General features: G+C 29.3%; 18 protein-coding genes across 33 annotated transcripts in view; 9 read left to right on the top strand and 9 right to left on the bottom strand.

Annotated features, from left to right (window-relative positions):
• Positions 1-10,518: 10,518 nt before the first annotated feature.
• Positions 10,519-22,110, top strand: LOC113846060 (GBF-interacting protein 1). Of its 5 annotated transcripts, none has more exons than XM_027473892.1 (11): positions 10,519-11,001; positions 13,382-13,425; positions 13,994-14,102; positions 14,504-14,630; positions 14,751-15,145; positions 15,243-15,425; positions 17,479-17,866; positions 18,324-18,621; positions 18,713-18,874; positions 20,381-20,869; positions 21,111-22,023. In XM_027473892.1, exons 1-11 carry the CDS (start codon positions 10,839-10,841, stop codon positions 21,405-21,407), a joined length of 2,655 nt encoding a protein of 884 aa, XP_027329693.1. In that variant the 5' UTR covers positions 10,519-10,838; the 3' UTR covers positions 21,408-22,023. The 5 variants fall into 5 exon arrangements, with proteins under 5 accessions (XP_027329693.1, XP_027329697.1, XP_027329696.1 ...); XM_027473896.1 differs by having other exon boundaries at positions 10,549-11,001; positions 21,069-22,110; XM_027473895.1 differs by having other exon boundaries at positions 10,549-11,001; positions 20,381-20,865; positions 21,069-22,001.
• A 2,188-nt stretch (positions 22,111-24,298) lies between these two features.
• On the top strand, positions 24,299-29,544 carry LOC113846584 (U-box domain-containing protein 12). Its single transcript, XM_027475029.1, has 2 exons — positions 24,299-24,662; positions 28,445-29,544. The coding sequence occupies exons 1-2, from the start codon at positions 24,343-24,345 to the stop codon at positions 29,268-29,270; spliced, it is 1,146 nt and encodes a 381-aa protein (XP_027330830.1). The 5' UTR covers positions 24,299-24,342; the 3' UTR covers positions 29,271-29,544.
• A 3,080-nt stretch (positions 29,545-32,624) lies between these two features.
• Positions 32,625-35,204, top strand: LOC113846442. Its single transcript, XM_027474727.1, has 2 exons — positions 32,625-32,935; positions 33,163-35,204. The coding sequence occupies exon 2, from the start codon at positions 33,199-33,201 to the stop codon at positions 34,906-34,908; it is 1,710 nt and encodes a 569-aa protein (XP_027330528.1). The 5' UTR covers positions 32,625-32,935; positions 33,163-33,198; the 3' UTR covers positions 34,909-35,204.
• Positions 35,205-37,016: 1,812 nt separating this feature from the next.
• LOC113874952 (ribonuclease E/G-like protein, chloroplastic) lies at positions 37,017-46,992 on the bottom strand. Of its 5 annotated transcripts, none has more exons than XM_027513278.1 (14): positions 46,669-46,992; positions 46,133-46,236; positions 45,242-45,423; positions 44,453-44,705; positions 43,308-44,365; positions 42,880-43,197; positions 42,705-42,746; positions 42,125-42,249; positions 41,083-41,230; positions 40,496-40,568; positions 40,171-40,283; positions 39,568-39,687; positions 38,762-38,917; positions 37,017-37,902 (listed from the first exon to the last, which is right to left on the bottom strand). In XM_027513278.1, the coding sequence occupies exons 1-14, from the start codon at positions 46,743-46,745 to the stop codon at positions 37,723-37,725; spliced, it is 2,949 nt and encodes a 982-aa protein (XP_027369079.1). In that variant the 5' UTR covers positions 46,746-46,992; the 3' UTR covers positions 37,017-37,722. The 5 variants fall into 5 exon arrangements, with proteins under 5 accessions (XP_027369079.1, XP_027369082.1, XP_027369083.1 ...); XM_027513281.1 differs by having other exon boundaries at positions 45,242-45,436; XM_027513282.1 differs by having other exon boundaries at positions 43,308-44,376; positions 46,669-46,977.
• A 4,352-nt stretch (positions 46,993-51,344) lies between these two features.
• On the bottom strand, positions 51,345-53,093 carry LOC113847715 (probable E3 ubiquitin-protein ligase XERICO). Its single transcript, XM_027476965.1, has one exon. It carries the CDS (start codon positions 52,156-52,158, stop codon positions 51,706-51,708), a length of 453 nt encoding a protein of 150 aa, XP_027332766.1. The 5' UTR covers positions 52,159-53,093; the 3' UTR covers positions 51,345-51,705.
• Positions 53,094-55,087: 1,994 nt separating this feature from the next.
• LOC113846141 (zinc finger protein CONSTANS-LIKE 9-like) lies at positions 55,088-61,424 on the bottom strand. 5 transcript variants are annotated; one of them, XM_027474085.1, is made up of 7 exons: positions 61,262-61,424; positions 60,167-60,207; positions 59,473-60,064; positions 58,118-58,351; positions 57,291-57,592; positions 55,932-56,063; positions 55,088-55,789 (listed from the first exon to the last, which is right to left on the bottom strand). In XM_027474085.1, exons 3-6 carry the CDS (start codon positions 60,031-60,033, stop codon positions 55,934-55,936), a joined length of 1,227 nt encoding a protein of 408 aa, XP_027329886.1. In that variant the 5' UTR covers positions 60,034-60,064; positions 60,167-60,207; positions 61,262-61,424; the 3' UTR covers positions 55,088-55,789; positions 55,932-55,933. The 5 variants fall into 5 exon arrangements, with proteins under 5 accessions (XP_027329886.1, XP_027329887.1, XP_027329888.1 ...); XM_027474086.1 differs by having other exon boundaries at positions 60,167-60,219; positions 61,262-61,406; XM_027474083.1 differs by having other exon boundaries at positions 55,140-55,789; positions 61,101-61,384.
• Positions 61,425-72,954: 11,530 nt separating this feature from the next.
• On the top strand, positions 72,955-73,884 carry LOC113874407. The gene has a single exon (XM_027512628.1). It carries the CDS (start codon positions 72,955-72,957, stop codon positions 73,882-73,884), a length of 930 nt encoding a protein of 309 aa, XP_027368429.1.
• Positions 73,885-75,141: 1,257 nt separating this feature from the next.
• On the bottom strand, positions 75,142-78,780 carry LOC113847539 (calmodulin-binding receptor-like cytoplasmic kinase 1). 2 transcript variants are annotated; one of them, XM_027476711.1, is made up of 7 exons: positions 78,365-78,780; positions 77,883-78,127; positions 77,532-77,697; positions 77,051-77,140; positions 76,600-76,895; positions 75,901-75,965; positions 75,421-75,480 (listed from the first exon to the last, which is right to left on the bottom strand). In XM_027476711.1, the coding sequence occupies exons 1-7, from the start codon at positions 78,618-78,620 to the stop codon at positions 75,474-75,476; spliced, it is 1,125 nt and encodes a 374-aa protein (XP_027332512.1). In that variant the 5' UTR covers positions 78,621-78,780; the 3' UTR covers positions 75,421-75,473. The 2 variants fall into 2 exon arrangements, with proteins under 2 accessions (XP_027332511.1, XP_027332512.1); XM_027476710.1 differs by lacking the exon at positions 75,901-75,965 and having other exon boundaries at positions 75,142-75,480.
• Positions 78,781-80,974: 2,194 nt separating this feature from the next.
• Positions 80,975-81,560, bottom strand: LOC113847951 (histone H4). The gene has a single exon (XM_027477286.1). The coding sequence runs from the start codon at positions 81,495-81,497 to the stop codon at positions 81,186-81,188; it is 312 nt and encodes a 103-aa protein (XP_027333087.1). The 5' UTR covers positions 81,498-81,560; the 3' UTR covers positions 80,975-81,185.
• A 1,970-nt stretch (positions 81,561-83,530) lies between these two features.
• Positions 83,531-88,239, bottom strand: LOC113846708 (probable anion transporter 4, chloroplastic). Its single transcript, XM_027475270.1, has 9 exons — positions 87,699-88,239; positions 87,346-87,572; positions 86,559-86,928; positions 86,261-86,305; positions 86,016-86,162; positions 85,498-85,635; positions 85,371-85,404; positions 84,737-84,916; positions 83,531-84,297 (listed from the first exon to the last, which is right to left on the bottom strand). Exons 1-9 carry the CDS (start codon positions 88,128-88,130, stop codon positions 84,290-84,292), a joined length of 1,581 nt encoding a protein of 526 aa, XP_027331071.1. The 5' UTR covers positions 88,131-88,239; the 3' UTR covers positions 83,531-84,289.
• A 6,327-nt stretch (positions 88,240-94,566) lies between these two features.
• On the bottom strand, positions 94,567-95,743 carry LOC113848243 (acyl-coenzyme A thioesterase 13). Its single transcript, XM_027477672.1, has 3 exons — positions 95,536-95,743; positions 95,313-95,453; positions 94,567-94,982 (listed from the first exon to the last, which is right to left on the bottom strand). Exons 1-3 carry the CDS (start codon positions 95,734-95,736, stop codon positions 94,839-94,841), a joined length of 486 nt encoding a protein of 161 aa, XP_027333473.1. The 5' UTR covers positions 95,737-95,743; the 3' UTR covers positions 94,567-94,838.
• Positions 95,744-99,245: 3,502 nt separating this feature from the next.
• Positions 99,246-101,174, top strand: LOC113847490 (protein OCTOPUS-like). The gene has a single exon (XM_027476636.1). It carries the CDS (start codon positions 99,547-99,549, stop codon positions 101,032-101,034), a length of 1,488 nt encoding a protein of 495 aa, XP_027332437.1. The 5' UTR covers positions 99,246-99,546; the 3' UTR covers positions 101,035-101,174.
• A 2,812-nt stretch (positions 101,175-103,986) lies between these two features.
• On the bottom strand, positions 103,987-105,361 carry LOC113847746. The gene is made up of 2 exons (XM_027477009.1): positions 105,193-105,361; positions 103,987-104,999 (listed from the first exon to the last, which is right to left on the bottom strand). The coding sequence occupies exons 1-2, from the start codon at positions 105,230-105,232 to the stop codon at positions 104,557-104,559; spliced, it is 483 nt and encodes a 160-aa protein (XP_027332810.1). The 5' UTR covers positions 105,233-105,361; the 3' UTR covers positions 103,987-104,556.
• A 693-nt stretch (positions 105,362-106,054) lies between these two features.
• LOC113847476 (protein NRT1/ PTR FAMILY 8.1-like) lies at positions 106,055-108,842 on the bottom strand. The gene is made up of 4 exons (XM_027476617.1): positions 108,737-108,842; positions 108,129-108,346; positions 107,375-107,928; positions 106,055-106,889 (listed from the first exon to the last, which is right to left on the bottom strand). Exons 1-4 carry the CDS (start codon positions 108,840-108,842, stop codon positions 106,055-106,057), a joined length of 1,713 nt encoding a protein of 570 aa, XP_027332418.1.
• Positions 108,843-110,930: 2,088 nt separating this feature from the next.
• On the top strand, positions 110,931-112,445 carry LOC113874408 (polygalacturonase-like). The gene is made up of 4 exons (XM_027512629.1): positions 110,931-111,056; positions 111,187-111,504; positions 111,606-112,124; positions 112,227-112,445. Exons 1-4 carry the CDS (start codon positions 110,931-110,933, stop codon positions 112,443-112,445), a joined length of 1,182 nt encoding a protein of 393 aa, XP_027368430.1.
• Positions 112,446-116,875: 4,430 nt separating this feature from the next.
• LOC113874409 (polygalacturonase-like) lies at positions 116,876-118,412 on the top strand. The gene is made up of 4 exons (XM_027512631.1): positions 116,876-117,001; positions 117,133-117,450; positions 117,551-118,069; positions 118,194-118,412. Exons 1-4 carry the CDS (start codon positions 116,876-116,878, stop codon positions 118,410-118,412), a joined length of 1,182 nt encoding a protein of 393 aa, XP_027368432.1.
• Positions 118,413-122,356: 3,944 nt separating this feature from the next.
• Positions 122,357-126,184, top strand: LOC113847377 (laccase-4-like). Of its 3 annotated transcripts, XM_027476457.1 has the most exons (6): positions 122,357-122,380; positions 123,949-124,100; positions 124,212-124,456; positions 124,640-124,768; positions 125,000-125,920; positions 126,054-126,184. In XM_027476457.1, the coding sequence occupies exons 1-6, from the start codon at positions 122,357-122,359 to the stop codon at positions 126,182-126,184; spliced, it is 1,602 nt and encodes a 533-aa protein (XP_027332258.1). The 3 variants fall into 3 exon arrangements, with proteins under 3 accessions (XP_027332258.1, XP_027332256.1, XP_027332257.1); XM_027476455.1 differs by lacking the exon at positions 122,357-122,380 and having other exon boundaries at positions 123,940-124,100; positions 124,997-125,920; XM_027476456.1 differs by lacking the exon at positions 122,357-122,380 and having other exon boundaries at positions 123,955-124,100; positions 124,233-124,456; positions 124,997-125,920.
• A 15,179-nt stretch (positions 126,185-141,363) lies between these two features.
• Positions 141,364-143,068, top strand: part of LOC113846641 (transcription factor DIVARICATA-like) — a 2,482-nt gene continuing 777 nt past the window's right edge. Inside the window, exons 1-2 of the mRNA XM_027475131.1 lie at positions 141,364-142,636; positions 143,000-143,068. The exon at positions 143,000-143,068 is cut by the window's right edge and continues 777 nt beyond it. Coding sequence (XP_027330932.1) covers positions 142,203-142,636; positions 143,000-143,068 — 503 coding nt within the window. The 5' untranslated portion in view covers positions 141,364-142,202. The remainder of the gene's footprint in view (positions 142,637-142,999) is intronic.

Raw genomic sequence — 143,068 nt, forward strand, 5'->3', positions numbered from 1 at the left:
AACTTTTTAAATAATTTATACTCACACAAAATAATTTTAATTTTTGTCATTTAATATATTTTGAATAATTTATACTTTAGTTCAATTAATTATAAGTTATACTAAAGTTGAATAGATTTGACAAATAATGAGACAAGTGTTCTCAATAAAATTATATAATCCTATGTTTTAAAACTTGCTCTGAAGGGAATTTGAGAATCAAAACTAAACTTGGAGTAAAAGAATGATTTAAAATCTGTCTTTCTCGTTACATTTTATCCATATGTAAATAATATATCGTGGTCCGTCTTATCCTAATTACATGTTTCTATCGATTCGATTTAGATCAATATGATTCGAATTTTGAGATCCATCGAGTTAGATTGAAATATAAATTATTTTATCTAATCTGTAAAACCAAAGTTTAAGTTTAATCTTAAATAGTATTTTACATTTAAATAAATTTAATATATACACTTTGAAATATGAATATTTGAAAATTATTGTATTTTATTATCATTATTATACATGTGATTCAAAAAATATTAATTTAATTAATGATGTTAATTAAGAATTTTCTTTTAAAAATCTTAAATATGTTATTAAAACTTTTAGAATATGTCAAGGTTTTATATGTTTGTTGAATATTTTTAAAAAATTAATGAAAGCTAATTTCACACTAACTAAATTATCTTACATTAAAAATATTTTAAAATAAAAATTATCTTATCAAAAACTTATCATGACATAAGTTTAAATAATCCAGTTCTTATTTTTTGATTTTTTTTTTACGAGATATATTGATTATTTTACTTTATCAAACATCATTTATCATAATATACTGTTATTCTCCCAATTCTCTAAACTAACTTACAATCTTTTTCTTTCTCCTTCCTTTCTATTTCTTTTTCAATCATAATCAAAGTTATCACTTACCAATTAATCCAGCAATTCAGAGAGGATCTTGACCTAGGCAGAGAATTTTTTCCCAGTCAGCACTTTTCAATTCAGGACAAAAGTAAGCTAATTTAGAACTATTTAAATTTAATGTTACTAGTTTATCAACATGTGCATAGGTGTTTTTTTTATAATATAATATATTAATTTTATGATAGAAACTTATATTAAAAAAATATGTATATGAACATTTTTGCATATAACATATTAGATTAGCATTCTCTCTCTTGCTTGTATGGTTTGATATAACAATTGACAAAATCCAAGTAAAAGTTTCATAGCATAAAGATGGGGATCAAAATGCACCTTTTCTATGTTTAAGTGTGTGATTGCTGACTAGGGATGCAATCAAGACAACCCACTAAGCAAGCAAATGGCTCAGACACATTATAAATTAATTAAGCATTATCACATGCCTACCATATAACTTCACATACAAATAAAATAGGAAATGAGATGCACATAATTTAATAACTGTTGCTTAAATTTTTAGCTTATTTAAAATAATTTTTTTTTTAAAGAAAATAATGTGTCAAATGCTTTCTTTCTGCTTCAAGGAGAAAGGAAACAGCAAAAGCCCAATTTAGGCCCAAGTCCAGCCAAAGGAACAGAGTGTGCTCGTTTCTCACAGTCACTCACCAAAGTCTAGCTTCCTTTTATACCATTCTTCCAAAAAATTATATATATATATATATTTAAAGAAAAAATAGATAATATAGTTAAGAAAATTGGAAAGCAAAAAGAAATTACCTCCCCAAAGGATGCACCACCTTAGCTCTCCCACAAAGATTTTCCTTTACATAGAATCAGAACTCACACAGGGGAAGGGAATGAGTTTGGAGATGGAAAAATAAAATCATAGAAAAGGGTATTCAACATCAATTTATCTGAGTTTAAGGAAAAATAAAATTACAAATTTTAAAATTTAATTAATATAAACCAAATTAATTCAATAAAAATTGTATGAATTTGATTCATGTCATCAAATTAAACCAAAAATAAATTATTATATTTTAAAAAAAATTATTCATACACATTCTTTATTATATAAAATTTAAATTTAGTATTAGTATGAATTATAAACAAATTAGTCTTCAATGTTTTTAAACAATAACTAAATCCATTCTAATGTTATTTTCAAATAATGTATAACTTTTTTTATAATTATATACTTATACGTCTCATTAATATTTTTACTTATAATTTTATAAATAAGTTGGATGGAGATCATACGAAAAATTAAAATAAAAAAACAAAAAAAATGAAATGTTTAAATACTAAAATGTATATAATTGAAAAATTTTTAAAAAAATTCGGGTGATTAAAGTCATTCAAATTGAAAAAAAAAATCAAGCTATTTAATTGAGTTATTTTGAATTTAAATTAAAATAAACTAATATAATTAATTATATTTTTTTTGTCAATTGAGTTTAATCTTTTTTTTTCAATAATTTAGTTTAGTTTATCAAATTAATCAAATCCCTCCCGGGTCGCCTTGTGGAACTGGAACTCAAGCCCATACCTATCACATTGGGTTGCAAAAAGGCTGGATTGGACTGAAAAGCCTCTGGTATCATTTTCTGTCTTACATAATAATTCCTTTTAAAGAATTATTTAAAGTATAAAATAAAAAAAATAAGAATATAATCAGAGAAAAGATAAAAAAATAAAAAAATAAATATTCATTGCAAACTAGCATAAATTGAACACGTGGGCATATTATTATTTTTTTTTTATAATACGTATAAGATAATATATGTCAAGAAATCAATAAAAATTATTTTTTAAAATTTATAACATTTAATGTTATTAATATATTAAATTATGTAATATTTTCTTATTTTTTATTAAAAAATATAGGAAAAATCTATTAAATTTCATCTTACCCTTGCTTGGTCATATACATCCATAATTAAGTACAATAATATTTCTGTGATTTTCGTAAATATTTTTTATACTAAATAGCAATTCTTATATTATTAATACATTTTTTATTTTAATAAATTATATAAAAAATTCATTTTTAATTATTTAATTTTTTAATATACACTTAAAGACATAATATATATATATATATATATAATATTTTTATTAAATATTATAAGATGTTACACAATTTAATGTATTGATAGTATCATTATAATTTTTAATAAAAAATATTATTAATTAAAGTATTATTATTATTATTACATATTGTTAAATATACGTTAAAATTTTATTAATTATTTAACTAATATTCGAAAGACACTGGGAAATGATAAAAAAAATAGAGAGAGAAAATACGATGGATTAAAGTTAAAAATTTATTAATTATTAATTATTTTGGGGCCTGCCATGGTGCTACCATTGCATCTTTAAATTCCAAAGCATCAAATGAAATTATCTTATTAAACAAAATTAATACCGCTTAAGGTCTTAAATTATGAGAGTTAAACAAGTTATCATAACTTCTTATCATAACTTCAATTAAGTATATGAGAGACATTTTGATGTTTAACTTTAACTGCTGCATTCATGGCTCCTAGTTACAATTCACTTTCATCATTATATATTCATGTCATGTGTCTTAAAAGATGAAAGGGTCAACAATCTTTCTATTTTTGTTGTGTTTACATATATATCTTTGCCAATTGTCTTCAGATGTAGTTCTGTGTGATGCCAATTCCTCTTATATTTTTCCATTTGTTTAATTATTATTATTTTTACAAAATTTATTAATAATTAGTATTTTATTTATAATTTTACTCTTAATAATTAGTGTTTGTTTGGTAAGAAAAGTTAAATAGTTAATGTAATAACTGAAGACCATATTAGAAAGTTAAGTAATTATAACTTTTTTTATTAAATTTAGTATACCAAATTTTTTTTATTCTAAAGCAAAATCTCAAATGTCATCTACTATGATAATTAATATTGCACTTATTGATTATCTTCTCACTAAATAAATATCAATTACTAAATATAAAATTATAACAAAATAATTATTTATTGATTCTATAAAATGATGATAAAAAATATAAAATATAAAATTTTAAAAGTGTTAAAAGAAAAGAAAAAAAGCTAAAAGGGTAATAAACAACTTTGCTATATCTTCATATGCATTCTTTTAGAATAATTTCAAAATTTTTTATGCTTTATGTATGTGTATATATATTTTTTACTTTTTGTTAATAAATAAAGTATTTTTTTTCTAATAGGTATGTCTATAAAATTCGTTTAATTATTAAATAAAGTAACTATTAAATATTCTGTTAAAAATTTAACAATTTATTTACTATTATATCATCATTTGTTATTATTTTAAATAATAATTAAAAAAATTCCTTCAACTTTTAAATTTGAGATTAAGTAATTAAGGTGACCAAATTTTTATTAAAAAATATATTTATTTCATTAAGAATATAAAAATATCATTTATATTTTTTTAATAAATATTTGCTAGTTTTATACGCTTAAAATCAATCTTAAAAATGTAAATAGACAAAAAAAAATATTCACAATCAACGCGTAAAACTTTCGGTATTGACTAATAATAATAATAATAATAATAATAATAATATAAAATGGGTAGTTCTACCTTGCTTTGTAAATTAAACACTTTTTATGCGTGCGAGGATTATCCTTCACTCTTCACATTAATAACAATGGAAAATAAGTAACAGTTTTAAATATAAAGATAATCAATCATAAGCATCGATATACTTAATAGTATAATAACTATAACTAATAATAAATATTTTGCACAACTCGCTTATATTATAAAATGTAAATGCTGAGTCACGATATCAGTGAAGGAATTGAAATTTTAAAAAATTATCGAAAACATTATAATGAATACTTTTATAATTTTTAATGTATTTAAATATGAATTTTAATATTTTTTATTACTTTCTTGACTATTATCCTTAGTGTTGAGAAAAAAAAATGAGACATTTCACGAACAAATCCCTATAAGAAAAAAAAAACTATGCATAATTAATATAGTTTGATATCTCATGTTCATGTATACAAATTTTTAATATAATTTGAAGCAAATAAAATTATAAATAATCTTTCTTATAATTTTTATAAAAATAAAATTAGAAATCCTCTTTTCGTAACACATATAAATCACTACATGTTAACAAGGTGAAAAAAAAAAGCTTACAGTAAATGCTCATATTTGTAGGACTTTATTTACTTTTTCCCTCTTCAAGTTATTCAACACAGTTAATGTAATTAAATATATATTGTCCACGTCTATAAATATTCAACATAATTCTATTATCTTATAATTTGTATATGACTAACATTACAAATTTACACACACAAAAATTGTTAATTCTTTTCTAACTCATTGTCACTTAAATAAAAAATTATAATAAATATTCATGTTTATATATATATATATATATATATAATCCTTTTTTTAATTATTCAATATATGACAAACGAATTTTATTCACTTTACCTAATACCTAAGATAATGGATAATAAGACCTTAAAAACAAATATTTTATAATATACAAAACTTTTATATATGAATATTTCACATTTATTCGTGTAACATGGAGAGAATATAAATAAGTAAAAATAAGAGGAGTTGAATTATAATATAATGTAGTATTCGTTGTAATGCGTTTCTATAATATTAATTCGCTATACCGTACGTGTGGTCATGTGGTATTACTGTTTCCATATGATATATAAAGACCAATTATAAATATACGAAGGGGTGTACTTAATAAGAATATTTTTTATTTTAAAATTAAGAGAATTAAAAATATAAATTAATATAATTACCCATGAATAATTAAAATTAAAAATAGTTAATAATTATATGATCACTTAAAAATTATATATTTTTATTTTTAATTATTTAAAAAATTAATAATTTATATTTACTATTTTTATATTCATAATGGTCAAATAATCTTACTTAATACATTTCCAACATATAAAAACCAAAATATTGATGTATCAATAGTAAAGTCTTTTCAACATTTTTTTTTATATTTTTATTGAATTACTAAAATATATTATTCATATAATATTATTTTGTTATAATATCTTTACACTAGTATAATATTGTCCACTTTAGTACTAAATCTTTATGCTTTTATTTTTTAAAATCATTCAAAAGGCTTTATACTAATAGAGATATCTACTGTACTTATATGTCCTTAATCCAATGATCTTTTCAAATTTTAGTAAATGTGAGAATTTGTTCACACATTCCAATAATCTTTTTCTCAAACAAAATCTTTTAACACCATAGTTTTTCCTGGAGGGCCCTCACCCTTTTCTAGAGGTCTACCCACACAGGGCCCTCCTCTGGCCCTAGTTGGAAGATTCATCATCTGGAGTTCACCTTATGTATCCACATCCACGTGACACTATCTGGGAATCTAGATTATGATACCACTTATTATAATAAGTATGGACTTTTTACTAAATCTCTACACTAGTATGATATTATTTACTTTGAGCTTAAGCTCTCGTGATTTTATTTTTGGACCACTTGTTATAACAAGTATAGACTTTTTACTATATCATTACACTAGTATGATATTATTCACTTTAAGCTTAAGCCCTTATGATTTTATTTTTGTTCGCACATCACAAATATCTTTCCCTCAAATGAAGTCCTTTAGCACTAGAGTCCACTTGGAGGCACCCTTACCACACTAGGCCCTCCTCTAGCCATATTCAGGTGATTCATTACTATATTTTTTTTTTCCCCTCAATTCTAGTAAACGTGAGACTTTGTTTGCACATCTCAACACATTGTAACACGCATTAGTCTTGAGATTAAACATAAATCACATGTTTAATGTGAATGAAGAAGATGGTAAGGTAATAAAGTTGAGAACAAATTAATGGTGGCAGTATTCATTTTTTAACGATAAAGATGATGATCAACATTAAAATCATATGTTTAATTATTAATTATTTTATTTTATTTATTTATTTTAGTATTTATATAAGAAACTGTGAAAATAAAATAAATTTATTTTCAGCATTTTTTACAAATATTTTAAAATAGAAAACAGAATAAAAATGAAAACAGAAAATATATTTGGAAACTAAAAATTCCTTAACATTTTTTATTCAATTTGAGAAGATACAAAATGAATGAAAAAGATGAAAAAAAAGAAAGAGGAAAAGGCAATGTAAGGGGAAGAAGAGAAACGTTTCTTTATTTCTAAAGGAAATTTTCAGAAAGTTTATCGATTTACAGAGAAAGTTGAAGGGTTTAGAGAAAAGAATTATTATTTTTATTGGTTAATAAGGTTGAACGTTTGAAAAAATAAATATACTATTTAGTTTGAAAAATGTTGCACGAAGCCTGTGACTTACCCCTGAATTCTACCCATAATTTCTATTAAATAAAATGTTTTTTTCTCTTAACTAATACATAACTAATAAAATCTATTCGTGTTTATTTATATAAATTTTTAAATGTTTTTTAATTAATCTTTATATTATAAATAGAAGTAAATAATTTAAAAATATGACTGTAAATTTTAAACTCAAAAGTACCGATTGATTCACGTGGATGATATGTACTGATTTTTTTTAAAATAAATAAACACATGATTTAATAATAAAAGGATTTATATTTTGTAAATAATTATACATATAATAATTTTATTATTTAAAATAATATTTTTTAAAACTATTTTTTAATTTTATATTTATGAATAATATATATTTAAAGATATTATAAAAATAAATAATTTTAAAATATAATCATTTTGAAATAATACTTTTATCATGTCAAAATTTTTGAATTAAATTTTAATAATTAATTTATATTAATAACTATAAATTTAAGAAATAAAATTATTAAGAGTAAACATTAAATTTGAAAATATAAACAAATTAAAATATTTTTTATAAATATAAAATAGATATATATAAAATATTATAAATATATATAAGGTAATAATAAAAAATATAGATAAAAATAGAATCATTGTAATAGAAGAAAATGTAATTCACAATTTCACATATCATTCTCATCGTAAAACGTTACTATAATAAATTGTTAAAAAGAGTAGCTCCACTAATAATTTATTTCTTAAATAATAGATTGTTATTTACATAAAAGATATATATATATATATATATATATATATATATATATTATTTTTTATTTAAAATTTAAAATTTTTATTATATTTTTATGTATAAAAAAATTAATTAAAAAATAACGATGAATGGCTTAAAATTTAACTTAATTTATAATAGAAGTTATTTTTAAATGGGGTAGACTTTAAGGTTATATAGAAAAAGGATTAGTTAAATTTCAAGATTAATTTAAATAAAGCTAAAGTATTTAATTGTGAAAGAAATTAAGTTTAAGAATTGATATACTAATAAGATAAGATATGATAATTCAATAACAATAAAATATGACAATAATTAAATAAATTTTTATTATATTTTATATGTGATGCAAACTAATACAATAAATTAAACAACATTACATTATTACATTTTATCTATTTTTAATATAAATTTATTTATAAAATAAGAGTTAACTAGAGAAATAAATAATATAAGTCTATGGTTGATAAGTATATATTTTGACACATTTTTATAGTTTATATATTTATGTTTGACCTTTATTTTAATTGAGTTTTATACTAATATATATATATATATATATATATATATTATGCAATTTAACATAAAAAAGTTATAGTAAAATTTTTAAGTATATTGGTTAAAAAATAGAGCAACACACAGACTTTAGCATAGGGTGCTTCGAACCTATGCACGTCCCAACTCTTAGGGCTTTCAAACCTTATTAAAGGAGTCTTAAGAACGATAATTAAGACATCTTTGATTAAAACTTTAAACACACTCTTTTCATCTCATGTTTCACATATCTTTTTTTTATTGGATCTCTGGCTCATTCTTAGTAGAATTTGGAGCTTGGAGCTTAAAATAATCATAAACTCATCTCATCCTCAATATTTAGGGATAATCTAGTTTACTTTTTTCTGTACATTTATTTATGATTGTTTTAATTATTTCCTTTAATATAAATAACTAAATCTATAACTAAGATTATGAGAATTTTTGTTCATAAATTTACGAAGTTTTAATCTAAATTTGATTTACATCCGTGATCAGTATTTATTCTATTGCGCTTAATTGTATGTTGTGAATTAATTACTCATAACATAACACTAATTAATTATATTGTTAGATAATCATATTTCGATTAATTAATGAATCTATAGGATAAAACGAGATAAGTGATTAAGTGGACTACGCTAATTTTTCTCTTCTTATAGTTATTAAATTAACATGTTCATAAATATTTTTCTATTTTCTTGAATTAATATATTACAAACCCTTATACCGTAGATTCCTTTCATATAAGTTCAATTAATTATTTTTATTAATAATTGATTTTATAGTTAAATTATTACTTTTATTTAATTTCGTATTCTTTAAATTCAAACAATTAAATTAAAAAATTCTCAATAATTAATATTTTTTTTCGTTAAACAATAATTTTGAGAACTTAATTTAAAAACTATTTATTACTTTTCAATAGATAAACTTAGTTACAAACAATAGAATATACTTTTTATATCTTATTTATTAAATAAAAAATTTAAATATATTAATTTTTTATTATAATATTTTATTCTATTAACCAAATGATCTTTAAATATTGTTTGGTATAAAATAAAAAATTATAATATCTCTTCATCTAATAGAGTTGGACACCATATATGTAAATTAATAAGTAAAAAACTATTTCAACCACTTACAATGATTGCCTTAGTTTACATAAAAAAATATTACATTTACATAATTTACATTAAATTTATTTTTATTAACTTTTCATTTATTTCATCTACACGTTTCGTAATTTTGGTAATTACATGAAGTTACTAGATATTTTTAATAATTAAATTAACATCAAGTAAATTTTTATATACTAAATAAATATATACTAAACATAAATACAAATATTTAATGTTATTTATAATATAATAAAAATAATTAATAGTATATAATAATTTATAAATCCATTATTAAATATATTTTATTTATATGATATTTTATATTTTTTATATTATTTTAATTTTATTATTTATATATTTCATCCATATATTCCTCAAATTTTTATTTTAAACATTTTAAGTTTGTCTTAAATATTTATTTTTAATAATTAAATTGATATAAATCCAAATTGTTTGTTCAATAATTCATTTAATATTTTTATTAAATATATTTTAACATAAATAAAAAATACTTAATATATAATATATTATAAATTCATACGTCTTACATCAAATAAATGTAAAATATAGTTATTTAAATAGCTTAAGGAGCTTTTTGGTAATTACATGAAGTTATTTAAAAATATAGTTTGTCTTTTTTGGGCACTGCCCCTATGATTATAAAAGAAAAAAAAAGATAAAGGAGTACAATCTTATTTCTAGAAAATATAAAATTAAATGAACGAGGAAGAAAATAGGAAAGCTCAAAGAAAAATAGAAGGAAAAGAAAAGGCAAGTAGAAGGAAAAGGAGAGGCAGAGGCACAAAAAGCCCTTCACACTGTAAAAAAAATTATAAACAAGAAAGAAAGACACATTACATACATACACACTTGGTTTTGCTGCCTCTCTCCTCTCCTCTCTCTCCCATATTCCTAGTTTGAGAATTCAGATTGATCAATTCAAACAAACCCCATTGAAAAATAGATCATACTCTGCCAATTCTAATTGAACTCTCTCTCTCTCTCTCTCTCTCTCTCTCTTTCTCTCTCCATGTTTATTTAGTGCCCCTTTTGTTTTGCATCATCCAATCAATCACTGACCCCTCTTTGCTCCCTTCTCTTCATTGCCCACATATTTTGTTTTCGCAAAGTTTGTGACTTTGGGTTGCAAAGATGAGCAGTGCTGGGTTTAGGGCTTCAATTCCGAGCAGTGTGAGGAAGACGATCCAGAACATCAAGGAGATCACAGGTAATCACAGTGAAGAAGATGTCTATGCAATGCTCAAGGAATGTTCTATGGATCCCAACGAGACCGCTCAGAAGCTTCTCCTTCAGGGTATCATTGTTTTTCTCTCCTTTCCCTTTTGCCCTTTCTCACTTAACTTCCTATGGATTCGATCTTGATCTTAATCCCTTTTTTCTTGTGATCCATGTGTTGGACTATGTGTTTTCTCATCTAGGTTTCCTTTGTTTTGTTTTGATTCTTTCTTTTTCTCCCTTTTCTGTAGTGGGGTGGAAATAGGGGAATGATTTTGTTTGCTATGATGGCTTTTCACTGTTGACACACTTTCGTTAGGCTGAGATGGGGATTTTTTTGACACCCCTTTTGGTTTGAGGGCCTTTGTGTAGCTGGGCTTATTGAAAGTTCAGATTTTGGAGAAAACTTTCAGACCTTGATATGTTTGGTTCATTTGTTTAGGTTATGGACTTGGCTCTTTGTGTTAGAATGGTTTATCGTTTCATTTGGGGTTCATCTTCCATTGTCTATTTGCTCGTTAATAACTTGAGAGCTGCTTTTGTGTTTAAGCTTGTACTATGACTCAATCTCAGTTTATTGATGTTTTGTTTTGTGTGATTCTTGGTTGCATGAAGTTTAGAAAGTCAGTTATCTTGGTTGCATGCAGTTAACCTGACATTGCTATTTCCTTGCTTTGTGCTGTTTGTAAGGATATTTTGGGGATAGGACCTCATCTGTTTTTGCATTGTTGCTATGTCTTTACGAAGAGTTTTTTCTTGCAGTTCTTGTAAAATTTGGTGTTTCTGATGATATGTGTAGGCTTTGGAAATAATTAGGCTAAAACTGAAGTTATAGCAGCATAGCAGATCTCAATGTGATGCTATAACAAAGAAAGTGGACTGAGTGGAAACACTTACAAATTTTGTAATGAACACATAATTGATAACTGCATTTGTTTTAAAACTTTAGTAAAAGAACTGGAACTGGAATAGAGAAAATATAGGACAGGATCACAGGAATTATTTGAGAAAAAGATCAAGCTAACTAATTTATCATGATTCATGAGCATAGCAGTTAAAACTAAAATCATATTTAGCATAGTTAGTACAACTGTAAATGACTGAGAATAACCTACAAATAGGAAGAGAGATGTAAGAGAACAAGAAAAAAGGGAAGAAACACTGGAGAGGGCTGCGTGCAAAACAGGGGTACAGAGCTGGGTGTGACACTGAATGAAGGGTGGAAGGCAAAAGCAAGGTAAAAAAAAGGTAAAATCATGAAAAATAGTTAATGAGTACTTTTAAATTTGGACTCAACTGAGGAAGATGCTATGTGCAACGCTCTGGAAAGATAATTTCTGATCCCTATATTAGTTTGTTGTTGGTGTTGGTGGACCTCAACTCCCTAGTTGGTATAACCCATTGGTCAAGGTGGGTTATACTGAAGTTAAGACAGCAAATTTAGCTCCTTGTAGAATAGCAGTCACTATGGTCCATATGGAACCACACTGCAGCTCACTATTATGGCACCCCATGCCACAACAGTGAAGTTCTCTGCTACAAAAATTCAGAAGCGGCCAAGAGCCATGCTATTGTATGTAGTAATGTCCATGTGATAGTGCGATGTTGTTACAGCATTTGGTTTCAGTGGAGTATCCATTGGTGTGTGAAATTTGAAGTTCTTATTTTGCACTGGTTTTCTTGACATTCTGATTGAATTTTTGCCAGTTTTATTTGCCTACTTACAAAGAAAATTGATTTAGGTGGTTTGAATATGTACAAAGAAGGCGGCATTAGTGAGGAGTGAATGACATGACTTTTAGTCCGGAGAAAAGGAGCAAAGGAAGACCCAAAAGAGCTTTGGATAAAATTATTAAAAGAAATCTCATGATAAATAATATCTAAAAGAAATTGGTTTTTGACCAAATTCAAGAGTGTCATGTGATCTATGTAGTTAATCTCATTTAGGTAGATAAGATTTGGTTGTTGTTTTATTTGTCTACTTACTAGGTAAATTTTAAGCAATGAATTTTTCTTGCAGGCTATTAATTCTCAGTTTTAATTGTTATGCACGTTTGATTTTTCTTGTTTTTGATTGGCTGTAGATCTGTGGTTAGTTGATCTTTGATAGTATTGTCCTCCAAAATTATTTTCATGCTCTTTTAATTGTTTCTTCCTTTTAGTGATTGGTTGGAGTGTGAAGTTTCTAGTTGTCATCATTTTGCTTATATGATTCCAATTCCGTTAATGTTAAATTTTTTACAATGAAATGTTGAAATAGCTTGGGCAGTGTTTTGCTTTCTTTGGGGTTATTGATTCAATCTTTCAACCTTCTCTCTTTGAATGCCCATGCATGATTTCTATGGGCTCATTGGTTGTGAAATTCTGATGTAAATTCTAAATGAGTTCATACATTGTTGTGTTACATATTTATTGTTCATACTGTGTCACTGTCTTAACATAGATCATTTGTTTTACAGACACATTTCATGAGGTCAAAAGAAAGAGAGACAAAAGAAAGGAGGTAAGATATTTATTTTAAGTCAGTGGTGGACTTCAATGATGTATTATTAATTGGCTCTTTTGGTTGATTATCTATTGTTTCAGTTTTTACTATTGTTGACTAGATTACAGTACTTGAAAATAAAAAGCGTATGGGCAATTTGTGTCTAATCATACCACACAGGGATATTATAATTGTACAACTTCAATTATAATAATTAGTATCGTAATTACTAGAGGAATCAACTCCTTAATTAGAGCACTAATTGACTATACTCATTACAAATATCTTAAGATATTTTTAAAACACCTGATTCAAGCCAGAGTTTATATAGCATATGCATCAATCTTGGAGTAGGGTTCTTCTTCTCTAGTAGTACTTCATTTTTGTTGGGGAGACAGACTAATGCGTCTCATTGGTAGGAGAAAGGATACATTTAGGAGTTTTAGAAGTTGTGTCGCTTGCCAACATGATGTGGCTCTTTTTATTTTACTTGTGTTCTAATTATTTTAAAAAAATTTATTAATCATTCAATGTAGTTGGCTAATTCTGTTTTTGTTTCTCCTTTCATTTGTTTATGATTTTGCAGAATCTTAACAACAGAGAATCTGTGGAGCCACGTTGGAGGCCTGGCACCCAAGGGCGGGGGGGAGGTAGGGGTGGTCGAGGAAATTTTTCACCTCATAATGCATCACATGGTGAATAACCATTCTCAACTACAACATATTTGAAGATTTATTTATTTCCTGTTAGTTAAATCCCTGCTTTTGTTGACTAATATAGTTTTTTGCTTTGACTACTTTAGGTTCTGTAGGTCTAGAAATGTTAGAAATAGTTTAATGTGTTTGAGCACGGCATAACATCATTTGGCTGTTTTCTACCACCTTAAATTTTTACACCAGTGGTCATGCTGTATATCTTGGAAGTTGTTACCTGGCTGTTTACATGAATTCCTTGTAGCTTATATGAAAAATAGTAAAATACCAATTATACTTATATCTGCATTCTAGTTTCAATTAATACTCAAATTAAGATATTATGTTAGCCTGTCATACCTAAATACCTAAATCAAGATTATATGTTTTGGACCTTCTCACAGATGCTGCTGGTAGCAAGAATTCCGGTACAGGAAAAGATAATGGAATCCCTCAAGTTACTGAGAAAGTTGCACTGCCTAAGACAGCTTCTCAAGAGACAATATCTAAAGAAAAAAGTTCTGGAACAAGGTGAGACCATATTAAGTAACTATTTCTATTTTTGTTTTGGTTGGCCATCCTCTGCCAATTACTTTACTGCAATGTGAATTTTGTCTTAGCACCTTTGGTTTGAACTACATGATTTTGCAGCTCTATACCTGCTAATGCCAATGGTCCAATAAGTGTAACTTCTGGAACTACTAGTGGTGTGAGTCCTCTCCCTTCATCTGCTGGAACTGGAGACAGAATGGGTCCATCTTCTGGTGATATGAATAAATTGAATAGTGCTTTACCCTCTGATAGTTCAAATAAGGTTGCAACGGTTGCTTCTGGAAGTGGACCAATTCTTTTCACCAGTAACCACCCAGGATCTGGACCAGCATCTTCATCAGCTGCCTATTTCTCTTCTTCAGACCCAGTACTGGTTCCATCTGATGATTCATGGTTTCCTGGTGCTGTTGGTGCAATCAAACGTGAAGTGGGAAACATACACCCTCTTGGGGAATTAAATGATGTTAACTCTGCTGAGAACAAATTAACTGCTGGTTAGAATATTTGATATTTTCTTACTTCCAAAATTTGTTAGTTTAAAGTTTTCCAATGTAATTAAAGAATAATTTATCCTCCTTTAACTTATGCCAGCTTCTGAGACTGCCAGTTCTTCTGTGCAAGGAAAGACTCTTGGCAAATCCCAGGGAGCACCTAAGAATCACATTACTGAGATGTCACCTGCGTCATCAACAGTAACTCATGCTAGCCCTTCCACTAGTCGGCCTTCCTCTAATTATAGTACCCGGTCACAACAATTAATTGGCCCTCAGAAAGGTAAATTACGTTTCTGCAGTTCAACAAGTACAGTTTTGGCTCCTGTGTAGTCCCTTGATGTAGATTTATCATGCCTGAATGTTTAATGCTCAAGCATTGTGTTTATTCTTCTATTGCTGTTATGCCCACCCTCCCCCAAAGCTTTGCATGCACAAGCATGTGCTTTTCATCATTAAGTAATGAATGAATAATGAAGAAGATATATCAGACTTATACAGGCAGAGGGATTAGTCATTGAACAGCTTTGCTCCATTGATATTTTTCTCTTTCCATATATGTTTTTTCTGCCTTTTTTCCATTTCAGAAGATCCCTTATCCTCCAATTTCATGTAATAGTCTTATTTTCATCTTAGTGATTCTTCTTTTGCATAAAAGATATACTTCTCTCTGCTTAAATAATGCAATTGACCAAATAATTGTGGAATAAATGTGCTTGTGGGTGGTGGACATAAAATTTTAAAATTTATATTAGAATTATCAATTACTGTTAATTAGGCTAGAGATTATTTTTTTCAGTAGATATTACTCTCTGATTGTAAATCAGCAATAAATACCTGAACATGTGTGTAGCCTAATTGCCTAACAATAATCTCAAGAAATCTCTTTCAAAATGATATCATGAGCAGTGGCATCTCCGTGACCTAATCTGCTGCCAGGTTTCCATATGGAACTTTCTTCAGTGCCTGATTTTACCGTCCTTCAATTTCTGGCAACTATCATTTTTCTAGCGACTTTCCCAATCACTTACCTGTGTCAAACTGCTTTCCTGTCCTAATTCTCTTGCAATAAGTGCAATGAGCAAGGTTGTTATGATTATGACTTTCCTTGAAGGATTGTTTGATCTTATGCTTTTGTGTGGTATCTTCTATTCCAATAATACTTGCCAACTCAGTTTGGTGAGATTGCTGTAGGATTGTTGGGCAAGCTTTGAAACTGTTGACATCAGATGGTTTCTGTGATCTGGATGAGGCTCCAATTAAATGATGGAATGGCTAATTTTCAAAGAAAAGAACCCATGGCCACCCCTGAAATTCAAAGAACCCAAATCTAAAACCTCTTTTTGGTTGTCTATTGATCTCTGTCCACTTTAATTTGAAATTTTTAGTTCTTATATTTTCCCCTATATATGAGTTACTGTCCGGTACCATTGGTGGCACTTCAACTCTGAGTGGTCTACAACTCTGCCTTTGGTCCTCCTCTTCATTTGATAGAGTTGATCAATATTGGTGGTGCTGCCCTGTATATGAGTCAGGGACCTGTTGGTGGATGGTTATTCCATCACGTGACTCTGTTGAAGCACTGGTTATTTTTTACTCATATCATACCTGGTCAAGGCCCCAAAAGACCAAACAATTAGTCTTTCACCAATGGAAGAGCACTTGCAAAGTCTTGGCTGTGTTTTGTGGGTGTTTTTGCCATGTCCTTTTAGTTCTGTTTTGTAGAAAGCTGTTCATTTCTTATATACTATATATTTATAACTTTGATTTGAGTTGTGGCTTTAATGTGTATTTTCATTTGGAGTTTAATTAAATGTGATTTTATGGTCGTCTTCATTGTTATTATATGAAATGTTAGTCTGGCATGAGGGTGAGGCACATCAATTCTAGGTTATAGGTGAAAATTGGATCCATTTTACAAATGACATAGAAAAGGAGGGGAATGTAAACATAGAAATCAAGCAAGGTGGATATAAACTACTGTTTATATCTTATTATGTAAGTTATTATGTGATTATACAGATTTTGTCATTATTATTCACCCAGCTAATAATCATACTCTGGTGTCTATAACTGTCTAGGTGTATGGTTTTAAGATATTGTAGGTGTATATTTGTATTAGATTTGCATGGCTATGCTGGTAAGAGTGAGTGCACTTATAATTTTTCCCAAGTACTAACTGTAGCCATTTATGATGATTGATTGGCTTGTTCTCCCAATGGTGTCAGTTACTCAATGTAGTTGAGTTGATCCCATTCAATGAAATATGACTTTTTTTGTTAGAGTTTGTTAGGTTAACTTGCACTAAATTTATAATTAGTTTCTGTTTCCAACAGCTGGCTCTAATAAGGAGTGGAAGCCAAAACCAACATATACAACTAATCAGGGTTCTACTCCAGTTAGTGCATCTGAGGCTCGGTCTATTTCAGCTGACACAACTGGGCAGTTACAGTCTGCATCTAGTGCCCTAGACTCTGAAGAGGCTACTACAAAATTGCAGAGGAAGCTGGAGGATTTTCATCTTCCGCAGCGTCAACATGTTATACTTCCAAACCATATCATTGTGCCTGATTCTGAAAAGAACAAGTTTAGCTTTGGAAGTTTGGGAGTCACTTTTGGAGTTAATACAAGCTATGTTAGTGGCCCAGAGAGTGAAAAGAGTTCCACATCTCTTTCTGAAACATCTCAGGCTATTGAAGAAACTGTGGAGGAGCGGGACTCAAGGTTGTAATGTTCAATCTCATTTATCCAGGACTTATAGTTTGATTTTCTTGAATTCTATTAAACCTAAGAAAGAATATAAATATAGGAGTATAATTATAAAAACACTTCCATCATGTTAATGGGAATAATAAGCTTCTATAATACCTTGTCAGCTGATTATGCATTTGACATATGACCAGGTTATGTAACTAGCCTATCATTGTCGATAGTTTTCTAACCTTTGAGAAATGAATCTTTGCCCTGGATAATGATAGTGCCTTCTAGTGACCTGTGTAAATAAAATTTATTTCCCTTTCAATTTTTCTTGGTGGCATAATGCTATTTTATAATTGCCTAGATATTGCTTTAACACTTGTATCTTGTATTTCTATACCCTTGTTTTTGTGGGAAAAAAATTAACTTAATTTCTACTAGTTTTTTATTTTGTTTTCTGATAAATCGTCTTTTAAACCTACAGTCAAAATGCTGCGCTGACTTCTGAGGTGGGAGATTATCCGGACCATCCTCAATCACCCACTAATGGACCTGAGAATTTGTCATCCAGTGAGGTTGATGGATCATCCAGTGCCATTCAGGAGTATAGTGAGTCCAAGCAAGAAACTGCTTTGCCATCTGGAGGTCATCAGTACTCAGGGGTTCAGACTTCTCCAAACTATAGTTTTGGTTTCGTGCCCCCAATGTTGGGTACTCAGCTAACACCTTTTGACAATTCTGAGTCTCAAACGCGTGATATTTCTCGACTTCCAAGTTTTATTGTGAGCCCAGCTACCTATTTGTGTTCTTTTGTTCATTGTTTTTATCATGCCTTTTCTCCTGATTAAAAATTTAATTTTTATCTTACTATAGGTCCATCAACAATTGGATCCAGCTAGTTATTATGCCCAGTTTTACCGCACGGGTGCTGATAGTGATGGCCGCCTTTCTCCTTTTTCTTCCGCTGGGGCTAACACCAAGTACAATGGCAATGTTACAGTGCTTCCTGCTCCAAATTCTCAGTCTCCTCAAGAGGTTTGCAGTGATATTATTGCTATTTAAATTTATTTTTGAACCAACCATATAAAATGTAATGTTTCAAAAATTGAAAATTCTGCATGTTGCATCCCCTCTCCTTGTACTGTTTTTTTTTGTTTTTTGGGTTTCATTTCTAATTGTGTATTTCCTACCATCAATTAAAATTCATTGTAAGGTGGAATTGGTTGGAGGCATAGGAGTGAAGTGGGGATATTTGTGAATAGAAGAGTTAAAATTGGCACTTCAGAGCCTGTTTATTTCTAGAGTTTCTGTCAAACTGTTAATTAAAATTCTCTGTTGGAGGTTATCATAGTTGTAGGAATGAAATTGGGAAATGTTAAGGATATAAAGTCATTCACAAGCCTCGACTTGATAGCTTGAGATTTTGGAAAATTGGTGTTCAATGTAGTATTAGAGTGGTGTTACCATCTTGTATGACCTCATCCCAGTACTATTCCACTACCAAGTCCCCTAAAATCTTGAACTCTCTCACATGGTACCACAGCCTAAATGGTCAAGTGGTGATCAGGAGTTTGATTACTGCTGCTACCCTCATTCTCCTAAGTAAAGCTAAACCTTAGCACTAAATTGAATCTAAGCATTATCCATGCTTTAAGCGAAGAGGACTCTTATGTGATGGGGAGGATTAGAGATTCAAAGCACTTGATGAAGCCTACCTAACAACTTAAAACGTTTGGGAGAGTTTGTACTTGACAAGATGCAGTGCTAAATAAAACACACAGTCAATTAGAGTGATAATTTGTCTTTAGCTGCTATGGTGCACTCAAAGTGATGATGCTTCTATTATTTGTTAGATTATTTTATTAGAAATGGACCAAGCTTAATTTAATCCTAAAAGCTAGCTCAAGGGGGGAAGCCTAAAAATCAATATAAGGAGTATTTTGACTATATTTCTTTTAACCAATGTGGGACATTCTCCCTCACCCAAGACTGGACATGGGGGTGGGCTAACACTAAGAATAAGACTGAATAGGCTCTACTACCATACTATATTAGAAATGGATTGGACATTTGGACTTAACTCCAAAGTCTAGCTCAAGGGGAGAGGATTGACCAATCCTTATAATGAGTATTTTGGCCATATTCTTAGCCAATGTTGGATGTCTTAACTGATTTAATAAGTATGTAAAATTATTGTGCTCTCATTCAACTTTGGTTTTTTTTTTTATAACTGGTCTATCTATGAACATGCACTCTCTTTTCTGTGTTGGCTTTGTGGCTTTTCTTCACACTTAACATGGGTTTGAGTTTTTTCCTATTGTACTGATGCTGGCAAAAACTGAATTCAAAATCATAATACTATTAAAATAATTTTTTAATAATATTTTTCTTGAAATAAAATAATGTCATTTTGAGAAATGAAAGGGAGAGATTGAATCTTTAAATACTTGAGCATTTATGTAATTTTGTTTTTTGACCATTTGATTGGTGTGCAAGAGATGAGCTTTTGAAGAGTTTATGCCATCTTATGTTTATTTGCAGGGAGGTGTCTTGTCCACGGCAGGTCCAACACCACTGGTGACTCAAGCTGCTGGCCTGATGCAAAGCTCAATACCCGTTACTCAACAGCCTGTCCCTGTCTTCCGACCTAGTGGAGTTCATATATCTCATTACCCTCCTAACTACATTCATTATGGTCCATATTTTTCACCATTCTATGTCTCACCTCCAGCAATCCACCAATTTTTGGGCAATGGCGCATTTCCTCAACAACCTCAGGCCAGCACTGTATATCCACCGCCCCAAGCTGTGGCTGCCACAGGAATGAAATATCCTCTTCCACAATTCAAACCTGGAGCAAATGCAGCAAACCCAACTCACCTTGTAATGCCAAGTGCCTACGGAGTATATGGATCCTCTCCAGCTGGCTACAATCATAATTCTGCAGCCACTGCCGGGAATTCAACCTCTAATGAGGATCTTGGTTCCTCTCAGTTCAAGGAAAGTAATGTATACATCGGCGGACAGCAGGTTAGTTCTTTTTGAATTCTCTGTCAAGAATTTTAATGAACTTTTATTTAAATGGCTGAAAAAAGACAACATCCACTTATAGAAGTTCAATTAAGTTTAGCTTAGCAGGTTCAATCACACTCCTGCAAGACAGTTATGAAAAATACATGCCATAGAATTTACTGCTTTGCTTGTTTTTTTATTTTTCGGGTACTGGAAGACCTTCATTTGATGATGATTATGTTCTGTAATTCCGCTGCAGAGCGAAGGCTCAGCAGTGTGGATGGCTGCACCTGGCCGAGACATTACCAGTTTGCCCACTAGTACATTCTACAACCTTCCACCGCAGGGTCAGCATGTGACTTTTGCCCCAACTCAGGCTGGCCATGGAACCTTTGCGGGCATCTATCACCCTGCACAAGCAGTGACAGCGGCAACAGTTCATCCACTTCTACAACAATCCCAGACAATGGCTGGAGCGGTTGATATGGTAGGACCTGGAGGCAATGTTTATCAGCAACCTCAGCACGCACAGATCAATTGGCCGAGCAACTACTGAGGTCACGTGTCTTCCTGACAGCTAAATTAGATAATTGATTCCTATCTGGGGAAAATTTTTGAGAAACACCAAAATAGGGTTGGATTTCTGCAAAGACGACATGGCAATTTGGCTACATTTGAGTGTAAGAAGCTGGAAAGTTTGCCAATATGATATTCTGATTGCCCAATTGGGGACATATGAAGGGTAGGACCCCTGTAACCGATATTGACCATTAAAAGTTAGATGAGGTAGAAACATATGCAGGCCTTGTCTTTTTTACTCCTGCTATTTTGTGTTACCATTAATACCTTTGTCATAGCTCCAAGCTTTTCCCTCCCTTTCTTTTGTTGAGGTCCTTGAACTCTCCTATTAAGAGTATTGTTGAGTGATGAGAAATGTCCATTCTTTCTTTCTAGTTTGAGTTAATAGGGTTTGGAAGGTTTAGGTTGGTGGGGAAAGCTTTTCTGGTGCCCCCTTTGTCTTACCTGTAAAGTGAATTTTGATAGCAAGAAAATTATTTACTTAAGCTGTTGTATTGCTATGGGCAAAGTGAACTACTCTCATTTGTTTTCACCTAATTGATGCCTCAATAGTGCTCGTCATGGTTTCCACTAAAGTTGGGTTAAGACTTGGTTTACTTTACTTGTGCTATTGATTCTAATATCTATAATATAGAAATATTTACATAAAAGTATTTAATTTTTGGATAGAGTAAAATATGCTAAAAGAAAAGAAAATAGGAAAATTGATATTTTGGAGAAGAGAAATTTCTGTGAAATATCTATAAATTATTACGCACATCACATGCTTTATGCAAGTGTATTTATTTTACAAATTTATCCATTTATAAAATTTGAAATACTAAGAAATTTTACATGACCATCTATTAGCATGTTCTTATATATCACATGCTTTTGTTCATTGAATTTTCAGCATCTCAAATGTTTTCAAACTTGTTAATACTGTATGGTGTGAGGGAATGTTTAAAAGGGAACGAAGGAAAGAGGATAGCATTTTCTTCTCTCTTTATTTGGTGAATTTGAAAGAGAGAAAAAAATTCCATAATTTTTTTAAATATGTGTTGATTAAATTATCTTGATAATTCTTTTTCTCCTCTATTGTGCATCTATGAAAATTCTTCCTTGTCCATTTTTTCTAGTATCATCTCATCCTGTATTGATATAACACTAGAAATTTAAAAGTTACAAAATAATGATTAAAATTTTAAATGATACAATAAAAAATAATATTATTTTCACGCGTGTCACTTCATAATTATACAAATTTTATCACTGATTTACATTTTTTTAATCTATTTTATGCACGTCTAAACTTTAATTTTATTATCTTTATTGAACTTGAGGTGATATGCACTCAAAATCAAAATATATACCAAATAATATTTTATGACAACATATAAATAAATAATAGGGTAAAATAATACACTTCATTTCTAGTGTTTTATCAATTTACGACCTTACCTGATTTTTTTTGTTATGACTAAACCTTCTAATTTGATTGAATAGAAATATGACTTTACGCATTTATTAACTCCAAAAGAATAAGATTAATATTCAAAATGTGAAGGTTGTGAAAATGCTGCTTGGAAAATTCTCAATGGAGTTCCTTATCACACTTTCTAGCGCTAGCTATGTAACAATTGAAGTGACAAAAAATAAAATAAAGTTACAATTCCTAAAATTAAAAAATAAACAAATGATGTAATAAGTACAACAGTTACGTTAATACCTAATCGAATTCTTAATTTCTACCGACATTACAACTCACCGCATTTCTCCTAAAGCTCATTCGGCACAAAGCCGATCTTATAAAATCAACCAACATTTATCACTTCAAGCAAAAGCTAACAAATTATGAAAATTAATAATGAAGTATATTTAAATAACACTCATCTACCTAAATAGGAATGCTCAACGTATGTTTATAAAAATAGAGAAATGCTAAAAAAATAATAAATATTATTAATAAACATGTTAAAATTCATAAAATAACATGAATTTCCTTTTTAAGTTAATAATTAATAAATATTATTTAAAATTTTATATTTTATAATAAATTTTAACAAATAATAAATATTAGGTTAAAAAGTTATAAATGGAAGAGTAATTTATTATGTCTTTTCTTTTCAAATACAATTTCATATTGTCACTTTAATCTTCTTTTTCTGTGGATTCTTATCCCCCTTTAGAAGAATAAAAAAAATGCAAAAGTTAAGTTTACGAGTACTCTAGATTGGTGTTAGATGAACATGTGCAAAAGTTATACTCTTATTTTTTATATACAACAATTTTAAGCCTCGATAACGAAACTTCATAGAGTTAATTATTACATTTTTTAATATAATTTTCTTTCTTTATTTATCATTCACCATAGCTCCGTAAATTAAATATTATTTTGTTTATTTTTTATATATTTTAAATTGTTAATTTTAATTCCTTTCACTTAGGTAATTTGATAAAAAAAAAGCATGTAAAAATTTATGTTTTCTAATGTTATTAGTTATAATTTATTTTAAATTTATGTTAATAAATTTTTTAACACATTTAGAAATACATATTCGATATATGAACAAAAATTAATACATCTCAACTTAAGTTAGCCATATTATTACTTATCTCTTATTAAAAAGTAAAAATACCAAATCAAAAAAATTGAATGTTTAGATTTTTCAGAGATTAAGAATAAAAAATAAATTTAAATAATTAATAATGATTTGTTAAAAAATATTATTATATTTTTATAATTACGTTTTTAATAAAATTTATTACTTTTAAATATGTTAACAAAACTCAAATTAAAATATTAAAAATATATTTAATAATTTATTTATTTATTACTCAGGAAAAAATAAAGAAATATATCCGGATTTTGGGGGAGGGGTTAGGAGCAAAGAAGGGTTGGGCGAGAGACAGTGGGAGTGAGTGGGAGAGACATGGGAGAGGGAGAGAACTTGGAAGTAGAAACAGAGACAGAAACAGAAGCAGAAGGAACATCAACATGGAACCTCGGAAAACATAGGCAGATACTGGAGTTATCGGAGAAGCTCATGAATGGAAACCTCAACACAAAGATTGAAGCTGCCAGAGAAATCAGGAAGCTCGTTCGCAAATCATCGTCATCATCCAAAACACGTTTGAAACTTGCCGCCGCGGGTGTGATTCAACCACTCGTCTTCATGCTCTCTTCTTCCGACCTCGACGCTCGTCAATCCTCTCTCCTCGCTCTTCTCAACCTCGCTGTTCGCAATGAACGGTACGCAACCCTACCCTCCCAAGATGCATCCTTTTTCTCATTTCTCAATTGTCTCTGCCATTTCAATTCAAAGGGTGTGAATGATCTTGCTTTAGACAAATCAATGTTTCAATTTCCATTTTTTTCTTTAATATTATCAATTTGAGAGTCTTAATGTTATTAGATATGCTTTCTGTTTTATTCTGTGCAGTTCTCACAACATAACGTGACATTTTTTACTGAGTTTCCGTGATTTAATTATTATTGTTTGTAGTAGGGGTGATTAGACGGAAAATAAAAAGAAAAATGCTATTGCTACAACAAATTTGTTGTAATTTTTCTACAAATTAGAGAGATAAGGGAGTGATTACATGGGTAATGTAATTGAGAGTGACGGAGAAATTTTTGTTGTTGTAGAAATTTGTTGTTAGGGTTGCTGGAATCATGCCGGGATGCCTCAGGGTACCTGCAGTGACATTCTAATGCTCAAGTTTGTTTTTGGATGAAGTGAGTTTATACTGAGTGTGTCTAGGCTAGAAATAAACACATGTGAGATCTTTTTTGATAAGTTCCCTATTTAATGTGCCTCTAAGTGGCATCTTTACCTGGACCTGCTAATGATTGTAGTGATGGACAGGAAAATTCTGTTACTTGTATGCCAACTCCTTTCGGACACGTGTTCTGTTTTTGTCGGAGGATGATTAGAATCGGGTATGGGATGCTCATTAAATTGTATCTAGGTTCTACCCAATCAGTCAAATAAGGGTAATGAATTGGGTCTTTTTGGTTGATGGAAATGTCGTTTCTATCCAATTAAGCAGGCAAGAATTGGCATAGGTTTTGGCCCATTGCCTTGATATGGTCAACTACCCGAACAATGGATAAAGAACATGGCATGAAGTTACTTGTGAAGATTGCTAACCTTCATAATTAAAGTGGATACTAGATTAATAAATTACTAAGCCGTAGTTATCTAACTGAGATTTGAATTGTGAATCAGAATACTTAGTTGTGAATCATGAATCGGATCGTATCATGAATAATAGCAAGATTCATGATCAATAATGACAACTAACATAAAATAGTTATCAATAGCGCATGTTCACAACACTTTCGCAGCAGAGCAGTGGACAGCCACCACACTTCAATAGCAGTACATTTTCTGTTTGCAGGTGTTGCAGCCCTAAAAGCCGCATTCTGTGGTGCTGTCCCTCTGCAATGGAGAAGCTGAATGCAGAATTCCATTTTGGCCCTCAAAACTGTGTTGTTTTGAGGGTTATTGAAGGGCAAAGTATCTTTTCAGTTTTTCATAAAAGTTAAAAATCCCTAACCCTGCTTTTTTTTTCCCCACGCTTTCTCTTCTCTATTCAAGACCTCTCTTCTCTCTGTTCTGCCTCTGTCGACCAAACATCTGCAGCAGTTTCCCGGCAACACTTCAACCTTGGCTCTTCTCTCTATTTTTCCATTCTGCTTCCTCTGTTCTGTTCTTTGCTGTTTCCTTTCTATTGTTTCCTATCTGCAACCTTTAAGATATTTTGATTTTCTCATTCTTTTTCGTTTTTAACTTGTATGCTTTGCTTAGGACTTGTTAATTTTTATTGATTATTATGAATATGTCATGATTCTCAATACTTTTTGAGCACTACATGTATAATTATGCACACAATATAGATTATATGTCTACATAAAAATTTTAAAATGCTGGTCAAACTTGCTATACCCTATCCGGCAATATCGTTTTGGGGGCGACTATGCACCTCTATCCAGGATTGATAATTATTCATAAAATATACTTTTAACATATAGAAACATTTGAAACATACTGATATATTAGCATTCTAAAGTCTAAATTCATTGCATAACCAATAAAATGAAATATAAACTTCAAAATGAACCAAGATTCAAGTCATAAATCAAATTACAACCAAAAAAAGTGACCACACAAGTTTAAGTGGTTCAACCATCAAAAGGAAAAAATATCAATTGAGATTTGACATCAAATTCTTGTTCCAGGTAAGTTCATCTAGTGTTATCTCATCCATCATTCCCAATATTCAATATCACTTAATTCATCCTCGTCCTTTGATATCAAAAACCTTGACATAAATGCATTTTTTTTCAAATGCCTTGAAACACTAACTCTTTATCTTTCAACATTCATCATTATCCTTTGTTTCATAGATGTAGATGTACCTTCCCTTTCCTAGGAGATGACTCCATTGTTCTCTTTTATTCATTATCATCTTGGGGTACCGACATCAAAACATTGTCGACTATTTGCATCTTCAGATTTTTTATTATTTTCTAACAACTTCAGAAACGGCTATCTAATTTTGTCCGGAACTGATGTACTAGCATTCATTTGTTCCCACAACAACATGGGGTAACACTTTCAGAGTGGTTCCACATGACCTGAATGTTTTTTTCTTCCTCTTTGTTTGACCCATTTTACCCCCACTAAAACAACATTGCAGCAATGACAGAGTAGGGACCTAGGGGACCAACAAACTGTGCAGCACTGTGGGAGGAAAAACAAAGACTTAAACACTATGGGTGTAGAGGGAACATGTCCAAACTCCAAAATGAAGAGGAAAAGCATCTTTAAGCCTTAATATCTAATATTCTGACTTTGAATCATGCAAGAGAAAGATATGTCGCTATCATTCCAATCTTATAAAATAATTCCTTTAGAACCAGAGCCTGACCTGTTTTTTCACATGTGACCTGGACATGCTCAAATTGCAACATTCAACTCAGATATGTCGTGATTCTTATGATCCAGAAGCCATTCAAACAATTCCAGGTTTGATTCTGAGTTTATTTCAATTCCCCTTGCAATTTATGTCCATTGCCAAAGAGAAACACGGAGCAAGGAGTCTGACATGTGTGCGATTTGCCAAGGGAATTGTATTGAATCACAATTTGAATAATCAATTTGTGTTTCTCTTAACCATGTAGTCGACAGTTTTTGAAGTTGCTCCACATCTTCCTGCACAAGTTACGTTCTTGTGAACCAGCAGCTGTGAATGTTACAAACCACAGGGAGAGAAATTTGCCATGTAAATAGATTGCCTACCTACAAGTATTAAACATGGACCAAACGTGAATTTTTTTTGTCCCTCTGTTTTCTGATGAGGCATCTTAAACCATACTTCTCAATTCCATACTAGTGAATTTTAGAATACGTGGCATTACCTCTATTACTTCCTATTAGGTGGTTCCCTCATTTAAAACAATTTGGTAGGATGCAACAGAAATTTGGCAGATCTTTTCAATGTTGAGCAACTTGATCAAGTTCAAGGATAATAATCCTAAGTATGCAATATTTGTATGATTGTATCTAATGTCTTGGCTAGGCTAGTGATGTTGATTTTTGTGAGCATTTATACTCTTTCTTCATATGAAATAAATATTTATTTTATGGTAATACACTGACAATTGAGAGAACTGGTTGTTAGCTATATAAATCCAATCTGATCATTAATATGAGTGCTTTTGCTTATCTTTGATTGCCAACTTGGCTGATTAGGTGAAAATTCTGGCAGACACTTTTGGGGTATTGCATATCTCAATTATTAATTTTCTGTTTGAACTCTATAAAATTCATGTTTACTGGATATGTTGTGCCTAACAAGGGCAAAGCATTCTGCATCATCTTCAACATTTTGTTTTACAGCTCTATTTGCATTACTTTGTGATTTTATGCTTTTGATCCTTCTCTTCATTCTTTTCTTTTGAGTTATGTTTCTCTTAGGTAGGAAATTTAGTTCTCTGTATAACATGTTGGAGTTCATGTGTATTAGAAACAAAGTCAAAATAGTGACAGCTGGTGCCATGCCTCCTCTGGTGGAGCTCCTTAAGATGCAAAATAGTAGTATAAGAGAATTAGCTACAGCTGCAATCTTGACACTCTCAGCTGCTGCACCCAACAAGCCAATTATTGCTACTTCTGGAGCTGCACCTCTCCTTGTTCAGACTCTCAAATCTGGAAGTGTTCAAGGCAAAGTTGACGCCGTTACAGCCCTCCATAATCTTTCCACTAGCATTGGGAATTCCACTGAACTTCTTGATGCAAGTGCTGTTTTCCCTCTGATCAACCTCCTTAAAGAGTGCAAGAAGTATTCTAAGTTTGCAGAAAAAGCCACAGCACTACTTGAAATCCTTTCCAACTCTGAAGAGGGACGAAATGCAATCACAATTGCTGATGGTGGAATCTTAACCCTAGTAGAGACAGTTGAAGATGGATCCCTAGTCAGCACAGAGCATGCTGTTGGAACTTTGCTATCATTATGTCTAAGCTGCCGAGATAAGTACCGGGAACTGATTCTTAAAGAAGGAGCAATTCCAGGTCTGTTACGACTAACAGTGGAGGGCACAGCTGAAGCTCAAGATAGAGCACGCACGCTTCTGGATTTGCTCAGAGATTCTCCCCCTGAAAAAAGACTAACCTCCTCAGTGCTGGAGAAAATTGTTTATGACATTGCTGAAAGGGTAGATGGAGTAGATAAAGCTGCTGAAACTGCCAAACGTTTGTTGCAAGATATGGTTCAAAGGAGTATGGAACACAGCATGAACTGCATCCAGCATAGGGCTGCATCTTGTACTCCTTCTGTGATTCCATCCACTTGATGTGTACCTTTTTTTCCTCATCAAGCAACTATGGACAGTTGAATTTTAACTTGTATATACGTGTTTTCTTTTCTTCTTCCCTTTTGTTTAATGGGGGCAATTAGTATGTTAGGTGATCATCTAAGCTGATCCACATGACTAGTATTGATGTTTACAAGACTAACTTGTGATTGATCTGTGACCTCGTCACTTGCAGTTACACTTGTGTATTTCACCTAGTTATGAACTTATGAAAGATTTCTAATTTACCCGTGCTATGCAATCTTCAATCGCTTAAGGGTGTGTTCAGAAAAAATTATGAAGAACTTGTGAAAATAATCTATGATTCTCATAAATTCTTTTATATTGATTTCAATAAGCTTCTTTACATAATTTATCTGGATAATTTTTTAAAAAAAATTTATGGCAATAAGTTTCATGATCTAGTTTGTGGTATAAACACATCATGAAATTAAAGCATATTGAAAAGATACTTAATTAAATTGTTATTTAGATGTTTCCTAAATACTTGTATAAATTTTTATATTACATGATTATTTTATATTTAAACGGATGATGTGTTAAATAATAATTGGTTTGGTTTACATAATTTGTATGAATACATTTGAACTAGAACTCCTCTGTCAAAAGCTTTAGAAACAATATATACAGAAACTAGTCACTTTGTTTGCTTGCATCTGAAGCACCTTTATTGATTCTATCCCTCTTTAGTTTTCATTGCAATAATAATGAGGGAAATGATTCTCTTTTTTATTTTAGTTAATGTATTCGAAAGTATCAAATTAATCTAATCAATAAACTTTTTGAGCAAAATAAACAATCTACATGTATTATAATACTTGATTGACTGTAGGTAAATTATTAACCAAATTCATTTGACATTCAATCAATCAATATAAAAATTAAAACAAATAAATGAGTCAATTATTTTCAAAATAATATAATATCCAAACATTTCTGTTGATTACTCTTAAATTATAATTTTTGAAAAAGTAAAAATAGTAACAAATAATGTTCAATTGAAGTGTAAAATATTCAATTATATATTAAATATCTAGGGGGAATTCAGAAGGAGGGAAGTATAATTGGATAAGCGAAGGACTATAATAACAATGAGTTTGAAATCATATCTTGACCCAAAATTTTAGAAATTTTCTTTTTCTTGCATTATTTATTTTTGGTCATTTGCATTTTTATATAACTTTTGAAATCTAATTTTTAAATGTGTATTTAATACAATTTTAAAATATAAATTTTAAATATAGTGTCCAAAATATAATATATTTTAAAATACTTTTAAAATTTAATTTTCAAAATATTTTTAAAAAATAACAAAAAGAAGGCAATACAACTACCAAAAATAAGTGGTCCAAAAAGTAATTTTAAGACCTTTAGACAGTCACTACATGAGCCTTTTTACTTTATACTGTCTTCTTCGCCTATCTCACTTTTAAAGACTTCATCATTCAGATTTGAATTTTCAACATTCTTCCACTCAACTGAAACTCTTTCTAGTATTTATGGGCTTATCAACCATGAGTCAAGTCTTTTCAATGTCCCACAACAAGAGAATTTATCTCTGCAATTTTTATTAGGGAATAAGAGAATTATAAAGAATATGAGAGCAACTCTTTTTTGTCTGACAACTAAGATTTACACACATTAAATTGTTTAACGTGAAATGGTTTTCTACTTTATACTATCATTAACATTTAGCATGAAAATGTTATAGATTTTTTTTAATATTGGTCAAAATTTTCAGCTTACTCCAACTATAACTAAGATAAACATCAACAATATCGATATTTAATTCTTTCATAATGGAATTAAGCTGCACACACAAACAGACTAATGATCACATGACTTACAGACTTTCATTAGAAATTAATTTATTAAAAAAGTGTGAAGAAAGTGTCATATATTGAATAAAAAAAACATGTTTTGAACTAAATATTGTCATCTTAGCCACACAAGAAGTTGTGTTAGTATTAACTACGACATTGTTAAATAAACCTAATGAAAAAATTAATTTGTTGAATAAAAAATTTATCAAACTGCATTAAAAAAATTAAACATAATTAAGGGATTAGGTAAATACTTGTCAAATTATAAGCATCAATGTTTTATCCATCTTATATATATAAAATAGAATCTTTACTTTTGAGAGGAGGATATTTTTTATTGTGTTTATTTTAAGATATGTGGCTTCATCATTATTTTTTTTTATAAATCTCAAATTATAAATTATTTTATATTTTCATTATTTTTTTATAAAATTAACTTTATCAAAATTATTACTTTTATTTTTATGTTAAAAATCATTTTCTCATATCGAATTTCAGTTATTTGTATTTAAAATTAATTTTTGAATACCTCTTATTCCTTAAAATTTAAATTATTTATACCATTTATTTATTTACATTATATATATTATTTATTATTTTAAATATTTTAAAATTTAAAATACTTATATGGTAATGCAAATACATGCTAGTCAAAAATAAGAAAAAAAATAAATCACTAAGAACATATTTATTTTCCTTTTTAAAAATAGTTTTTTATTTTTAAAAATAGAAAACTATTTTTAGAAAATAAAACAAACATAATCTAACTAATTTAATTATTTGAACATTTAATAAGTGACACTCTTCATAATTTTTGTTACATATTTTTTTATTTTAGGACAAATATTAGTAAAACACTTATATGCTTCTACAGTAATGTTATGTGCAATTTTACTACTAATTTAATAAAAAAATTATTTACTTATAGTCGATATTTTAAAATAATCTTATTGTTTTATACAGATACTTAAAAAAAAAACCACCTTAATATAAAAACACAACAAATATATATTTCACTTTAGTTATTAAAAAACATTTGCCTTCACTATAAAACCTGGTGTGAATGAAACCCTAATTTAACTGTCCAAAAAAGAGTAGTACACGTGGCAGCTTCAGCAGAGCAGAGTTGAGCGGCTGCGTGATAATGCTTCACTTTACAATTACCTTTTTGCCACTGTCGGTGACCAAGTACTTGTACTGTATATATATGGCTATATTGCCATTATGTTATTATTACTATGTCACCAATAACCCAATATCATAAATCATGTCCATCCCATTAATAATTAACTATTAAATATACATACCAAAAATATCTTAACTTTCTTGCTTTGCTTTAAAATTTTTTTTTATAGATATTAATTTATCAGCAAATTCTTTCTAGTAAAGTTGCTAAAAATTAGCAATTTCATCCTTTTATAAGCCAATTTATATTAACAGAACTTTTGAGGAATAAAAACACAAATAATCAAATTAATAAGTAATATCATAATAATAATACACAGAATGCATTGCCATGGGTGCGCATTACGCCAAGATCTCCAATCTCAACACGTCATTTCAGATTTTCTTCCATGTCGTGGGGCGCATTCCGCCCATAGTTTACTGTATCACAATCTCACATTTTCTTCCCTTCCTTTTTTTCTTCTTCTTTTTTTAGTTTTTAACTGTAAAAAATTTGGTTTTTGTGTTGACAACTTGCATTACCTTGGCACAGCACAAAAACCTTTTTGTGAGTGAGAGAGAGAGAGAGAGAGAGAAAGGGTGTCAGTGATGCCCTTTTGCTTGATTCCTCATTTGTGAAGATAACAAGATTATCAGGTTAGTAATCAATTTTGCATTCAGATCTTGCAATTTGGATAAATGGGTATTTGGTTACTCTCCACAATTTAGCTTCTTCTTCTGCTTCCTTTCATTTTCAGATCTTCAAATTTCAATATCTGTTTTCTGCTTCTTTTTTAATAAAAAAAATGGAACTTTTAAGCTCTTTTCGTTGTTTTATCTCATTTTAGCTTACTGGGTATCATTGTTTTTTCATGTTAATGAAGGATACATATCTGGGGGTAATCTAATTCACAATAGCAATGTTGAGTCGGTCTGCATTTTCTAGAACTGGAAGTTTCAGGCCTGAGAATTTGGGTCAGAATGCCATGGCTATGATTGGTAATGTTTGTTTCTCTGTGTTTGTTATTGGTGTATTGGTCTTTACCATTATAGCTGCCACTTATGAGCCAGAGGATCCCTTGTTTCACCCTTCAACCAAGATAACCACATTTCTAACTTCCAAATCCAATGCCACTTTCAAGTCTGATAACACTGTTGTTAGAACTGGGGAGGATTTCATGGCTGCCAATGAAACTGTGTTTGGCTCCATTATTAACTCAACTGATGTTGAAAACTTGGTTAATGCCGAATCCGGTGGTGGTGGTGATGCTGCTGCAGCCTCTCAATGTGATGTGAGTGGCCCTATTGATTGTAGAGACCCTGAGGTTTTTCATTTGATGATGAGGGCAACCATTGAGAAGTTTCAGGATATCCATTTTTACCGATTTGGGAAACCGGTTCACGGTTCCAATGATAGTACTTGCGATATGGCATGGCGGTTTAGGCCTAAGGAAGGAAAGGCTGCTGCATTTTACAAGGATTATAGGAGGTTTGTGATTGATAGGTATGAGAATTGTACACTTAGTGTTGTTAGCATTGGGGAATACCATACTGGTGTGAATGCAAGGAAGAGGAAGAAGAATCAGAAAGCTGGGCTAGAGAAGACACCACCGAAGCTGGACATGTTAAATGCCTTACCTGTTGTTGGAGAGGTTGTTAATGACAGCCTCCCTGTAGTCGAGTCTGAAAATTCGTTTAGTCATGGTAAATACTTGATTTATGTGGGTGGTGGAGACAGGTGTAAGAGCATGAATCATTACTTGTGGAGTTTCTTGTGTGCCCTTGGGGAAGCTCAGTACCTAAACCGAACATTGGTTATGGATTTGAGCATATGTCTGTCTTCAATTTACACTTCATCAAAGCAGGACGAAGAAGGAAAAGATTTCAGATTCTACTTTGATTTTGAGCATTTAAGGGAGGCGGCATCTGTATTGGACAAGGATCAGTTTTGGGTGGATTGGAATAAGTGGCAACAAAAAGATGGGATGACACTTCATCTTGTGGAGGATTTCAGGGTCACCCCCATGAAGCTTATGGAAGTGAAGGATGCTTTAATCATGAGAAAGTTTGGATCTGTTGAGCCGGATAACTACTGGTATAGAGTCTGTGAAGGAGAAACAGAATCCATTGTTCAAAGGCCGTGGCATTTGATATGGAAATCAAGGCGGTTGATGGATATAGTGTCTGCAATAGCTTCAAGGTTAAACTGGGACTACGATTCTGTTCATGTTGTGAGAGGGGAAAAGGCAAAGAACAAGGAACTTTGGCCTAATCTTGATGCACATACATCTCCTGATGCGCTTCTTTCAACTTTGCGGGACAAGATTGATGAAGGAAGGAACCTCTACATAGCAACAAATGAACGTGATACATCTTTCTTCGACCCTCTGAAAGATAAGTATACCACTCATTTTCTTGACGAGTATAAGGATCTTTGGGAAGAAAATAGTGAGTGGTACACTGAGACAACAAAACTCAATAATGGTATTCCAGTAGAATTTGATGGTTACATGAGAGTATCCGTTGATACAGAAGTGTTCTTGAGAGGTAAAAAGCAGCTAGAAACTTTCAATGATTTGACCAGTGATTGCAAGGACGGTATTAATACCTGTAATGTTGCAGCAAACTAATGTGTGAAATATACTCACGTGTACTTTTAGCTGTTATATGTGTTGCATTTGAGAATTTGTAACCTTTAGTTTTAACAGTGAGGAGTAAAATCGTTTTGTATTGTAAGAGTAGTGGCTACTTTGAAGTTTTGTTATTCTTAATTGAAATTTGTTTCGTGCTTAAATACCCAAGTATTATCCGTGTAGATGCTGAAACAAAATTGCTTATTTTGATCCTATTTTTTATGTTGTGCTTACCCTTTTCTACGCTAAATTTTCTAGAAATTCCAAGGTATAATAATAGCTATTTTAATTGTCGATTTGTTTGGAAGGTGGCATAAGTTATTTTTGGTACTTGATTTTGTTCCCTATATTGAGGCATGGCATGGCTGTAAAGACATGAAAGATATTTTCCAAAGATTGAAATGCTTTTCTTCATTACCATAAAGACAATATGAAAGGGTTGTTAAGGAAGCTTTCAATGTGCGTATGAAGATGTTAGTGGCAGGTTAAACATTAAGTAGAAAAAGTGTTTGTTAAGCTTTCACTATTCTAAAAAAACAAATCTAAAGAGACACAAAACAAATCACTCACGAGTAGGTGAATTGAATGTACGTTAAAAAAAGTTCCAACATAGTCCTTCCCTGGTTTTCAATGTGTTGTCATTTGCTTTTTTCAGTGTTATGTCCTGCGATGACACTTAAATTCATTATGGTGTTACACATTCTTTTAATATTAGTTTTCAAATTGGACAAATTTTTGGTGGCTTAGGAAACCCGGTAAATTAAAGAGAGAAAAAAGGGTCCAGATTCACTAAAAAATAAGCTAAATATGATCAAAAGTTGTTAAAAATCAATTCTAGAAAATTATTTTGAATATTTTTTTTAAAAAAGCTGAATTTTCATTTTATAAAAAAAATTTTAAAATATTTTTAAAAATAAGTAAAGATTTACGTGAGATTTACACATTAATTGTTATTATTTAACTATTCAATATAATTTGTTTCTTCTGTAAGATATATAATATGATATTTTTGCGTTAATTTAAATTCTCACTTTACTCAATAAATTTATAATTTTATGATTTATTACTTAATATATTGTACAATATTAAATATATAGTACCCGTGTTATGTCCAACAAAAATTGTTTCAAATTATCTGATCATTATAAATTCAAGACAATATTATTACCTCCATTCCCATTTGTTTGTCCGGAGAGAGAAGAATAAAATTATCTCTATTTATTTGTTCACGTAAAATTTCAAGACTATCACTATTTTTTAACTAATATATTTTTGCTAGTATAAAAACTTTATGAAAAATAAATAAAGCATTTACACTAATTGAGTAGTCCAAAGGTAAAAAAAAAGTAAAAAATTAACAAATGAGCAAATTATGAAGTTTATCAATTAATCCTAACAAATAAATAGTTTCTTTGATTTAGACAAACCCTTCCCTCTTTAGCCAAATAAATAATAATAGATGTAGTAATTGCTTTTCTTTCATTAATACCTTTTTACTCATATAGATATTTGAAGTACAATAAATAAAGTATTTACACTACTTGAATAGCCTAAAGGTCAAAAAAGAGAGATCCACTGATAAAAGACAAATTAAGAAGTTTATTACATAATTCCAAAAAAAGAATTAGATTTTTTAGTTTGTTGTAATTTTTTCTCTATAAATAAAAACACAGATAATATTTGATTATCAGTTTGACTTCAATTTAACTTAACTAAATCAATGAACAGTGCACTAATGATTTCATTGATTCAATAATTGGTATGATTTTGAACTGCATTTGACAAAATAATGCCATTTCCATTTACTTTGTCGGAGAAAGGGTCAATTTAACCCGTGTTTAGTAATCGATTATTTCTGAGAAATAATAGTTTTCTTTTGCGAAAGGTTTCTTACGAAATTGACAAAAATGTTTTACTAAACCAAACGTGTACTAATTTCGAGATGAAAACTACACAACTAGTGTATACATCAATTCTTTGAGCCATCAGCAACACAGTTCTAACTTGAGGCACAATAGTGCGTATAATTTGTTAAACTATTTTGAGTAATGAAAATAGCACACTAATTATAAGGAGGGGCAGAGTATAAAGGACCATAAAATGTTGAGAGAAATCATACAATAATATTAAAAAATGATGTACAAAAATAACAAATTCAGAGAGTAGCTCTATTGTATCAAATTCATGTTGTACAAAAACACAAACCATAAATTTGGCAGGCTCTGAATGACTCTGCTCATGCTGTTGTGCATTATGATGACACTAACATTTATCTTAAACTATTGTTTTTCCCCCCATCTCAGACAGGAAGTCAATTTTTCCATCATTGTAGATTACTTTTGCGGATCATACTACCGAGTCTGTTTGGTTAAACATGAAAACCAAGTTTTTTCCCTGGACAGAAAATCATGTTTCAAAGGGAAAAATTTTCAATTCCTTCCTGCACTACAAAAAACAGGCCTTCAATGACTGCTGGAGTACCCTGGTTTCCCTTTCTTATCCTTTCATGGCAGTTGTTTGCTTTGATAATTTTGACAGGGAATCTAAATGAAGTTGTAAAAAATGGTCATTGTCACCACTTGGTAAAAAGTGTCGTTCTTTACAACAAAACTGCTCATTGTGATGAGTTTTCGGATGGTATATATCCGCCTAAAAGCTGCATCTATAACAGCTTGTTTCTAACTTACTCTCAAAAGCAAACTCAGATTTTTTCGCTCTTCAACCCTGCAACCTTATTTTTCTCTCTTAAGAATGGCATAAACAAAATTCATGTGTGCAAGACCAAAACCTTATTTCAAGGTAGAACTGTGTTTATTTTCCCCTAGCCTTTGATTTTTTTACTTGAACTAGAGTCAGATTTTGGCCAGGCTTGTTGGTTCTGGCCTCTGAGGATCTTAACATTGAAATGGCAACTTGATGCTGGTTTTTTTCCACCTTGTCATCTGCAAATGATTTGACCTCGAATGCTCCTCTAGTGAACCCTCTGGCAACCTGAAGGATTACAGACAGCAAATCAGTGCTAAGCAACGCAGGACTTCAAAATTATGAGCATCTGAAATAACTGACACATCAATCATTTTCATAGAAATGCTTTATCAATCCAAAATCACATTGGAGTGCTAGTGGAATACTCTTTTTAACACCCTCTTAGTTATTGGGTAAAACTGATTGAAAACTAAAAGAAGTACGTGAGAATAATTAAATTAGGAATAAAAATCATTAAATTATAAGTGGATCCCCATGTTTTTTGTGATTGTTAATAAAATTCAACCAATAAATAGGAGTGTGTCAGAAAGAACATGTTAGAGAGTGTGTTACTAGCATTTATCAAATCACATTTAATATAGGCTTTTCCACCAAAAATCTATGAAAAAAATTACCCCATTAAAGAAAATTCCAACCTAGCTTTTCTGAAGAGCTCAACTGCGCTTGGGTATCATTCACTAGACAGAAATGTGATATGTAGTGAAAGATGAAGTCTAGGAAGCATTCATGAAATAGAGGATCCAAATAATGATGATGATAATGACACAAGTGAGGGATTTGCCCACACCTTGTAATGTAAATCCAACCCTTCCAATACTCCCCTTAAGCTATGGCTGGTTACAAATATAAAGTATGGTGACAAATTAACAATGGCTTTTGTAGCTAACCTGTGGGCATTAAGAAACTAATAAATAGTAAGAGTTTTTATTGGAAATCACAGAGGGGAACATACTATCACATTTTTCAATGAAAAAAAATCTACCTTTGATTCAACTAGTGCCCTAAGTGGGTTAGCATTTTCCATTAACAGCTGTATAAGCATAGCAACAATCATTGAAGCAAAATATCCATTGATCAGTTATACCTTCAAGAGAATCCAGACTTTGAGAGAACTGCTCAATACTGCAAGTCTTGTCTTTTTCCCTGAAGTCAGGTACTCACACATATGATGGTCAACCCTCAGAATAAATTTCGGCCACGACTTGGGCTTTTCAGGATCTGCCTTATGGTCCATTGTTGCCTGGAATATGAATGAAGACATACAAGAAATCACAAGCACTACAATGAGTAACAATGCTATGGAAGTGAACAGAAAACTATTATAATATACAGAAATGAGCAACCAATAATTAAAGAAAAAAGAAGAAAAATACTAGCTCCAATTTTATTTATAAGAAACAAATACTTAATTCATCAAGATAGATAAAAAGTAGTTATATATTTAAATTTATACTTTGTTCCAGAAATACCTATAGTATTAATTAGTGTCTTCCATATTAAATGAATATATGTATCCACTTATATGAATTAAGGGTGACTACTTTGGTAACATAAATCTCATAATAAATAAAGGTATAAAAAGAATTTAGCAATTAATGCATTTGAAAATAGGTTTTTAATTATTATATTTTGGATAAAAAAAATTTGATAGTTATTTCTCATAAATAAGACCAGAAATAATATATTTCAGCAGGAAATATGCATTAGGGCAGGCCAATAGGGAGACCCTAAAGTCCTCTTACACAATAGATAAAGCTTTCACAATTCTAGGTGCCCAAGGCAATGTCAAATAGAACTTCTCAATTGTCTTTGACTCTTAGATTCTAGGTTTCTTTTTCTCATTGCTCTTATCGCTAAAACAAAATTCTGAGATTGATAATGTCCACTTACAAGAAGCCGACAGATTTGCTGTTCAATTTTGGAGAAGGACGTCTCTAAAGCTTCAACCCTGCCTGCGGCATGGCAACAAGCACATGGTTCACTTATCATGAATGTCACACTTGGTCGAACCTGTTAACCATTGACAAAGCATTTGTAATTCATTACAATGAATCTTAATAAACTAAATTGAGTGCTCCAACAGTTATCAGAGGAGAATGCAGCTTAGAAAAGAAAATGATAGTTCAAGCATTATTCTTTTCAATCTACAGCCATTTTAGAGTGTCAGTGAGTTGAAGCAAGAATGAAGGATGGTGATTGACAAAAAAACAGGAAACGAAGTAAATTTGGGATACTATTTGAGAAGTTATACTTGAATATAACCATTGGAAGTAAATATAACAAAAGAAAAGGAGGGGAAAGTCATTTAATGTTTCATTTGGAACACATCTATCTATTTCCACACTTGTCCTCAATTTTTCCATTTGAACAAATCCAAATGTAGGCATATGTTTTGCATCAATGTACAACCATTGTAATGTTGCAGTATAGACTGTGCATAGTGACAATGGGGTGATATATAGCTAATACATTCACCATAGACTAGCAACATACCCTCTTTCGTGTTATTTCCATAAGTCCATGTCTAGACAATTCAGAGACCTTCACCATTGATTTGTCTCTCTCAATGGCTTTCTTGACTTCTTCATAGACCAATCTTTTATTTGCTGATCAATAAGAATCCAAATTTAATAAATAAATACATTGATAAGGACTTTAAGAATAATAACACCACGGGAGATGCTTCATCTTTAGTTGCTGATTTTAAAACTTCAATCAGTGACATTAAAAATACTCTAAACATCTATCTGAGAGGCCTTTTTCCCATGACTTAATATATACTTCATTTGCACAAAAATTGTGAGGGAGTTCTACTCACCTTCGTCTGTCATATCAATGAAATCTACCACAATGATGCCACCAATATCCCGTAGTCGTAACTCCCTTGCAATCTGTAATGCATTGTTTCTATTAAAAAAGTGCACTGCTTAGGATGAAATAACGTTGAAAGACAAAACACAGCTATAAATGTTTTGTAGTTTAAAAAAATAAGAAAAACCAAAAATGAAATCAAATCCATACTCAATAATGAAAACTTCATGATTATCTTACAAGATTGTCAATAGAATTCCATAAATTGTATATGTCATTCCACAAGTATTAGTATTCTGTCTGTCTTATTTATTTCTTCACATTCTCTAGCTGTTTTACTTTTATGTCGGAGGTTGGTTTGAGGAATTAAAATAGAAAAGGGCAATATGTGCCAGGCCAGTATGACCACTGTTCAAACTTAGGAGCGCTCCCCATGCCAGTATAGTGCACTATTGGTAGAAAGAAAGAAAAAGTAACGAAGAATAAACAGTTCTGCAAGAAAAAAATAATAATAGTACCTTCCTACAAAACAAAAATGCAAAGTTTATCTTACTGAAGCCTAAACAATAATAAAGGGTGCAGCATCTAACATACTTGTTTTGCAGCTGCGAGATTGACATCTAGAATAGCTTGCTGCTGTGAATTTCCATAACCAAGCATCCCATGTCCTCCATTTACATCAATAGAAACTAATGCCTCAGTTTGTTCAATGATTAGGGAACCTCCATTAACAAGTGGAACCCTATAAAGTGCACATAAAGAAAGGTAGCAAGTTAAGAATATTAAGAGTTCACAGTGACCAGATCAATTGACTTTTTATATAAGAAAATCAGCAAAAGACTGCTATTTGTTGTTTGGCCATTTTCTTTTAATTTTTTAAACAATATTACACTGAATGACTGGGCTCTTGCGAAAATTCAATGACTCGATATCAGGCAAAATAAGATTAAGAGTTTGTTTGCTTAGCAATTTATGAATGCCTTTTATAATTGATAAAACTCAATTATGATTTATCCCAAATAACACCAAGAACTGCATGATTAAAAATCAAATATTTCCTGTCATCAGCTTAAAAATTTGACAAAAAACTATCATGAACATTCCTACTACATTTTAGATCACTAGGTTGGTTTCTATATAAACAATCTATTGGAATTATAGAGTTTAGGTGAGTGATAAAAGAGAGAAATAAGCCAATGAATAATCTTACGTCAATATCAATTTGATGTATTGTGTGATGATACAAAATACTAATCCAACAGTCTCTGTATACTAATATTAGATGAAGAACTAGAGTAGTATACTAGTACTAATATTACTATTACAAGCTCGAGCCTATTAATGCAATAAAACAACTAACCCTGATTAAGCAATGAAACATAATAAAATTAGGAAGTGAAGACTAAGATTGCCTCATCAATTAGATAACTAATTAATTCCAGAATACATGCAAAAGATATGTTAAGATATTCTAAAATATTGTAAGATGCACTGAAGATATTTTAAGGATATTCTAACACAATCTAACAAAATAACTGAAAAAGGAAAAAAGATGATAAGGACAAGCCAACAAGGATAAAACACATTAGAAGTTATATGTGGATGATCAATAACAAAAGAAACAACAGAAATTCACCTTTTGCTGAGGATATTGTCAATCTCTCCTTCAATGTTGAATTCATCAAACAGGGGAACTTTTTTATCATATAGTTCAACTCGATCACAAAGATCAGGGGCAATATCCTGAAGGTATTTGGTCACCTGACCATTAAATGAAAAGGTTGAAATCAACAAAAAGGAAGCGTCAGTTTATACATTGAACCTTAAATTAGTCACTGATAAAAGTTTTGCAATTACCAAAGATAATAATACCATTTATACAGCACTATTTGACTAAAAACACTGGATCAGCATGCTAACCTAGGAGTGTAGGACCAGATATTTAAATAAAATTTTATACACATGTAAGATATAAGATTTAGTTCTTCACTTTTTTCCAGGCTTAGACTGGCTTTTGCTAATAGAAAATGGTGATCCAGCATTTGTCAGCCTATCCTACAGTTCGGTTCACAATCCAATACTTGCAATGAACTACCCTACTCTTTTTTCATTAACTCTATTTATGGGGGGAAGAAAAGCTACTATTTTGTATAAAAACAGATATGTTCCAGTCCTAATAGTCCAGTGTAGCCTTCTGCAATTAGTTAATATCATACCTCATGAAATGTTCTTGGGGAGTCAACCACCATTTTCTTAACCTGAATATGTCATGAAAATGTAATTAGGAAAGGTACAATGTAATCTCAAATTTCTTTTCAATATAAATAGACAATGTTAAGTTAAACATTCTTCTAATCAATATAGTGACTTTAAATTAGTAACAGAACTAACATTTTCACCAAAATAATCCTGGACCACTGAGAGAGTTTGACCCATTGCCCTGTGCAAAATTACAGGAACAGCTCCTTCCACCCCTTCATCAGCAGCAAGAGCAGCAGATTTTGCATGTTCCATTATATTTTTCCAAGTTGAAAGCAAACCTTCCAAGTCTTTCTGCAGTTCCTCAAACGAATGACCAGCAGCAACAGTTCTTACAGTAAGGCCAAAACCCACAGGCTGCAATGTCTTTGCTATAACTTTCAACCTAGTGCGCTCAACACCAGAGATCTTTTTGGAGACTCCAATTTTATCACAACGTGCAATCAAAACCTGCAGAGACTCTGGTTCAGATGAAACACAGCATGGATAATTTACGAGAAAAACCAAAAAGGATGTACAATCAAACTTTATGCAATACATAACCATAAAAGAGCACATACCCAGAATCTACTTCTTAGCTTAGGATAAGCAGTCAAAGTTGGACCCTTTGTACCAAGGTCCTCCTTGACAACTTGAACAACTATTTTGGTTCCCTTGCGAACTTGGATCCATTTGTTTTCTCCGGAAGCCAAGTGGGTTGCTCTCTTTGTATCTTTTGCTTGCCAAATATGGGAGTTGACAGATCCATTCATGCCAAGAGGAAGAGAACTGTTATTTGTTTCTCCTTCTATATGGACATCACTTCCCTCTATATCATCCTCAAAGTCTGCTTCTGCTTCATCATCAACCATGCTACCATTCACATTTTCCTTAAGAACTTCTGAAATATAAAATTCGTCCTCTCCTTCATGCTCATCATAGTCATTGTGAACAGATTTTAAATAACCATCCTCAGAATGTATGTCTGATATTCCATCAGAAACATTAGTAAAATGAGATGTGTGATCATTTTCTCCCTTGAGATCAATATCTTGTTTCTTTGTCCTTTGACGGAATGGAGGGAATATAAATGGCCCCTTGTTTTGCTTAATGTCCATAAAAGCAGGTCTAGAACTCCCAATAGTTACAAAAGCCCCACCCATATGGGGAACAAGCTTTGTGACCACCCCAACATATACACTGTCACATTGCACATTACTCTTGACTGGTTCCAATAATAATTCAACTAATTTGTCATCCTCCAGTACTGCAATTCTTTGCATGGTACATATTGATGAGTTAATAAGTATAATGGTGGAAATAGAGTCCTTTGACATTATATTAGTACTTTCTTCAGGTAACAATTTTTCTCTATCTACCAGCTTCACCTGCTCAACAGTGCCGCCAGTTTCAGATTCATTCGATTCAATTTTATCCTTAGAGACAATGGAAGGGGATGAATGCAGCAACCATGGTTCCTCAGCAGGCTGGTAATTCTCAGAAAGAATATTAGTAGAAGGGGAATCCTTATCATTTGCAATCACCATGTCCTCATTGTTGTAAAGCAATTGATCTTTCAAACCAAGTGTCTCAACCTTTAGAGCATCATTTTCAACGAGATCCCCAATCTTTCCTTCATCTGTCAAACCACTGAAAGCATTTGAGTGTTCAGAAACATATTAGGAAAAACAATATTTAAATAGTAGTGTAAAACACAAAGCAATACCTTTGCTCAGGTAAGATATAGCGGGTTGCTCTAGAAGATATGTTTCCTCAGTAAAGGAGCTCCATGCATGAGCTGAAGACATTTGGGAATCAGACCTAGTCCATAAATCCCTCACCACAATTTTGTTGTCTCCAAGGACCATAAGAGGTACTGACAGAGAAAAAGCTGGTCCAGGCCTCCAAAGAATGTCACTTGAGGACCTTGATTTTGCCTTAATGAAATAGTTATATTTGAAGTTTGAGCCAAAATCAATCTGCAATCATAAATTACAACTGAGTCATTTAATTCATAAGAAAAAAGTGTATTTTGATGTTCATACAATATTAGAAGATATTGAAGCTTAAAATAATAATCTAAATTTAACGGAAGGAAGATTCTGATATAGAATATGCAAAATTTTGTTGCAACAAGTCTCCTATTATTTATTAAGAAATACAAACTACAGTTGTATAACTTGTAGAAACTGTAGAATATTCAAGAGACAGGACTTTTCAAGGGTAGTCGTGTTAAGGATTTCCAGAGATAAAGGAAAGCTTTAGAGATATAAGTCTTCCCTATTAGAGGTTTCTTACTATTATTCCTGACACATTGTGAGTTTGTTTTATATGTTTCTTTCTGTGTATAAGAAACCTATTGGGTTGAACTCAGCTCTAGCCTCCAGGGCAAGATGCCAAGATGAATACAAAAGTTAATCTAAATGTAGAAATATCTCATTTAACCATGTCCCTTCTTTCTTTACAACTAAAATAAATATATAAGATTATATAATTGATGGCACCATCAAATTACCTGAAATTCTGCTTTCCATGTGTTAGCATGCTCCGTAGGAGACATTAGTACAGCCATGTTTGGTTTCCAGCAGCCTAATACAGCAGGATCACCAGTTATGTACAGGAGGTGACTATCTTCTAAATCAGCTTCGACAGTCCAGATGATTTTGCATGACTCATCAACACTAGTGGTCGGCTTCCCTGAGACATCAAACTGCCCAGATCCATCATTCATTCTAAACTGGCAAAAATTATATTAAGAAAGCATATTTTGAACATTAATACCAAAGAGCGGATTCTGTACCCGAGCAGAATCATTTTACTGAGTGATGCAGTATGTCACCTAAATTTTTCAGCGATTATTAAATGATTGGAACAAACTTTGTGAATAGAGAGCAATTTTTTTTTATTAAATGAAGCAAAATATAGACTTGTCTTAAATTAAACCTATTGCATAAGTAAATACTGAAACTACAATCATAACAACCATTGTTCTTGGAGTTAACTACATAACAACCAAAAAACTGCATATGAACATCTTGACAGAAACTTACTAAATAATATCTATCAACGTGTTAATCCATCAGGCTAATTCATTTTTCTAAATCAGTATATGGAAGGATAAAACAAAGGTAACACTATCACCACAAGAATTAAATCCTGAATCCTAACCTTGTGGTCTGACAAAAAGCCAAGGTTGAATCATATTCTATTAATATGTAATGATCAGTTGTATATTAAAATAAGATATGATATGGAAGTTAATACTCGAATAATGCTGTGACAAGGATCCAACAACTACAACGCAAATCAAAGCAAGTAGCCAAAAGAAAGGAGATAACCATATATTTGAAAAATGAAGGGATAAACAAATAAATTAATAGGAGCTCATAAAAGATGTTCAAATTACCTTTCTCAGTTGATAATGCAACTAGACTTCTGATTGATTTATGGTTCTTCATACAGTACATGAATCGAAAAACGCCGTGCAGAGGTACATGATGGCATATGTGCCTGTGCCAATATTAGATACATAAGTGCAACCAAGACTCAACACAAAGGGGGAATGTTGAAAGAAAAGAACAAGTCATTTACACGCCAGCCTACAATTTTAGCTAACACTGTAGCATGAAACTGAGTTCAAACTTCAGAGTGATTTTCCACTCTCTACCAAGTAGCAACAATGAGTGAAAATGTAAACATTTTTTCATCTAAACTGTTTTCCACCTACTGAAAATGAAAGCACAACATATACTAACAAACAAACAAGTGGAAAAGGAAGAAAATTATCTCCCAAAAAAAGAACTTGTAAACACGAAATGGCCATACATTGTTCATTCAACCCATTAATGCTTCTGGGTAGGAAGAATTATCCAATAGAAAATTAAGGATAGAACCATACAACGGAGAATTAAAGGGAAATTAGTGAATGTGAGAGCATAATACCTCTTGGCTGGGATAGTGAAGGGAGTGTTGGAGCGAAAAAGGTGGTGGTGGTGATGCATAAAACCAAGTTCAGCCATTGAAAATAAGAAGAAAAAAGAAAGAAAAAGAAAAAGGGGGAAAGTGTTACGGTGGGTATCTGACAGTATCAAGGTACAACAAGTTCATAACTTTTTGAGGTTGGTGTTGCAAAGGTTGTTGTAGAACAGAGGGTAACTGTTATGCTATGGTAATGGAATGGTTGTGGATAAAATGATAGCGGGTGGTGGTGACTCGGGACGAGGTACTGCACGCAGACACAGACCCACAAGATAATAGGTTCGCTACGCTTGGCGCCTTCTGTAATTGCATATATTACACATTTTATTTTGTACATATCAATCAATTTTTTGTAAATTAAAGTCAAGTGAAACTATAATTTTCGTTTATTTTAAAATTAAATACAATTTTTTTAATATAATTAATCTTAATTTATCAGAAATAATTGAAATGTTTAATTTTAGTCTTAAATTTTTATATTAAAATGTATGCACAGGAAGAGAAGAATATTAAATAAATTTTTAATCCATTAATTCATTACATTCTCTCATTTCACTTGGTAAAAAATTAGGTGAAATAATAATACAAGTAATGTTTTTTTATTTTAGATTCTTTGTATCCAAAAATCACTATAAACTAAACAAACTTATATTATTTTAAAACTTAACCTTTTTTTTTATAACGAATGTTAATGATTATACAACTTTTTATTTGTATTCGTTTTTATTAATCATTTTTAAAATATTAATTTATTTTTATTTTCGAGTGTTTTATATTTTTTATAAATATTTAAAAGTTAAAAATACAAATATTTAATTAAACTTTTAACTCTTATATTTGAATCTCTATGTAATTTTTTCCCTTTAATGTTAACTGTTCGTATTTAAAATTCATATTTTCTCAATTGTTTAAATCAATATTTTTAATATAAAACATCATCTAACCCCAGATAAAAATAAAATAAAGACATAATATATTATTAATTTGTATTAAATTAAAATAATAATGTCCCATATTTTAATTAACGTTTTCTTTATTTTATTTCGTTGTATTCATGTGGAATTACTAAATTCATAATCGAAAATTCGGACAATGAACACATCAATTCTTAAATCTACTATAGTTCCTATGAACCTCAAATAAAAGTTATATTATGCCTTTGTAAGGACTAATGTCTTCAATGCCAAAGATTAACATGATCGATATTTTATAAATTTTATGGCATTATGTGAAATGTTTGCATTACTGAGTACTAATGTATCATTCAGCTAAAATTCATAAGGAGGGGTTAATCTTTTTCTCTTACATACCATTTTGCCTCTCCTTGTATATCCTAACAATAGGGTAAACAAAAATTCAAGAATAGAAAGTTATTATGTATTTTGTATAATTTATATTAAGAAATAATCATTCTTGCTAACTTTTAAAAATATTTTTTTAAAAATAAATATTGATTATTCCTCTACTAAATGACCGGTCATAAAAATTATGAAATAAAAACATTATTTATACATTTAAGTTTGATTTTTAATCTCTGTTGTCACCACAATTTAAAGTTAATTTGTAACTTTTCACTATAATATTTTTATTAAGTAATTAAATTTATTCTATACATGATATATTTATAATCTATATCTGAAAAATTCAAAAGCTAAATTTCACCACCTATTACCTTAAAATTTGTATGCACGTTTTAAACAATAAACACTTTTCACTTATTACTTTGACTGATAATAAAATTAATAATAAACGAATTTAAATAACATGATTAAAATGTTGTTATTGTACAAACTCCACTTCCCTTAAAAAAATTACAGAATACCCAATAAAAGGCAAAAATAAATTGTAAAAAAATGAATAATTAAGTAAGAAAAAAAAATTGAGGAAATAAAAAGCTAGCATGAACAGTTTTTAAAAAGCCCAACACGAGTGTAAGGTAAACTGGAGCCAATCTGCAAGCCGTTCAACTCATGACACATGATAATGGCCCAAAATGAGTCACGTGTTTGGACCAATAAATAAAAACGCCTATTTCCTCACATGAAAACTCAACAGTTTAATCGTATTATATTCATTTGTTCAAAAATAGTTATTTAACTATAATTTTAATTTTTGTTAGTTTAGTTTAATGTTAATTCGAAAGAAGAAAAAAGAAGCATTTTCTTGTAAGTCTTCATCCATAAACTTTAGGAAAAAAAATAAGTGTAATAATAAGACTTTAGTGGAAGCTGATTCTTAAAGTTAAAGTCTGACTTTGATATATTCATATGTTATAAGACATTTTTTTAAAGTTTTATATGGTTTTATTAAAAGCATAAACTGACATGCATTTTTGTTCAACCTTTAAATAAATATATAATATCAAATTATTATTATTATTTAAATGGACTAACCTAGAAGATTTTAAAGAAGCTTTTTGGATAGCCTAAAACTTAACCTTTTTAATTAAATTGACTTTAAAATAAAATAAAAAAGAACTTGACCCCTGAAGTATGATGTAAGTTGGGTCATAAGTTATTAACTAGTCAAGAGTTTGATGACAAATAAGAGTGCTGACGATTCCATTTAGATCAAATTTTAGATTGAAAAAATCATTTGAAACTATTCTAAACAAAACTTGTGGTTCAATTTAAATATTAAATCAGTACATTAATTATTTTATAGAATCTCAAGTCAGTAAATTAATTATTGCAGTAGTTTTCTTTTATCATTTAAGAAATAAAAAAGTCAAATATATAATAAGTATGAAAAATTTAATTAAAAATATTAAATCTCATAATAAATTATAACTTACTCTAAATTATAAATTAAAACCGTTTTAATTTTTAAAATAAAAATAAATTTAATAAATATATTTTAGATTAATGTTTATATAAGGTCATAATAAAAAATTGTTATAAAATTAGGATACTCGGGGTTCAATTTTAAAATTAAAAAAAAAAGAACAAAAAGGGTAAATTTTAAATTTTCAATATTTTTTTATTCAACATTTAATTATTTTTAATCCATTTTTAATACTCCTAACAACAGCAATGCACGTAAGATACAATTGACTCATTCCATTAATATTGAGGCTCGAACTAAAAGTTTTATCTCTGACTCTTACATGAAAAATGGAGCTGTTTGAGTCTGCAAATTTAAAAAATAAAAACCATACCAAACATATATTAAAAATTATGGTATGGTATATTAATAATATATTTTCTTAATCAGTATTATTGATTCGCGTTTGTCTTAAATACTTCATATTTTATAAATTATGTATTGTTTTTTTCATTTCTCTGTAAAACTTATTTGGATCCGAGTATAACTCAGATTTCAAACATTTTGCTTCGTCTGCATTGATTAGAACACTAACAGATTTTGATTAAGTCAAGTGATTTATTTTTTGTTATTTCAGTTTAATAAAAATTACTCACAAAAAGTGATATTTCTCTTTAAAAAAATACATAGAACTTTAGAATAAAAAAGATTTAAAGATTAAAATACTAAGAAATTGAAGATTACTGTATTTTATTATAAGTGAAGAAATAATAATAATAATAAAATGGGGAATGAGAAGATAGCAAGTGGAGTTGAGGTTTATAATGAGTGTCGGCATCAGTTAGGTGGTTGAGTTGTTAATTATTGTGTGCCGACTACCACAAATGTCGCATCTTTCCACTAATAACAATCAATTATGCCCCAACTCAATGCAACTTTCTTTTCTCTTTCCAACTTTGCCCCTCTTTCTCTTGTGTTACAATTTGACACGTACTCACTTTTACATTCATCATTATTCTTCTCTCAATTTAAATAACCAAAAATCAATTATTAAAATATTCTATCTATGTTTTTTTATTATTAAAATATTCTCATTACTTACCATTAACATTCACACATTTCCCTTTCATTTAAACGTGGACGTAATCTCTTCGCACGTCAATTTTTCCCTTTTTAGTTAATTAAACCTTTATCTATCAATTCTTGTTAAATAAAACCCTAATCGTAAGCTCAAAATAGATTTTACTCAAATAAGTTAAAATAAAGCTTATATGAAAATAAAGGTTATAAGCCAGCTTTATTAGTCATAATAAGCTCTTCAATATCGATGTCATAAAAGTTTAAATTTAACCCAGCTCATTTAATTAATTTCATCTGCACTTTTTTTATATACACCAAGTCAAGGAAAGTAATTTGCAAAACTATATAATATTATTTAGAGGCTCTGCTATGAAAACTCCCTTTAGATAATCTTTTGAACAAGTATCTGCAAGAAAATAGAGATAAAATAAATTACTTTCTTCTAAATTAAAAGTGTTTATACATTAATTTTAACTAACAAGAAATTATTTATTTTACATTTTTATTTTATTCTCTAACAAGCATTTACATTGAAAAATGATCCAATCTCAATGGGAGTGAATACAACACTGGAAAAATATAGCACTGCATATACAAATAATGTGTTTTATCATAAATCAATTTCTTTTAAAAACCCATTTTGACAGAGAAAGAAAATTTCAAATAGAGCACCCCATTATAATATTGTAAAAAAAAAAGAAAAACTAAACAAGATATAAGCATTGTATATAGCAAAAATCAAAATGATTTTGTATTGTTTAGTTTAACTGAATCTTATTGCCAATCACATCTATTTACAGACTACATATGTACACGGTGATGAGAGCTTAAAGGGCAAAACAAATGGATTCCACAATCCATGCTTCCAAATTGGGATCAAATACTGCCCAATATATAATTAAGGCTCTAAAGTCTGAACAAGGTGGGCATTATGAACAAACATAATATGCAAGCAAAAAGTATACCCCTCATTTGTGCTAAAGCGCACAACATAAAAAGGAAAACAAAACCCTCCACAAACTATGGATCACAAAAGGCAAAGGGTTAAAACTTGAAAAGGTTGAAGAACTACGATGCATAAACATCAAAACTCTCAAGAATATGTACACTACACTGTACATTAAACTCTCTTATTAGCATGCTCACTCATTTGGCTTACTAAAAGCAAGGTGTATCATCTTCAGGCATTAAGGGAGTCCTGCAAAGAGGGCATGTAATGTTCCAATAGTCCAGCCACTTCTCCAAGCATACTGTATGGAAGAGATGGCCACAAGACAATCGGTTTATCTCCGATTCTGGTTCAAACTGAGTAAGACATACAGAGCAGTCATGTTCAGGTCGTTTACAGCTATACACTGTGTCAAACCTTAGTGTTGGTGTCCTGCTTCTGAACTCTTCAATGTAACTCTCAGAGGGACTAAGATGGAATTCGAATGACTCGGGCGGGGTTTGAGAGGCATCTGGTGAAGTGGAGGATGATGAAAGATGGATACCAACAATGTGTAAGATTGTCCTAACAATGCCTTTAAATATGGAAATTGACAATACAGTGTTCACAAGAAGTACACATAATACTCCTTCAGATGGTGCTGGGAGACTTGAGAGGCCCATTTTGATCAATGCTGAGAGTACTTTAGGGATATAACGTAACAGATATAAACTGTGTTGCAACTGTTGAAGCTCAAAACTAAGCTAAGTAGATTGCAATTTCCTTTGAACTAAGCAGAATCTACAAACAAGGTAATTGGGAACCAAAAGGTAGGGGTGGTATGTTAACTTGATTAGTCAGAGGGGCAGAAACATGTATGAAAAATATGTTGGTGTCTTTTCGATTTCTGGCCTGCAAACACATAAAAGAACGATTAGAGCATTAATTACTTCAACCAAATCTGGCGAACAATAAATCATAAATTGAAAGAACAAACATAGTAAGCTTCAATACGTCAACCATAAAGCTATTATAATATTTGGTTTCAAAAGATATTCATAGCAAAAGTTAAAAAAAAAAAAAAAACATATGAAAGTGAATGACACAACAGTTTTCAACAAACACAGAATTTTGAGATATATATATATATATATATAACACATACATAGATAGATACTCAGAAAAAATGGGTCAAAGCCAGCAGCCCCATGATTCTGAATCAGAAGAAAAATTAAACTAATATACCATAAAACAAGTGAAAATTGCAAGTAGCAAGTAGCATGTAATTTGATGCAAAAATTTCCAGATTGCAAATAGAGAAATTAAACAACAAGCATTTGGGTGGCTACTTCATCATGAACGAGATCCAACACAAAACAAAGCTTCATGGGAAAAAATTGATCAAAGCAGTACATCAAAATAAGTTTTTAATAAAAATAAGGAAGAGGAAAAAGAAAAAACAGAACTTTAACAACACTACCCAAATTCACGATCTAGCAAATTTGAACAGAAACAGGGAATTCCAAGATGACCCAGAGAAGAAAAGTGAAAAGGCAGAAGAAAAAGAATGCATTTTGATGAGACTTACGAAGTGGGGTTTGAAGATTACGGTTCTGGAATGATGCAAAATCAGTAGTTTCTTCTCTCTTTGCTTTATAGATAGAGGAAGGAACCCCACCATCTCAGGGATTCATTATTGACAACAGTTCCTAGCTCCTTAACCATGGTTACACGTTGCTTCCTTCCTGGGAATGCATTTTTTTAACCATGGTTAATATATGTTAGTATTTTATATATTAAAAATCATAATAGGCATGAGAAAATAGTGAGATAATAAGAAAAAAAAATGCATTATAAAATTGAATGCATATATATTCATAATTTTTGTCTCAATATTTAACTTAATGGGAGAGGTAGTGTATTTAATTTGTTTCATTTTAAAAACATTTGTTTTCATTAATATCTTAAAAAATAATATCACACCACTAAGCCCAACGAGGTAGTGTGTATATTTTGATTTAATTAATTTTAAATTTTTTATTAAATTTTAAAAATAAATAATTATTTATTTAAATTGAATGTAAACCCTAAACTTAGGGGCTGCTAGTTAACAGAATTATAAATGGAAAGAAATGGTAGTTTATGGAGCATGACGTGTTTCCAATTTTGTATTTTTATACTTTATCCTTATTTACCGCCTGAATTCATGCGTATAGCACCAAATTTTTTTATTCGGTGACATACCGTACAATGAATTGTGAAAATAGGACACACAAAAAATGAATTGTAAGCATAAAAAATATATAATATATTTTTCAACTAAAATAAATATGAAAATAATGTTTTTATTATAATATTCTTAATCATAAAATGTAGTGAAATCAATTTTAAAACATTTTCGCTACATTAAAGTTTCCCTTATTATTTTCTATTTAAAATATAAGTTTAGCTTTTTCTCTGGATATGTGACTATAGTCCTCTTTAAATATTTCTAAGTGGCACTTTAATATTAAAAGTAATTTAATATTTCTCGTTAAATAAAATTATATAATGCCGCATACAGAATTAACCTTTGAGAGAATTTGATGTCCCGTTTCACAATGTTAGTCATCATTGGATAGTTTTTAAATAAAAAATCTCTGCTTGACAAAAATTTCTAGCGGGAATAGCCTATTTTTCATATAACAAAATATTTTGTTATTATTACAAGTTAAAATATATTTTATTAACTTTATAATATATATATATATATATATATATATATATATATATATGCATCCTTTCACATTTTTAAAGAGTTATAATTTATTGTTTTTCAATTATATATATTTTTTAAATTATAACCACTTGTATTGTCAAATACTTTATTTTCACATATTAAGATTTGTTTTCCTTTTCAAATTTTTATTTAAATTCTTTTAAATAAATTACATATTATTTTGTGATTTTAAATAGATTGTAGAGCCATAAAATAACACATAATTTGGTTAACTTTCAACCAAGCACAATGAAAGACAGATAAACTAGGGTCTACTTAGTTCCATTTTTTTTCTATTTTTTATTTTTATAAATAATTACAAAAATATTAATTTATTTCTATTTTATTTTACAATTAATTATAAACATATCACCTTGTTTATATTTTATTTATTGTTTTAAAAAATGGTATGATAATAAAAAATATTGTTTCCAAACAAAGGTAAAAATAAAGCAACATTTCAAATTATTTGTAAAAATAAATAAAAAAATATCAAGCAAACCAGACGTTATAAATTGTTTAAATGTAATTTTAATAGTTGTTTTTATGTATGACTATTAGGATATTTAAAAGAATTTTTTTAACTTGTACACCATTACACGGGATAACAAGTTATAAGGTAATTTTTCATTAAAAATTGTAACATTTAATATTATCATACATTAAATTCTGTAATTTTTCATAAAAATTTACTGTATATGATTTTTTACCCTTTGCAATATTGCACAGATTAAAAAAATCTTATTTAAAACACTGATATAAAGCATTTATCTCAAAATATGGTAGAGAAAAAACATAGATTATAAAAATTACAACAAATATTGAATAAAGATAAACAAATTCAAGAATCTATGCTAAAACATCTTTCACACACTGATTTATTATACATAATCGCATAATGTTCTAGGGTAACATTTTTTTTAGAGTATCCATGGCACTGAAATAAAATACAAACAAAACTTGTATGGATACAAGATACATGTCCAAATGTAGACTGTTTCATGTCATCAGCACAAATAGCATCCTATTCTATACATAATAACCTTCAAATTTACAATTGGTCTCATGCCTAAAGGAAAAGGAACTGTTGAGCCATTACACCTCTAACAGCATATATGTATATACTGTACTATACATGGCAAAGCAAGAGAGGCAAAATATCACAGCCTACAACAGTGTAGATTATCTAGAACTTATCAAATTGAGCCACTTATCATGCCATCATAGGCACACTTGTACATGTGACTTATATCAGTGAGGAGTTGACAGAAAATTATGACAAACTATGAGCATGATCAAGGCCAAAGGACATAAAAAGAATTTTGCATTAGATTAGAATTAAGAAGTAGGATTTGCCAAGTTAAAGAGAAAGGCAATCAAAATTCCAGGACACATTGCCTGAAAGGGCCACTTGGTGACATTGTCATGTCAGCTGAAACCACAACTGGGATATCCATTGCAGTGAAGGACACACAATCTGCTCCTGAGCTCACACTGTCAATTCATTGGAATATGGCCTGGTTACAACCTTCTTCCCCTTGAAGAAAATCTAAGCCCTGTGATAAAACCAGACAGCTTGTCATTGCATGGAGAAAGAATGCATCAAATTTCATCCATTTTTCAGGTAAGTGTTACTGTTTTCTTTTGTAACTATATGAGTGTTTCTTTCCTTTTATAGAACATGGTTAAAAGTTGTACACTCAGTAGCTTCTGGTTTGGTGCAGAGGGTCATAGTCATAAACATCACCAGCTTTCACAAACCGGCCCTTCACACGCCTTCTGACATCAGCCCTAGCCTTGCGAGAGGCATACCTTACTCTCTTCTCAAACCTAATAAGATAGCCAAAACTGATGTTAAATCATCTATAGAGCAAATACGGTTTGGAACTTAGAAATAAAGCAAATCCAATAATTAACCAATAGTTATATTGCTCAGCAACAAAGACAGAAACCCAAACTAGAGAAACGCATGATAGGATATCCACTATTGGCTGATCACATTATGTAGAACACAAATGATAGCAGATTGTGTATTCATTCCAATCATTGATCTAATACCATGGCATCTACGGCACACATATACAGTTATACACAAATGCACTAAAGTTTGAGCATGGAAACAACAACCATTTGCATAACTAGTGGATTCTGTGTATTTAATTGAAATCTCTGATGCCTATTTTGTTCATCAGTGCTACTTATTATCATTTCAGTGAACTAAAAACTGTTAAGTGCATAGAAAAGAAAGGTATAACTTGGCATATCAAGTTGTACAATGAGCTAATAAAATCAACGTTCTATGGAAATGAATGTTAGGCATGAAGTGCCAACAAAAGCAAGAGAAAATGTGTGCCAAAAAAGATTATTCAGGTGGATGAGTGAAAATACAACAGAAGCTTCAGGAACGAATGTGACTCAGAAAGTTGGAGTATCACCAATTGAAGACAAGATGACAAAACTAGGCTAGGGTGGCTCGGTCATCTGAGAGATAAATAGAGACAAGGACAGGTCCAGATAACATCTACGAGGGCAAATGTTAAAAACTTTGGCATGCATAAATTGTATTAGAGGGACAAGACTAAAGATTTTTTTAATGAAATATATAAAGAACTATAGTCTACGGATACAATTTTCAGAGAAATATTAAGGATGCCTCCTCAATCTCTCCCTGAATAAAAACTCTAGAGAGAGGATAATAGGATTACAAGAGGTAGAAGAAAACCTAAAAATACATCAAGAGAGGAAACAATTAAAATATTGACCTTGCTCTGAAAGCTTTTACTGAAAAAGGTTTTTGGTCTAGAGTAGTGGCATGGATTTATCCATGTAGCCAACTGTACCTACTAAGATAATGCTTGGTTGCTATTATTATTATAAAACATTGAGAAGGTAAAATGAATGAATGATAAGAAACAACTAGTAAAATTAATAGCCCCATGTTGAGACCAGAACGAAGACACTATTGGATGATGCCCACCATTACTTTTATGTAGAATAAGAACCAACAGTAATATGGGACCAATTGGCTATATGAATAGAATCATTCAATTAACTTACTTTCTGGTCTTCTTCTTTTCCTTATAACGCATGACAGCATTGCTACGGTTAGCAGATTGCAGAGAGCTCTCAGGGCATGGAGGACACCAGGGAGGCTCTCCCATGAGAAGCATTGAAGAAGCACCACAGTCTTGATAGTCACCAGCACTATCTTTGGTAACACCAGAAAAAGAAATGTTTGATTGTGATTGCCTTGCCGTAAAACAAAGAATTGGTTCAGTTTTTGTACTCAACATTGAATCTGCAGATGCTGCATTGCTGCATGCTGGTTGCATGGCATTTACCAACCCAGCAGATGATCCCTGGAAACAAAAGTTTAGATATGATATCAAATACGTAAGCTAAGAGATGTAAAACCATTCAATTCAGACCCCACAAAAGAAACTAAGGGATTGTTTGAAAGAGCATATGAAAATAGTTAATAACTTTTGTAACTTTTTCAACTTATTTTAATAAACTTCAGCTATTCAGAATAAGTTATTTTCAGTTTATTCTAAGTTTTATGGTTAAAATCTTTCTGTCATACAAATTTAGGTAGTGGGGAAACCCTGCTGGGATGAGCGTATGCCCTATATCTAAAATCTTTCTATCATACAAGTCAAGATATTCATTATCACCAGGTGATCAAGGAGATAACAAGAAATAATGCACACAAGTGAACAGGTTAAATGATCTTTGTAAAGCATAAAATTTAATCGCATTAAGATTCACAGATGCACAGCTTAACAACAAGAAACATGCCTCGGTTATGTGGAATATAACAGATGATGCTCCAATAAAAGAAAACCCAGGTTTATCACAGGCATAGGATGATGAGATTTGAGTACCTCAGCAGCAACAGCACCCTGACAATGGGAATCACCAGCACTAGCAGACATGTCCTTCGTCCCAAATAAGCTATCAATTCCACCATTTTCAAAAAGCTCTTCAGAATGACTCATAGCCATACCAAAAAGTTCCTCATAGTTTTCAAGTTCTAGATCCACTTCATCCATGATGAAATCATCATACAGCTTATCATCATCACAGAGTCCAGAAACTTTCTTACCAGGACAGTACAACTGCAGATTCATCGAGAGAGATTAACTAAGTAATTAGATGAAACAATGAGACTTATAGAAAGATAAAAACTGTACAACTTATTTCAGTAAAAAGTTAAACAGATAGCAAAGTCATATATAATCTGATTAACACTAGCAAAGAGAGAAAATATACAGATATCCAGCCCATGTAGATAATGGTGCAATTATCCATGTAAACCACTAATTTTTTTTCACCCATGGAACAATATTCGAGATAGCAGTCAAAATCCATAAAAGAGAGAACATCTAAATGAATAAACCCTTTTCAAATTAAAGTGCCTACTTTCACGTGTACTGGAGGTATCTAAACAATAGATAGCATCATGCAGGGTTAGTTGTTCCTACTTTGAGTTCCAGTTACCAATAAATCAGGAACTGAAAATTCTGTGAAACCAACATACAAATTTTGACCAAGAAACAACATGCAGGCAGAACCAAAGCAACCAGTTTTGAATTCTGCAGTATCATTTAGAAAACAAATTATAGTTCAACCACAAAACTTCCAATGATTTAGCCAAAAGAAGCATTAGATGATAAGCTACTTAGGAAATTAGTTATCAATAACCAGGATACTTTTGCTATTACTCTCATGCCTTATACAAATTATAAAAAAATATATATATGTCAAAACCATATAATAATGGACAAAAGAAGAACTCATTCTCTGCAAGCTTGCAATTTCATTAAATGTTCTGTTGTTAGAATGTCCATCACACCTAGTATAGTTATGATTTCCCAATAGTTTTTTCTATCACGCCGTGGCTTTTGTAAATGGAAAAAACAAATGTTACAAATCATCAAACAAATTCACAAAAATAATTCATTCATAGCAACCTTGCAATTTCATTCACTTGGTGCACATGTTAGAATGTCCATCAAACCTAGCACATTTATAACAAAAACAAAAACAAAAAACAGAAGCCTTATCCTTCCACTGGGTGAGGTTGTTACATGGATCACATCACATCATCAAACGACACCACTCGACAGAGTCAAAAGCCAAATTCTCAGAAATATTAATCACCGCGAGACCCCTTTTAATAATTTCCTCAGGAATTTTTGTTGGTACTTGGGACAAAAAGGAAAACAGGAGGCTATACCTTGGGCATAGATTCATTGGCAGGTCCAGATGGCTGGTTCAGAACAAGGGGTCCTGATTCGGGTATTGAAGATGTGCCAACCCAAGATTTATCCTTGCTAGGTAGATCAGTCACTTGAGCTGAACCAGACACATTCTGGCCTTCTGGAGGAACCCAATTCTTGTTGCTGTTTTCATTAATGCTCATTAAACCTAGTTCCTGCTCACACGCTTCACCCATAGAGGGAATATCTAGGAAAAAGGACCATATTGAAGAAAATTCTGCAGCTGAAGGGCAGCCGGAATAGCAATTGATTGTTTGCCTCTTGTGTGCTGAAGAAGTTGGTGAGGTACCATGACCCAACCAATCACAGTTCTGACAAAGTGAAATTTTCTCTTCAACACACCTCACAAATGCAGGTTGTGAATTACACCTCTCACATACAAGTGTTCTTGAATGACGCCTAGAAAGGGCATTAGCAGAATGAACGTTTCGATCACATGACAAACATAAGCATGCGGCATCAGAGCGGCAGTACACCAAGGACCTCTGGTCTCCACAGAAATCACACAAGTAACCCATCTTTAAACTGCCTCCTCACTTGCTCCTTAATCTAAATGAACAATTCGTAATTAGTAATCATATCTACTCAAACTTCAATAAACCTTCCTTCTTATCTTAAGATGTTGAAGCCAAGATCGGTCATAAAACTTACAAGCTGTTGAACAATGTGATGAAGGAAACTGCAATTTAGATCTGCAAATTCAGCTAAAAAGATAACAAGTAAGCATTTTGATAAGAATATATAACTACATATAAAATGAAGAGAAAAGAAAAAGAATTGGGAATTCCAATGCAAACTCTGAACAATGTCTATGCCATGACTAGTAATTTATGGAACTGGGATTAAACAATGTGAAACATGCAGCCAAGATCAAGCAGTATAGGTTAAAGAGAAAGCTTAAAAGAAAAGTAATAAAATGGCTTGACAAGCAAACTCAAAAAAACTATTTCATAGCAGCAAGAGACTATACAGCAGCACAGATTCTATTCAAAGAAGAATGATAAATAATATATTATAATTAAGACAATATTAGCTAATAATATTTCGAGAAGAATTTCCTGAGAAAAATAAGAATTTAGATTCGGAAATAATAATTAATAAATAATTTTATACGACTGAAACATCATTTTCAGGCAAAGGAACCAAACTTTTTTTCTCTTAAAAAATGCATTTCTATCAGAAAAGAATTGTAGTAAAAAATTCACCAAATAAAATATTATCAGGAATTTTATAGCAACCAAAAACCTTCCCCCATGGAGCGAATTACGAGTAGCAGATCAATTCTTATCGAACAAAAAGTCAGAAACATCTCTAACACATAATCGCATACACCTACAAAAGAAAACACAGAAGGAAACAGAAACAACAAGAATAACATACAACAAATCTAATCAAATCCAATTACCCGTTTACAAAATTCTCAACTTTTCCTTATCTGAACCTCTCAGAGATGGCTTCAAGCCCAGAAAAACAATAACTTTGAAAAAAAAAATACTTTTTTACATTAAAAAAAGAAAAAGAACACATGTATTTGTACGAAGGATGGAACAGAGAGGAGTGAGAGATCAGAAGGAAAGAAAATTACCACACGGCAAGAAAGAGAGAAAGAGAGGACAAGATCGGTAAGGAAAAGGGGTTTGTTGCTTTTTTCAGAAAATCATATAAAAATAATATTTTTATGCAAAAATTGAAAGCAAAGGAACCCTAGAGGTAGAAGCTGGACTTTTCAAGAGAACAAACACAGACCCTTTTGTGTGCGAGAGTTTCTCTCTCCTCTGCTCTGTTCAGATAGATATGAATAGGTAGATTGTTGTGTTGTAGATTAGATATGGAAAGGGTTGGTATAGGAGTGAGAAGAGAAGAGAATAATGCAATGGGTCTTGTTTGATGTGTGTAATGTGTGTGACATGAGCAATTTAAAAGTGATAGATAGATAGATAGAAAGATAAAAAGTGTAATAGAAGAGAGTAAAAAAACTTGGAATGCAAGTGGGGCCATGTCTTTTTCCTAGTGAAAGCAAAAGCTTATTAGGCCATTCCCTTTTTTTTGGTCCATCCCATGACCAAAAACAACGCTGTTAACTGCTTTTATCACAGCACTGCTATTTTGCATTACATGGACTTTCTCTCTCATCATGTGCTGGCATTGTTTATTGTATTAAATACTAAAAAAACATTATTAGTTGTCGTAGTAAGGTTGAACTTTTTGCCAAAAAGTGCATCACATGTTGGGTGAGGTGGACAAATTGGATGTTATTTTGTGCCCTTTTTCACAATCTGTGCCCTTTTTCAGTCGCCTTTTCACACTTCGCTTTGTGTGTTTCCATGTTTCTGTGAACTCATTTCTCACTCTGTGGGGTGCCCCATTTCGTAACCTCACGGCAATCACTTCCACCATTTATTCATTTTACCGTTTATTGTATTTTAATCATTTTCTTATTTTATATGAGTCTTTCTTTTTTTTCATTCTTTTAGATTGTTTTTTTAATTTCATGTTACTTTTTAAAGCTTTCATTTGTCACCAATAATATGTTATTGTGTGTATTCTTTAAGGTTATGTTTATATTCACGGTGAAAGATGAACTAGAGAATATAATAATGTTTAAAATAATTTCATTATTTGAATTGATCAAATATTAATATATTATAATGATATTTAATGGGATTTTTTATCCAAAATTCTTACTTTATCATCCTTTTTCTAATTTAGGAAGTATGTAATAGAAGTTTAATTTTTTTATAATTATTTAATTATCAGTAAGTGCAGATTCATAAAAGTCTTCATCTCACTTTTTTTACTTGTTCTATTATATAATAATAAAAAAAATTATAATTCATTCCACTTTATTTATTATTTAAATAAAAAATTATTTTATTCCATCGTAACATATCTAATTATTGAAACATAATATTTATTCTATTATAATTTATCAATAGTAAACATCTTTGTTTTAATATCTCATTTTTAATTACTTTTTATGTTTATCTATCTTTCTTCTTAAAAAAAAAAAACATCCTTTTATAATGGTGTCAAAATATTATCACCCATATTTCACTTTATTTATTTTAATTTCAATATATTTCATTCCACTGTATCAAATTTTGTCAATTCAAATAAAATATAAAAGACAATTGTTTAAAAAATGTTTGATAAATTATAGGGACCAAAAATGACACTTTAAGAGTAAAAATAAAAATAAATATTAGGATCATTTTTAAAAGTTTAAAAAATATTAAATTTTAAACCATAGTGAAAGTGTTCTAACTAAAATAGTATCTAATAATTTATATTTTAATTATTTATTTTTTAAAAATAAATATTAAATTGTTTTATACAATACCTTTATTTAGTACTTTATATTTTATGCAATAATTAGTATACTCAAAATAATTGGAATAACCAAAGAGTTTTTTACCGTATAATGATTAAATTGAATTAATTTTGCCCCATTGTATATAATGAATGATTTTTTTTTATAAGTTATAAATAATTTATCTTTTTAAATTTTATAAAAAATAAATAAATAAATTATTTACCTTATATATTTTTTTTTCATGCAAAAGCTTATCTAAAAGTTCATCTAAATTGAGTTTAATTCAATTTTAAGAATATAACACAAGAAAGTCACAAGAATAAAAATTAATTAATTAATTTTTGTATTATAAATAAGAATTTTTTATTTAGAAAGTAAAGTATTATTCAAATTATTTTACTTTGCAGTTTGTCATATGTATGTTTTAAAATTAAAATCAACTAAAATAATGTGTGAATTACACTCCATTTTTTTATAATAATTTTTTTAACTTTATTTTAAAATTTGAAGATTAAATTTATATGTTATCTTTATTTTATTATCTTTTATAAATTTTTATATTTTTATAAACATTATTTTTATATTTATAAGAATTATCTTAATTTTTTTAGTATATTTTAAATTTTAGAGTTTATTTGTAAGAGTTATGAGTCTTAAATTTATGGTTATCACTATATACTAATTAATAATATTTAATTAAAATTTTATAATATCTATAAAATTTTTGCTTTAAAATAAATTATATTTTAACATTTTTAATTTTAAAGAATCACTATTTAAGATAATTTTATTATATATTTAATTATTTACAAAATATAAGTTTTATTATTTTATAATTAAAGTATATATTTATTTTAAAATAAAATACCTTTTGCATTATACAAACTACTAAACGAATTTTAATATGTATTCAAATGTTTTTACTGCAAAAAGTTTATTAGAATAAAGTTATTAAAAAAGAATAGTGCTGTATTTATATTTTATTTCAAGCTATATAGTATAAATTAATACAGACTAAGGAAAATAACCCATTTCATTTTGTTGACATATTCTAATATGTATTACTATGAAACTATCTACTCTACCTACCTCGATGTAGACATTATAAGGTTTAATTCTTAAATATTTTTTTAAAATAAAATCATTTATAAGAGTTTTTTTTATTTATTATGTCATGCGACTTTTTTTTATATTCGTTGTTTTTTTAATTTATTTTATTTTTTATAAGTTGCTATATTTTTCAAAATTCAATATCTTTAATTTAATTATATTTAAAATAATAAAATATGTATTGTTAGTAGTTAAAATTTTTAGTTTTCAATTAAAATTTATTATTAATTACATATAAATTTAAAATTAATCATATTATATGCTTTTAATTTTTTTTTATATAATATTTATACAGACAAACTCACTAGTCAAACAAATATGGTTGCAATTAGGAAGCTCTCTCAATAATTTCCCAACTTAATATTTACACAAAAAATGTCAAACTAGCATCAATATATTTAAATTGGCTATTACTATTAGTTTAGTTTAATAATAACTACACTAAGTTTTAATTTTATTAAATTAATTTTGTCTTATCTACTTAAACTTCATCGAAATCACAATACTTGAGTTGAGATTAGCCAAAAATTATATCTAAACATGTTCAACTAGATGAGAAAGGAAATTAGGTCACCGAATTTTTAATCAAACCGAATAGTTAGTTAAATATCAATCACGAAATTAAGTTGGATTAGCTGGGCTATTAGCGAGAAAACTCTATCCTTAGTTTAACACTACGAAAATAACCTATACTTAACGCCGTGTTTATTTTCTTCACCGTAATTAACGTCGTGCCATTAGACATCCAAATATAAATTAGTTTCGAGTTTAAGAGACGAAAAAAAAAACAATTTTTATTTTTTTATTTATAAAGTGTTTTTTTTATATACATGTATAAATCCTAATTTTCAACCTTGCTATCAAGTCAACGTCGTTTTTTAACAGGTCTTGTTTAATTCTTACACTGTGTTTAGATTATTGATGAAAAAAAGACCAAGAACGATGGAGTTTATTAAAATATATTTTATTTTTTAGATATTTTATGATACAACGGAACAAAAAAATTCATCTATTATTTGAATAGACAATAGAGCAAAATGAATTATAGTTTTTTTATTCATATATTGTCCTTGTTTTTAAAACTCATATATCGAATCTAGTCTTTATAACTTTAATAAACGATGGTTATTAAATAAAAAATTATAAGTATATATATTAAATTAAATTAAAACTTTTTATAAGAACAAAAATAAACAGTAATGTTTATAACATGCAAGAAACTAATAGTATTTTTTACATACCAATTAAGGAATATATATAAACAAAAGAATGATAGTAATATAATGTTATCTTTTATGTGTATCTAAGTTGATTAATTAATTGATTTAGAAAATTAACTTTAAAAATGTATATGATTTAAATTTTTGTATTTTATTTAAATTAAATCAATCAATTTTTAATTAAATTATATTTAAATTTTAATATGAAGCTCGATTTTAAATTAGTAAAAAATATTATGCAGAAATAAATACATAATTTATAATTTATTGAAAATATACTATTTACATATTACTCAACAGAAACTACAAAATCATTCTAACAAACACCATCTCCATATAATATCATAAATTATAACAATATCATAATGTTATATTTTTCTTTGAAAAATTTGAAGAAAATATGTTCCTTTGAAAAAAATTACATTATAAACAACCTCTTTTCAAAAAGTCAAGAGAACATAAATTATTATTATTTTCAACAAATCTATAGTAAACATCTTTTAAAATTTTAGTGTAATAAACAAAATTAATGTAACTTAATCATGCTTCAAATCAATATAATCAAAGGCTTATATTTTTTACAATTGTTGCATGGACACTTTTTTTTAATATACTATTCCTCATTCTAATATTTGATACTCAATATTCAACTAATAAATATGTACCTTAACAATAGAAAAGAATAATAATGATAATCAAACAATAAAGTCAACAACAATAAATAAGAACATAACAATAATGTTATAATTTAAGTATAATATAGATATATAATAATAAAATAACGATAAAAATAAAATAATAACTTTCAAATTTTATAAAACTATATTTTTAGGTATATTTCCATCTTCTCAAATTGAAGACGAAAAAAAACATAAGTACTAAAATAACACAAAACTTATTATATTTTTTATTTTATTAATTTAATAATGAAACAAATTATTATCTCATTATTCTTATAAGGTAAAAGGGTAGCAGCTGAGCGCAAATTAGGAGGAGGCCCGAGTCAAAAATCAACCTGTTAGGCTACAAATCTATAACACGTTTTCGGCCCAAGTCAACCATCAACAGTGTTTTTTAGGGTACTTATGAGTTATGACCAAGTAAAAAATTAAACGGTATTTATGTATTTCGTCTTATTAATTTATCAAATTTTTATGGATATCTAAAACTATAATAATAAATTAATATATAATATTTTTATTTTAAATTAAAATATCAAACAATATTAATATTTATTTTTATAAATTTTAATAAAAAATCATTAAAAAATATATATTATTGTGTGTCCTCGATAACAAGGTAAAAAAATTATAAACTCATTTCGATAAAAAAAATTAATTTTAAACTTTGTGTTTTTTATCATCAAACTTTGTATATTTTTTACAATATATTTGAGTTATATTTTGATTTATTTTAACTTGATTCAGTATATTGTATTTTTAAAATATATAATTTAATAATAATTTTTTATTAAATTTATAAAATTTAACATGGTAAAACATCATATTTATATTAATTTTTTATTCTAAAATATGTATTATAATATGTACCTTTTTAATTTTATAATTTAATTATATACAATTTTAAAAATATTTTATTTTACTCAACTCATATATTATCGAGTCTTAATTGAATTATATTTAAATGTATATAAATAACCCTATTAAATTTTGAAGTAAGATTTTTTAGCAAAAAAAAATAAAATTTGAAGTAAGATAAATGTTCTAACGGTCTAACCCGTCCTAATATGAAACTAAAAGTGAGGATACAGTGAAAATAATCATATTTCAGAGGAATAATTACGAATAAACTTCAAATATAAATTTTTATATTAATTATTACAAAATTAATATTATTGTTGGTATGATAATTCATAATTAAATAATAATATAAATTTTTTATTTATATCATTAAAATAAAAAATTTAAGTTTTCAAAATATTATTTCTAAATACAATTACAGGAAATACTTTTTGACCATAACAATGTAATTTTAGAAACTATTTATTAAAAAATATTTTAAAAATTATTAAAATGGTTAAATTTATTAATATTTAATAAGTATTAATTGAATAAAATACATTACACACCACAATAAATTATATATCGTACTTAAAATTTTTTTAATAGCTTTCGAACTCGAATTTAAGATTATATATTAAGTTTGAAACAGTTTTTTTTATCAATTATTTATGAATTTATTCAATTTTTAATTAATTTTAAATATTACCATTTAAAAAAAATTAAAATTACATTATTTTCATCAAAAGATAAAATAAAACTTTATTTTTTCACAAGAATTTTATTAAAATATAAATCAATCAGAGTCGAAGCATACAAGCATCCCTTTTATGCAGTAAATGTTTCCTACAAGTCAAAGAGAACTTAAAAAAAGGTAATTAAAAAATAATTTAAAATAAATTAAACAAAGATTAGATTAATCCCATTCAATAATAAATATTATTATAGTGTATATGTGAAGGTATGCAATAAACAAATGGTCTGTAAACCGCATTCCCATGCCCTTAGTAGCTTAGACACACTAATGGTTTAAAAGATAAAATTTAAGTATAATATTATCAATATTTGTATCATTTTAAAATTACAAAAATACTAGTAAAATCAATTAAAATTTTTTAAAATATATTTTATAATAATTTTTAAATTCAATTACTTTTTTAAATAAATAATATATTTTAATTATATATAATAATTATTTAAATATATTAAATTATATAATATTTTTTTAAAAATTAAAAATAAAATATAACACAATTAGAATTTAAATTTAAATATTTAATAAACAAAAATTTATTTAACATAATAAAGAAAAAAATAACACCAAAAAATAAACTCATTTAAAATGACAATAATAAAATAGTTTAATTTATCACAGAGATTAATCTGAGTTATAAGTAAAGTTATTTAAGTATAATTTTGAGTTTAAATTTTTATGTGTGTAAAAAAATTTTAATAATAAATTCATTTATCATATTCATGTGTGTATTATCTGAATAAATTTAAATAAAATTGAAGGAAAGAAAATAGTTTAATTTATAAATAAAATTGACAAAGCTGCAGAGCAAAAGTTATCCACCAAATTGAAAAATGTTGATAAGCTTGGAATGAAACCAGAATTGGGTGGGAAATAAGCCTACACACCCCCAATAATACAACTCTCACACTCTTATAAATAAGAATTGAAGCCTTGTGTTCCCCACTAGCAGGATTTGGAAGGGTATCTCCACCCATTTGTCAAATCAATCACTGTCCTTCACAATTTGAGCTTATCCCATTCACTCAGCATTATCACCACAAAATATAAACTCAAATGCTCAACAATTCAAAACTCACATGAATTACACCGGAACCACATAACACCCTCACAGAACACTCCAAGTTTTTTACTTTTTAATCTGATATTTATATGCTTATTGTTGCTCTTTATTTAATTTTTATTATTAATTAACAACTATTATTTTAAAAATTTACTTGTCCAACAAATTAATTTTTGAATGGTTCAAAATTATATAATTATTTTAAAAATCATTGGTAAGAAAAAATGGCAGAAAAAGTGCAGAGTCTTACTGTCATGTCAAGAGTCACTTTCACCGTGGAGGCAGTACTGCAGTCAATGAAATATAGTTGCAAACGAAGCTGCCAACTGCAAAAGGAGGGTACATTAGCGAGTGAAACTCCACTTCTGTCCTTTTCGATATCAGACAAAAATAATAAATAGCAATCAATTATCCAATTCTTCAAATTAAGCAACACCACTCTACGCAGCACAGATCCCATTCACTTTTTTTATACTTATTTTTTATATTATTTATAAAATAATGTGAACAAAAATACCAATTTAAGATTTTTTATTATCACATTACAGATTATTTTATATGTTTGTAACATCTAAATTTGCCAACCTTTTCATTCTTTTTTATTATTAGAGCTTTATGTGACACGTCACAAAGAAATATAATTTGTTATTACTTGTATGTATGACTATTATTATCTTGTTAACAACTGTTTCACAAGCATTAATTAAACATTATTTTTTAAAATTAAAGTAAATTTTTTTGAAAATTATAATGAGCATCCATTTAATATTATTTTTAATATATTTAAATTTTTATTCATAATCTTAAAGACATTAATTAATATTTATTATTTTTTTAATACATATGATAAAAATATGTATAATAATAATTTTTTTTATTAAAAAGCATAAATTTTAATATATTATTATTAAGTATAACATTTTAATAAAAATTATTATTATATTTATTATACTTTATTAAACACATGTTAAAAAAATTATTATTAGTATAGGATTTGTTTTGAAACATCTGCTTGCTAAACGTAGAGTTGATTATCACGGTTTAACTCAATTTCGTTACATGTCAAGTTGTCGTTATAGTATTATTATTCTAATTAGCACATAATTGTCATTAGTGATACAAATTATAAACTTTAATGACCATATAAGAGCAAGATCTATTAAGGCAAATATATGTTAAGTACTTGACATGTGACACTCTTCAATTAAAATTAGTTAACTCAAAATTTAACAAATAAATGTTGACAATAAATACTAATGTTTTAAAAATTAAATACTAACCAAAAAAGCTTCAAATCTTACGACCTTAATATGAGCAAAACTTGTTAAGGCATAATAAAAATAATACATCATATTGGTTACATGAAATAACAACCTAATCCAATCAACTCTAATAATCTTTGGCATGATTGTTTTTAATTTTTGTTTATACACATAATAAGATGCAATTTTAGCCAAAAGAGATTTGTTAACTATTGTTTATTATTTGCAACTTTGCAAGATATGGTTGTGAAAGGAAACATTCAACTCATGAAATAAAAAACCAAAGGATAATATATAACATAATAGGAAGCAGTGAAGTAGAAGTTTAGGTAACTACACATGCTGGGAAAGATCTCAAGAACCACTCTCCGTCGAATCCTGAAAAATAGAGGCATAGGATCACATCTTCTGTAGTTAAAATTTTGGATTCTATAGGATCTCTCCCTCGCCATATATGTAGTTGATGTGTAAGGTGATTTAATACCATTTTAAATTTGAGTTTCACCATAAATAAATAAATAAATAAATTATAAAGTAAAAATTATTTTAACTTTTATAAGCTCTTATTTTATTATATTTGTAGTTGACTTCCGTTAAATTAATTCCTTATAAAAAAACTCACAAGATAGAATAAAATAGGGCCATAAGCCTTAATATAGGCCATTGATTAACTTTGGGATGTATTTATTATTATATAGACTACAAATATAGCCAACCAAACTTAACAATGAAGTTTACTTATGCGAGAATTTTTAAAATCAAAGGCTAATTATGTATATATATATATATATATTATAAATAGTAAAATTTTGACATATAAGACAATTGCAACATGTAAAAATACATGGTCAAAGACCATACAAAAATTTATCTGCTTGAAAAGGGAAGACTAAAGTTGAAGCCCTCAAGAATTACAATAGTGTCTATTTGAAACAATATTTTGACATTGTAATATAGTCTTCATGATCAAGTTTCAAGAATTCGATCATTATAATCTATTATTCATAATTTATCATAAGGTAAATTTTGGCTCATGGTAAAAATGACTGTGTGCATTTGGACTGTATTTTTTTCAAGTTATTATTCAAGTTAAGAGGTCCTAGTCTCTTACAGCATGTTTAGATTTACGTTTAATAGAAAACTTAGGTTCCTTAGTTTTTTTTATTATAGGTAGCTGATATTCTTTGATGACAAACTAGTGATGACACTGAATTTCCAATAAACATTGTCCAATTTAATCTTTTATTTTTTTTTAAAGAACCAAAATAATTAAATGGTGGGATAATCTAGGTCAATTTTTTATTTCCAGCTTTCTTCAATTACAGAGTACAATATTTAAGTCCCTAATAAATTTCTCACGAACAAAGTAACAATCTATCGCAATGGTTAATTGACATCCAATATATTTCTTAAGGGATTGAGTCAGCATAATAAAGCATCTATAGAAAATGACACGTCCATTAAAATGAAATTAATTAGCAATACTTACAAGCATCCTTAACTATTATTATTTTTAACAGGTGGATTTCTTTTTAAAAATTATAAGTAATTAGCACTACTTTTAATCATCTATCTATTAAAAATGACTAATGAATGGTTTATATCAAATAGACCATGAATAAACTTTTTTTAATACATTTTATATGAGTCATAAACTATTTAATCATTTAATTTTAACACATTTATTATAGCATAATTTAAAATTTATTTAAATTGTCTATTTCACACCCTAACTAAAGCATTATTTCCCTAAAATATTATATAAGTTGTTGGACAATTGGAGTGTGTTTGACATATCAAATAGGTTAATTTCTAGGTTATTCGATTAGCTTATAAACTTGTTCAAAATATTTTAATTATGTTCCATCCAAATGTCTATTTATCTATTTATATATGGTATAAAAACTCTTACTAAAGTTGTTACATCATTTTTTATTATTTAATTTCTTATTGACTAAGACATTTTTATAACATGAAAGAAATTAAGATAGGAATTTAAATATTATATGTTAAAAATTAAAGATGATAACATTTATAAGTAAGTAAAAATAATAATTTATAAAAATTGAATGTATATTATTTTTTAGTTAAAATTACTATATGTATATAAATAATAAAATTGTATTTTTTTTATTTATCAAAAATTAGTATACTTCTTATGGATATTTATTTAAAATTTAAGAAAAAAAAGTAAAAATTTAAAAATTAAAACTTGAAAGGTTGGAAAAATTAAAAAAACTAAGAAACCCACTCAGTTTTTACATTGAAGATACAAATTATAATAAATTTTTTAATAAAATATCATATCATTAGTTTATTAAACTCAACTCTCGTGTTGAGATTCGCGTTTTCCTTAAAAAAAAAAAAACACAGAGAGAGTTCTATCTTTTCATTGCTGTAAGACTCACCCTTAAACGTAATACTTATAGGCTTGCTAAAAAATAATTTTACTCATTAATTCAATTACATGCCATAATATTAAAAGGATGTGATTATAAAATGACTTTATAATAATATGATAATGAACAACTAATCAATATTACATATTTTAAAAGTGAAGAAAATTTTCTTAACGGAAGTATTATGTAACATAATAGCTGTTGTCTGTTGACTAACGTAGGACCAAGTATTATAATTAACAAACCTTGTTTTTTTGTTTTTGTCTCCACCTGTAATGTAACAGTTAAAAGAGTCTTGGGGAAAAACATGGTTCGATACGACATTCCTTCTGTTCCTAGTCTTTCGGGCACATCTTGTTTCCAGCCTCTAGATGGAGACATTTCCTCCAAAAGGAAGAAAAAAGAAACAAACTTTCTAACCGATTCTCTCTTACCATTTCCCTTTCTCAGCCCAAAAACTCAGCCAAAATCAAATTTCCTCTGAAATATCAACATCGCACGTTGACATTGCTGCCAAACCTCGTCTCAGTCATAGGACATAGCATCATTTTCTTTGTGTAAAATTCCCCGTGTTTCATAGTGTTGAATCCTTCCACTAATTTTGATTTCTTGTTCAAAGGGTTACCAACAGTTCATTCATTTCCCACACAACCATTCAAGATGAGGCCCACATTTGCCCCATGTTTTTCATTCAGCGTCTAAAGGATGAAAATGAAATAAGAAACCAACATGAAAATTTTGTTTTTCTTCATTTGATGCAAAAGGGGTTTGAAATTTGAGTCCTTTTTATAGAACATAATGGCTTTCCATCGTTCCTTTAGAGCACAACCAGTGTCATCAAGTCAAGGATCATCTTCAGCAGAGAGAATCACAGAGGAGCCTTTGCCTTGCAAAGTTACACACAGTACGGTCACGTGTTTCTACCAAGCCAATGTTGCAGGCTTTTGGCGAAATGTGTCAATTTTGTGGTGCAAAAATCTTATGAACCATTCCTTACATATCACGGTTGATAGTGTAGGAGGTGAGTTACAATATAACTGCAAGGTTGATGTGAAGCCTTGGCACTTTTGGAGCAAAAAAGGGTACAAAACCTTTGAGGTTGATGGCAGCCAGGTCGAGCTCTATTGGGATCTCCGGTCGGCTAAATTCGCCGGCAGCCCTGAGCCGAGCAGCGATTACTATGTAGCCTTAGTGTCTGATGAAGAGGTTGTGATGTTGTTGGGAGATTACAAGAAGAAAGCATACAAGAGAACAAAATCTAGACCTGCCCTTGTTGAGGCCATGTTGTTGGTCAAGAAAGAAAACGTGTTTGCCAAGAAAAGTTTCTCTACCAAGGCCAGGTTTGATGAGAAGAGAAAGGATAGTGAGATTGTCGTGGATAGTTCAACTGCGGGGCCTAATGACCCTGAGATGTGGATTAGCATTGATGGAATTGTGTTGATTCATGTCAAGAACTTGCAATGGAAATTCAGAGGGAACCAAACTGTTATGGTTAACAAGCAACCTGTGCAAGTGTTTTGGGACGTGCATGATTGGTTGTTTAGTGGGTCTGGGTCAGGGCCTGGCCTGTTCATCTTCAAGCCTGGGCCTCCAGAAGCTGAGAGTGAAAAAGAAGGCAGTGCTGTTGAAGGCTGTGATAGTGATGATGGCAGTGTCGGCTATTATTCAACTATGAATATTGCTACCTTTGAGTTCTGCCTCATTCTCTATGCATACAAAATTGAGTGATAGAGATAATAGTTGGGGGCAAAGAGGTAGCAGGATTGTAAAGTTAGTTGTAATTTTTTCATTCTGGTGGATGTATTACTTCTATTGTGAAGACAATTGCTTTTCAAAGTAATTGGAAGTCCTGGTCATTTGAAATCAGGATACAAGGATTGATATCTTCAGGGAGATTTTTTTTGTAATCCATTTTTATGCTATTCTCTGTTAATTTTTCTGAGTCGTTGTCATGAGTAGCTAGTCATGATCATCACAATTTTCAGCTAACTGAAGTGTGTGTTAATGAACATGGATTTCTGCAATTGTTCACAATAATAAACATTTACTTGTCATTCAAGATTATTAATAACATAAAGCACCTGTTTGATAAATTATTAACACTTACAATTTCAAGCAGTGTTCCTATGAAGCTCAAGAATAGAAGAAATAGGCAAGACAGAAAAAGAGAAATAACTAGACAAAATAGGGTGTTGATTGTACAGGCATATCAAAAGAGGATAAGAGAGATTGCACTGTTTCTACCTATGACGACAGAGAGGGAGGCGGGGGGTTGAAGTATGTTTAGAGAAGAGAATGTTAGACAAGAGTCATGTGAGGAAAGGGATCAAAGAATTTAGGTTTGCCAACTTTCAATAGAAAGCAGCGACAATAGACAAAGGGTTGTGGTTTGGTAAAAGCAATTGATAGAAAGGTCTTCAAATATTTATATTATGTTGCAAGTTACCACACTTCGACATATCTTTCTCAAATAAGGTAGACTAGGAAGCAGGATCTTATGCCACAGCAAGAACTTCATGATGTAGATTGCGTATAGGATTAAGAAAGTTTTCTTTAATTCTTTTTTAATTTTACCTTTTCCAATCTAGCTTCTTTCAAGTTTCTACCCCTTTTCCTCTCTTGACTCTTATTGCCAGATTGTTGCATATAAATTGCATTAAATAATTAAGAGGATTGATAAGAATATACTTTCTAACACAGTTTTTAGTTATTTGTTAAAATTTACTAAAAACTACAGAGAGTATGATAAAAAATCGTTAAATTCAAAATGAAACCCACATAGCTTTTGTGATTTTTAATAAATTTTTGGCTTGCATTTCCCAACAATCAAAAGCTTTTTTCATCAGTCTAAAGATCTGATATGGTATAACAATCAAATAGAATATATAATCATAGGGGTATCAAAGCTAAAGTCACATTGAAGCCAATCTGGCATACACCAGAACTTACTAGGTGTTGACAACCTGAACAAAAAATGAACAAATTTTATGAATGAATGTGATTAGGTACTGAGACAAATTTATAGCTGTCATCATCTTTAATACCAAACAACATATTCTTATTCTTTTCTCTTTGAGGAAAATCTGCAGAATGGTGAGAAGGAAGAGAAGGAGGATCAGACATGGATTCATCCTTAAAACTTTTACGAATGTCCCAAAGAACCTCTGCACAATTCTTCATAGGTGGCCGTGATTGTCTCAAAGGTGCAACGCATAGTAGAGCTAGCTTGAGAACCTTTTTCACTGCCTTTATGGAGGCTGGATTTCTTCTCAGTCTTGGGTCCATGGCAAATACAGCATCCCCTCGTTTCAACATCTTCATTGCCTGCATACATGCAAATTATATTTGCCTAATCAACAACCATTTTTGGAGTGCATCTTCTACCAGTTTCATTGTTATTTCATTATCATTAAAAGGTACAGAAAATAAGGTATGCTGTGCATTGGATTACTTATCAAGTTATTTATCTGCACAATTTATTTATTCTCATAAAACTAACCAAAATCATAGCACTGTGGACTCCATTTATCAAGGAAGACCGGATCTCATTTTGGTTCTTGGTTCATAAAAAATGCTGATATATCTTCCATACAAATTTTCCTTGAACAAAGAAACTGAATTTGACTTATCTTGCACCCAGATTTATTTCCAATGATATAGGCATTTATTGATTGAACACTTAAAAATATTAGTTAACATACTGCTACATCTTTTAAACTTGGAGGAAACCAAATATCAAGCTACCTGCGATATGTCCTTTTTTGAATAATCCAACAAGTGCAATGTGCATGCTCGGAATTACCTTGATTCTTTATAATGAATGGACATGGTTAAAATATAAAATTATGTGACATTTTAATTTTAACCATTTCACGTATGATTGATCATACGAAACTTACTCTTTTCATGCTCATATTAAAAATACATTCAAACTAGATACATTCCCTCACCAAATTAACTTTGTACTTTTTGAATAATGAATGAAATTTATTCATAAAAGAAAATAATAATATCAGTCTTAAGGGTTATTTTTAAATATCTAAAAGTATTAAAATTCTATTAAAAATTACATTTTTATTACATAAATTAAAAAATATAAGAAATGTTTTTTTCCTTAATAAAAACTTGAGTCTTACTTAGAATATTAATTAAGAATTTGAAAATTAAAAAAAATTATGAACAATCACGTTATAATCTTTAAAAATCATGGAAAGAGATGCATTCATAATATTTTTTGATATATTTTTTTAAAAAAATTATTCTTTAACTAATGTCCTTAGTATTTGCTTAAAAACTTGTTACTTTTATGTTTTTAAAACCAGTTCTAACAAAACTATTTAACAAATAGTTGAAATAATTACAACTTCTAAAGTGATATGTTCATTTAGTACAAATAGTATTTTAGTTATTTTGTAATGCATTTGGGGGATTAAACATACTTACCCATCTGATTGTCACTCTCTCATCAAGGGGTCTCTTTGGTTCTATTGGATGTCGTCCTGTCATCATTTCCACAAGCAGTATACCAAAGGAATAAACATCACTCTTTTCAGTGAGTTGATATGTTTTAAGGTACTCAGGATCCATATATCCAGCAGTTCCTTTAACTTGAGTTGAAATATGGGTTGCAGTAGGATCATCAGACAACCTAGCAAAACCAAAATCTGCCACTTTGGCCCTTAGATTCTCAGTGATTAGGATGTTTGATGCTTTGATGTCTCTATGGATAATTGGATTATCTGTTCAGTAAGCAAAATATGACATTGTAAGGTTACTTGAACACATTGCAAATAGTACCCTTCCCTGTGAGTACTAGTACATACATTACAATTATACAGAATTCAGATATATTGTACACATCTGTTCCTTTTCTAATTTAGTTCTGTGAACATACTTGTGTACATATGAAGGTAGGTTATTGCATGAGCCACATCAATTGCTACATCTAGACGCTCACCAATTTCTAGTCCATCTCCTCGAATACCTGCATCAATAATTGACTCATCAGGTTACAATTGCTCTACATTATAAAGTCATTGTAGTATCTAAGTATTGCACTATTGAATAATATATACAATGCACAAGTTTATGTATGATTAATGCAAAGAGGTGCTCCTGATTTCGTAAAGGATCACTTTCTAAATGCATTTCCTTTTGAGTTGATCCAAGTCTTCTGGGCAAATTGAATAGACTTCTTGGTACAATGATATTTCATTTTCATCCAACAATTACCATCTTCCTTGAGCTATGTATAATTGGCTCTTCTTCCTAAGCTTAGAAGAGACCAGATAATGATCATGCATTTCATTCGGCAGTGTGTAAAATCCAAATAATTTCCTTTTCTACGTCATATATGGTGACAAATCACGACTTACCATCGAGATGTTCTCGAAGTGTACCGTTACCAACGTATTCAACGACAATAATCTTCTCATCTTCATGCTCCAAATATCCATATAGCCTTACAAGATTCCTGTGCTCAATCTGTGATAAGGTGTATATCTCATTCTTGAACTCATGTAAGTGATTGTGTATTACTTCCTGCCAAGAAACTTCATTAGGCCCAATAGAAGATCCCAAAAAGGAGAAAAAAATAATGGCACTCTAGTGATCTATGCTTGTAAAAACTTAGTATCTAATGAATATGCTTCACTTTTATCATATTCGGCACAATTGAACAAGTTATAGAGACGGGAAACAGTCAAAAGATGAAGATCATGCTATACCTTTTTGGCACGCTTCACGGCGACAAGAGATCCATCATTAAGCTTTCCCTTATAGACTGTTCCAAAGCCACCTTCTCCAATTTGATTATCTTGAGAGAATTTTGCAGTTGACTTGTAAATTTCCTCAAAGGAGAAGCTCCCAATTCCAAGTTGTCCACTTGCAGTACTAGATGATGCATAGGAATAAGAAAACTTCCATTTTGATGAATTCTTGGTGTTACTCTCAGATGATAAATCAGTTGAAGCTGCAAATTGTGGTATAAACTAGCTCAATTTCAGAAAATCTCTTAGAAGAATACTACAAAAGCATTCATCACCTCATAATGAACTAACTTAGCATCCAAACATTTTTTGCCACACATAAAGTATCCCTCCCATGATCTGAATCCAAGTTTAGATAAAGAGTTGACCATGAACAAGCACAATAAAATCATTTCAAACCACCCAAAAAGCAAAAGATTATTTCTTTTCGTCATACTTACATGATACCACCCCTCTGACTTTGGATGTATTCTTACTATTAACACTTGCAACAACATTTGAGGCTGTTTTTCTTTTGCCAGAGAGAATCAATGAAAAAGCAGCTGCACATTTCTTGACAGCATGCTTGAAAGATTTCAGAGCTGAATTAGTCTTAGGATTGTGTTGTCTTTGGCTACCAAGATGCTGGAGCTGGAGATTAGCATTGTGCTTTCTTTGGCTAGATTGATGCAAATTTGGGGGTGGTGTTTTCTTCATTTGGAGAAGCTAAAGATATTCAAAGTCCCGATCATTTCTTGTAGCTAAAGTATAAAAGGGAAGGTCTCATATGCTTCCATCTTGTGTGTTATTTTCTTCCCTTCATAATTTATTTATCTATGACCATTTCTTCACTCAAGTTTTGTTTCAGTCCAATGCAAAAAAGTTGCCAGCACTAGTAGCTTTCCCTTTTTAAGTTAACATTTTAAAAGTCAAAATCATACCAAAATTCTTGTAACCATTCACTTCCAACCACGTAAAAGGATGGGCTCAAAAATAAAAGTAAAATCAAACCAGGTCAAAGGATTTCTTTTAGGTGAATTTCTGTTGTTGTTGTTGATACCAAGTCAATAACTCACTAGAGTTAAACTAAGCAAATTGGCCGGCCTTAGTCCCAACGTGGTTTTTTGCCCAATGGTATTGAGTCACACTGCAAACTTGTAATATAAAAGGCTCTTTATTTTTCCAATTGGATTTTTTAAATGAAATATGATTTTCAATCAATGAATTTAGCTTTTTTCTAATAGTTATAATTTATTGAAAATTGAAAATTGTGTATTGGTCTGTTTGTAAAGGATGATATGTTTTATTTCTTTCCCCTATCAATTACACGCACTAAAACTTGTTAATTTTTCCCTCAATAAAATGAATTGTATTTTCATTTGAGTTTAATTAGCATTTATTGATTGTAATATAAAGAAGTTTTATATTAATACCCAAAGGCCAACTTTGTAGCCAAAGACTCCCAAGCATCCAATAAATGAGTGGGTCAGTAATTGTGAAAGTTAGACATTCAATCAGTAATTCATTACACATGTGAGGGTCTGTCATCGTGGATCCCATTCAATAATGTTTAGGGAATATTTATAATATCATCATAAATTTTTTTATTTAATTCTTATACGTGTTTCATGATTTTAATTTAGTTTTTTATCAGTATAATATTTTTTCATCTGGTTCCTAACTTTGTAATAGAAAATCACGAACTATTATAAAATATTTTTTATGATCAAGTTGATAATGCATAACACAGGATTAATATATAATTTGACACAAAAAAAAGTATAACTGCAAAAATCAACAAAGTGAAAACTACGTTATGACAGAGCCTAATGTTGAAAATTATTTTTAAAAGATTTTGCTAGATTAAATTTTTTTTAAAAAAAATCTATGTAGGCCAAACTAAAATTGTGTTACACAAACTAAATTTATATTTTAATATTTATAAATTATGGTTAGATTAATGGAAAGTCCTTTTTTGTTTTTACTTAAAATGAAGTTTTATATAAAAAAAAAATCACGTTAAAGTATAATAAAACGTCTTTGAATATGCACAAATGCACTAATGTCTTGTCAGGAGCTCGGATTGTAGTGCTTCGACAACATAACAAGAACAATTTAAAATGATTGTTAAATTTAATTATATATTATATTTTTGCCAAAATATTTTTTCTAATCAGGCATAATAGGATATTCAAATTATTTGGTCTTTTATACAAAATTAGTTGATGTTAAGTTTAAGAAAGATTTAAAACACTTTATTTATAATTGATTATATATAGTAGTTAAAAATATTAATCCTCTGTGAGAGTAGAAGAAATAAGAGTAGGTGCATTTAAAAGCTAAACTTATATATATAAATTTTATTATTATAATTTATCTTTAATTTAAATTTTCATCTTTGTATTTAACAAAGTTTGTTTTATCCTTATAATTTAACAATTTTTAGTCTTAATAATTTTATATTCTATATAAATTTTAGTCCGTCAAATACATTGAACATAGATCGTAACGAGAGAAATCAATTATACCAAAATATAGAATTTGAAAAACTTATAAAAATACAATATTTCAAAATATTATTAATAATTTTTAAATTCTCATATTTTATTTAAAAATCACCGTTAACAATTTTTAGGCTTCACATTTGTGCAGTTCTTAGAACTTCATATATTTAAGTATATATCATTTTTACCTCATAATGAAACATAGTAGCCACTTTGACTGTGTTCTAAGAAAAATACATTCCATTCAAAATTATTCTCCCGAATCCTTAATTTGAAGGACAAAGCAAAAAGCACACTAATCCACAGTAAAATCCAAAAAGTAAGAGACTATCAGGTAATGAAAAATATCAACAAAGTAAGTTCAAAAACAGTCTTCACTGTGAAATGAAATTAACACAATGGAAGTGTTATTTACTCATAATGTCAACAACAACATCCACAAATGCAAACGCTTCTTATAACGAGATTGGTCACATAACTTGTAACAATGGCAAAAGCTATTGCTATAGCAGCCAAATCAACCTCGCAGGAAACAAGTAACCAAAAACATGAAAGAACACAAACTGCATAACATTTATGAACAACTTCTAAGGACCATAGAAGAAACTTGAGTATCATTGCATTACAGAGCACAAGATAATCTGAGTACATGACATAACGATTCAAAAATAAACCATCATCAGGAACACAAATTTCTTCCATTTACACATACCCCCAATCAAAACCCCAAAGCCCACCACATGGGCATCTGAGAAAGAGGCCCAAAACCAAAAATTTCTTAGCCTCCAAACCCATAGAGAGTCCTTCCCTGCCTCTTGAGAGCGTAAACCACGTCCATGGCGGTAACTGTCTTTCTCCTAGCATGCTCCGTGTACGTCACCGCATCGCGAATCACGTTTTCAAGGAATATCTTGAGAACGCCTCTTGTTTCTTCATAGATCAACCCGCTAATTCTCTTCACACCACCTCTTCTTGCCAACCTTCGAATCGCAGGTTTCGTGATACCTTGAATGTTATCGCGAAGAACCTTCCGATGCCTCTTCGCTCCTCCCTTTCCCAAACCCTTGCCTCCCTTTCCGCGGCCCGACATTTTCACCGACTTTGAATTGAACTGAATATTTGACCAGAGAGTGAATTTGGGAATTAGGGTTTTCGATGATTGAAAGAGGGAAGGGAATGGGGTATTTATTTGGAGCGGGAAGAGTGGGCTTATGAATCTGAGTGTTTCTGTTTAATCGAAGCCGTTGAGTTATGATTAATCGACGGTATATGTCAGGATCCGTGGCATGTTGTAGGGATTATTTTCAATCGTTGATGGAAATGTTTGGACGGTTCACATTGTTTTATGTAACTAGATCAGATCAGGGTTTCAATTGTCTTTGGGAACCCGTGACTGGCAACTTTGATGGCTTTGCCATTTTTGTTTTGTAGCATAGTAGTTCCTAAAATAAAACATAAATCTCTTTTTTAATTTAAATTTCATTTATATATTTTTAATTGAAAATTTTATATTTTTCATTTTTCATGAACAATCATAAATGTTGATAAAATATTATTTATTTATTTATCATCTATTAAAAAAACATTTTACTCAATAAAATCATATGAAAATTTAATATGAAAGTACAATTTCAGTAAATTTTAGTTTTTAAAAACGTCATAAAATTATTTTTTATATTTTTAAATTTTGGAAATTATATTGATTTATTTTACTTTTAAGTTTTATATAAATTAACTTTTATGTGAATACATACACTATCAAGAAGACCTAAAATTTGGCGTAAAAAATGTTTATATCAAACATATTTCAACATGTTTTTAACACATAAAAAAAATTTGTAAACATACATTCAATATAAAAATTATAATTAATTATATTGAAATACACATATTTAAACATAAATTCAGACATGCTCTAAAAAATGTTTCACTTATGACATTTTTAACCATTTTTACTTTTTTAAAAAACAAAAATTAAGAATAATTCCTTAAATATATTTATATTATTTTTAATTGAAATTAGAATTACACTTGATGATAACATTAAGTACATGTTTAAATTCACATTGATTATGACTTTATACATGTTTTGAACGCATAAATTATTCACGATTACGTAAAAACTAAAGCATATTTACTGTTAGAGAATGTAATATCAAACATATGCTAAATGTGAACATTTTATTAAAGTATAATTTTAATGAAAAATAACATAAAAAAATACTTAAAAATTTTGTACTTAATTTTTTTAAACATCCATACTTTCATTCTACAAACAGAAAATACAAAATTAAATGTAGGGTAAAATTGCTTCCTTGCTCTAGGAATAAGAAAATCAGTTTCTATTAAACATGTTTAGTATTATTGATGTTTCTCAATTTCTTACCTATTAAGTTTTAATATATCTATATGTTTGAAAATCTTTCCATTTTTATTAAGAATTTGTTACAAATTTTTACTTTTTATTTTTAAAGGCAAAACTTAAAGTGAAATATGATCGATTACCATAAAGTTAAATTAATTTTTATTTAAAGACATTTAAGAGTTAAAAATAATAATAATAATTTAAGACATAAGGAAAAGAAAGGAGAAAGAGAGTTAAAAAAAGAGAAAATATATTTAGTATTTTATAAATATTATTAATGTTATTGAGTAATTAAAATTAGAATTTTATATCAGTAAAAATCATTTTTAATGTTATCGCATATTATCGAAGTAAAATTCGAATTTTTATTGATAAACAACATCAATAAAATTTGTCGATGTGTACATAAATTTTGTAATAAAATAAAATTTTTTAATTTAAAAAATTTTAGAAGGTCTATCAAAACTTCTCCTCACAGTTAAAAACTCTTAAACAATGATTTCTATTAATACTTTTAATTCGTGCGTCAAAAATCTAGATCATTAGATTTATATTAAAAACCGTTTCACTGAACACCAAATCAAACGCACTAAATAAGAAGTAAAATTCGTGCGACTAATTGGATCGATTTTTTATTTTTTGGATACTCTTTGGAGAGAGTATCCATATTACTATTCGAAATTCAAAATAATTATGGTTGACTTATGGCATTTTTATGAGTCCAAAATTATACACATACCAATTTTACCAGGATTTAACTAAAATTGAATCATTAATCCATATATCAAAAATTCCATTGGCTCAATAATCAAACATAATTTTTAAAACATTCGAGTTTTCTTTCATCTAAACTTTACTAAATCCCAAGCAATTTTATTTTACTCCTAAACTTCCACTTCCATCTATACTCAAGTACAGCCAAAATTTAGAAGGAAAGAAGCCGAAGCAAAGTCATAATAAGGAAATATATTTTTCATGAATATGAAGTTACATTCAAATTTTGTGTCTATCAAAATAGAGATAAATATAAAATTTGTACATAACCTTGCCATGTTCAATTTTGACACTCACAAGGAAGTGACTGATAACTGAGCCAGCGATTACCGGAGACATTTGCCAGTGACTCTGCCAAGCCAAGGATGTTGGCTGAAGAAGCATGTTCGAGCTAGACTAGAGTGTGCTACACACCAAATGGATTCCATGAACAGCAAGGACAACAAAGAAACCTTATTACCGGATCCTTTCTTCTTGTTTCATTTTAAAAATACACACACTGCACCCGAGAAAACTTAGAAACCCGAAATGCATCCAAAACAGAGACTCCTAATGAATAAGGGAAAGCAAAAAAGTGATAAACAAACTGTGCAGAACAGATTTTACACCTGGTAGACCGTTGGTACCTCTTTTATAGGCATTACCGTTAGGATATATAAGCAAACCATCTCTGTCATTCTTCAGTTAATCACCTTTCATATACAAGAAATTGAACTGTACTTTACACTGTAGTGCCAGCACTGTCAGCCAACTGCCCAGAGAGTTTGAGATGTATTTCATCAGCAATTTACTAATTAATAGGAGTCCCAATATTTACCATAACGAGAATTACATACAAGCCCATAAAAATATATTTTAACATGACATAGAATGTTCTGTAAACCATACACGTAGAGAGAGCATATGTAGAAAGAGGAGAGTGTCTATTATAAGAGGTGAGAGGAGAAAATCTAATAGATTCATGTAAGATCTAATAATCTATATTTGTTACTCTTTCAAAATAAATCACTCCACTTACTTTATATGTTCTCTACATACATGAGAGTTAATTTTTCAAAAGTTGTCGAGCAGCGTTTGCAAGACCGTGCACAAAACACCAAGTATCTATAAAAGCAAAACCAGTATGCCAGGAAAAAGTTCTAAACAAATTTGCAAGTTGAAAGATAAACATTCGGTAAATTTATACTCACCAGGATCATCAAAATTCACTCTTTCTCCAGTAGAGAATAGGCAGTAGAAAATAGCAGCAAGAAAGTAAAGGAGTGATGTAAGCAACAGAAATCCTGGGAAGGAACCAACTAGCTCAACAAAAAAGCCAGCTCCAACTGTTCCAATTATAGCAGCCAATGTTCCAGCAGTATTTGACAATCCTAGAACAAGTAATCAAGAAGGCCTTATTACAAGAAATCTTATTTTGTACATATGTCAGTCAATTCTTCCCTTCTATGCCAATAAGAAGCAGTAAAAGTTCCATTGAATATTAAAAGTCAGGTCCACCAGGTAACTTCCCACGTCTTGTATTTACTCAAGCTAAATGAAATTTAATGAAGGGCATTGCCAAGGGCTTTATATATACCATTACAGCGCAGCTTGCCCAAATGTATTTCAATAGATTAAATAGCACAAGAGAGAAGCACTTCAATATCCTACAATGGTTAAAGCAATTACCCAACTCTAGACCAAAAATCCTAGCAACCAATTCACCTTTTATCACTTATCACAAATCACATACAGAAATAACATAAAACAAGCTGAAAACCAGTTCAAATGTATTTATGATGAAAATAAACTATCAATCAAACCAGTTCAAGAACAAAGGCATACCATGTAAAACACCAGAATATTGTGGTGCAATCTCCTGCAATGATAAAGAAAGTGAACATTCTATTAGAGTGAGAGGGTTTCTAATAAAAAAAATATAGTTGTGTTACACATGACTGAAGTCAGAAACCTGAAGATTCACAAGAAAACCCGAGTGACTGAAAGATTTCAGGCCAAAGGCTAATGTAAGCCAAGCAGAACCAATCATGGGGCTTTTTGCTGTCGCTAAACCAATGAGGCAAAGTCCAGGACCAACAAAACCAATGGACTGCAGTGAAAGTTCAGCATAAGCATTATTCACTAAAACTGGTATACAGTGAGAAAAGCCAAATCCAAGTTGTGATATAAATAGAGAAAAATAAAGAAAACTACCACAACAACAACTAAGGCTTTTTCCAACTAGTCGGGATCAGCTACATGAATCAAATGCTGCCATTGTTTATTGTCTAATACTAAAGACTTAAAATAAATTATCCAATTTCAAATACACCAGCACGTGCTTTCATGTTTCAAACACCTAATTCCCATTGCTTTAAGCCTCCAACAGCAAGTAAAACCACTTTGTATTACATGACAATTTCACAATCCCTCTCCATCTAGAGGTAATATTACATGTCCCTCCTATCTTTTCTAATATATGCAACATACCTGCACAATCTTACGAGTCAATGTGACACTTGTGCCACTTTGTATCATCATATCTGACCACAAGCCAGCAAGGTAATTCATGATAGCCATCACAGCCCATGGAACAGCACTAAACCATGCTGCATGCCTGAGATCCACATGATACACCTATAATGAAAAATCATTTATACATGATTTATGAGTTGATTTCTCAATATTTTAATTGCTTGACATTTGAAAATCACAACTAAATATTAAAGCCTTACTGAGTTGAAGTATATGGGCATCCAAGAAAGAACAATAAAAAAACCCTGCAAAATAAGGGAAAAGTTAAAAAGGGCATCAAACATGAATTTGTTGCATGAATAATAATATAAATGTGGGGCTCCTGAGCCACATTTAAGGACCATCTATTATGTTTTTCTATTGGTGAATAGGAACAGAAGGTGAAGATTTCCTCATAAGATAATTGAATCCAATTGGGGCATAAAAAATGACAATTATCAACTCAGGTAAGAACACCAGAAAAAAAATTAAACATATGCTATAAATGTGAAGCATTACCCAACTATGCATGGCATTTGCAATGATTAGAGACCATGTTGGCAGCTTTGAAAGCAGGCGCCTGAAAGGAGGGATCACTTTAACTTTCTTGGGTTTAGCTGCCTCCACAGGAAAGGATTTTTGCCTTTTATTTAGTATATATTCCAGCTCATATTTTGATATCTGAGGACTCTGATCAGGAGTGCTTGATGTTGCAGACAGCCAGACCAACACCCAAAGAAACCCAGACAACCCAAAAATCACAAATGGACCAAATATACCACCTTGCGACATGAGAATGGGAGAGAGCGTAAGCCCGATTGCACATCCCAACTGAAATCCAGCCATTGAGATTCCAACAGCCCTTGCTCGTTCAGTTTGAGGAAACCATCTAAATGGAAGAACCAAAATTGGGACACCATCAACATCTTACCGTCATCACGAAGTGATGATCAAATGGCAATGCTCAACACAAGATCCCTCACTTCACTCACTCACAATTTCATAAAAAGCATCATTATTCCTGTTCAAAAGAAGTCTTGGCTCTACACAATTACCTACTGTTTAATAAAACTTAAAGGACACAGAGGAAAAGATAAAGGCAGACATATTTAAGACAAACATAATTTTAGTCTTATTCAAAGTACGATCCCTGTATCCCAAACACATTAGTCAATAAATTAAAAAAAGTAAAAATAAAAAAAATGGAAGATACTTCTTGGATGCGTAGCATTGGATGCACAAACAACATAGATTCTTACTACTTATCCATTTTTGGACTACATGCAATTCATAGATGTCAAGTTACCTAGCAACCATGTTATTCATGGAAGGAAGAGCAACTCCTTCCGCGACACCAAGCAAAGCACGAACAGCAAGAAGAGCCAAAAGGGAGGTCTCAGCAGCCCAAGGAGTGAGAAAAGTAGCGAGTGACCACAAAGCCACACCCCAAGCCATCACCACCTTACCACCATAGTTATCCACCAACACCCCTCCAGCTATAGGCGAAGCCAAATACCCCCAAAGGAAAGATGACTGCACCATCAAATCAACAACCAACACATTTCAATTCCCAAAAAAATTTCTTTTTTTTAAATTGCCAGAGTCAATTCATCGAACATTTGGTGTACATGTGCAAGTATGAGAGAGATGAAGACCCACCTGAACAACTCCGGCAAAAGCGCGGGTCCATCCATTGGCGAGCGACAACGGCACGATGGCGACGGACATGACGACGCGATCGGCGTTGCAGAGAGCGAGGGCGAGAGCGAGCATGGCCACCACTTTGACTCTCTCGGAAGTGATGAACTCTGTGAAACTCGGTTGTTGTTGTTGTTGTTGTTGGTTCTCTTCGGAAGCGGAATTGAAGTGAGCATCGTTGGAAGAAACGCGAAGGAGGGGAAGGGAACGGGGAGAAGGTGAAGGTGAAGGTGAAGTTGAAGTGGTGAATGCAATTTGGATTCTGTTGAGGTGGGGTTTTGGGGAGTGGAAATTAGTGACTCTGCTACGGTTGATTTTGGGTAGTGAGAGAGGTTTGACGGCGGTTGTTCCGGCGAGAGCGATGGAGGTGGATGACACCGTTGCCATGGGCATGCAGTTCTGGCGGTGAACGTTTTCGGCGGTGACTAACAGAATACGTTGGTTGGTGAGGGTGCTGGTTTCCAATTACCGAAATGACCTCGTTTTTCCCTAATTTTAGCGTTCCTCTTTTAGACCTTCAAGGGTTATTTTAGAGAAGAATAAGATATGCTTTTGGTATTTTAATTTTTGTAACTACTGATTTTCATGGGTAATTTACGATTATTAATAAATTAAAATATATTTTTGAATACAAAATATTATAATCATTAATACTAAATATTTTATTGTAGGAATAAAATTAGATAAATAAAAAAATTAAATATAATTAATATTAATTTAAAAAATTACTTAATATGATGAAAAAGATCATTAACTATTAAAAGGATTTTAGTTTAAAATAACTCTTAAAAAAACACTGTTGTTTAAAATTATACCAAATAATATAAATGTACTCATAAATTATACATAGGAAATGATATAAACGGTATATAAATGATAAAGAAAATAGTGATAATTATAGAATAATTATAAAATATTTTGAGAAATAAAAATATGATAATTATATAAAATAAATTTTTAATATGTTAAAAAATATGCAATGAAAATTTATATATGATAAAATTTTATTAAAAATAAAAATTATATAATTTAATATATTAATATTATAAATTTTAATACAAATTTATTATTTATGCTTTTTGGTTAAATATTAATATTTTATTAAAAATAAATTTAAAGTACAAAAAATATTTTAATACATAATAACTTTTAAAAAATTAACAAATATACATGAAGAGATTGTTAATTCAATTCATGTTATTTATTAATTTTTATAATATATTGTTTTATAAAAAATTATTTTAAAAATTTGACAAAAGATAGTATCTAAATAATTATAACTACAAGGATATTAATTATAACATTGATTATTGTAAATGTATTAATAATAATAATAATAATGAAATAAGAATGAAGAAAATTTTATTTAAATATTTTTTTTAATTGATTTTTCTTGGAATCTGACCTAACTTTTAAAAAATATTGGACTTGTAAACATGTTAAAGGTATTTAAATAGAACAAATTTATTATGTCTTATTAACTTACCTAACAATTAATTAAAACAATAGATGATAGATTATGTTTCCTACACTTGATCTTAGCCAAAAGGCTCAGAAAAGATATTATGTAACTTTGAGTTAATGTTAAGTATGAAAATTAACTTTCATGAAAGTTATGTATTGGAGATTAACACTGGCTATGACTTTGAAAACTTGGCTGCGGAGTTCTTATATTGTAAGATTATTAGTTTTCTATTAAAGTATCTCCAGTTACAGTTAGGTACTAATCCGAGGAAGCCTAGTATATGGAAGGGTGTGTTAAAGGCTTTTAAAAAGATATTGACATCATGAAAGCATAGGTATTTATCGATTGGAGGCAGGGTGACTTTGATTAATATTGTTCTTAATTCTATGTCATTGCATTTGTTATCCTTTTTGAAGACGTCGAAGTTAGTAATAAAAGATATTGTCATTATCCAACATAATTTTTTATGGAATAGTGTTAAGGATAGATCTAAAATTCTCTAGGTGAAATGAGAAATGGTTTGTAGACCGCGAAAGAATGGTGGCTTGGGCATTAGGAATGTGCAGTGATTTAATTGGGCGCTCTTAGTAAATGGTTGTGGTGAGGTGTTAATTGTTCTAGTTCATTGTGGGTGCAGGTATTGAAAGTTAGGTATGGCAAATTAGCTTATTCTATTCAATGTCCATCAGTTCACAATAAATGTTCTTTGTGGTGGTGTAATTTGCTGGAGATTATTCATTAAGGGAATTCATGGCTGAATAAGAAGTTGGATAGGAGTGTAGGTGCAGGTTTGCACACTCTTTTTTGAAGAGATAAGTGGGTAGGCGGAGTGCAATTGTGTGAGTCATTTCCGTGATTATTTGCGGTGGCGAAGAATGATGAATCTTGTGCATTGGAGAATGATTTTCATGATGACACTATGTGGATTTGGGATGTTAATTGGAGAAAATGACTCTTTCAACATGAGATCTCAAGCTTTAATATTTTGTTGAAGCTTGTGGATGAAGTTTCTATTAAGGTACTACAAGAAGATAAATGAATATGGAGGCTAAATTCTTCAGATTGTTATTCAGTACAATCTGCGTATTCATAACTATTTGAATTTTTTGGTGGTCCTAATAGTGTAGATCAGTGTACGGCGAATGCCTTGCAAAGGCTATGGAGAGGAAAGGTTTCTCTTAAGTGTTTGGCATTTTCTTAACAATTGTTATTGAATGCACTTCCTTATAAATATTTGCTGATTGATCATGGTGTTCAAATTGATGATATAATTTATTGCTTCTGTTATGATTTGGAGGAACTTCCAACTCATATATTTTTAATGTGCTCAGTTTCATCTTAAATCTGGTATTTTACTACGTGTTGACTTTGATTCTCACTAGTTTTGTAAAAGAGAAGGGATATATTTATCAATTGTTTAGGTAAGTATAGTATGGTATTTGTGGTTACATAAAAATTGAATTGTGTTTTCTAATGGTGTTTTGGATAAAAGAGAAGTCTTACGTTTTATTATTCTGAGGTCTTGGAAATGATTATCACTTGTTAGTAAAGAAGAAGCTATTTTGTTAGCTGATTGATATTTGAACCCACAAAATTGCATCCGTCTTAACTTTGTATAAGTATATTTTTATTATTTTATTTTTCGGAGTAAGTATTAATTTTTTCCCTCTATGTATATAAATTTTGAGTTTTCCTTGAATTATCTCTAATAATATATGTTTTGTCTGTAAAAGAAAAATAGATTATATTTCCTATTATTCTTATATTGACGGCTAAACAAGTCTTTCTTGTAAAATTAATTCGATCATCCAAATTATTTTTATTTGATAAAATAAAAGATATTAAAATGAAATAATATAGTCATCTTTAAGTTTTTAAAATATTATTAAATTATTCTAATCATCATATTAATTATATTTAATTAATTCAAGTCAAGTGAGTTAAACCTATTTGTATTTTTAAGATTAAAATTATACTTTTAAAAAATTATGCGCGTCAATAAAGAGTTTGGTAAAATAGGAGATAACCTTTATCATAAATATTATAATTTTATGCACCGTTTATTATTTTTTATATGAGAATATGATAATTTAGAAAAGATATGATATACTCTTTTATGCCTTTTTTATGTGGCTGGATATTGGTGGGCTTCGATTTTCAAAAACTTAAATATAAAGCAAAATTTTATGTGATTAATGAAGTTAACTACATTTTTAAATTACGGTGAAATGGTCAGAAAGGTTTGACTTTAAATAAGTATAAATTTAGAATATTATAATTATCTTTAAAAAATTAATACATATTATAGAATTAGGTTTTTGTTGTTTTCAAATTATTTTATGCACGTATATAAATATTCCTTATTGGACTTTCTTTTACCTCTCCCTATCCGTACATAACTACTAGTTGTTGGCAATGTTTTTATCTGTGTTTGTTGTGCTTTGAATTGGGAGAACCAACTGGAGCACGACTCTCACTCAACCACTTCAACATTCAACCAATTGCTAACCCAGGGACATGGGATGAGAATGCTTAGCAAGACATTCTTTAATATATTTTTTTTATTATTTAAAATTTATTAAAAATTTCAAAAGTATAAAAAATATTAATTTATAAATAAAAAAAGTATATAATATAATATAATTTTTGTAATTTTTAATAAATTTCAATTAATAATAAAAAGTATCTTACAAAAAGTGTGTTAAGATGTTTGTTGCTAGCATTATTTATCATGAGATTTTTTTTTTGACAAAAAAAATTTCTTCTAATTAAAAAGTGACATGTCACTACAAATTCAAATATTTATAACTCGCATATATATGTTTTGTTCTTTATATTTTGTTATGATTTATGGTACTATTCACTTATAATTATTATATATTTAACTTTTTATTTAATAAATGTTGTTTCTTTAATAAAAAATTAATTACTAAAAATATTATGTAATTTAGACTCTATTCATATTCTAAATAATGAATTTTTAATCATAAATAAAAAATGACAAAAATAACAAAATAATAACAATAAAATATAAGTTTAAATTGATATATTAAAACTTAAACTCGAAACTACATTAAGTTAGTAAGAACAACTCTCACTTCAATTTTTTGAGGGTCTTCACACTCAAGACAACAAGTTAAGCTTAAATAATCCTTTACTAGTTGATTAGCGAGCTTAGTGGTAGACAATATTAATTTTATAATTTTAATTAACAGTAAAAAATATTTTAAAATTATATTAAAACTTAATTTATTGCAAAAGTTAGTTTGTTTCTTTAATTTTTGTATTTTAAATCTGCCCTCTTTTTTTTATTAGGGCTCTAACTTTTATTTTTATCTTAAGTTATATAATACGTTAGAAATTGCGTTTGAATATATGTGTATCTGCATTTAATTTAACACTGCTAATTGTAGCTTCTGCAATGAATTCATGTTTACAAATCTTTAACTTGAATGTAAACACATTCTTAGTCATTTTGTTATAACATTATTAAATCTAACTGTAAATTGCTTTTTCAAAATTGGTCTTGACTTGTTTATTTATTTGTGTATATATATACCACAAAATACAACAAAATTTTAGAATAAAGGTTATGTATTAATAATAAATAAAATTCCTAAATATATTGAATTAATTATTATCAAAATATAATATTATATGATTGCAGTAAAATGAGTCTTAACAAAATTCAATTCAATCTTCTGTTTTAGCAAATAAAATCATACAAAAATTAGACATGTTGATTGCAGCTTAATATTTAAAAGAACCCTTCAATCATGAAAAGAAAAAATAAAAAAAGATGAGATTCAAAATTAAGATTCGATCAAAACAACTAATTTTGACACTTTAATTCCTTGTTTTAGTCAATAAAATATCCAAATATTTACATATTAATCACAATACAATATTTAAAAGAACTTTTCAATCAATTTCAATAATCATTAAAAAAATCATTTTTAACGAGATTTTAACAAAATTTTTACGCAACTAAACTGTCATTTTGGTTACTGAAAGAGTTTGCTGATAAATTTGTAATTTGGCCCTATTTTACAACTCATATATTTATATTTGACCTTTATTTCATTTTGATTTTACACAAATTTATATTGATTGCGTAGTTTGGTAAAAGAAGCCGAAAGTGAATTTTTAGTACATTTTGGGGCCAAATTGATGAAAATTAAAGCTTCAAAGTAGTAAACACGCCCAATCTCTTTTAAAAAGCACAGGAGGTACTTCGAGAGCATGCACGATCGTCCTTATTACCTTGCACGGCCGTGCTTGTTTGCAGAAAACCCAATCTTGGGAAGTTTAAAGGAGTCTCAAACCCTATAAAAAGGGAGATCAAATGCATCGTGAGGGAACATTCTTTTGACACTATTTTACATACAATCTTAGTTTTATGAGATGTCTATCATTTTTGTCTCTCGAATCATTGGCATACTTTTGGCAGAATAACAAAAATTCATAGACAATAGTTCTCATAGCCTTAATTATAGACTTAATTACTCGAGAACTATTTTGATTTCACTTAAACACAAAATCTTGAGTTGTAAGTGATGAAGTTGTAATTGGTGTGATGGTAATCTATTACATGAGTGTGATTTGAAAACGATGAGTTGGGTTCTGAACAATAGTGACTGATTTTGATGATGTTATAGTTTACAATGGATTAGGACAACAATAAATGTTTTAACATGACTTTTCTATCATTTGACGAGTGTAAGAACTTCAATCCCTCTTCCCTTCCCCTTCTTCAAAGCCACCAAACATCTTGCAAATGCAGTTCCACATAAACATTCTCTATCATCTCTTCCACCAGATCCTTTTTAAATAGAATCTCCACTAGCTTTCTTCTCTTTCTCTCTCTTAGGGACTAAAATGTTCGTTGGTGACAATCTCAATGACTAAAATGCTCATTGGTAATAATTTTAAGAATTAAAATGCTTGACAAGTTATAATTTCAAGGACTAAAATGCAACAAAAATATATACTATACTACATGCGATGTTGTTTTTGCCACATAATAAATACACATGTCACGTTTTGCCACGTAAACAACGACACATGTCAATTAACATGACATGTTAACATTTTATTATTGTTTATTAATGGTGTTTAAGTTTAGGAACTTAAATGTACGACAGAAATAAAAGTCAAAGACTAACGTGATATTTTAAATTTTGCAAGGATTAAAGTGTAAGGCACAAACTCTTTCAGGGACCAAAATAACAATTTAGTTATTTTTATGATGTTATAACAAGAGCACATTTGAGATAAAAGAAAATAAATAAATAAAACTAAATTAAACAAAACTTCATATCTCAACCAGCAATAAAGAGAGATACAAAACTCTTAGATGTAATCCTTTAAATGTTTTTTTATCTTATCTTTTAATTGAACTTAAAATTTTACATTGATTAAAGGTAATATTGTCGGAAATTACTGAAATAAAACTTTTTTAAATAAAAAAAGAACTCCAAAAATATGTTACTTTCACTTTTCAATGTACATATCTTCGAATTATGCTCTCACTCAACTTTATCTAATTAACGAGTAATGACACAAACCCAAGTCAATTTTTTCCTAAAGACTTACTTCACATATATGCATAAATTATACACATTTACCATATTGAATTACATCTTGCTGTTGTGTCTCCCAAATAGTGAATGACGACCTTCAGCTATCAATTCTCCAGTTGCTTTATTTTTAAGGAGAACAATCGTCCCAGAATAACCTCCTTTCCTTCCTAACAGCCTAGATGTAATTTCTAGTTCATCCTGCAACAAAGTAAAATACACATAACAATATTATTTTTCATTTAGTTCTCATAAGAAAAACACTCTAATTATAATGTCAACAAACGATAAAGACTAATATATAAAAACACTCTAATCACAATGCACCCATATGTTTTAAAGTCGAGTTTGATAAAATTTACTCTGAACTGTTAAACGTAATTAGAATATATCCTAAAAATTAATTGATTTTCGAATAATTAAGGCTTAAATCTTAATAAATAGACAGAAAGTAGGGTTTGGTCTGATGAATCATTGAATTGTAATTTAAAAGAAGGGAATTGACAGAAACGAAGGATGGTGTTAACTTACGCCAACACGAGCAGTTGAAAGAAAAGAAATAGACATATCAACGGAAACATTAAAGGGAAGACCCTCTTCGTGAATTACAGCACCTCCAACCTCATCCACCAGATTCGCTATTGCTCCTGTCGCCAATTTCCCACTCTTATCCTGCAATTCAATCAACATCTATTCAATTTTATTTAAATACATAAATATAATTAAATAGATGGATAATAAGAATAATAGTTACAGCGAGGCGAGAGGGAACTTTGAAAGAACAGGTGATGGAACCGGGTTTGACTTGGTCAACTCGGATGCCGGTGAGGATGAAATGTTCATAGAAGGTGGAGTCGTCGCCCGGTCTCAGGGAAGGAACAGTGTTGAGTCGTGAGATAGCATCAGATTCTTGTTCGTTCAGTCTCGGCTGCACCATTTCTCTCACCTTCGCCATCTTTGTTTCCCTTCCTCACCTCGCTGCCCACTTCCCCATTAAAAGGGCCTGTTGTTGCAATTTGGATCGTCACTTAGCTTGGGCCCAATGGGCTTCAAAATCTAAACATTTAATTGATTATTAATTATATATATATGATTAATAGTTTATTTAAAAATATATAAATGTTTTTTAATTTTTAAAATATTAAAAAAATAACAACATTTAGTCTAGAGAAAATATATAATGTCTTCTCAAGTTTAAGAGTACTTTAACAAGTATCTTTTTTAAAACACAAATATTTGTGTAGATAATAATAATATTTGAATTAAATAAAATTATAAATTTTTAATCCTTAATTAAAATCTATGTTAGAGACATACTCCTTCTACATGTAAGAAATTTTTATAGTTAATCTAACTATAAATTACGTATAATAACCCCCTCAATGTAATCATAGTTCAAACCTAAGACACTAGAGCAATTCAACTCTAAAATTAATTGATAAACATAAGGGCTCTTGGTGGTGGTGGCTGAGCCTGAGTGAATTGTATGGGGCCTTTGGCAATGATTAGGTTCACATAACTTTGGATTGTTAGATATATTAAGGTGATGTAATATATACCAAATGGGGTGGTGCCACGGTGAAGAATTGGTGAAGCCTTCAAGTTAATGCAACAATTCATTGAGAGCATTAACAGCATCCCAAGTTTAATGTATCAATTTGTCATACCCCTCCATTGTTAGGGATATCCATATTCCATTGCGGTTGTGGAAAGAATGAAAGATAAACTCCTTTGTTAAATAGACCCTTGAAGCCCAACAAAGAAAGAAAAATGTGTCCTACCTAACAGATAATTTTATGAATCTAAATTACAACATTTTTTTTTATCAGTGTTAGAATCAATTATACGGTACCCAACATGTAATCAAACATACTCTTAAATTGTGGATTAGAAGTTAGAACAATTTTAATGCTAGAACATGTGGAATTGCTAACACTAATTTCGTTAAAAAAAAAATAATCTCACGGAAAAATATGTGGGTCTTGTACAATTTTTTATTTGTCTTAAGCTTAAAGGTTAAGAAAGTATTATGTTATGGTAAAATGTTATTTGTTCTGGTAAAGCACAACCGAAATTGCTGTTCTCTTCTCTTATCATAACGTATGTGTAGATGAAGTAGATATAAAGTAAGCAGGAACATAATTGAAGAATACACTAATTAATTATGCATATGTAATTTTCACAGTTTCTGTGTATGGTGGATATAATTATTCCTAATTAACAAGTTGTTACTACTTGTTGGCACAGCTCATTAGGAGCAGTTTGAACCGAAAATGACGGCATTATCTAGGTGTATAAAATATAGGTATAAAGTAACAAGTAATTTTTTTTATTAAAATTAATGTTTACATTAGTAATATATATCAATCTTTAAAAATAATTTTAATCATAAAAACAATTTTTAAAAAAGTTACTATAATTTTGTTTATTATGTACCTTTGAAAATAATATATATATGTAAAATAGCTTAAGATAGCGTTGCAACCGGAACGTAAAAGGAGGGTGCACGTGTGTTTGGCAAAACCATTAAAGTGGTATTTGGAAATTGCGAAACCTCGTAGATCAAGATTCCCATGCGAAGCACCGTGTCTGCTGGGTCAAGGCTTTGACTTCAAATTTTGTAAAAGCTTCAGGGTCAACTTTTTTTTTTATTATAAACTTTTTTAATATATTTCTAAAATTAAGTTTAAGTACTTACATATATTAATTTTTTAATAATAAATAAAATATTTATTACATTAAAAAAATAAATCATAGTCATTATTTTTAAAAATAAAAATATATTATTATTAATTATTTATATTTAACTTTAGAAGTTAAGATTAATATATTTTTATTAATTTTAAATGCCAAAACTGAGTTTAAATAACTATTTTAAATATTTTTATTAAAAATTAAGTATTATTTATATTTGAAATGCAGATATATGATAAAATATTTTTAATATAATATATACTACATTAATTAAAAAAACTTAATCTATGAACTCAAGTTTTAAATAACAAGATTTTTTTTTATTTTTTAAAATTAATTAATTTCATTAAACCAATAAAAATTATTATATATCATAAATATACATTATAATATAACAATTCTCGTAATATTAATATTAAATAACCAAAATAATAGCTTATATATTAAACAAAACATGAGTAATGAGTTAATGTTTTGTTAATAAATAAAAATGATTTAACAATTAAAATTCTGAAAATATATTTTAATTTATTATAGTTAGTAAATTTTTCACATTGATATAAAATTACATTAATTTTTAATAAATAATTTTAAATGACTTTCATTTAAAATTATTTTTACTCAATAATTAGTACTCAAAATTTATTAAAAAGTTGATTGATACCAAAAAATAGTAATAATTATTTTTATAAATAATTAAAAGTTAAATTAAAAAACTAAAAGTAATATTTACTAATGAGAGTACTTGATATTGTTATTTTTTTTTACTTTTAATTTATTATTATTATCTTTATACCACTTTATATATTTAATAAAAATAAAAAATTGCATGAAAATATAAAAAATAACTTTAACATAAATAAAGATATTAATTATATGATTTAGTGTCTGAAATGGTCAAACTTAAATAAACCATATACTTTATCACACATAAATTAGGAAGTTATAAGACTATATATGTTTATGCAAAAAAATAATTTTATATATAAAGTTTTTTTCCCCTGTAAATGAGGGTGATGAGGCTGGGCCCAGCATCACGGAGGCTTAATTTTATTCCCGCATACTTTAGGCTATAAGTATTCAAATAATAATACATTATCTATTTTTCATGTTTTATTATTAAAAGTTTTTGCACATAAATTTAAAACGTTTTAATTGATATAATGTGTAATATTTAATTTGATTAAATAAAGTACTTTTATTTATACTTTATCTATTTCATTTTTTATTGAAAAATTAAGATTAACTGACAATTAATGTTAAGAAAAAAGTGAGAATATCGAGTAAGATTAATAAAATAACAATAATAATAATAATCTCAAATTTAGTAAGTAAAAAGATTGGTCATGTACAATTTTAACATAACATGGTGATATTGAATATTTATATATATTCCATTCGATATTAAATAGTATTCATAAATAAACACAGGGTTTAAATATCACCGGTGATGTGGATGAAACACATTCTGATAAGGAATAGAAGACATTACGGACTACTATATCATTATGACAAGCAATAATAGATCAAAATTTGAAATTTTGAATGAATGACCGAATTATGAAGATTCATATGAGGAAGTTTTTAATGTGTAATTAATGAGATTAATTTCTTGACGTGTTACTTTATGTAACTTTAATGTGTGCCCTTTATTGATACCCATAAAGCTGTTGCAGTAGTTACCAGTTCAATGGATAGGAGTTGGAAATAATATAATATTTTGAATACAATATTAAAAATGAATGTTAAGAAAGGCGTGTAAAAAAAGAAGAAAGGATATGATATAGGATGATTAGAAAACAAGACATGAAAACAAAAATGATTAGAAAATGAAGATTAATAGTGATAGAAATGGGGGTTTATGAAGGGGTTAGAGTTCGATGGGAGGGAGAGACAGGAGAAGCAGTAATTCAGATAGATAATCAACATCATTATCATGCTTCCCCACTCCACTCCGTACTCTTCTGTGCATACTTATGCTGTGTCTCCCACTACCTCTCTTTCAGCCAAACCACAAACACTCACATAACATAACATCACACTACAATGCTCAAACCCTTCTCATGATTCCATGACTTCCAAACCTCACCGCCTCTCCGCCTGTCACCGCCATCCCACCGTCCCCGTCACCGGATTCTGCGCCCTCTGCCTCCGCGAACGCCTCTACGGCATTCACTCCAATGACTCCCCTCCGCCGCCCGACCTTCGCCGCTCCAAATCCTGCTCCCGGTCTACCACCGCTGATGCATCGTCCGAGCCCCGCCGCCGCTCCTGCGAGGTTCGACCGCGGAGCTCGCTCTCCGATCTCTTCTCTCTCGATGACTGCAGGAGAGGTCGGAACCGGAAACCGAACTTCGAATCGGTGAACTTGGGAGAGATTAGGGTTTGTGATGGAGACGACGACGAGGAAACGAAGACGGTGAAGGAGTTCATAGATCTCGAATTGCAGCGCAGGAAGAAGAGCGCCGGGAGGGATTCTAGAACCTTCTGGAACGCGGCCACCGCGTTCGGCGAGAAATTCAGGAAGTGGAAATGGAAACACAAGTCGAAGAAGAATCTCAACGGTAATGATACTAATAGAGGCGTCGAGAAGCGAAGAGCGAGGCGATTGAGGGACACGCAATCAGAGATTGGGGAATGCAATTTTGGGAGAAGATCTTGCGACACTGATCCGAGGTTGTCGATTGACGGGGGAAGAATTTCCATGGATTGCCCTCGAGCTTCTTGGGATGGATGTTTGATTGGTAAAGCATGTTCAAGACTTTCACCAATGGTTTCGCTCGAGGAGGATGATGCCAATGATGGTAACAGTATTGGTTTGGAAAGTGCAGGTGATCGCCGGAGTTATGATATTGATAGATCAAACTCGCCTAGGAGGAGGTCGATTTCAGAGGTTGATGAATTGAAATTGATGTCAAATGCAAATGCAAATGCAAAGGTATCTCCTGCTACATTCTATAGTGCAAAGTTGCTCATTACTGAGAAGGAGTTGATGGATAGTTATGTGAAATCTTCGAGTGATGTTGTTCAGTCTGATTCTATAATAGAATCTGATTCCAAGGATGCGGCTGACGTTGTTGCCACTGGGGTTAGGCAAAAGGGTTTCAAGAAATTGCACAAATGGCGCGGCATGTGGAACAAGTTGGGATTGGCACAGAGAAGAGAATGTAAGTTGGGGGAAGAAGAGTGTGATTCAGGGGTTGTGGTTAATAAGCCACTTGGAGATTCTTTGCAAAGGTTGAGGAGGGTGGTTAATGTACAAGCAAGTGAGCCTGTTGGTCCGAAGCTTATGCGTAGCTATAGTGTTAGCTGTAGAAGCCCTTGTAGAGTGGATGGTTTTGTTAACAGTGTGGTGGAGGATCCTGAGGCTAAAGGAAATGTTTTGAATGGAAGACAAGAGTTCATGTTTCAGAGGAACCGGAGTGTTAGGTATTCGCCAAATAATCCAGACACTGGCTTATTAAGGTTTTATTTGACACCTTCAAAGAGCTACAGGAGAAGCAAGTCTGGAAGGAGTAGTATGAAGGATTTGCATTCTATAGCCAGAAGTGGCTTGTGAAAATGTATTATCTGTTGAAAGCATATCTGGTTGTAAAAACATATATAATGTAATTTTTGTTGTTCTAAAAGATGAAGTACATCACACTGTTAGATTATGGTTGCAATTTTTCTATTGACGCTGGTAGCAGAAATAAAGTATTCTTTCCATGATGCTGTTGAGATGGTAAATTTAAGATTGAAACAGTCTTAGGAGCAACACTTGATTTTGCTAGAATTTATTACAACGAATTATTTGATGGTTTTATATTTTGTTGATGAAATGTCTATGAACTGGTAAATTGCTGCCTTGAGTGCTGCAATGGCATTTCACTTCATATTGGGCAAAGATTAAGGTTTATCTCTCTAAATGCAGCATGAAAGGCTCCGACTAATCCAGTTTCTGATTTAGCTATGCTGTTAGTTATAAATGCACGAACTACAAGTTGTTAAGTGTAAACTTTCCTCAATTATTCAGAACCAGAACCTACGTTTCTTTTTTATGACAACCAAATTTTTGGCTAGCGGGGCAAGTGTAGTAAAGATGGGTGGATTTCAAATTCTCTTTACAATGTCTCACTCATAAAGACGAGAGGGGAAAAGGTTTGAAAATAATGGGGGCAAAAATGTCTCTAATATGGTAATGGAAAAATTTGAAGTGGAGTGGGAACATGTGTGGCCATTGTCAATGTGTCAACTTGTTCTTTTTCCCTTCCTTTTCAGTTTAGGATTGCAGGTATGCTTTGTAGAAGACAATTCTATTCAAGTTGGGAATATATGCTATAGTGAGGCTAACTTTCTAAAAGAACACAACAAATCATTTCATTAATAATGCTTTATGCTTAGTTGTAGAGATTTTGCAGGTTCTGTAAGCAACATATCCTGTTTCTGGGTTAAAGCCTATAAAGTCAAGAATCACTGACATCAAAGCATCTGATTCATTGGCTGCTACCGTTGTACTTGCTTTGTATTTGGCAGTTGAATGGGGGCCTGGATGCATTAACAGACAAGGGAAAACGATTTATAAGTTTTAAGCTTGTAATAGTCATTACTCATTTATGGTTAATTGCTAGTTTAGCAAAAGCTTGAGAAAAATTCCAGTTGCATGTTTAATAGTCCATGACAGAGAAAAGCGTGTTGCTTTTTATTTATCATCCTTTTTGTGTGTGTGTGGCTTTTTCAAACCTAAAACTTTTCGTGGTCCTGCTTTTTGTTGGTACCTTGATTACTTTTGTTTTGTTTTGTTTTGTGTTGAAGTACATCCCTTGGCTCTAACGTTGAAAGATTAGTTAGCAAATTCTGTCAGTTTACTCATCCTATTGGCTTGCAATTGGGAATGGGTCCTTGAGAATCTAGTTTACCTCCGTTGGAATATCCTATTTCTATTATGGTGGTTTATTTCTTCAGTTAAACATGTTTGTCATTGAATTTAAATGGCGCTTGGGTTTTGGAAATATGGCCATTGAAAGTACATGGTGAATCTTAGTTTATGACAAAGGTCAGCCAGCTCCCTAGTCATTCTGTATTTTCTGGTACTGTCAAAAGTGAATTACTCTCTGCATATCTATCTGGTATACATCTCTGCAAAGCAAGAATGGCGAGCCTCTTTTCATGTTATATTAGCTTGTTGGTTTTGAAGTAGTTTCTTTTTTACATTTCCTCCTTATTTTCTTCTAATAGCTGTAGGTTTTGCTGATGAATAAAACCAATAATGCTTTGGATGTTGACCATGAAGATGAGGAGCAAAGACTTCTAAGTGTTACCGTTGGTAAGTTGAAACTCTGACTACTTTCCATAAAGCGCTTGACTTTACGGTAGTCTTCCAATGATGTTGTGGCCATACACTAGTGCATTAGAAAAGAAATGTCTGACTTAAAGTGCTTTTTGGAACAGGAAGCACAACCATTGACTTGCAAAATTGCAAATCTGAGTTCCATGAATTAAATTCGCATTGTTTGATTTTGGGGGGGGGGGGTCCACATTTATATAAATATTATTTGATGGACAATGTTTGGAAAGATTAAGAAAATACAATTTTTTTCTTTCAAAACAATTTTAGGAAGTTACAAAAATTGCAATTATATTTTCTAAAAAGGTTACAATTCATTCGAACTCCATTTCACCTAAAGTAAAAAACTACCGCTCGTTTGGTTTATAGTGAATCGAATTGATTTTGACGATATTCATTTTTAATTGTTGAATATAATTAAAATAAACGTATAAATTAATCTGAATTACATACTTTTTATTCAAACATGCATTTTTCTTAAATGCAATAATTGATTTTTTGAAGTCTAAACTAAATGACTCTATAAACTGCAGAAAAAATTGTTAAAATGTGTGTGAACAGAGTTTGACATATAAAGCAAATAGGCATTAAGCCCAATAGTAATACTTACACTATTTAGTTGTTTTTTTATATATTAAATATAGATTCAATAAATTTAACTTTTGAATTATACAATATTATCATAAAAATTATGCACATTAATTTTAAACAAATTGAAATTTTATAACGTGTGACTTTATAATTGATTTTTTTTATAAATTAAAAAATAAAATAAAATTTATGTTGAAAATAAAGCTAAGCAACATAAGATTAATTGATTTTAAAATTATAAAATTTTATAGAGAAAATATGCTTTGGGAACCAGCTCTTCTAAGCTATACATACTAAAATTCAATATTTATTAAAAGTTATTATAAACTCCATGACAATACTTGTGGTAATTCCAAAAAGATATTGTTAATATATTTTACAATAAACAAATGTTAAATAATATGAAAAACTATATCTGAAAAATGTTAAATTAAGAGTTTATAAAGTTGAAACACTATATGAAGTAACATTTGTTAAAATGTTACAAATTAATGAAATGAGTTCTTTTACTGAATAATTCTATTTTAGTCAAACTTTTAAACTAATTAAATAAATTAAGTTGAATTACTTGCACTCAAAATGCGGTCAAATTAACAAAACTGAATTCACTAGAAAAATGTACAACTGATACAATTCTCTCGACCAATTGCCCCGGCTCCCTGGCATAATGTTTTGCATTTGACATCGTACATGTTTAATTTTGCTAAATTTCACATTTGACACTTGAGGTTGTACATGTTTACTTTAGGTTTTTTTAATATTAAATAAAAGCAGCTCTTCAAGCAAATGTTCTATCTGGAACAATGTTTTTCTATAAATCACAAAAGAAGCTAATCCAAATTAAGTCATCATCTCAAGCAAAAAGCTTATAGCTAATCTGCTCTTAAGCTTTGCAAAGCAACTTCCCACTTGAGAATAGCTTGTTGCATTCCCATTGCTTAGATTTTGTAAAGAAGAAAATAAGAAAACAGCAACAAGCCTAATGCAACAAGGAACATTGCAAGGTAAGATACACAAGTCACATACATAACCCATCAACAAAGAATAACCGACTGATCAGTCTTCTGTGTCTTTCCCATGATTTATTATAATTATAAAATCCAAACACAGAAAAGTACAAACTCTGTATTTACTACAACGAATAGTTTCATGTACTTACTGCACTCATTCATTCACATCAAAGCCCTTCTCTTGAAGCTCAGCAATGACCTCATTCCTCATCCTTATCCACATTTTCTGAGCTTCCTGCTCAAACTTCTTGTCCTTAAGCTCCTTCTTGTAGTCACTTTCATCCTTATCACCCTCAACCATCCCTTTTGGACCAATTGTTGTTCCAGTCATTCCACCTTTGGCAATGAACTCCTTCATTGCCTCTTCATCACCCGGGTATGGAAACTGCCTCCGCTCGTACAAATGAGCAAGCTCCTTCTCTTCCTTTGGTCGTGGCTTCAGTGTCCACCAACCCAATGGTGATGTCTCATTGTATAACCACACTGCCCCAATCACTGCATAGGTGCATAGCAAAGCCTTTCCAATTTGTTTCCAAAAGTAGTAGTTCTCCTTCCCCAACCCTATTTTCTTAAGGAAATGCTGCGCATACTGTATACCTGCATTGGAAGAAAAACGGGTGCAAATTTTTCATGAAAAATGCAAGATTCTTGTGTGAAACATTTCATCAAAAACCTTGTGTGCAAGGTTGGATCTCACAAAAATAAATACTTATGGTATAGAAATGGTTTACCACGGAACGTGAGAATCTATCTATAGATATTTCGATTTGTGGGGTTGGCAGAAAGGTACCTGTTATGGGTTCCGGTTCCTGAAAGCGCTTACGAGGCATTGCGAAGGTGAGACTCAGATGAACATGGAAGGATAGTGGTGATGACGTGGGGAGTTTAGTAGTCTTGGACTTTTTTCGATCAACAGTTTTTGTTTGGTAGAATTTTTGGACATTCTTTTTGGTCCGAAGTTTTTAGACTTCTAGTTTATTCCATTTTGGTGTGAGGCCATTATAGGCCCAAAGCTAATACATTGGTTTACCAAAACAAGCTTTTATTGTCTTTTTTTTTTAAAAAATATTTTCGTGGTACAACTAATGAGTTTCTTGTATATCCAATGATTTTTTTAAAATTTAAATAAAAACGTAATTTTTTTATGAAACTGGAAACATAAAGTATAAAATTGAAAAATTCAAGTTTAAAAAAATGATATTCATAATTAAATTAAAATTTATTTATAAAAAAGGATTGAAAATTGTGTATTATTTTTTGAGGGAGAAATAAGAATTAAGAAATTTTCAAATAGTATCGTTTGATTTTAGTAAACCAGGGAGGACCGAAATCACTTAGAAAGAATTTTCCATTTGAATTAATATGATTCAGTTTAATGTAGTTTATCATCAATGGATTTTAATATAATTTATCATCAAAATCTCCTGGCTGATTTTTTCTCATATGGAACGATATCAATTTAGCATTAAAAGAAAACAGGACGTAGCTATGTTTGTAAGCACTAATGATGAGAATGATCTGATACATTGTGAATGTTTATAGGACGTAGCAATGTTTGCAAGCACCACCAATAAGGACTTTATATATTGATTTTGAGCATAGTTGATGTTGTATAGAAACTGCATAATTTGAACATCCTTGGGAACCAATTTTCAGCGAAGTGTTCCAACCGATCTTTTGTATGTATACAACTTTGACACCATGAGGAATACAATAAAATTCAACACACTTAACCCTGTCAATAGCAAGAAGAAATAATCAAGATGACCATAGTTTAGATTGTCAGGTAACCATCCAGGGCCTCCATTTCTAGTAGTGACCTTAGACACAATTGTTATGAGCAAAGAGCTCAAGTACTGTCCAAGTGCAACAGTGAGGAGTGAGAGGGCAGAGCACATGCTTCTCATGGCATCAGGGGCTTGCTCATAAAAGAACTCTAACTGGCCAATGAATGTGAACACTTCAGCACAGCCTATTATGAAATATGGTGGAACCTGCCAAAAAATTGACATGGGCACCTCCTTAAGTTCATAGTAGTTGTGTTTTCTCACCATTTTAAGTCTCATATACTCCAACATTACTGCATATACCATAGAAAATATGGATATGAAAAGGCCAATGCCCATTCTCTGGAGCTGAGTTAGGCCATTTTTGTGGCCACTGAACTTTCTAGCTATCGGCACAATGATCCTATCATACACTGGGACCCAAAAAAGGACACTGAGGGTATCAACCATAGAAAGAGAAGCGGCTGCAATATGAAACTTTGAGTTGCCTACTTGATTATCCATGGCTTGCCCTTGTAGTATAAAGTAGTTGCTCATTTGACCATAAACAGTAGCAAATATGATGCCAGTGGCCCATACAGGAAGCATTCTTACAATGGCTTTCAGCTCTTCCACTTGAGTTACACTGCATAGTCTCCATGGGTTTACCGGGTCCTTAACATTATCTGAATTTCCTAACACTGCTGCTTTGTCAAAGAATCTGTTACACACAAAAAAGGTAAACGTGGGTTTAAACTAGACAAAGCAACAGGACTTTGTCTTTTTCTTTATTTTGTGTCTCAAAAGTAGGTTGTTGTTTAATAATTAAAAGAAACATTTTGGACAACCTTTTTAGTCTGTGCAAGAGTTATAATCCGACCAAAGCATTTGAAAGACTAATGATTATAAATTTATATGATTGTCATATGTTGATAGGATAGCATGTGAAATGGCATGAGTGTAGGCTACAAGTACTCCCTGTTAGCTCAGAAATAAAGTGTAACATCAAAATTTCCTCAGGTTTTGAATACAAAGAATACAAACAACACATCTTTGACATTCCTTTTAAGACTCAATAACTTGGACTCACTCTCTATTAACAGACCCCTCCGTGACTTAACCCAATACCCAATGTTAAAAAGCGTGTTAGTAGCGTTTCTCAATACGATGAATAAAACATAAGGAAATTTGTTGCTAATGGTTTACCTTAATCCATTTGAGTGTTCAAGCTTGCGGCTTCCTTGGATAGTAGATTCTGACTCTTCTATCTCATACAAGAGAGACTTATCATTAGGTACTTCAACATCACACTTCCTTATAGAAGCTACTATTACCTGAAACATGCGAGTGAGGGGGCTACCTCCAGGCTTCTGATTTCGGTACAACCTTGTACCAGAGAAGAAACTCACCACAGCAATTGCCATGGCCACTGCTGGAATGCCAAAGCCTAATCCCCAACTTACATTTTCTTGTACCCACACCAATAGAGAAGCAGCAATAAGAGCACCAATATTGATTGAGAAATAGAACCAGTTGAAGAAAGAACTCTTGTGTTTCTTCTCTGCTTCATCAGCATCATCAAATTGGTCTGCACCAAATGATGAAACACAAGGCTTGATCCCACCAGTGCCAAGAGCTATAAGGTAAAGAGCTACAAAGCACACTGTCCTCTGTCCTTGAGTAGCATGACAATTATCTTCTGCATAGCATGTTGGTTTTATGCCAGGAACTGATGCAGACAATGTCAATAGTACCATTCCCTAGGCAGGAAGGGAAATGTTTTTTATATTTTTCTTACCAATCAAGAAGATAAAATTTGATATAAAATTGTAACATTTTGTACACATGATTATTGGTTGTATTCTCAACAGTAGAAAACCCAGCCACTAATTAGAGCTTCAAATTCTGTGTCTTACTTTTAAGCTAGTAATCATGTAAAGATTGAAGAGACCATACTCACAATAACATAGACTATTGAAAAACAAAGAATGGTCAAATATCTTCCAAGATAGGCATCAGCCACAAATGCTCCAATCAATGGAGTGATGTAGCATGTTCCACCCCAATTTGCTACATTCTTGGAAGCAGTAGCACCATGCTGATGTAGTTGAAACTTGAAATAACTCACCAGATTTGTGCTCATCCCATAGAATGCCAATCTCTCACAGCATTCATTTCCTGTAAATTGAATACATACATAATTCCTAATTAATATCTTAACCAACAAAACATAATTGGGGAATGGAGATAAACAATTCTTCTTTTGTCCCTCAGATTCTTCTTAAAAGAAACAACTACTAATATTTTTTAGTTCTAATTATAAAAAACTAAGACCAATTTTCAGATGCATTAACACCTTATTTATTATGATATTTGTGTTAATGAAATACATGCGCATTATGCATATAAGTGAATATATTCATTTATTTGATATAAGTCACTAATTTGACCATCAAATAGCACAAGTATTTTCAAAATATATTATAAATTTATGATATATAAATATTTTTATTAGTCTTGATGAAGTAATGATTTATTTCTTATAAAGAGACCGGAGGAAGTAGTTACCTAAAATAAAGGGGCAGGCTCTCCAGGTTCCGGTTTCCTTTTTGTTAGCAGGATTTCCACGGTAATCTACTGTTCCATCCTTTGTATAAACATCTTCCTCAGCCATTATAATTCAGTTGATGGATTCACTTGCAACCAATCAACCTAGGAATTGACATGTTAACAAAAAAAAACTTAGGACTTACTTAGGAAAAACAAAGAATCATTGGAATAAAATTTGGCCATTGTTTTAACTCATTCTTCTCGATAGCTTATAGCCACTTACTTAGGACTTATAACCTTACCTTAGGTAAAATTATATAATTTGTATGCTAATTCCCCACAGCTTTAGATGGAGGTGTCACCTAAAAGCAAAATAGTATGCATGGTAGATGTTAGATGAAAACTAAGAGTGATAGAAGATGTCATATATAGTGTATTAGTGTGAGAAAAAAGATGACGTTTTGTTCAAGAACATTGCCTCTGCTCCAAGTTATTTTAAACTATACAAACAAGAGGTCAAATCCTGCATTAGGGAGCTGCTTCTGCTTACCTATTATATAAAGTGAACCAAAGTTTGCACCCAAAACTAAATTGCACAATAATGCAGTAAAATAGTATTTGATCATTTTTAATTTGTAGTTTGTTCATTTGCGTGACGTTGGGTTTATCATTGCTGGAAAAGGGACACGTACAACTATGCTAAGGACAATTACAAACGAACATTTTCTTGTCTTGTAACTAATGTAAACATTCAAGTGACAACTAACATTTTTTTCGTAAATAACGTAGTTCATACTGAGAATTAACTTAGGATAAGGAAATAAAATTTAAAACTCGTTAAGTTTTATTGGCTTCCGTTTGATATCTGATTTTATTTTCCACCAACTCAAACCCAAAAACTGTATGTTTGAATCCACTTTTTTTTTTTTTTGCGTTGACAAAATTCCAAACACGCGCTTAATCTGACAAAGATCACGTAGGTTTGGTTTAAATTGTCAAGTTAAAGGATATATAAGTATAAGTCGTTATATATTTTTTTTCCTTGTTAATGATTTTGAACTATAATTTTGAAATTTATCTAATTTAATCTGCTAAGAAAAGATTTGTGGTTGGTTCAAGTAATATATGCCTATTGTTGTGATCTTAACTCAAATAAAATTACTTCCAATAAAAAAAATACATGTTGTCTAAATTAAAAAATATACAAAACATTACGAGTCATTAAATTTGTGATTGATAAAGTATAAACTAACTAATTTTCCTTTTTCAGAAAAGAAAAGAAACATTTAACTTAAGTTTTGATTTCCCAATAAGACCAATGTTTAGGGCTTTTCCAAGTTACTTCACAGGGTAAATAATTCCATTCTAAATAGGTTTATGAGATTTTGGCTATAAAAAAATCAAATAAAAAGTTAATACAATTTTTAATATAATATCTTGACTTCGTTAATGTACTTATGTACTTCATGAGATAACTTATTTTCAACTTTCAAGATCTAAAGTCGTAGCAAATATTTATACATATAAAGAAAAATTACTGCCACAGGAAATCGAATTTCAAAATTTTCAAGCGATATTCTCTGATCCTACCAACTAAACCAGCTTCTATACATTTTTACCTCCAACTAAAATAAAAGCAATATATTCTTATATGATAGATAGTAAAAATAAATAAATAAAAAAGATCCATATCCAAATATAATATATTTAATGTGGTTCCAAAAACACATATTTTGATAAAAAAAACTGAATAACCATAGCCTAAAAAGGAGTTAAAATAACAAACACAACAGACAAAACCCTTAAGGAGGAAAATGAACAATATAACAATTTCAATAATCTATCTATTCCATCAGCATTTCATATTTTTAGTAAAGAGAAAAATGGAAACTTAATAATAGCATAGAAGTTAAGCCAAATCGTGTATTTCAGTTTTTGCTACTTCCAATATGTATAATTGTGATAATGGCAAGGCCAAGGTGCCGTTGTTTTAGTTTAGTGCGGTGTCTCTCATAGTAACCCTCCGAAAAAACATTTGTCACAACAATAATTTTAGTTAATTAGAGTAAAGTTTGTTTGCTCAGTTAGTGCCCATAAAAATTTTGCCACTACGATATAAATAGTTTTCTACCAAATGAAATTCCATACCATTCAGCCAAGCACATTCGTTTTAAGGAAGTGGAAGAAGGCATAGAGAACAAGGAAGATAAAAATGGGTACTCAACAAAGTATTAGCACATTAGCTTTGTTGCTATTGCTAGCTTCCTGTGTTAGAGCTCAATCTGGCCTATTCAATATAAGAAAATATGGTGCAACACATAATGGAGACATAACCAACGTAAGATCATATTAAGTTTTAATTAACAATTGAGCATTTTATTTTTATTTAATGTATTATTAAAAGAGTTATAAAATGTGAACATCTTATCCCTTCATTTTCATAATTTTGTGTTCGGTTTGTTCTTAAGGCTTTGAAAAAGGCTTGGGAAGGTGCATGTGCATCAACAACTCTCAGCAAAGTTGTGGTTCCTAAAGGTACATACAAGCTGAGACAAATAGAATTTAATGGACCATGCAAGGCTCCTATTGAGGTTCGGGTTCATGGGATAATTCAATCACCTAAAAATCCATACCACCTCAACGGAGAAGATCAGTGGATTAGATTTGGGTATATTAATTTCTTAACCTTATCTGGTAAGGGAATTTTTGATGGTCAAGGTGAAATGGCTTGGAAACAAAATGATTGTAGAAAAAACATGAATTGCAAGCAGCAGAAGCTTGTCATGGTAAATAAAGTACTTATCTATCAATACATATTGGAACTATATAATAATGCATTTTCATCAAATATTTAACAAGTTGGGTATTTTGGTTTAATTTTTCACAGAATTTTGGTTTTGGTTTCGTCAATAATTCAGTTATCCGAGACATAACTTCCAAAGACAGCAAATACTTTCATGTGAATGTTTTTGGATGCAAGAATCTTACATTTACAAACTTCAACATCAATGCACCTGCAGATAGTCCTAATACTGATGGAATTCACATTGGAAAATCAACTCAAGTGAAGATTATTAACTCTAAAATTGGCACCGGAGATGATTGTGTATCTTTGGGTGATGGTAGCAGAGAAGTTACTATCCTAAATGTAACATGTGGACCTGGACATGGAATTAGTGTTGGAAGCTTAGGAAAATATTCAAATGAAGAGCCTGTTGAGGATTTCATTGTCAAGAATTGCACATTAAAAAACACAGACAATGGTATAAGGATCAAGACTTGGCCTGGTACCCCAATAACTTCTCTTGCATCTGATTTGCATTTTGAAGATATTATAATGGTTAATGTTAGCAACCCTGTAATTATAGACCAAGAATATTGTCCATGGAATCAATGCTCAAAGCAGGTATCTAACTAAAACTCACTTATATATATAATATGAACTAAATTGAGGAAAAAAATTAATTTGACTCTAACCTTTTTAGTTTGTTGATTTTAATGGTTACAGAGTCCTTCACAAATAAAGATAAGCAAAGTCACTTTCAAAAATATTAGAGGGACTTCTGCAACTCAGGAAGGAGTTATTCTTGTTTGTAGCAGTAGTGTGCCATGTGAATCTGTGGAACTTAGTGACATAGATTTAAAATTCAATGGAACTGTTGCAACTACAAAATGTGAGAATGTCAAGCCCAATATTGGAAGAAATGCAGCTTCTTGTGTTGCGTAGATAGATTAGACTAAGCTCTCCTTTATTTAGACTCACCTTAATATTTAGAAATTACAAATATCAATTATATTGGTTCTTTTTAGGGATTAAATTGTCTTTTTCTTGAGGACTAAATAACCAATGTTTATAATTTTTAGGAACTTTTAATATAAGATATTTGTATTGTTAAAGACATTGAAGTTTTAATGGACGAATTTAGAATTTTACTCTATTTTTTTTTTCTAATTGTCCAAGATGGACTATTATGCATTTGTAGTTAATTTTTTTAGATTTTGTTCTTCTTTTTTTTTTTAAAATCTTTTACATCAATGATAATGAAATTCCACTTGTTCATTTGGGATCCCAATATTATAGCTTTCGGATTATTTGTATCATTTTTATTACTAATAATATATTGTTGAAGTTTTCAAAGTAGTAATCATACCATCTACAATGAAAATAGATGTGATAGTCCTTCATTCTCACGTTTAAAATCCTTGCCTAGAGCCTTCATGTATGGAACCAATCTCCTCCTTATACCTAACTTAATTAATGCATATGTATGCAAAATAAAAAGTGTTGCCTGAAGCATGAAATGAAAACTTAATTAATGTTATGTTTCCAAGTTTTATATCATTCTTCCTATTCTTCATCGATACGTGAGTATTTATCATGGTTCAGTAAACCGATCCAGTATCTGGTTCAAGGGAATCAGTAAACTGGATGTTCTAAAAACTGGCAGTTGGCCCAGTTCTCTCTTATGTGATCAAACGACGTCGTTTTTTCCGGTTGATCGAGGAAAAATTTGGATCTGCGTTGGTTCTCTCAGCCAAGTTTTCTGCCATTTGTGAATGGTGAACCAGTCACTGTTTTTACTATTCGTCAGAATTATGCCGTTTGCCGGAACTACCTCGTTCACAGAGGTGATCATTGCACGCTTGCACCTCTTTGGTGGGCACACCAGTTACCTCAACGTTACTTCGCTGTTGCCATGAAGTCTCTAGCCAGTTCTGCACCTTTTGTGTTGGTGAACTTTGTTCTATCATATTCAGACTTTTATATGTAATTTTGATTATTAAAACTTAGAAATAGTGTGTGATTTTTATCTTTTAGTGTTATGAAATTATGCTATTATATTTTTTAAAATCTGTTTAATATATTACTTATAATTTATTTAAAAAATTATTTAATTCAAACAGTTTAACTACAAATTGACCATAATGCTTTGACCGAATAGATATAAGATATATTGTAATCCATACTTGGTGCTGACAAATATATGTCATAATTGAATTTTGGTATCTTTAGTCATATCTTTCAGTGAGAATCAAGAAAGACTCTTATTTTTATTTGATCTCAGGTTTGAGAATTTTTGAAAAATAAAATAAAATTTGATCTTCAAATTCATGGCTTTGATACTTAACTTCTTTTCTCTTAATTTTATTTATTGCTATGCTTACTAAATTTTTTGGTTAAGGGATGGGATTCCTAATTTAATCTCATAAGTTGATTCTTGTTATCTTAATCTATCGCCTTTAATATCTATATTAATTGCTTACTATACTTTTCATTGCCGATTATTTGACCATTCACGACGCAATTTTAGGATTGATCTCACACTTAGAAATTTGTGGAATTATTTTGATTTGAAATAAGCAATACAATTTTGATTGATTGTTTAAGAATAGGAGATAATTTTTATTTCTACTTAAAAATAAAAGTTAAAAAAATAAAAGAAGTTAAAGAATCAAAGTAAACTAAAAATAAAATTAGAGAATTAAAATATTCATTTTGTCTGATAATAATAATAATAATTGTTATTATACAACAAATAACTTTAAAAAAATTATAAAGTGTTTACTACGACGCTCTTAATAATTGAGAAATTTAAATATATTTATGCTTATTAAAAATTTAATATGTATATTTATTTTGTAATTATTTTAATTAAAAAAATAATATTATGAGAATTAACTTTATTTTTTAAAAAATTTAAAGTTAAGTTTGAAAATTATATTTTTAATCTTTTCTATTATGTATTCTTTTTATCTTTTCACTTTCTTTGTTAGAAAAGATGAAAGGTGACATAAATGTTGAACTCCACGTAAATCTTTGTTGTGCTGCTAAGATGAAAAGTTTAAATATGTCACCATAACCAAGGATGTGAGAAAAGCCCACAAAAAAGTTATATTTGGTGTCATCAATTTCTAAACATGTGTTGGTTTTTCTCTCAATATCGAAACTTCACTGATAATATATATATATATATAGTATATGTGTTTTTATATTAAATGATATTAAGTTATTTTACTTCGTATAAGATAGTAAAATAATAGAGTTCTTTTATGCAACTCAACTTGTACACTAATGAAAATTATTCTATGAATGGCAGAGTTTTCAAAACTTATTACTTTAATTTATTCCATAACAAGGTATTGTCGACCATTGTTATTTCATCTTTCGGCAAGATTAAGCTTTCAAAAAATGGTTATATAATATTTGGGTTGTATAATATTTTATAAAAAGGGACTTAGCTTTCAATTAATTAATTTTATACAATTATTATTTGCAGTTATTATATAGTTTAAAATTTTTAAAAATAATATTTTAGAAAAAAAAAGAAAAGTGTATGTTAGATAATAATGTGAAATACTTTGCCGTTGATAGTAATTTTATTATGTTCGATAAGAAAAATATCTGTGATTTAGATCAAATGAATATAATAACGTAGAATATAAATTTATGCATATTGATTTTTATTAATTAATTTATTAAATAATTTTGAATCCATCAAATTTTAAAGGCACAGCAAATTTTTCCAAATTATAAAGAGCTAAATTTTAAAGAAGGAAGTTCTACAAATTAAACAATAATAATATATCTTTCTTTTTAAAATTTAACTCCTTATAATTTTTAAGTTATTTATTATTTGATTCTTTTAATAATAATAATAATAAATTTTTTAATTAGATTGAGTTAACAAAAATTAAATTTATTCAACTAAGTCTTAAATTTAATATTTTACTTTTTAATAAATATATTTAGACACTCAATTGATCCATTTTACTAACTCTGTTAACAAGGCAAGATATCATAAAATATTTCATAGAAAAAGTACATCTAGTCGTACACAAATCCAACATGTATTACTACGTAAACATGCACTATAAACAAGAATAATAAGAAAAATATTGAAGCTTACCTACACATACATGACCCATTATGTCATACATGACATTATAAACTTTCAAAAGAAAAGAGGCCTTACGTTTGTAAACCTACCCAACTATAAATATGTGCTTATAAAACACATCAACGATTACATTTGGTGTCTTAAAAAATATTATATAATCCTATATATTATTTTTGAACAATAATCATTTATTTTTAAATGTTTTTACTATAATTGAAAAATATACTTTTTAAAAATAAGCTGAAGCGAATATATTAATTTGTATTTATAGTTAATTACATATGCGATAATCAATATACATATTTACTCGTAAAATTTATCCCATATTATTAGATAAATATTTTTTAACTAATAATAATTTTAAGGAATATTCTTATTCTTGTTAAGTCAAGTGATTTTGTTTTCATTAAATATTCAATTTTATTTTTATTTATTTTAAATAATATTAAATTTAAATCTTAAATATTGATGGACTGTATCATATTAAAAAAAATCTTTAATTCTTTTACACCGAAAGAAATTAAAGATATTGTTTAGATAAAATAAATTTTAAGAGCATTGTAAACTTATATAATGTTAATTTTGAATTAAAATTTTAAAAAATTTAATATACCAAATCGATAAAGATGATATATCGAAAACTTAATAATTTATTTTCATAATTTCCACCTTAGATATTATAATTTAATTTAAATTTTTTTCTATTTAACATATTAAAATATTTATTATTAATAATAAAAGTCTTTATTATACTTTTAATTAATTTTTATTTACAAAATTATTGTATACCTTCCACGAGTAATATATATGTTAGTTTCAATGAATACATAGGTTACTATAATACTTTCAATATTGATATATTTATATTTAGTTATTAATTTTCATTTTAAGATAGATATTTTTAGTAAAATATCAATAACAGACATGAACATTAAGGAACAAATCAATGACATAACAATTTCAATAGTCTATCTATTCGATCAGAATCGATATTTTTAGTAAAGTGCATAATGGAAACTAATTAAAAATAGTATAGAAGTTCAGCCAAATTGTGTATTTCAGTTTTCCTACTTGCAATACGTTTTTAATTGTGATAACGACAAGTATTGCAAATTACATTTGTCATAACACTATTTATAAGTACATTTGTCATAATACTTATAAATAGTTTTCTATCGAATAAAATTCCATAACATTCAGCCAATCACTTTCGCTTTGAGGAAGTGGAAGAAGGCATACAGAACAAAGGAATATAAAAATGGGTACTCAACAAAGTATTAGCACATTAGCTTTGTTGCTATTGCTAGCTTCCTGTGTTAGAGCTCAATCTGGCCTATTCGATATAAGAAAATATGGTGCAACACATAATGGGGACATAACCAACGTAAGATCATATCAAGTTTTAATTAACAATTGAACATTTGATTTTTGTTTAATGTATTATTAAAAGAGTTATAAAATGTGAACATCTTATCCATTCATTTTCATAATTTTGTGTTTGACTTGTTCTTTAAGGCTTTGAAAAAGGCTTGGGAAGGTGCATGTGCATCAACAACTCTCAGCAAAGTTGTGGTTCCTAAAGGTACATACAAGCTGAGAGAAATGGAATTTAATGGACCATGCAAGGCTCCTATTGAGGTTCAGGTTCATGGGATAATTCAAGCACCAAAAAATCCATACCACCTCAATGGAGAAGATCATTGGGTTAGTTTTGGATATATTAATTTCTTAACCTTATCTGGTATGGGAACTTTTGATGGTCAAGGTGAAATGGCTTGGAAACAAAATGATTGTGGAAGAAACACGATTTGCAAGAAGCAGAAGCTTGCCATGGTAAATAAAGTACTTATTTATCAATTCATATTAGAACTATACAATAATGTATTTTCACCCAATATTCTAACAAGTTGTATTTTGATTTAATTTTTGACAGAATTTTGGTTTTAGTTTCATCAATAATTCAGTTATCCAGGACATAACTTCAAAAGACAGCAAATATTTTCATGTGAATGTTTTTGGATGCAAGAATCTTACATTTACAAATTTCAACATCAACGCACCTGCAGATAGTCCTAATACTGATGGAATTCACATTGGAAAATCAATTCAAGTGAATATTACTAACTCTAAAATTGGCACCGGAGATGATTGTGTATCTTTGGGTGATGGTAGTAGAGAAGTTACTATCCTGAATGTAACATGTGGACCTGGACATGGAATTAGTGTTGGAAGCTTAGGAAAATATCCAAATGAAGAGCCTGTTGAGAATTTCACTGTCAAGAATTGCACATTAGAGAATACAGACAATGGTCTAAGGATTAAGACTTGGCCCGGTACCCCAATAACTTCTCTTGCATCTAATTTGCATTTTGAAGATATTATAATGGTTAACGTTGGCAACCCTGTAATTATTGACCAAGAATATTGTCCATGGAATCAATGCTCAAAGCAGGTATCTAACTAAAAGTCACTTTTTGATATATATATATATATATATATATATATATATGTGAACTAAATTGAGAAAAAATTAATTTGATTCTAACCTTTTAGTTTGTTGGTTTTAATGGTTACAGAGTCCTTCAAAAATCAAGATAAACAAAGTTACTTTCAAAAATATTAGAGGAACTTCTGCAACTGAAAATGGAGTTATTCTTGTTTGTAGTAGTGGTGTGCCATGTGAAACTGTGGAGCTTAGTGACATAGATTTAAGATTCAATGGAACTATTGTAACTGCAAAATGTGTGAATGTCAAGCCCAATATTGGAAGAAATGCACCGACTTGTGTGGCATAGATGGATATAGGATAAACTCTCCTTTATTTAGACTCACACTCATCCTTAGAAATTACAAATATTAGTTATATTGATCTCTTTAGGGATTGAATTATCCTGTTCTTGAGATTCTTGAGGATTAGTATAACCAATATTTGTAAATTTTAAGGACTATTAATATAAAATTTGTGTATTGTTCAAAATAAAATAGTTTTTAAGAACAAATTTAGAGTTTTACTCTAATTTTTTCTAAAATAAGCTATTGTGCCTTTGTAATTACTCTTTTTTTTAATTTTTTTTTTGTCTTTTTCATCAATGATAAAGAGATTGCACTTGTTCATTTGAGATCCAATATTATAGCTCTTCGATCGTTTATATACATTTATCCACAAGATTACATGCATGAATTTTAGGACCCACTGATATTCTCATCGGTGCCTTCATATTGATCATCCATAGACATGAATTTCACACATATGGGTTGAATTCTCTACTCAATTCCTTGTTATGTGATTATAGAAAATTTGATACATCTCCTTCACTCCACCTTGAGTTGACTCTAGTGTACCTTTACCATCTCTAGCTATATGAATGAATCCTTGAGCTGAATTTTTCTACTAATAATATATTGCTACAGTTGTTCCAGTACTAACCATGTCATCTACAATGAGAATAGATGTTGTATAGTCCTTCATTCTCACGTTTTAAATCTTAGCTTAAAACCTTGAATTATGAAACTAAGTTCCTCCAAATATCTAACTTAATGCAAATGCATGCAAAAATGTTCCCTGAGTTAAAAATGACCCAAGTTCTCCAACACTAGATGACTTCTATTCTTCACAGGGTTCTTAATCTCTTTCTAACTTTGAGTGCATCTTCTTCGTTACCATTATAGCACTTGTTGATAAATTCTCTTCATAAGAAGATTAGAGGACAGTTTGAGTAAAATTTCATATTGGTACGTGCGATATGCATATGTATTCTCAAATAAAATTAGATGGATTATTAATTTTATTAATAAATCTTTAATTACTTTAGTTCTTAAAAGTGAAAGTATTGTTTAAATTAATTTTTTAAAATTAAAATTTTAAACATTAGTATATGATATAAATAATATTTATTTAATTAATTTTTTATTATTTAAAAATATTAAAATTAAATAATAAAATAATAATTTGTCACGTGATATATAAAAGGGATATTATACCTTAAAAAATTTAAAAACACCATCATTTTGTATCCTTCTATATGTTATTTGGTATCCTTTAACAATAAGAATTAAAGTGATTAATTGTTATTAATTTTAAAGACTAAAATTTTGATTATTAATTTTAGTTATATTATATATTTTAAAGATTAAAGTGGTAATTTAGTTTTAATTTTATTAAATAATATGTTAATATTCATCATTATGCGATTAATTAATTAAATTTTCCCAATGTTATTTCTAAATAAATATTCCACTTTATGAAGGGAAAATTAGCTATATATTGGACTTGTATCATGTAACCACCTTTTCTCTATTAATTATAATTAGACATCAATCTTGAAGTAGAAGGTTTAATTACAATTGCATCACTATTACGTTATTATTAGTAATTTTTTTACTTTACTTTAATTTAAATTAATTTAAACCTTAAATATTGACATACTGTATCATATTAAAATAATATTTAATTTCTTTACCGCAAAAAAAGTTTAAGATATTCTTTATATAAAATAAATATTAAGAACAATGTAAACTTAAATAATTTAAATTTAAATTTAAAATTTTAAAAACTTAATATACCATTTAATCTTAATAATTTATTTTCATAATTTCCTTCTTAAGTTTTATAATTTAATATTTTGAAATTTTGCTATTTAACATATTAAAATATTTATTATTAATAATAAAAATATTTATTCTATTTTTCATTTTATTTTTGTTTATTAAATTATTATATATCTAATATTGCACGGGTAATATGCTAGTTTTAATAAATATATAGGTTACTATAGTACTTTCAATATTGATATATTTATATTTATTATTAGATTCCATTTTAAGATTCGTATAAACTGAGACAAAATACAGTAGCATATTGAGATATTGCCGAATTTTGCTGAAATTTATCATGTATAGAATATTTATGTATTATAATTATCATACTTACAATGTCTTGGGGGTTAGAAAAATGTGTTGACATTTAATTAATAAATGAAAAGGACAGTGGTGAGCATGAACATTGAATACATTAGTTGTTTAATGAGATGAACTGCTACCAACTCCTCCAATCTTCGGCTTTCAGGAAAGAAACTTCGTTTGATCTGATAATCGCCACTGCCAGCAATTCCTGAAAACCATTTTTCACCAATAAAATTTTGTTGGGCTAACATTAACATCCCAAACACTTATGTCACAAGTCACCCACCATCTCCACTATTTTCCTCGTGTGAGCCCCCCATAAATGTTAAATCCAATTGGGGCTAAATAAATGTAAACCCATTAAAAAATTACTGTTGATCCATATAATATTTTATATGATTAGTATCCTTTTTAACACATGATTTTAACTCTGGTTTCAATTTAAGGTCATTTTTTCAATTTAGTCTTTTTTTTTTTTTTTAAACAAAGCCATGTTAATATCAAATTGATTGTAACAAAAACAATAAAATAAAAGTTGATTAGGGTAAGGTATGTCTGTTTAAAATTTGTTTCAACGCAAACAAGCATTAAGAGAAAGGAATTAGAGCTTGTTTCAAATTAAAGTAGTTTGGAAAGTGTGCCTAATATTGATTGATTTATTTGCATTGGCCAAAGAATTTCAAACAAATAGACATTAAGTTATTAAAAACAAAACTATTTATGCACCTTTCTATGATAGTTTCAATTTTTAGAATAATTCATTTCTTAGAATGATGTCAACGTCTGCCTGAACAAACCATCTGGACTCTTGGAGAAAGTGTTAGAAGCCTCATGTTTTAAATTGCTTATTTTGTTTTATCTTCTTAATTAATTCTCGTTAATCTTTTTATTGCAAATTTACAGTGATTAAGTCTTACAAGGAAAAAAAAGAGAGAGAGATATAAGGAAATGAACCAAGAAAAGAGGGAGAGAAGCATTGCAAGTGATCAAATTAACTGCGCACTTATAGTTCATGTTTTACAGCTTAAATCATCTGAGCTAATTTGAGGGAACTAAAAACAATAATAATTTTTACCCATTTAGAAGAGAATTATAATGATCAAATCACAACTGAATTTCCAAGCAGTACATCAATGATTCATTTTCAAAAGGTGGAACCACTTTTGTGACGAATGAAGTTTCTAACAACCAAACCAAAATCTCCTGTGACAAATAGAAAAGGTACAGTTGTTCTATACTCGCAAGTTTAATTTGTTGTGGCGTATATGTCATCTCTTTGACTTAAATCAGGTAGAAAAAATGTATATTCATTCCACCAATTGGCATGTTAGCTGGGAATCGTTGTACTTCACCCAATATAGTTAGACCAAACCCAGTATTTGATGTGACCACCTAGTCCATACAAATAAAAAGAAAAGGAAAAAAAAAGTGGCATCACCCAGAAACTCAATTATCTTAGCTTCAAAAGTATCTTAGTTCATGGATAACTACTTTATGTGATACACAAGAAAAATAATAGAACTTTCTGGCCAGCTTCTTTTTGTTTTTTGGTGTACACATTTTTTTATTTTTTATTTGTACTTATAATGTCAAGTATTTCTTCAACCAACTGATTAAAAGGACATGACAACATAGATTACCTCTTTATAAGGTTGTTCCCTCCTACTCACTTTGCATTGTGCATTCTCCAAAGTAGCTAGCAAGCCTGCAAAGGAAAAGCTAGCATCTGTGTCTTGGGTGGAGGCAGAGACAATTCAAGGAGGTGTTCATGGCCATGATGTGCTTTAGAATCATACTTCTACTAGCGGCTTGCATGCTTCCTCTGTCAGTGGAAGCCATGGTTCGCCACTACAAGTTCAATGTAGGTGCATGCATTATACATTTATTAATTGTCACTTTAATTAAATATCATGTCTTCTAGCATTATTGTGTTATAAATGACATGAAACAGCATATGAATAAATAATGTGACTTTTTGCTTAGAAAAGCATGCATAATTGTGTTCTCTCATTTCATTATAGTACTTGTTTTCTTGAAAATATGCATGCATGTGAGTACTTAATATTTTTTATGCATGCATGAATGATGATACATATGTTGCAATAGGCAATGGCTTATGTTCATCATTTTTGGCACTCTTGCCCAGACCTCAGAGTGCATCAAACTACACATTGAGGATGTGAAAATCTACATTATTTGAACTATGCTGTGTGAAATAAAAACTAAGAGTGCTTTTGTGTGCAATTACTGTCTCATCTAAAACTATTCATTATAGCACAAAAGAGCATAAGTGTAAGAAAGCTTAAGCCTCCATAAATACTTGCTTTTTTTCTATTATTGCTGTGATTTATAATCTACTTCTATCGTAATCTTAATTTTTTTAAAGTAAAGTGATTTATTAATTATTCTTTTTTTACATAATATCATATCACTATTTTTTAGTAAAATGTGTTTTCACTCTTTACTTACATTAATATAATTCATTCTCCTAGTAAGAGGATACAAATTTATTAATTTTTCATATTTTGTTACATACAATAGTTTATTTTTAACATGGAATAAAACTTTTAACGATAAAATATTTAAAATTTTGGTAGTTACATATAATAGTCTGTTTCTAATATAAAAATAACATATTTAAAAAATTACACGATCTCTTAATCCAAAAATTAAAAATTTTAAAGAACTGTTAGAATTCCACCTTAGATATATATAACATGCATACAGCCTTAGCCATATTACTATATTTAAGAGTATAAATAAAAATTGCTTCGTCTCCAATTAAAATAATGAAATATTAAATAACATATGTAAAATTAACTTAAGTGATTTTTTTTAAGAAATATTATTATTTAATTATGCAACATGATTTTTCCTGTATTCAATACTTAAATTTTTTTAATTCAATCTTTATTTAATATAATTAAATATTTATAATAATAATTATAATAATATTTAAATTTTTAATAATCTTCTACAGGACCCTGCAAGTGAAACATAGTATTAGTCAGGCACATGACCTTTAGCAAATATCCACGTACTGAACTTATAATATTAAAATTAAACTTCTTTTTTCTAATTAGGTAGGATTCAATCAATTAAATTGACTGACCCGCTGGGGGAAGAATTGTAATGTTAGTCAATGATTCATATTAAAACCAAAAAAAGAATTGCATATATCATGTGAAAGCCATAATTTGAAATCAGAGACTTATTATATTATGTATGTACCCTTTATAGTGTAAAACAATATTCCAATTTGTTCAATTGGGCAGGGTCAGTGCCTACTAAAAATATATGACCCTTCATTGTATCTTTACCAAACAGCAAAGTGCTACAAGTATTGTTGAGCAATGCAAGGCACTCAAGTTTGGTAGATGCTTGAGACATGTAGTTACACTGACTCTTATTCGTGCAATGTGGCTATAGGTGGTGATGAAGAATGCCACAAGATTGTGTTCAACCAAACCCATTGTAACCGTTAATGGGAAGTTCCCAGGCCCCACCATATATGCTAGGGAAGATGACACTGTTCTAGTAAAGGTGGTTAACCATGTCAAATACAATGTTAGCATCCACTGGTGGGTGTGCTACAATTACTATATACTCTGCTCTAACCTTAATTAATTAAATTTTGTCCTTCTTTCTTGTTAATTCATGTATTTTATTTGATGATGGATTAAATTGAACAGGCATGGGGTTAGACAATTGAGGACTGGTTGGGCTGATGGGCCAGCATACATAACCCAATGCCCAATTCAACCAGGCCATGTCTTTGTGTACAACTTCACCCTCACAGGGCAAAGAGGGACACTTTGGTGGCATGCACATATTCTTTGGCTTAGGGCAACTTTACATGGTGCCTTGGTCATTTTGCCCAAGCTTGGAGTTCCTTATCCTTTTCCCAAACCTCACATGGAACAAGTTATTTTATTGAGTCGGTTTCTCTACTTTTTTCCTCTCTATATATTTTTTTATATTACTAAATATTTCACTTTATGGATGTCTGGTCATGAATTAGAGAAAAATAAACCTCTTTTAAAATTAGAGTATAAAGTGAAATAAGATAAGAACACATACTTTATAAACCTCATTTTTTCATAATTTCAATTTGGTTCAGGTGAATGGTGGAAATCAGATACCGAAGCTGTAATAAATGAAGCTTTGAAATCTGGATTGGCCCCTAATGTCTCTGACGCCCACACAATCAATGGTTATCCAGGACCTGTTCTACATTGTGCATCACAAGGTCACACCCATGAACCTAACCCTTTTAACATTTAATATAATTAGACCGAGCTCATGATGGGAAAGCAATAAAAAATTGAACCAGAGTTTAAATTATGTTTTTTTACTAATAATTACAAAATATCAATTTATTGATTTTTCTGAAGAAATATCTAAAGATCAAACACACAGTAAAATCAAGATAAGAATAGTTTACTGTAGAGTTTGAATAATATTTTCAACTATGCAGAAGGATACAAACTCCAAGTCCAACCTGGAAACACCTACTTGCTAAGAATAATCAATGCTGCACTGAATGAAGAGTTGTTCTTTAAGATTGCTGGTCACTTACTCACTGTTGTTGAAGTTGATGCTGTCTATACAAAACCTTTCAAAACTGACACCATTGTTATAGCACCTGGCCAAACCACAAATGTGCTTCTAAAAGCCAATCATGCCGTTGGAAAATTCTTAGTAGCAGCCTCACCTTTCATGGACTCTCCTATTGCAGTGGACAACTTAACTGCCATTGCTACCTTACACTATTCAGGCTCACTTGGTTCCACCATCACCACACTCACTTCTTTGCCTCCTAAAAATGCCACCAAAGTTGCTACCAATTTCACTGACTCACTTAGAAGCCTAAACTCCATAAAGTACCCTGCTAAAGTCCCAATTAAGATTGACCATTCCTTGTTCTTCACTATTAGTCTTGGTGTTAACCCTTGTCCTACTTGTGTTAATGGTAGTAGGGTGGTTGCAGCTATCAACAATGTCACTTTTGTGATGCCTAAAGTTTCTCTCCTTCAAGCACATTTCTATAATATAAGTGGAGTTTTCACTGATGATTTTCCTGGAAAGCCTCCAATGGTTTATGATTTCACTGGAACACAACAACCAGTAAATTTGAGGACTAATAGAGGGACAAGGGTTTATAGACTTGCTTACAACTCTACGGTTCAATTAGTCTTGCAAGATACTGGAATGATAACACCTGAGAATCATCCTATTCATCTTCATGGGTTCAATTTCTTTGTAGTTGGTAGGGGGCAAGGGAATTTCAACCCCAAAAAAGACACAAAAAAGTTTAACCTTATAGATCCTGTGGAGAGAAACACAGTTGGTGTCCCATCTGGTGGATGGACTGCTATCAGATTCAGGGCTGATAATCCAGGTAAGGTTATTGATTCAATTTTTTGTGTGAAATTCTAAGGTAACAAAGTTTATAGAATGATAAAAATACTTACATGTCACAAATTTTTTCTATTATGATATATGTTTTTTTTTTTTTTTTTTTTTTTTGTTAGGTGTTTGGTTTATGCATTGTCATTTGGAAATTCATACAACATGGGGATTGAAGATGGCATTTGTAGTAGACAATGGTAAAGGGCCAAATGAATCATTATTACCACCTCCAAGTGACCTTCCTAAATGCTGAGAATAGCACTAATATGCAATCTTTCCCTAAAGAGGAAGAGGGGGAACATGTAAAGAAAATATACATGCCAAAAGGAATAACAAGATTTTTCTTAGAGAAAATAAAAAGGATAAGTTGCCAATGGCATAATAAGACCAATTGTTATGTCTTCAATTTTTTTTTATTTACTTTCATTTTTTTAATTTTTTGGATTGTTTGTACTTTTCATCTTTCTCCTTGAAGAATAATTTTGAATTCATGTAATTATGTATTCAGTACTAATCAAATTTGAAGGGTTTTCAAATTTTGTTGCTTACCTTGCATTAGTAATTCTGTTGTTTATCAGCAGTGACCAAGTTTTACCGATAATGCCAGAGAATTGAAATACATGAAAATTGATTTTCATTCTTAATAATTCCATGATAAATTTGTTTAATTGGAGTGTAGGGGCAGCTAAAAAATACTTAATGGTTCAAATGATCTAAATTATAGAAGATTCTTTAATTAATCAAACATGCTTAGTATAAGAGTGATTAACAATCAATAAGACTAGATAATTTTAAAGAAAGGAATACAAGACTTGGCAAAAAGAAAGAACCAAAAACATAGAAAAATATTTTTTTAACATGTACTTAATGGTACACACAAAATTAAATTAAGTATTATATTTTCTAATAAAAATTACTATTTATTGATTTTGTATCGTATATCCTCAGTTAAAAAAACCTGTGAAAATATTAAGATGGTATCACAAAAATGATACATGGCTACCATCTTTTACTGTTTATTGGTCATATAAAGTGACATATATTGGACATTGTTTAACTTGTGTTGCTTGAAGAGTGGACTGCCACTTGACTTAGACAAAACTATGTCGAAATTGATTTATCACTAATTTGGATCGAGTAAGTTGATCTATTTTTCTTCATAAAAGATCATTGTTCAAGAATTGGAAGACATTAAATAACTTTAGTTACGCTAAAATATTATTTTATTTGATTAAATTATATATATATTTCATTAAAATGTTTAAAATATTATTGCTGTAATAATACTTTTTCATTTTCTTTAGTGAAAGAAAATCAAGAAATAAGAACAATTTAATAACAAACTCCACTAATTTTCTTAAACAGATAAATTGAAACAAAGTAATTATCCTAAAGCAACAGTATCTTAAAAGAAAGAGCATGACATGATTGTTTATACACAAGATATTTCTATATATCTGAGACCTAGACAACTATAATTAGTTTTTTCCTGGTTTTAATTTTTTGATATATTTTCATTGATAATTATAAAAATTTGCCAATTTTTAATTCTTTTATAATAATTTACTAAGAAAATAAAAATAAAAAATGTATATCTTAACAAAAAATTAAGTTGTATTTTTATAAGTATAAATGAAAAATATAAACTACATTAAAAGAAAAATAAGCGAAATGCCACAGATTTAAACTCTCTGATCTCTCACTTTTTGGTCAAACAAATTTAGGGATAGAACTTCTCTAAAATGAATAAATAAAGTGACAAAGTAAGAATTTATCTACATTAAATTTTAATTTAAATCTTTTATGAATATAACAAAGTTAAAATCGACATAAATTTATCTTTCTTACCTTTTTTTTTATGTCTTTAATTTCTTACTTTTCACGTTATCTCCCTCAGATTTATGGGCGCAAATATTATGTTTTCTTTTGGGTCGTTGTAGATATTCTGCATTGGACCTGACACCATTGTTGGGCCATGGAGTGAAAACCATCCTTGTTGTATTGCAGTTTGGGCCTTATTTGTTGTCCTGGCCCTCAGGGGGACTTTTATTCTACATGACCAAAAACAAATGTAAGAAAAAAGAACATAAACTCCATTGTAGAGAAATAATATCATTAATTACAGTAAATCTTTGACAATAAGTCCAAAATTTTTTAAGATTAGATATGTGTCGTTGGATAAAATATTCATTTTTTGGAGGGTCTCATAAAATTATTTGTCAAAATAAAATAGTAACGGTGAAAAAGCCTAATGAACCTTGTTCCAATCTCATCAAGCTTTTTATCTTTGTTTATTGGCAAATCACCAACAATAACCTGAAAACTTGGGGTTTAATTTGGACCCTTTTTATAAAGACTTAAAAATATAACTGCACAAATTTTTTAATTACTAATTTTGCATACTCATAAGCTCGAAAAAGTTTCACACCCAAAAGAAAAACTATTAAGCTTGATATTTAAAGACAATGGAGGTGTGTAAGTAGAAGGAACACGAGTAGCTTTCAACCAAATGATTGCATCAAGAGCAATTTGGACCCCATCAATAAAGTGAACAAAGACGAAGACACTGCTTAAAATGTTGATAACTTGAGCAAAGGTCCACTAGGGATGGCATTTAGCGAAAAATAAAACTGAAAATTTGGTGCAAAGGATAGAAAGAGAAAGAAGCAACGGTAGCAGATTCTCATAATGTAATCATCCCCATCACTATCAACTAGCACATCCAAGTGAACGCCTGCTTTATTCCTGTCATCCCACTTAACATTTTTTATTTTATTTTGCTAACTTTAATTTTTATAATTCAATTTAATTATTTTGAAAAATATTTATTATATTAGAAATATAAAAGTGTAATAAACACTATTTTTTTAATAAAATTTTTATTACTTTTAGATATTCAAACTCAACACTAGACATTGAAATTAACAAATCTTTTGATTAAGCCAAAATTGTATGATTTGTCATTTGCTGAGTCTCCACAATTTGTAGCCTTTTTCTTGAACTTGATTGATGTGTTGATGAGAACCCTCAACATTTTGATCTTATTTTCTCAGTTTCAATTAATATGATTGAACTTGTCAGACATGACTGTGCTGCGTGGCCGTTGTAGGTTGTTTCTTAATAACTTTGTCGGAGTTTTGCTTCCCTTATGGGCTTAGGGGAATGAGAGTTCTTCTTTGTTTCAATCTTCCCAATTACTCTTACTTCCACTATAACTACTAATATTTTCTTTTAATTAACAAAAACCAATGATTTATTTTTAAAATTAATTATTATACATGTCAGACATTAAATTAAAAATAGGAATTTCTCTCAACAGTAATATTTTCATACACAAATTTTAGAATTAAATTAGAAGGTATATACTTGAGATATTTGAATCAATTTCACTCAAACCAACACATACTAATATTTTTCTAATAAATGCCAAATCACCATAAATGAGTTCCTTGCGCAAAGAGAAAACAAAACAAAAAATAAAATAAAATGTTATGCACCGACAAACTCCAATAACATCAAGGAACAAGCACAAAACAAAAACAAGAGCCTTTGATGCAATTTTTTTAATTTTTATGAAATTCAATGTTAATTTTAATAAGAAATTATTATTACTCTTTAACAAGCATTTTTAGAACACTAGTTAGCAAGATCCTTATACCCAAATGAACGTTTGCATACTTTTTGTGGACAAAGAAAATGCACTTGAATACTTCCATTGGTATAGCGGATCCACGTTGTCCACTGGGACACAAATGCCTCCACAAAATTATAATTTTTCTATTATTCACTTTTTTTATAAAATATATTTGGTCACGTTATTTCTTCCATCACTGCTTCAAATATAAAAGAAGAAAGCTTTCTTTTATTAAATAAATTTTTTCGTCATTGTTTTCAATTATTTGATAAAAAATTATTGAAGAAAAGATAAGCATTGAGTTGGTGATGTGTTGTTGTTCACAAGAGTTAGGTGTCGACACCTTGCGCCCAGTATATCTTTCTTGGCTGGATTTGCACTATTACACGTGACTATACTCTCAAAATTAAAATCACTCTATAGTTTGAAAAAGATAAAATTGCTTTCTTTTAGATTTAAAGTAATTTAAATTTATAAAATTGTTCAATTCAAATAAATAATTATATTAATGCGTTTAATTTATCATATTTTCCATAAATAACTATTTACTTTGTCTTGAAAGAATTAAAAATAATCTAAATTTAGCATACTTAATTATATTTTCTAATAAGTTGATTTTAAGAAATAATTATTTAAAATGTTAATGATAATTCTATAAAATAAAATAAACCTCGTGTATGGACATCCTTAATCCCTGGAGACTTATAAAAACGCTGAAACCAAACCCCAACCATATTTTGAGTTTTATTTTTTGACTTTTATGCAGGGAATCTTTCCATTAATGGAACGATTTCGTTGTGACTTGTGCCAAAACCCTTTAACTATTTATTTATAGATTTTGTTAACTTAAGATTTAAACATATAAAAATATTAAAAAGTTATTGTATTAGATATATAATAAACACTTTACATGAATAATTTTATTATTATTATTACTAACACTTTCCTTTATTTATTAATCTAAGTTTCTTTTCAAATTTCCCTTTTCTTTATTGAAAGCATAATAGTATTCTTCCATGCATATGATGTAATCATTTTCTTTCCTAACCCTACAGAACCTCTAAGAGACATGTATCGATGCAGATGCAATACACTACAATATTTATATTATGTAAAATTATATATAATATAATATAAGATTATTTAATATTTTATAAAAAATTATTGAGTATTAAATGTCAAAATTTGATATTTAGTACAAGTATGATATATTTAAATGTTTTGGCTAAAATGGAAAATTGGAATTCAACACAAGCATGGGCCCCAACAACATTAATGGTATTAAAATGTGAAAATACTAACATCTTCAAGCAACAATTTTGTTCCCATAGATTATGCACCTTATTAAACAATACAATATCAATATATTATAAAGACGTGACAAAATCCACACTAGCTTCCAAAAATTAATAATATCATCACATTACCCTTTTTAAATATACAAAGTGAAATCTAAATTTTCCTAACAATGATTGAATACAATTCACAAACATTACTTATACTTTCCACTACCAATCATAAATTCACTTTATTTGTTTTAAAGGCAGGTAAGAAATCAAAATGTGTGTCTAAATTAATTCTATAGTTTTGTATATTTTATTTTTTAGGATTCAATTTAAGTATCTAAAATTATTATATTTTTATTAAATAAAAATAATTATTAGATTGAAATTATGAAAATATAACAAATCATATATTTTTAGAAAATTATTAATTTTGTTTACTAATTTTAAATATTTGAATTCAACCTTGTTGATTAAAGTTAATAAAATCACTAATTTTTAATCACTCTATATTTCTCATGTTAATTAATTCTTAAAAAATAATACCTTGATTAACTATTAAGCAAAAAAAAAAAAATCATTAGCATTGCAAAATGTCAATGAAATAAAAACAATTAATAAAATAGAAAATAAAAGAACACATTTTTTAACAGTCGCCTTGAGAATACTTGTTAGTATTCCCTAATAATGTAAATATGAATCTTTACTCCTAAACTAGAATTTAAGTACTTTTTTTAATCTTGTTAACTCGTGTAATTTTTCTTAGATCAGGTGATTCTCTTTTTTTTTATTATTAATTTTACTAACATATCATATCTTAAAATTAATATTAAGTATTTAAAAGCATTAATTTTTATTTAAAAAATATTTATTATTTTTATATCATCGATACAATAATATTTTTATAAAAACTTACATTTGTAATTCCTTAAAATTAATTTAAAGAGATAACGTAATGTTTTTATTTTGTATTCTTATTATTCAAAATTTAAGTTTTTAAAAGTAAAAAAAATGGCATATATTTATTGTCAATTTAAATACAAACATTTATTATATAAAATAATTTTAAAAATATATATTTTTTACTTTAAAAGAATTAAGTTGATTGATTTAATAGGTGGTGGCGTTGAAAATAGACGTGATATTGGAGGAAGCCATTAAAAGAGGGTATCATGACAGTGGCACTACCGTTGGCAGCACACAGAGGGTGGAACATGTTATTTGCGTGTTGCTCGCGCGCATATATACACTCTATCATGTGTGCGTAATGAATAGTCTTTATGGTCCACTTTTCTTCCATTTTTGTTTTAAGAACATAATCATTTAGGGTTTAGATGTTATTAACACGTTTTTTATAATTAGTTGATTTTTTAATAAGTTAAATTATTTTCTTAAGATTGATTAATTTATAGATAAAATCTTTCACTTTTTTAAAAATAATTAATTAGAAAGCATGTTCTTAAATTTTTATTAATCCAAATTAATAAAAATAACATGTTCTTAAATTGTCGTATTAGACTCAAGTTTGAAACCTTCCATAAGAAAAAGCGTAAATGTATTATTTGAGCCCACTACTCTTTGGTTCAAATATTTAATTTATCACTAAGTTTATTCCTCACAAATATAAAATTTACCATTTATCTTCATAGAGAAATTAAGTAGTAAGAAAAAAAACTTTTAAGGGTATAAACTTTCACCATGTACCGATACAGTGGATAGAAGCATTCACTTCAAGAGGAGAAAAAAATAAAGGAAGATAAAGTATTTTTATAATTGTTAAGAAAATAATAGGAGTGTTAAAATGAGAAAAACTAAAATGAAACAATATATAATAATAATAATAATAATAATAATAATAATAATAATAAAATATAGATTTCAACATGAAACAAAAAATGTAAAATGTCTAAAAAGAGCAAGAAATAAAGTTTTCACATTAAAATATAAAATTTATATAAGATGATAAAGAAATATTAAATAAAAAATTTAATCTCTAAAATTTAGAATAAAATTAACAAAGAAAAAAAAACTATTACAATAAGAGATAATATAATTCTTACTAATTTTTAATTAATTTTAATATTCAAGTATACACCTAATGAATAATGAAAGATAGTGGCTTCACAAATGCTTTACTTCTTAAATAGTGAACTCTTATTTATATTATAGAGGTCAATTGTTATATATATATTTTTGATAATCATACATATTAAACTTAAGACAATTAAAACTTTGTGGAATTGTAATTTTATACATGGCATTAAAAAACTAAATAACATATTATTAAATAATTTTAAAGTTATATAATATTTCATAAATTTGTTTTATTGCACAAGAATTTTAAATTAACGGTTGAATCAAAATATCAAATTTTAATTTATATATATATATATCATTTGCATTTAATTTTTAAAAAGATAAATGATAATTATGATAAGAATATTATTAAATAATTTTCATTTTCATACATGTGATAGGTATGTGTGCACTTTAATATAAAAGCATCTTTATATACATCAATTTTTATAATTCTTATATTCTAACTTATAGTAGGGTCTAAGGATCTTAATATTATTTTTGTGGGGTTTGAATTTTATAATGAATGATCAGATCAATTTATGAGGTTCAATAAAATTTCAATATGATCATTTATTCTATAAAACAAATTAGGTCGATCACAATTTATTCCACTTTCAAGTAAGGTTTGTAAAAGCTTTTCATATGTAGTAGACTAACTATATTGGTTTGAACATTCAATTAGGATTCTGTTTTTCTTATTATCTATAACAAATGTTCGTAGTATTTTTTAATTCAATTTTATTTCATTTACTTTTAACATTACAAATAGAAGGTGAAAAATTGCTAGCAACACACTTTTTTTTTTTTTCTATTTTGATTATAAAAAAAACAAGTTTGTAAGTCATGGTTCATAAATTACTTAAATTAAATTTAACCTTAGTGCTTTATACATAAATCATAACACCAAATACAATGTTAAATTATCTATACGCAACCTTATAAATAATTCATATTATAAATCAATTGATCAAATTAAGTCATTATTCTATTATAGAATGCAGAAAAATAAAACCCTTTCACCAAACAATTTTCAAGTAAAATTATTTTGATAAAATATGTTATGAACAAAAACATAAAGAAAAATATAAAACACATCTTGAAACTGAGTACAAAGAAAATGTAAAATTCATTCAAAACGCAAGTAATCAAAGTAAAAACATATTTGTTCTATGGATATAAATAATGGGAACCAAACTTAAATTTAAGTTTAAATGCAAGCCATTATTGCTTGCAAATGGATGGTTAAGAACACACAAGCACATGATTTATTTTCTAAATGTACGATTAAAAATAATACATATAATTTTAACTGAGTATTTTAATTTATTAAGAAAGAAATAAGTTATTTAAATCAAGATACAATTTTTTGTTGATATATTATTTTAAATCATGAGACTAAATAATTTATTCAAACGTAAAACTTACTTTTGAGAATTGAATCACATTTCATGATTGACATTACAGACGCGTTACTTGCAAGTTGTTGATAGTAAGTCTGTGTATAGAATTTCAACTTAACTTATTTAAATAATTAAATTTAATTATAAGTTTGGGTTTATTTACTTAGTTAAAAGAAAAAAAAACTATTTAATAAATATTTTTTAAACATTAACATTTTATTAAAAATAAATTTAGAATACAAAATAAACTTCAACCCCGTTACAACTATTTAATGAATTGAGTTTAAACAATTTACAGATAACGTAATTTATTTATAATTATATTTGTCAATATATTTAAAATTAACTTATCATATTTCTTATAATGTGTATTATCATTTAATTAAGATGTAAATTTAATTTTAAAATAAATATTAATAGTCCATTCAATATTTTATATTAAATACAAAATTATTTTGACAATGTTAATTAATTTGATCTCTTAAATTAATATTATTCATCAATTTTTTTCATTAAGCATCAATATTTTATTAAAAATAAAATCTAGATACAAGGGGTACTCTAATCCATTACATCTCTAAAAAAAATTAACAATACATATCAAGGGATAATTAATCCAATTTACATACACTATTGAACTTCTCAAAGGTTCTTTCCTAAGCCACTTCCAAAAACGATACTTAATAGAATTAAATATTTAGTACACCGTCATAGAAGATAATATTATTCTTTTGAAGCTAAATTATTCATAATACTGCAAATCACATCATTACAACTTTCTTCCAATTCTTTTTTTTACATCAAATTTTATACATACTCAATAATGTCTCATGTAAATTTTTAGGTAAGTATATACTGACATCAAACTATTCAAACATTATGTACCACAGTCTCATAGAAGTATTACAATGCAACAACAAAAAATGCAGTACCTCCTCATCTTTAGTATCACAAAACCCACAAATTTCTAAAGAAATCGTCAATCCGCATTTGGTTAAACTTCTTTGTATTGGAATTGTATTAAGCAATAGACGCCACACGAATACCACTACTTTTCTCGGTGTATGGACTTTTCTAATTTTGCGTAATGTCTATACTAAACACAACTCCAAACTACTACTTGCAATGAAGTAATTATGAATGTAGCGATAAGCGAATTAAACACTGTAATCTTTATTACCATCACACTCCCACATCAATATGTCATTCACATTTTCTCTAAGACTCTTACCTTGTATAGTTTTCCACAACTGTTGTTGTAAATTCTCCTTCCATGTAAATAATTATCTTCTTTAAGCGAATTGAACATTGTAATCTTTATTACCATCACACTTTCACATCAACATGTCATTCACATTTTCTCTAAGCCTCTTACCTTGCATAGTTTTCTACAACTGTTGTTGTAAATCCTCCTCCCATGCAAATAATTACCTTCTCTAAGGAATTTCTCATATCCATTAACCCATCCCAAATCGTCCATTATCCACCACTTACGCCTTCTAATTAGTCGCTGCAAAAAATAACCTTGGGTATAAATTCGTCAATGCAATATTTCTCACCCATTTATCCCTCCAAAAACTAAAGGAACAATCATCACCAAAAACTCGTGTAACATTAAAATCTATCCACCTAATAGCTTGCTTATAAACTCATACCACGTCCCTCCACCAATCTGAAACATTGTTAGTTACCTCTAAAAAAGTTTACATATCAACAACATTATTCATCAATTGACTTATAATTTTATCAAGTTATTAATTTTTGTTCCAAAAATTGATTGTCATTGCTAATTATTTTGATCTTTGATATTGAGAATCTATAAGGGTTTAATTAATAAAAATAATTCTAGAAATTAAATTGATGTTGTATTTCATTATTCTAAATTGCAACTAATTAGAAAGAAAATGTCACAATCGTACTAAAAATTTTCAAGTTAATTTTTTTTTAAGGCCAGAGGTCATACAATATTTTTAGACTCAAAAAGTCTAAGATTAGTCGTGTCAATAATCTATGTTGAAAAAATAATCATTTTTGAAAGGCAAGAGTTGTTAACGATTGTTTTGTTTATTTGAAATAAAATGAAGTAATTCTATATTAATAATCTTGTTCTTTATATTAAAGATCAAGTTTAAAAGTTGATTATGATTAAAGAAACTATCAACATAATCTTCCACCATCTGTTCAAAAAAGTGTATATTCATTTAATTTAGTATTGTCTATAAAATAATTAAATTAATAAAAAATTAAATTAATCAGATTTATTAATTTTTTTAATGTATCATCTTATTTTTAAAAAATAAATAAATCATTATAAAAAATTGTGTTTGAAAACTTTTAAAAAGGAAAAAAAAATTGACAGTCAATTTGACTCTATTAAATTATTAAAAAAATTATATACAATATAAAATTGTCATTAATATTTTTTAAAAGAAAAAATCATCATTGTAAATTTTTAACTACTGAAACTATACGTACTGTAATTTTTATTAATAATAAATCTAAAGTGAAGACATTTAAAGTATTTGTTAATTCTTTAGTTTCATTCATTTGTGTTATTTTAAAAAATTTACATTATTAATATTTACATTATATTTAGTATTGAATTAACCATTATTAATAAATAGTTCTATATTATTATATAATAAAAACAATTTATATTTTATAAAAATTAAACAAATTAAATTTAACATAAAAATATAATAAAAAATAACTTACATTTAACTTTTGAATTTTTTAGAGATATATTTTCTTAAATTTATGATTAAATCTCTAACTATTTTTAAAAAAAATTAAACTTCTTCTAATAAAATTTTTAATTTTATATCTTTTTCTACTCTATTATCTCTTTCTTATGCCTCCTTCTTCCCTAAACTTCTTTCTATTTGTAATTCTTCTCACTTAAATAGCTTCCTTTTTAGTGCATGACTTCCTAGCATATGTGTAGCTCTAATAAATAGAGCAGAAGTTGTCATTAGTGATTTTTAGGGTATCAAAAAACTTGTTCATTGATGTTGCCTGGTTGACATATATGAAGAAACTTAACATGATCAAAGGTTGCCATTGACAATTTTTCAGAAATCTAAACTGAGAGAACTTTCATTTAGAGAAGTTAATGATGATATGATAACTATATGTATAGATTTTTAAGCCAAAAATCGCCATTAACATTTTTTGAGGAGTTCAAAATATCTACAACTTTAGCTTGAGTATTATGTTATTGCCACTAATCATACAAAGGTCTCTTAGCATTTTTTGAAATCCATATGTAAGTAAATATGCAGAAAACATCGTATTTTCAATTATCAAACACCATATTTAAATTATGTTTTCTTAATATATTTATATTAATATAATTAATTATTAATATAACATAATATAATACACTAAATGTAAAATTATGATATTTATATAAATAGTTTACTTTTTATAAAAAAAAAGTTATATTAATAAATACATTCTTAAATATGGATTATATTTATTTATTAATTAAAAATTACATAGGGAGTATCTCTTAAAAAAAGGTAACGGTGAGAGATTCATTCAATAAATATAATATGTAATATTAACAATTTTCTACTCACACCAACTAAAATATTAGTAACATGATTACCTTAGTAATACAAAAGAAGTAGCATTTTTGGAACCCACTTCTAAGCGCAAGAATATCTTTAAAATAATTTTAAATTGTATTATATTTTATTTTTAAAAATAGAAAACTATTTTTTAAAAAAATAAACCTTTGAAATTTTGACAAACTTGAGGAGAGCTACCTTTTGCCCGACATATATAAAGGGTACAGTATTTTTAGAGGTTTGCAGGATTTCATAGGTTGAATTAGATGAGTTTTGATCTAAAAAATGACACAGATTTTATCAAAATTTTATGGATTGGATTAGATAAGTTTTACCTAAAAGAATGAAAATAAAAAATTCTTCATTCAATCTAAATCGGTTGGACCACAAATGGGTTTGGTTGGTTAGTTAAGTTAACACTTACATTATATGAAAAATTAAAAATTTTATGTATAATTAAGGACTCAATTCTAATATCTCAAATAATAAATATATTAAAATTAAATGATAAATTATTTATTTTAAAATATAATATAATATTAATAATTTAATATTTATCTAAAATAAGATATTAAAGCAATACAAAGTAAAAAGCAACATACTTTGACAACTTTTTATTATAAAGTATAAAGTTTAATATTCATTTTAAACTTAAAACAATAAACAACATTTAAAATTTAAAGATTAAATCACTTGTTAATCTTTAAATATTTACTAAACAAATTAAGAAAAATTAAATCAAAATGGTGAAGTTAATAGAAAAAAGACACGTGTGTGATAGGTCATTAGGTTTATTAGGTTGGATTGAGTTTTAACATTATAAACTTGTAACTCAACTTATACTTCATTCTGTTCTAATATTTTAACCTAAATTAACTTATCTACTGGAATCAACCTATTAACTTTTAATTGATTTAAGTTAAGTTGGTCGAGTTTATCATGTCAACAAAACTTGTGAATACTCTTAGGTCACTCTTTTTTTACATGTAGTTTTTCTTTTTCTTGTGATGTTTTTTTTTTTTTTTTCCTTTTATGAAGTTTCATACTTATGTAAAATGAATTTTTGTTTTTTTTTCATGTAAAGTTTCTATTCATTTTTATTTGTTTGACCATATCTCTTTTTATTATATACCTTATTTTCATATTTGTTTACTATATTTAATTCATTTCTTCATTATATTTAAACTTATTAAAATTACTTTCATATAGGCTTATACTAATGTAAAAGGAAAAGAAAAAAAGAAAAGAATTTTATTTTTCTTGTAGTTAGGTTTATTCTATAAAAAAAATGAGAAATTAATTTTAATTTTGTTGTATTTAACATTTAAATGATTGCTGAGTTATATTTGATATTAAACATGCATACTTAATCTTTTATTATGTATTTAATATTAATTATTGCAATGCTCTTATATTTAGCATCTTTTGATTATAAGTGTTGTTAGGTTTTTTAATCAATACATATTTTAAAAAAATTAAAAGAGTTAGAATGTGTAAATGATATGAAGCATCGTTATGTTGTAATTGTTATTGTTTATTTATAATAGTAAAGATTAAGTACTAAATAAATAAATTTTTTATAATTAAAATAATTCATAATTTTTTTAAAATAAATGTAGAAAATTTTTTATATTAATTTTTTTATTAAAAATTATATCTAAAATTTATCTAAATTAAATCATAATAATTCATAATCAATATTTATTCAATAAAATTATTATTTTACGATTACTAACTTCTAGCCATTGAATAAATAATTTTTCCTTTTTTTATAAGTTTTAGCAAAAGGAAAAATTATGGGTGGAACATTTTTGCCCCTCTTTTCGTTACATTTTTCGCCTGTGTTTCTTAACAAGTGTTTGTGAGACTGTGTTTCCTAATAAATATAAAAACAAAGCTAAAATTATACAAATTTTAAATTAAAAGAATGAAAATATAACTAAACCTTAATAATAATAATAATAATAATAATAATATTTTTTTATATTTGAATGGTAAAAATAATTTTTCAATCAAAATATACCATTGTTAATTGTTTATCCTGAACTATAAATATTAAAGTTTTTTTCCAAGTATATGAGAACATTATCAAAGTGAACGTTATTTGATAATTACGTATTCTAAAGTAACAAATTGTTTTTAATACGTGAGACCGATAAAACAAATGAAGATAATAATATTGAATTAGTTTTATCACTTTTATGATCGAACCACAAAAAATAAATATTATACAACCTTAATTTTTATTTTTAATGCATATTTTAAATATAAATAAAACATGTACAGATCCAGTGGTAAAAAAAAATAGTATTAGTATATAAAAATTGCTAAAAAAAACAAAGTAGAGAGAATCTGGGATGAAAACCTGAGCCGGTTAGTGTGAAAAAAGGTGATTGGTTGGTTGGGACCACAGAGAGTGAAGAACCAACCAAAGAAAAAAACGTGTAAGAATCTTAGAGGGGTGGGGCCCATGTCCTTGAGATCCTAAAAATACTACAATTATTTGGGAAGACACCCAATAAGAAAACGACGTCAGTTATGTTGTAACCGTATCCGGGACCCACTGCATCAACTTGCTCTTCTGTGTCATTTACCACCCCTACATCTCAACCGTTGCTCTGGCGGCTACCTTGGGTTCCCCAATATGTCCCTTCATTTTTTATTTTTAATTTTTAAAATCTACTTATAATTAAATGTTCTTTTATCACACTATTTGAGAAACAAAAAAGGTTATATTAAGGTTGGTGGTGTTTGAGGGGAATGTTTCTTTGCAATTTAGCCCGTTAATATTAACACTATAAAAATTCCATTTCACTTGACCAATTTGAATATGTCCTAATTGGTATAACCTTTAACCTTATATATTTTAAATAATGGTGAAAATAACATTATGTTAAGTAAGAATCCATGAAAAAAAAAAAAAAGAAATTTCGTTTTGAAAGCTCTAAAATTAAACCGCCCATGGCTCTAGAAAAGCTCTTATTGTTGAATGGATAAGGATATTTGTTAAAGAAACCAAAAGATAAAAAATATAAAATAAGTTGTTTTAATTCAATACTACTTTCTATTCTAAATCTTCTGTTAAAAGTGTCGTGCATGACAGAAACACTAAGTTAAAAGTTCAATTTAACTTTTAAAAATAAATTAAGAGTTTGGCTTAGTATAAACATGCTATGAGAAATTAAGAATTGCCCTTTGATGAATCTCATTGAAAAGTGCGGAGCAGGTGGCTCTTCCATCATTTATGATGAGCTGCCAATCCCCATTTTTTTTTCACAATTCCAACCAAAAGAGGAAGAAAAATTTAAAAGTGATCAAATTAATGAATAAATAAACCATTGCAAGTCCATGAAGAAAGTCATATTTTAATTATCAATTTCCTGAAATATGCACAGAACCGAGAGTGTGTATTATATAATAAGAGGGAACTTTCTTGCTATAGTTGCAAGTAGTACCCACAATCACATTATATCCAATCACAGCTCAACAACACCAACTTCATCACTTCCTTTTATTCTTGGGGGTTCCTCTCTGTTAGAAAAACTTGGCAAAGTTTGTTTAGATTCATTTCTTGAAGCTTGGTCACTTGCTTTTCAGCTTGCATAGAAGCTCTTTCCTATTTGGGATCCTATCATTTTTTTAAGCCGAGTTGGTTTATTTTTTATTATTATTATTATTATTTCTTCTCTTTTTCTTTTCCTTTTCCTTGTTGCATAGACAGGGAAAAGGGAGAAAGAACTCTTTTTTTCCCCTTCTTTACCATTAGTTGCTCATGAACTGTTGACTTTTCTGCTATTTCCTAATTTGGTTTTTACATTCATTATTTGGCTTCTCTCTTTGTTTTCCCAATTGGGTTAAGCTTAAGTTCAAGCTGCAGAAGAAGCATAACTAAAAGTTCCACTTTTTTTTTTCTGGGTTATTGTTTTTCTGTCCTAGTATCTGAGAGGGAAGTTCATTGGGTTTAGATCTTACAAGTGGTTTAAGAGTTATCTTTTAAGAATTTAGACCAATTGGGTAATAGATAATAGTCTTCATTCATCATCAATTTGGAGCATTCTCTGTGATTTTTTTCTGATCAAGTGGGTCTATTCTAGATTCCTGAGGAGTCTCCTACTCATAGAAAAAGGTATTCTGATTCTTTTTCAAAATGCTTGAGGATCTATCCGTCATATTTTTTGGGTAAAAGTAAAACCTTCATCTCTGCTCTCATTTTTCTCTGCTTTATCCTTTTCCGTTTCCACCCATCAAGTTTCAATCTTTCCTATTGTATGAGGCAATAGTTTTTTCTAGCAAATTTGATTAGATGAAGTGGGAAATGGTAACCCTCTCTCCTGCACCTTGTACTTCTTCCAACTCCAACTCCAACTCCAATTGGATTGTGGAAGATAACAGGTGCACAAAATGGACCCACGAAGAGAACAAACTGTTTGAAAATGCTCTTGCAGTGCATGATAAGGACACACCCGATCGGTGGCACAAAGTCGCTGAAATGATTCCAGGGAAGACAGAAGTTGACGTTATCAGACAGTATAAGAAGTTAGAGGTAGATGTTAGCAATATAGAAGCTGGGTTGATCCCGGTTCCTGGATATAGTACTGCTACCTCACCCTTCACCTTGGACTGGGTCAACACTCCTGGTTACGATGGATTCAAAGGAAGTGGAAAGAGATCTTCCTCAGTTAGACCTCCTGAACAGGAAAGGAAGAAAGGAGTGCCATGGACTGAAGAGGAACATAAGTAAATTTTTACCTTTTGCATTTATTGTTATGTTGTGAAACATATTATTGTTGATATCTAACAATATATGGGGATTTTAATATATGGTATGAGGACCAGTTGGGAAAGTATATCAGTTTAAAAACACGGTGATTGAGTGAAAAGCTAGAGTTGGTGGATGGAATTTAAAGTTAATTAGGCCTACAAGTGTAGGGACAATAGTTGTGTGTAAGATATTAAAGGGTTGGATATTTCCTATCGGTATTAAGTGTTAAGGTCTTTTGGCTTTTCATGAGGTAGCTATAGGGAGTTATTGTAGGTCAAAACAATTTATTCTTTGTTTTTAGTTTTGGAGTTTAAAATTCCCTTTGATATTCCTTGCAGATTGTTTCTACTGGGTTTGAAGAAGTATGGAAAAGGTGATTGGAGAAATATTTCACGCAATTTTGTTAT

Source organism: Abrus precatorius, unplaced genomic scaffold (genome assembly GCF_003935025.1).
Source record: "Abrus precatorius isolate BTA unplaced genomic scaffold, Abrus_2018 Scaffold8, whole genome shotgun sequence".
NCBI lineage: Eukaryota > Viridiplantae > Streptophyta > Magnoliopsida > Fabales > Fabaceae > Abrus > Abrus precatorius.

Bases quoted from the DNA above. Each gene is read 5' to 3' on its own strand.
- LOC113846060 (XM_027473892.1), top strand. From the start codon at position 10,839: ATGAGCAGTGCTGGGTTTAGGGCTTCAATTCCGAGCAGTGTGAGGAAG. The intron at 18,622-18,712 runs GTGAGCCCAGCT...ATCTTACTATAG, and splicing joins CTCGACTTCCAAGTTTTATT to GTCCATCAACAATTGGATCC. The intron at 18,875-20,380 runs GTTTGCAGTGAT...GTTTATTTGCAG, and splicing joins ATTCTCAGTCTCCTCAAGAG to GGAGGTGTCTTGTCCACGGC.
- LOC113846584 (XM_027475029.1), top strand. From the start codon at position 24,343: ATGGGAGAGGGAGAGAACTTGGAAGTAGAAACAGAGACAGAAACAGAA. The intron at 24,663-28,444 runs GTACGCAACCCT...CATGTGTATTAG, and splicing joins CTCGCTGTTCGCAATGAACG to AAACAAAGTCAAAATAGTGA.
- LOC113846442 (XM_027474727.1), top strand. From the start codon at position 33,199: ATGTTGAGTCGGTCTGCATTTTCTAGAACTGGAAGTTTCAGGCCTGAG.
- LOC113874952 (XM_027513278.1), bottom strand. From the start codon at position 46,745: ATGGCTGAACTTGGTTTTATGCATCACCACCACCACCTTTTTCGCTCC. The intron at 45,424-46,132 runs GTAATTTGAACA...TTGATGTCTCAG, and splicing joins TGCATTATCAACTGAGAAAG to GGAAGCCGACCACTAGTGTT. The intron at 42,250-42,704 runs GTATGATATTAA...TTTAATGGTCAG, and splicing joins CCCCAAGAACATTTCATGAG to GTGACCAAATACCTTCAGGA.
- LOC113847715 (XM_027476965.1), bottom strand. From the start codon at position 52,158: ATGGGCCTCTCAAGTCTCCCAGCACCATCTGAAGGAGTATTATGTGTA.
- LOC113846141 (XM_027474085.1), bottom strand. From the start codon at position 60,033: ATGGGTTACTTGTGTGATTTCTGTGGAGACCAGAGGTCCTTGGTGTAC. The intron at 58,352-59,472 runs GTATAGCCTCCT...ATGAATCTGCAG, and splicing joins CCAATGAATCTATGCCCAAG to TTGTACTGTCCTGGTAAGAA. The intron at 57,593-58,117 runs GTACTCAAATCT...TTTTGTTTCCAG, and splicing joins AGGGTGCTGTTGCTGCTGAG to GGATCATCTGCTGGGTTGGT.
- LOC113874407 (XM_027512628.1), top strand. From the start codon at position 72,955: ATGGCTTTCCATCGTTCCTTTAGAGCACAACCAGTGTCATCAAGTCAA.
- LOC113847539 (XM_027476710.1), bottom strand. From the start codon at position 78,620: ATGAAGAAAACACCACCCCCAAATTTGCATCAATCTAGCCAAAGAAAG. The intron at 77,698-77,882 runs GTATAGCATGAT...GTTTCTTGGCAG, and splicing joins CCGTGAAGCGTGCCAAAAAG to GAAGTAATACACAATCACTT. The intron at 76,896-77,050 runs GTATGTTCACAG...CTTACTGAACAG, and splicing joins CTACCTTCATATGTACACAA to ATAATCCAATTATCCATAGA.
- LOC113847951 (XM_027477286.1), bottom strand. From the start codon at position 81,497: ATGTCGGGCCGCGGAAAGGGAGGCAAGGGTTTGGGAAAGGGAGGAGCG.
- LOC113846708 (XM_027475270.1), bottom strand. From the start codon at position 88,130: ATGCCCATGGCAACGGTGTCATCCACCTCCATCGCTCTCGCCGGAACA. The intron at 87,573-87,698 runs GTGGGTCTTCAT...TTGATGGTGCAG, and splicing joins CTTTTGCCGGAGTTGTTCAG to TCATCTTTCCTTTGGGGGTA. The intron at 86,306-86,558 runs GTAATGCTTCAC...CTTATTTTGCAG, and splicing joins CAAATGCCATGCATAGTTGG to GGTTTTTTTATTGTTCTTTC.
- LOC113848243 (XM_027477672.1), bottom strand. From the start codon at position 95,736: ATGGCGAAGGTGAGAGAAATGGTGCAGCCGAGACTGAACGAACAAGAA. The intron at 95,454-95,535 runs GTAACTATTATT...ATTGAATTGCAG, and splicing joins AAGTTCCCTCTCGCCTCGCT to GATAAGAGTGGGAAATTGGC. The intron at 94,983-95,312 runs GTAAGTTAACAC...ACTTTGTTGCAG, and splicing joins TTTCAACTGCTCGTGTTGGC to GATGAACTAGAAATTACATC.
- LOC113847490 (XM_027476636.1), top strand. From the start codon at position 99,547: ATGACTTCCAAACCTCACCGCCTCTCCGCCTGTCACCGCCATCCCACC.
- LOC113847746 (XM_027477009.1), bottom strand. From the start codon at position 105,232: ATGCCTCGTAAGCGCTTTCAGGAACCGGAACCCATAACAG. The intron at 105,000-105,192 runs GTACCTTTCTGC...CTTCCAATGCAG, and splicing joins GGAACCGGAACCCATAACAG to GTATACAGTATGCGCAGCAT.
- LOC113847476 (XM_027476617.1), bottom strand. From the start codon at position 108,842: ATGGCTGAGGAAGATGTTTATACAAAGGATGGAACAGTAGATTACCGT. The intron at 108,347-108,736 runs GTAACTACTTCC...TTCAATTTACAG, and splicing joins AGCCTGCCCCTTTATTTTAG to GAAATGAATGCTGTGAGAGA. The intron at 107,929-108,128 runs GTGAGTATGGTC...CTTCCTGCCTAG, and splicing joins TTTCAATAGTCTATGTTATT to GGAATGGTACTATTGACATT.
- LOC113874408 (XM_027512629.1), top strand. From the start codon at position 110,931: ATGGGTACTCAACAAAGTATTAGCACATTAGCTTTGTTGCTATTGCTA. The intron at 111,505-111,605 runs GTAAATAAAGTA...AATTTTTCACAG, and splicing joins AGCAGCAGAAGCTTGTCATG to AATTTTGGTTTTGGTTTCGT. The intron at 112,125-112,226 runs GTATCTAACTAA...TAATGGTTACAG, and splicing joins GGAATCAATGCTCAAAGCAG to AGTCCTTCACAAATAAAGAT.
- LOC113874409 (XM_027512631.1), top strand. From the start codon at position 116,876: ATGGGTACTCAACAAAGTATTAGCACATTAGCTTTGTTGCTATTGCTA. The intron at 117,002-117,132 runs GTAAGATCATAT...TTGTTCTTTAAG, and splicing joins ATAATGGGGACATAACCAAC to GCTTTGAAAAAGGCTTGGGA. The intron at 117,451-117,550 runs GTAAATAAAGTA...AATTTTTGACAG, and splicing joins AGAAGCAGAAGCTTGCCATG to AATTTTGGTTTTAGTTTCAT.
- LOC113847377 (XM_027476457.1), top strand. From the start codon at position 122,357: ATGGTTCGCCACTACAAGTTCAAT. The intron at 124,101-124,211 runs GTGGGTGTGCTA...TAAATTGAACAG, and splicing joins TACAATGTTAGCATCCACTG to GCATGGGGTTAGACAATTGA. The intron at 124,457-124,639 runs GTCGGTTTCTCT...AATTTGGTTCAG, and splicing joins GGAACAAGTTATTTTATTGA to GTGAATGGTGGAAATCAGAT.